Genomic DNA, 106,258 nt, shown 5'->3' with positions numbered 1-106,258 from the left:
TATCAAGAGTTACATTTGCCTTTTAAACTAAGGACCTTTTAACTGGTGGTTCTGGGGTCAGTGGTGACTTCAGGATCAGGTATGAAATCAGCTCACTTACTCACTTCTGGAGATAACCCCAGTGCTTAGCTTGTCTTCTTTTGCGTATCTGCCACTGACTGGCATTTTAATAGAAGAGTAATGACGGTCTTGTGCTCTTGTGTTTCTTTTATTGGCTTTCATGTTTCCTTTTATTTCTTTTCCTTCCAACTGGACAAAACACCTTCAGGAAGAACAATCTCTTTTCAAGGTCACCCTGTATCTGTGAAAACATTGTTTTCTCACTTTTTAACAATTTTAAATGATGGTCATTTTACCAACTGTACTGCTTGTTCAGATTTTATTGAACAATGTTATTCTCATAACTTTGCTAATAGACACACTGGGATAAACCATTTTCTCTCCCACTCTAGGTCTCCACTTGGAGAGTTAACTGTGAAAGTTAGGAGACGTGTTCTTTCTGCCTGCGGGCTTCATTCTGGAATCTCCAGCTCTTGTAGAATGTACCTCCTTAGCTTGCAGTGACACCCTCAAAGTCAGATCCACATCCTTGAGCTTGTTGCCGTGGGGTGGTAGAAAAGAGCATGGACGTGGGAGCCACCTAGACAGACTTCAGTCAAAATCCCAGCTTACCCGGTAACTGTGTGGCCCTGGGCAAGTTACTTGCTGCTTCTAAGTGATGATGATGAACCTCAACAAACTGTGGGATTCGCATTTAAGTCAGCTACCTCATGCAAAGCGTGGCATTGAATTGCAACCTGAGCCATTCTTTCCTTTTGATTTTCTGCCACATTAGTAAGTATGTAGGTTTCATGGAACCAGGGAATTGTGAAGCCATTAAGACGCTTAGTCTGCAGCCCGTCTGCCTGGGCTCCTGTCTTCCTCCTGACCGAGTCTCCTTGGACAGCTCACACTGGGCCTCGATTTCCTCATCTATGAGATGGGGATTGTGAGGATTAAATGTCAGAACATAAAGTGAGTGGAACAAGACATGAGTCGTTAAGTGCTCAATGAATATTAGATCTTCCAGAAAGTTTTCTTGCATGCTCTACAAATGTACAAATTCATTCACCTGGGCCGGCCAGAAAGATCTTTCTTTTGTAGTGAGCTCACCACACACTTTTGGTGGACTTTGTTCTGGTTAGGACTTTAAGTGTGCAAATGTTGCACATCCAGCCCAGTCCTGGAGGCAAGGATCAATTCAGCCATAAGAAGCTCACACTAGGTTGTGAAGGAGCAGTATGGCCGTGAGCAGCCTAAATGCCCTGCCATTAGGGCAAAGCCATCAGTCCTGAAGGGAGGGTTAAGGTCTCTGTGGTGCACAAGCTGTCACAAACGCCCAGTCCTTCACCCCATCCTCTACTGGGAGTCCACTGCCTTAACCAAATTTGTCAGAATGCGGGAAATACAGGTCAGCTTGCTTCTGGCTGATCTGAGGTGGCAAATGCAAAAGGGTGAGAGCGGGTATTTAGGAAAAGATTCCAGTCACCGGCCCCCAACCCCTGCTGAGGGCCCATATCATAACAATGTTGGGATGGGTGCCTGACCCAGTGGAGGCCGAGGCTCAGAACGTCAGGTTTACAAAGGCACAGCAGCCCGGCCTTTTCATCCTCTGGCAAATAGCCAGTCACCTTCCCTGTAAAAGTAGGCCAGCACTGCCAGTGTGTTCAGGGGCCCCAGAGTCACTGGGGAAGTATGTTCAGTGAATTGCTACTATGGTCTTGGCCCCAGATTGCTCCTGTCAATAATAAAGAGCTTAGAGATCCAATGCCAGATATCTGAACAATTCACCTGTGGCCGGCGCTTATTCCGGTAACGGACGACTAGACCCTGTTTTACTACTAATCAGTCCCGCCTCTATTTTCATGTAACCTGAGCAAATTTTATTGTGCTATTCCTGACTTGAAGTTTGAACATCTCCACCACAGCATCCCAATGACGCTGAGTCTTTGCCACACGTCTAGGATTTCACACTACTTGTAAAACGTGCGAGAAGTAGCTCTCGTGTGATGGGGTGACCGAGGATCTCACAGACAAACCCCTAAGCACAGCGTTCAGATCTTAGGCACTGTAGGAAGGACAGTGAACAGCAGGCACAGGACAAGGAGACTGGTGATTCAATGTGTTAGAGCAAGTACTGGCCACCTCTGCTTTCCTTTTTTCCCCTTGAGCTGTTCCCAGCTCTGGATATTGATCATTGCAGCTTGGCAGCTGTGCGAGCTGTGCATTCACAAAGGACCCCACACTCGGTTTAATGCTCTGTCCTCACCATCTCACAATTTTTAATATTTTTTGAACAAGGGGCCCCACAAATTATGTAAAATTCTGATGATAGGACTGGATAACTCAGTGATTTAGTCGTGGTCTTTTAGGAAAAGGCTAGGAACCCAGCATTGTACTTTTTCTTTACAACAATTTAAATGCAATAAAAGGAAAGAGTGAACTTCAGTAGAAATAGCTTTTTAACAGACATTTGGGTACACCACTTCTCTCAGTCTCTGTTCTCTCACATAAGTGGCTGTGAGGCAGCTGCTTCTCTCACAAAGGTGATGAAACTTCTGTGGTTGGTGATATTGGTCAACGTCGTTTACATGTCGCACTGGCAGATTGGATGCTGGGCTGCTCGCCTTTCTCCCTATGTCCTACCCCCCATCGATGAAGAGCCTTATTTTTGACTTTTTGTTTCATGTTTTTCCCTCGGTGGAGAATCAGCTTAGGGTGGTTCATCTTCTAAATTCAAGTGTGTTTGCCCAGTTGCCATATGACCTCTGACCTTGCTCAGCAAAGTCCTTTTGGACCTGCTCCACACACTGGACATTCAGACACTCTCTCCAAGCTCTTTGTAGCCATTTGCTTTTAGAACAAAGGGCCTATCTTTGAATGGGAAGCTGGAGAACTACTAAACATGCTGTGTATTGGAGAAAATAACATATTAACACTGGAAAGACTTCAAGATGAACCAAATCTCAAAATAGACACTCAAGTTGTTAGAGAAAACAATACAACTCATGGCCATTCTACCATGGGCTCATTTACAGCCAATGCTGCTGCAAACTAGTGGGTGAAAATGATGGCAAATGTGTCTCTTGCCATCTATCTCTGCCTGAGAACCAGGGAGTGAATGAGAAGCTAAATGAGTTACATACAAGCCTCTCCACACCACCTTACATAACAAGGACAACAAAACTCTGACTTCTTAAAGACCTCTGGGAGCTATTGGCTGTGGTGAATGGGAGAGACAATTTATTAGCGTGATGTATGTTTCTTAGTTTCTAATGATACATAAATTATCCCATGAGCCATGATACATATGGTTTAAATGAAAGCAATTTTTTTTCTAGCAACACTAATTGCCTAGCAGCAGTAAATTACTCATCCCCCGCTGCCTATGGGCTGTGGTCATTATTCTCTCCTTGAGGTTGAGCAGATGTCCCCCAAGAGGAATGTTTGCTCTGACAAAGGGAATTTACATCCTCACTTGTAGGCCTGCCATGCTCTGTCTACAGAAGGAGAGGGTATTAATAATGCCTTTTGGACCTCGCACCATGCGTTTGTGCCCTCCTGCATGTGTTATCTATGATAACAGGATAGTGACTTGGGTTACAGCTCTTGGTTGCCTTTGGGGAGGGAGTTGCTATCAATATTTAATCTTCTCCAGCGGGGGTTTTGAAAGGTAGGCTTAGCTAATAAGTGTGGGAGTTTCTTAGATGACAAATTAAGCAAGGGAAGTGATAAGCACCATTAATTTGGGGAGACACTAGATAAAGATATGATGTACAGATGGAAAACGGTGATGCTATTAAAGATCATTAATTCAGTACGTATTTGTTGATTTCCCATACTGTGCTGGGTACTAAGGACACAGGGAATGACTGACATGATCACTTTCCTCAAGAAGTTTGGTGTTTAATGGGAGAGACACCACGTACCAAGCAAGGATAAATCAAGGTCACCCAAGGTATCATGTGAGAGCAGAATGGCGGTAGTTCCTGTCTGCCTGAAGAATAAATTAAGACCTCTTGAGGAGAACCAGACAATGCTAGAACTGAGACTTGAATAATACATTGTATTTGACCAGCTGGCCATGGTGTGGGCTTTCTGGATCAAGGGAATAGTATGGCAAAGACTTGGACATCTGAGAGAGAACCTGGTCAGTTAGAAAAACTATGTTTTGGGGGCCGGCCCTGTGGCGCAAGCAGTTTAGTGTGCGTGCTCCGCTGCAGCGGCCCGGAGTTTGCCAGTTCGGTTCCCAGGCGTGCACGACACACTGCTTGGGAAGCCATGCTGTGGCGGCATCCCATATAAAGTGGAGGAATATGGGCATGTTAGCCCAGGGCCAGTTTTCCTCAGCAAAAAAAAAAAAAAAAGAGCAGGATTGGCAGATGTTAGCACAGGGCTGATCTTCCTCACACACACAAAAAAACTATGTTTTGGAGTGGTCAGATATAGGTTATATATTGGGGAAAATGCTAGAAGACAAGACTGGAGAACTGACAAGGCGAGGAGGCCATAAGGACTGTGAATACCACGAGAGGGCTTTAGACCTGGGACCTATATGACCAGAAAAGGCAGAACTGTGACTGATGGATTGGGGTGGAGTGAGATAAGCAGGGGAATTATTTACAAAGGTACTGCAATCATTTAGATAAAAAAAAAAAAAATAGAGTGATGCTATCACCCTGTAATTAAACACAATAACAAACACAATGAGAAATTTGCCTGAAAACTGTCTCTAAGGAATACATGAGATCTCATATATGTGTTTTATCAATCTGTGTGTATATATTTTTTTTTTCTCAAAAGACTTCTCTGCTAAATACCCTGTCATTTTCTTAAGATTTCATGCTTTTGGACTATGCATTTAGAGGGGAGGATCTCTTTTCATAACTTCCATTATTGAGAAATACATTTATTAGGATGAATGGGTTGAGGGGCCGGCCGGGTGGTATAGTGGTTAAGTTCGCTCGCTCCGCTTTGGTGGTCCAGGATTCGCCGGTTTGGATCCGGGGCGCGGACCTACTTATCGCTCATCAAGCCATGCTGAGGCGGCGTCTCACATGGAGCAACTAGAAGGATGTACAACTATGATAGTTATCTACTGGGGCTTTGGGGAGGGGGAAAAAAAGGAAAAAAGGAGGAAGCTTGGCAACAGATGTTGGCTCAGGGTCAATCTTCCTCAAAAAAAAAAAAAAAGAATGAATGGGTTGAATGAGTCTTTCTATCACATGGATATTTCTCCTTCCAACGTATTTAAAAGAAGCTTATCAAAGACGTTCTGTTTCTGTATCATCCCTCCCGTCCTACCCTACACACACACACGCACACACACACACACACACACCCTCTCTAAAGTACTCTAACCTTGGCCAGCCACAGTTTGTGTCTATAAAGGTAGCAAGACTGGTGGATGTAACTGCTAACAAAACCAGCCTAACATCTTTAGTCTGAAGCTTACAGATTCACAGAGACTTGATGGAGATTCCATCCGTCCTGCCCCCTGCCCATGGCCACTATCAAGATTTGGGATCATGGAACGTTCAGGGTGGTCACCTGGGAAAGGAGGGTGCTACAAGTCAGTGCTTGGAGGTGCTTTGCCCTTATGCCCCCTTAGGCTGGGACAGTGGCATGGGGAGAGGTTCAGGGATATTGAGGGTCAGGGGACGGGGAGGTGAGCTGATGGAGGGACACTGAGAATGGATTGTGTTGGGCCCCCACTGTCCTGATTTGGAGGATGATGGTGAATGTGGTCATGTTAGAGGAATGTTCCTGGGCCAAGGTAGCCTGAGACTGTGGAGGGACGGGGCAGAGAATGTGGCATGGCCCCCACCTCACAAATGAGGAAAACATGGAGTTGTACAAATGCCCGAGTGCACGTGGAGCTGATGGCCAGATCCCTGCAGAGAAGGTCAGTAGTTTGTACCAAGACCAACCCAGTGATGCCTCCTTTCAAGCTCCACCTGCCTCCATTGAGCTCATCCTGTGAGGATGAGGGGTGGTAAGCTCCTAACACTTTGTTAATGTGTGGAATGTGTGAGGTGGCAGAGGGGTGGGAAACCTCATCAGGCGTCTCAAGGCAGGAGGTCAAGGAATCCAGGCTGGGCATTGGTGGTGAGAGAGAACTCTTGAAGCTCTGCAGGCTGACATGGAGCAGGGAACCGATCTGTGCTCTGAGGGGCATGGTACGCAGTCTGGCACAGACCCCTGGGGGTTCACTGTCTCAGCGTGCTCAGAGGGCCAAGCCATGGCTTTAAGCTGATCCACACCAGCACCGTGACCCTGGATGACCAACAAGACACTACGCGGGGCAACTATCATGTCCACAATCCTTCCTGGACAGTGAGGCTGCCCAACCCACGTCTGATCTCTGGGGAAATGCATTTGAGCTTCCAGCCAGACTCACATGGAAACTGCTTCCCATATCTTTTCTCAAGAAGGTCAAGTTCCTGAAATAGCTTTTAAGAAATCATAGTAATGGACTGAGGAAGCGATGTGTGGGTCAGTGATGATTCTTCTCCTAGACTTTTATCTCCCTTGCATAAATGGCTCCATAGTCCATCTGGAAAAGATGAGCATGAGGGGAAGAGATGACAGGCAGATGGGGGAAGTTGGGGGTAGGCATGGCTGTGCTAATAGGGTGATGACATGGCTTCACCTCTCTCACACTCTTCTCTAGGCGGAGGGAGGCCCTGACCTTTAGCCCTTACACAAAGTATTCTGTCCAAGTTTCCACATTTATATGCTTGAGACAAAACAACTGACATTTATTGTTCTGCACTAAAAGTGAAGCAATTAGGGCCAGCCCTGATGGTCTAGTGGTTAAAGTTTGGTGCTCTTACCGCTTCGGCAACTCAGGTTCATTTCCCAGTCGAGGAACCACACCACCTGTCTGTCAGTTGCCATGCTGTGGCGGTGGCTCACATAGAAGAACTAGAAGGACTTACAACTAGAATATACAACTATGTACTGGGGGGCTTTGGGGAGGGAAAAAAAAAGAGGAAGATTGGCAACAGATGTTAGGTCAGGGTGAATCCTTCCCTGCAAAAAAAAAAACGAAGTAACTAAATGGGATAAAACCCATGGATGTATATTCCGCCCCCACCCCAGGCCTTTTCAAAGAATGGCAATTCACGTTCACAACAGGCAGCTCAGAGGGTAAGTTATTGAGGCAGAAACCTGTGCAAGCCAAGTGAGCTAGTATCATCAACCAGTATCATCAGGAATGTGTCTTACAACTGTGTAGCCAAATAAATCCAGATGGGTTAAAGCTTTAAATGTGAAAAGCTAAGACTGTAAGAGAACTAGAAAAATATATAGATGAATATTGATCTCATCCAAGAAGCAGAGAAGGGATTTCTGAGTTTAAAACTGCAAATAAACCATAAAAGAAAAATAAGATGGATTTAGTACATAAAAATAAAAAACTTGAGAGAATTAAGAATGTAAACCAAATTTAAAAAGCACACTGGGAAAAAAATAATTGCAGCATATATGACTGGCTTAGAATCCTTACTGCATGAAGAACCATTGCAAATTCCTGGAGGGTGAGCCCCCAATGGCAAGGACTAGATTTTCTGTGTTTTTGTATTTCATGTGCATAGCAAGGTTCCTGGCAAGTAGCAAGCGCTCAAAAAATAGTACATTTTTTAAAAGCTATATTTGGTTGAATGCCTACTATGTACATGTATTATTGCTACTCCTCCCAACAAACTTACAGCTTACGTGTCAGGATTTCTGTTTTACCAAAGAGAAAACTGAGCCCAGAGTAAATGGCAGAGCCTGGCTTCAAATCCAAAGCTTCCACCCCAAAGCCCTCCCTCATCTTCTCTTTCTGCTGCCTGCCTTCTAAATAATGCTTACTGAACAGAACTGAATGGCAGAAAAAAAATGTTTAACCTACCTAATGAGAAATGTGACTTCTATTTCAAACAACACCTTGTTAAGCAACATTCCTTGAACTCACACAATGCTGGTGCTAATGGAAAATAATCCGTATCTTTGTAGGGGAGTTGAAAGCTCCATAGAAGGTCCCAGGAATAACACTAAATGGCCAAGTGATTTAGACAAGTTGTTAAGCTTCTCCAAGCCTCAGAATTCTTATCTGTAATACAGGGATAATAAAATTGAGAGTACAGAGAGGTTAAGTAACTTGTCCAAGGTCGCACAACAGTAACCACCGAAGCTGGGACTCAGACCTAGGCTGCCCATCTTTAGAGCTGGATAGTTCACAAAGTTGATGGACTGTCTAGGAGATATTGGATGTAAGGAAGCTTTGAGAAGGATAATTGGACACGTTGCGTGAATGAAGATAAAACCTAAAGTTATAAGCCTGTTTTTTTTTTTGTGCAAGAATTGTGAAAATCAGAGCTTGATAAGGACATCTTAGATGTCTTGGTGTGTTCTTCTTGACCTAGTATCTATTTTTAAATTTCTATAGCTTAAAACATATGCTGGCAGACTGATCATTCCCCCCTCCCCACTTTGACATAAACTAGTATGGTAGCACTGATGGTAGTACTGATTAATGGATCAAAGTCAACATGCCCACAATTAGAATCTTATTCAACTAGATTCTTTAAAAAAAGAAAATGAAAATAAAACAGATAATTGAATCCACTGGGGTGGAGTTTCTGGCACGTGCAATAATGAATCACCAAATAGTTGTGATTGAAAAAAGATAGCCACCTCATAAAACTTCAGCTCAGCACCTCTTTTATCTCATGGCTGGAAGCCAGGAGAGTCAGTGTTAATAACGTGTTTTAATATCGCTCACGTACTTTTCATGCCTCGGTGCAGTATTTGATCATCGGCGAAGTCAACAGTAGTACATGCATCTCAATTAGTGTAGCTTTTGGAAAATGCCCTTCATATTCTCTGTCTCTCTGATTTATATAATTTACTTTTCTGAACCATTTGAGAGAAGGTTGTATATGACATGCCCCTTTGTGCCTTAATAACTTCAGTGTGTATTTCCTAAGAAGAGTCTCTTATATAATCACAGTACAATGAACAAATTCAGAGAATTTAATATTGATACAGTACTTTTATCAAATCTGCAGTCCCCAATCCAATTTTATTAATTGTCCCAATAATTCTCTTTATAGCGTTCTTCCCCCTCCGGTACAGGATCCAGTCCAGGGTCACTGCTGAAATTAGTTGTCATACCTCCTTAGCTTCCTTTCATCTAGAACACTTCCTCAGCCTTTCTTTGTCTTTCATGACACTGAGATTTTTGAAAAATACTGGTATTATTTTACATATAGCCTCTAATTTGGGTTTGTTGATGTTTCTTAGTGATTGGATTCAGGTTATGCATTTTCAGCAGGAATACCACAGAAGCAAAGTGGTGTCCTCCTCGGGATACCATATCCAGAGGCACGTGGTATTTGTCTGCCCCCCGTGGGTGATATTTATTTTGATTACCCAGTCAAGATGTTGTCCAGTTTCTCCATCTTTGTGGTGGCCATGAAAATGCATGACTCAGATCTCCTGCTGCGAGGAGCATAGCTAACGGCTGCCCCGGCTTCTGTGCTCAGAATCCACCTGCATGGAAACCACGCTTTCCGCTGACTGCTCTGGCCAGCGAGTGAACACAACAACGATCCTAAGGTAGGCCCATTCCTGCCAGACAGGGGGCTCCTCTGATGGACTCCCCATCAGCCTGGCTGAATACTCTTAGAACTGGGCTACATCTAAGACTCTCCTACCCAACACTCCATCTTTTCCTCTCTTCTTCATGGGGTCAGACCTGCATGGCAATCTGACAGCTCTCCCTGCCTCCTCTGGCTCACTCCCTTTTTTCCTCACAGGAGCCCCCCACAAAATTCTCTTGCATTTCCAATCCTGTGTTGGCATCTGCCTCTTGGAGAGTCTGAACTAGTACAATGGAATACCGAAAGAGGTGGGAGAAAAAGGCAAGGTGGAGATTTGGAATTGGTGTACTCATTGCTGGTGGGTGAAGAGGATGCCATCCTGCGTGGTAGGTGGGGCACAGATAGTCCCTGATACAAGGTGGTGGCCCAGTTGCCAAATATTCTACTGATGATGACCTGGGAAAGTGTCCTGGTGGTGGAGAAAGCCAAGGCAACTGCGATGATTCAGGCATTTAAAATATATGGGGAAAGGAACGCTTCCAAAGACAGTAGTTGGCTCATTATTGCTAAGTTGATTGACACTCTGCAGAGGGATGAGAATCTGAGGGCTAAGAACAAGTAGTTAAAGGCCAAGTGTGAGAGCCAGAGGTCTCGGTGGTAGCTTACAAAGAAGCCCGGATCTCCTACAGTGCAAGAGCAGACAGACCGAGCAGCAGTCTGATGACCCTGGTTAGTGGACCTTCTCTCCCTTATTTTACATATGAGAAAATGGAAGCTCAGAGAGATGAAGTAACTTGCCTTTATTCACCCAGCTTTTTGACAGGTCTGCCCACCTTCAGAGCCCTTACTCTTTCTGCAGATACGTTTGTGTGGATCCGTGGATTCTACGGAAGGAGAAGAAGGCCATGGCCTTGGGAGGGAACACTGTTGCATCATACCCACTACATATACCATCTCATCCCTCTTCACTACAATTTTGACTGAAAAAAATTTTTTTTTGCCAGATTCATATTCTCCATCTCAAGAATTCAGGGTTACCTAAATAAGAGTAGTGGATTGAACAGTAGCAAGACATGGCAAGACATTCTAGTCATGCTTACGGGAGCTACAAAACCCATAACTAAGACAAATATTTCTTTGCACTGAAACAAGTTTTCCTTCTCTTTGGGTAGACACACAGCTCTAGTTGTGTGTGTGTCCAGGGAGAGAAAGGTGAGAGGTGAGAACTGTTTTATGGGCCATGATTTGCTTATATTTGTGTAAATAAATAAATGGCAGGAGTTTTATTCTTAAAGATTAGACAAAGCACAATTACAGATAATTGAGATTTTACAGGCATGTTTAAGAAGTGGTGGGTAAAGATTTTTATACTAGCAATCCATCATAGGACCACGGATTCGTAATAATATCTTACATTTATACAGTACTAAAAGGTTTGCAAAGGGCTTTCACATATACTATTTAGTTTTATCCTCATAATAACCTTGCGCTAGGTGGAGCAAGTATTATTATCCCTGTTTCATATATGGGGAAATTATATTCTTTCACAAACAAAAAAACCAAAGAAAGTTAATTGAAATTCCCACACATTATAGGAAATGTGTCAGAAACCTGGCATAAGAGGAACTCAGTTTCTGAAACTACCTACTGTTCTGCCTGGAAATTTTGATTTCTTTTATAATATTTAATATTTAATATAATTGCTAATACACTAGACTCAGTGTTCCCAAACTGCAGACAGGCCTTACTTAAATCTATAATTGTTTTTGCTACTCTTTGCAATCAGGATTTAATAAATTAAATAATATGAGCACACAACATGAATCTTTTTCCTTTGACATTGCTGAAATTTTAACCAGCTTTAAACCTTTTAGATTGCTGTGAGGTTAATTAAAAAGGAGAGAGAAAAGAACTAGACTTAGTAATTCTAGATTTGACTTTTTGGGAGGTGGGATAGGAAAGTGTTATTTTTTCCCAGTAGGAATACTTGTCTAAAGGTTGCAATGGAAGGTGTGAAAAAGCAGCAGTTTTATAGACAAAACTTTGCTTTTTAGCAAAGTAGCTTCTTGGAGAATTATTTCTTTCATATATGTGGTGATTCTCTTTATCCTAAATAACACTTTTTGCCTTAAGGTCTATTTTGTTTGATAATAATAGAGTTACATAGGCTTTCTTTTGCTTAATATTTGCTTAGTATGTATTTCTTATCTTATGATTTAAATGTATCTAATTCAAATAGCATGTGGCTGGATTTGTTGGCTTAATTACAGTATCTCTGTTTGAACTGAATAGTTTATTTTGTTTACATTCTTGTGATAACGGATATATGTGGGCTTATTTCTACCATCCTAATTTGTGTTTTCCATAAATCATGCCCTTTTTTTCCTTGTTTTTTCCCTCCCTCCTTTCCTTCTTTTGTATTAATGGAATTTTTCTTCCTTTTATTTCCTTTTATTTCTTTTCTTTTAGTATTTATTATTAACTTTTAAACTTTCTACCTGACTTAGAAAGATCTAAAGTTAATCAACATTTCAATGCTCTCTTCAATAATTTAAGAACCTTAGATTTTTTGCCTCCAGGCACCTTCATTCTCCATTTACACTCTGTCTTACATACTTTCTTGTCTAGTATTTGGTTCCTTTTTCTATCTCCCTTCCCTCATTAATTGCTAAAAACAGCAATAGTAAAATTACTTACTGTCTGGTACAGGCAAGGTTTATTCAGATTTACTCATGTTTTTACCACTTAACCTTAGTAAAAATGCTTTTCGCACACCACTTCTTCTTTCTGGGTTCAATTTCCTTCTTTCTTTAGTAGCGCTTTTATTGAGTCTCAGTCTTCATCTGAAAAACATCTTTAATTTTACCCTCAGTTTTCAATAATTCTTTAGCTGAAAATTAAATCTTAGGTCATCCACTATTTTCCTTCACCATTTTGGTAATGGTACTCCATTCCCTACTGGTCTCTATTGCTGTTGAGAAATGTTATCAGTTTAAGTAATTTGTGTTTTCTCCCTGGTTGCTTTTAAGATTTGTTCATCTTTAATACTTCATTGTGTGTGTGTGTGTGTGTGTGTGTGTGTGTGTGTGTGTGTGTTTAAAATTTAATTGTTTGAGATAGTTGTAGTACTTGAATCAGAAAATTCATGTCTTTCTTCAATTCTGGAAAATACTGAATCATTAGTTTTCTAAAAATATTATTTCCTTCTGCCCATTCTCTCGTCTTGCTTTCTGAAACTCTGATTAGAAACATGCGGAATGTTCTCATTCTCTTTTCCATATCTCTTAATATCTTTCATATTTTCAACCCCCTTTTCCCTTCCTATTCAGTCTAATGAGTTTCTTTAGATATATCTTTCAATTCATTAATTCTCTCTTCAGCTGATTTTAAATTTTTGTTTAAGTGTTTCATTGAGGTTTTTTTTATTTCAGTGACTCAATTTTTCATTTCTAGAAGTTCTTTTTGGTTCTCTTTTTATACTGACCTCTTTTCTTTCTTTCTTTTTTTTTTCCTGAGGAAGATTCACCCTGAGCTAACATCTGTTGCCAATCTTCCTCTATTTTTTGTACGTGGATCACCACCATAGCATAACCACTGACAAGCAGTGTAGGTCCCCGCCTGAGAACTGAACCCAGGCCACTGAAGCAGAGCACGCTGATCTTAACCACTAGACCACCGAGGCTGGCACCTGACCTCTTTCCTTTTTAAAGTGTCTTGCTATATTTTCAATTTCTTACATGAGCCAGACTCAGTAAGATGTGAACAGAATATAAATTTAATCTTTCCCTAACTTCCCATTTAAACCTGATATATGATTTGGCCTTTTTCCTGCCCTTTGGGTGAAATCTTAGCCAAGTCTCATAGATGTTCTAGTTATTATTAGATAATTAGGCATCTTGTGATTACTTTTAGAAACAAGAACAGTCTTATTTCAGTAATTATAATGTCCTTCCTGGTATAAAAATTAAATTTCTAAATTTCTTTCAAAGTTAAAATTTCTTTCTTTCCAAGGCTTGAATTTTTCTAGCTGGGAAACCTGAAGTGGGAGAGGGGAGTCTGATCATCAGTTTTCTTTTTCCTTTCTGTGCCCCTCTACTCAGTTGTCTTAGCTCTAGCCTCTCCAGGATCTAGCCCAGGAGGTGAGGGGAACAGAAGAAAGGTGAAACTCTTATATGGCTGGCACTGTCTTGGTCTGGGTTTGGGACTCTCTGGATAGCAAATATTCAACAGCTGCCTCTTTCTTTCACAGGACGCTTTTCTGGGTTTCTCAGAGATTCCCCATCCCCACCCCACCACCACCTTTAGGAAATTGTAGCTGCAATTCCTACGAGTGGGCAAAGCCTCACTTGTAGCCAACTTCTTCCTTCTCCAGTCTTGCCCCCCAGGCCCTCATAGTGCCCCGCATGGATTCTGTTGCTCTCAAGCAAGCCTCTACAGCAAAGCCCCCTTCAAACCAGGCTCAGGCTGATGGTACACTGCGTGGATCATGGAAACACTAACAAGCTCTGTGCTGCCATGGGCGAACGTGCAGTGTGCTCCAGGTGTAGCCCTCTTTCCTTCTCTGCTCTGCTCGCAGAGTGACAGGCCCAGCCCCTCATTCCAGTCCTTATGCCTACCCAAACTCTAGGACAGTGCCTCTCAAACTTTAATGCACATACCAGTCACCTCGAGAATCTTGTTAAAATGCAGATTCCGGTTCAGTGAGTCTGGGTGGGGGACTGAGATCTGCATTTCTATCAAGCATCCAGTTGGTGTTCACACTGTTGGTCCATGGACCATACTTTGAGGTTCTAGGGCATATTTGTCAAGTTCATTGTACGGTGTTCTCATTTGCTTGAGATGAGAGGGAAGCACCTTTCTCTTCTACCTGGAGCTGAGGGAGATAAAACATCTTAGTATTTTAATAACACTTTCCAAAGAAATCCCCTTGCTCAATCTCTTCCACTCCCACCCTTTTGAAGGCTGGAGGGGACAGATTGCCAGTGCTGGAAGACACAGTTTCACAATCACTTATCATATCATGTACAAAGTGGGGGTAGGTCATCTTAGAATATAAGGTCCTGGTATCTATTTTATTCTAGGCCTTTGGGGCTTCAGTCAAATCTGAAAAGGAGAGAAAGCCATTAAAACAACTTATTCAAATCATTTTATTTTTTATTAACTTAAAATTTTATTAAAAAATATACCCAAAAGAAGAGAGAATCATAATTAATACAGATTTTCAGTGTGAAGATCAACAATTTTTGAAAAACCAGGATACAGAACGTTTCCATCACCCCCAGAAGTTCTCTCAGGCCTCTTTCCAGTGGATCCCTGACACTCTGATTTCCATCACTATACTTAATTTTGTTTGTTCTAGAACATCATATAAATAGAGTCATATACTATGTCTGTCTTCTTTCTTTTGTTCAACTTAATGCTTTTGATATTCATCCTAGTAGTTGCTGTATCGGTAGTTCATTACTTTTTTTATTGTTAAGTAGTATTCCATTGTGTAGATATACAAAAATTTACCCATTCACCTGTTGATGGACATTTGTGTTTTTTCCAGTGTTTAGCTATTACAAATAAAACTGCTCTGAATACTGCTAGACAAGTCTTTTTGTGGACATGTGTTCTCATATCTCTTGAGTAAATAACTTCAAGTAAAATTGCTGAGTCATAGGGCAGGGGTAGGTTTAAGTCTATACGAAACAGCCAAATAGGTTTTCAAAATGGTCGTACCATTTTATACTCCTATCAGTAATATATGAGACTCCTGGTTGGTTCACTTTTTGTCAACATTTGGTATTCTTAGCCTTTTTAATTTTACTCATTATAGTATGTGGGGAGTGGTATCTCACGGCAGTTTTAATTTGTGTTTCCCTGATAACTTTTGATCATCTTTTCATGTGCTTATGAGCCATTCATTTATCTGTTCAAGTATTTTGCCCATTTTTAAATTAGGTTGTCTTTTTATTATTGATTCATAGATTTTTGTGTATTTCAAGTCCTTTGTCAAGTACATGTGGAGCAAATATTTTTTTTTCCCAGTCTGTGGATTACATTTTCATTTTCTTAATGATATCTTTTGAGGAGCAGAAGCTTATAATTTTGAAGTCCAATTTATTAATTTTTTCTGTTAGTGCTCTTTGTTTCCTGTGTAATAAAATTTTGCCTATATCATTATAGTCTCCTTTATTTTATTCTAGAAGCTTTATAATTTTAGCTTTTATGCATAGGTCTGTGATTCATTTCAAAATAATTTTTGATATGAGGCTGAAGAGGAGGTTCTTTTTTTTTTATATATATAGATATTTCATTGTTCTGGTGCCATTTGTTAAAAGACTATGCTTTCTCCATTGAATTACCTTGGCTCTTTTATTGAAAATCAATTGACCATGTATGTAAACGCCTGTTTCTGGACTCTGCTCTGTCCCATTGATTTACTTATCTAACCCTGCGTCAATATCACACTATCTTGTTTACTGTAATTTTACAGTCTTGAAATCAAGTAGTATAAATCCTCCAACTTTGATCTTCTTTTTAAAAATTGTTTTGGCCATTTTAAGTCATTTGCTTTCTCAGATGAATTTAGATTCAGCTTGTCAATTTCTACAAAAAAGCCTGGTAGGATTTTGATTGATATAGTATTGGTTATAGAGATCGAATTGGGAAGAATTAAAATCTTAACAATCCATCAACGTTGTATTCTTCATTCTAATCTAGCTCTTCATTTATTTCTAATCTAGATGGCTTTTTATTTTGTTTCACTGCCTTTTTGCACTAGAATTTCCTGTAGAATATCAATTAGAAGTGGTGAGATTAAACATCCTTGCTTTGTTCCTGTTCTTAGGAATAAAGTGTTCAATATGTTGCCATTAAGTGTGATGTTAGCAGTGGTTTTTCATAGATGCCCTGTATCAGATGGAGGAAATTCCTTTTTATTTCTAGTTTGCTAAGAGTTTTTGTTTTTTTCTCATTAATGGGTGTTAACTTTTGTCAAGTGCTTTTTCTGTATTAACTGAAATGATCATATATATTTTTTCTTATTATTCTGTTAATATGGTGAATTACTTTGTAGATTTTTCAAATGTTGAACCAACCTTGCATTCATGAGATAAATCTCACTTGGTCATGACATGACATATTATCTGTATATGTTGCTGGATTTGTGTTTTTTTTTTTTTTTTGAGGAAGATTGGCCCTGAGCTAACATCTGTTGCTCATCTTCCTCCTTTTTTCCTTTTTTCTCCCAAAAGCCCCAGTAGATCCTTCTAGTTGCTCTATATGGGACGCCACCTCAGCATGGCTTGATGAGCCATCCTTAGGTCCACGTCCAGGATCCCAACCGGCAAACCCCAGGCCACCAAAGAGGAGCATGCGAACTTAACTGCTACGCCACCAGGTCGGCCCGTATATGTTGCTGGATTTGATTTGCTAATTTTTTGAGGATTTCTTTTATATGTTCATGAGGGGTAGTGGTCTGTAATTTTACTTTCTTATAACCTTCTTGTCAGGTTTTGCTATTAAAGTTATTCAGGCTATATAAAACAGGTGAGAAACTTTTCCTTCTCCCTCTATTTTCTTAAAACATTTCTTTAAGATGACTATTATTTTCTCCCTAAATATTTGATAGAATTCACCAGGGAAACCATCTGGACCTGGAGTTTTCTTTGTGAGAAACTTTTTAATTATGTGTTCAATTTCTTTGATAAGCATAGTGCTAATTAGCCTTCCTATTGCATTTTCTGTCTGTTTTGGTAAGTCATGTTTTTTAAGGGATTTGTCCTTTTTATTCAAAGTTGTCAAATTTATTGGCATAAAGTTGTTCTAATATTATTTTATTATCTTTTTGATGTGTGTAGAACTGATTGTGATGTCCCTCTTTCAGTCTTGATATTGGCAATTTGTATTTTTTTCTTCTTTATCTTGACTAATCTACTATGGGCTTATCAGTTTTATTAATCTTTCCAATAGATTAGCTTTTAGTTTCCTTGATTATCTCTACTGCTTGCTTTCTATGTTTCCATTGTTATCTTTATTATTTCCTTTTTCTACTTTAGGTTTATTTTGCTTTTCTTTTTCTAGCTTCTTAAGGCAGAAGTGTAGATCATTTATTTATTTAGTTAGTTAGTTAGTTTATTTTTGTGAGGAAGATCAGCCCTGAGCTAACATACACGCCAATCCTCCTCTTTTTGCTGAAGAAGACTGTCCCTGGGCTAACATCTGCGCCCATCTTCCTCTACTTTATATGGGATGCTGCCACAGCATGGCCTGACAAGCAGTGCATCAGTGCGCCCCCGCGATCTGAACCCAGGTCTCCAGTAGCAGAGCGCGCGCACTTAACTGCTACGCCATGGAGCCGACCCCTAATCATTTATTTTTAAACTTTATTTCTTTCTAATATCAGCATTTAAAGCTATAAACATCCCTCTAGGTACTGCTTTGGCTGCAGCCCATAAATTTTGATATGTAATGTTTTCATTATCATTCAGTTCAAAATATTTTCTAAATTCTCTTCTGATTTCTTCTTTGACCCATAGGTTATTTTTATGTATGTTGCTTAATTTCCAGATATTTGGAGATTTTCTAGATATCTTTTTGTTATTAGTTTCTAGTTTATTACCATTTTGGCTAAAGAATAATTTCAGTCCTCTTAGATTTATTGAAACTTATTTTATGATTCAGAATATGGTCTATCTTTTGACTGTTACATGTGCACTTAAAAACGTATGTATTTTGTAGTTGATGCGTATGATGTTTCATAAATGCCAGTTAGGTCAAGTTGGTTGATAGTGTTGCTCAAATCATCTATAATCTAATTTTTTGTCTACCTAGCCTATAAATTATGAGAAACAGATGTTAAAATCTCCAATTATGAGTGTGGATTTGCCTATTTTTCCCTTTAGTACTGTTACATTTTATTTCACACATTTTGAAGGTCTGTTATTTGATGAGTTGATTCTTACCATCAGGAAATAACCCGGTTTTTTTCCTAGTAATAAACTCATTTTAAAAATTACTGTAGTGTACTATGACTTTTTAATTCTCACTGCATTTGGAGGTAGGTACATTTATTCCATTTATAGTTGTAGAGACTGAGTAAAACTGGCCAAGGTTGTATAACTAGTGAATATGGTAGAGCATACTAAAGTTTTTGAACTTGACAGCAACTTTTAGACTTCATAGGTACTTTAATTAATACAATTGTCTATGATAAAGTCCTTTAACATGTCTTATTTTTATCCTTTTGGATTTCACAAGTTTTCACTTGTATGTTTGTTCCTGCATACATGGGCCATTATTCTCCTTACTAATACTCATACTTTTCCCTCCTCATTGTTATTTGCCTCCACAATATCGATGCCCACCACAGCAACATAATCAAAGTAAGCTATGTCCCAGTAATTAAAAGGAAACTGAGATTTGAGCCTCCTAAAAAATCTTCTATTATAGCAAGATAATTTATCTTGACATGTTTTCTTGCTTGTAAGTAAATTATTAATTATGGTAAAGTCAAGTATAAAATTATGTGATGTAATTATTACAATATGCTTCTTTGATAAAATCATAGAATCCTATTTTATATTATATTTTTTGGTTTCAAACTTTACATTAAAAAGAAGACTGAAAACTTCTCAGCTCTTGATCTTCCATTTTAAATGACTCAATCATCTGTTTTAAATGGACTAAATGTTAACAGCTCAGATTGTTTTTACAGTGCATTGGTGTCTTATTCTACCGTGTTACTATTCGAATTATTCAAGAACATTAAATATTATCTGGCCAGTATCCACCAAATCCAATTGAAAAAAATCAGTTCTGGAGATGAGAATGTTAGTGTCATATTACAGCTTTCTTTTGCAAAACAAGGAAAAAGCTTTAGTGCATAGAATGCAGAAAATGCTGACAAGATGTATTTATAGCTATTTCCTTTTTCTTTATCAGGTTTATCAGAATAAATATTTGTGCAGCTGAAAGTGTTGCTAGTAGCAGGTTTGTGGTAGCTGCCTCAAGTTAGGCAAATATCTAGTCATAGCTTGAGCACCAGGTTTGGGAGAAGTTAGCCTATTATATAAGATGTTATCATTGTCCGCACATGGCTGCAGCTTTGCCTGAGTGGACCCTCAGCACCCCACGTTGTTGAATATATGCAACGTCCATGATGCTCTCTTAAAGCATCTTGGTGCAGTATATACACATTTCTCAGGCTGCAAACTTTGCAGGCAAACATACAACTATTTTTCTAAAGGGGATCTAAATTCTATCTTGAACCTCCTATTTCTACCACTGACAGAGAATTTAATCATGTTACTTTCCAGGTAAACTCAGGCACATTCAGCAGACTTGGTCATCTGAAGTTTATACTCAGGCTTCTGCCCCTCCTGTCTTCTCCCTATTGTGGGATCTAAGTTCTGAACAGACTTTGTAGTGTTCAGGGGTTGGGGTGGAGTGGGTGGGTAATGAACACTTGGTTCACTACATCCTTTTGAGAAGTGACTCCCCCTGCGAATCATGCTGGCCTCTGTCCCAGCTGCATCCACTGCCGATGTTTCTCTTTAGGTACTTTTCCACAAAGAACTGACTTTATAGTGCTGTTCTGCATCACTGTGGGGCCCACAGAAACTCCAAGAGTGGATTCAGTTCCTCCTGTGATTAGCTTTGCCATGTGACCACTTCAATATTGCTGTTCCCATATCACTGTGGCATGGAGCACACATGCATGAATGTTTCCTATCCAAGTCTCAGAAGGACAACAGGGCACAGTACTCTCTATTTGTGTTAGTCAAGATAAGCTAGGTTATGCTGTGGTGACGAATGCTCCCCAAATCCCAGCAGCGTGGAAGGACAAAGGTTTATTTCTCACTTGCATGTCATTCCTGGGTCAGCATGGTGCTACTCTATGTCCTCTTCACTCCTGGATCCAGGCTGATGGAGCTGCGGCTATCTGGGACATTGCTGATACCAGGGTAGAGGAAAGTAGAACAGAGTGAACTTTGTGCTGCCTGGTACAGCTCACGCTTTATTGGCCAAAGCAAGTCAAATGGATAAGCAGAGAAGTAGAATTCTCCCCTATGGAGGGGCAGCTTATGTTTCAAATAATACAATCTACTACTGTTCCTGGGTTCCTAACTTAAGGGAGGATCTATGTTTCCCTAATAACGTAGCCTGAGGAGTGGTGAGGGGTCAGAAATTCATGCCCATTGCTATCAATGTAGCTTGTTCCGCAGTTCAAATTCTCCTCTCCAGTCAGGGAACCTTATCTAGTCTTCAGGGAGGGTGGTCTGGTTCTTCATCTGTTTTCTTCTAGTTGATTGTCTAGGGGGGGAAAAAGTTTATGTTCAGCTTCTTTCAGCATTTAACCCTTCAAAGCTCAAGAGAACCCATCTTCCGTGAATCACAAAACTTTGTGTTTAAGACTAATTTTTCTACCATAAGTTTAAGAAAATCTATTTACGAACCCAGGAGCTGAGAACTGATTTCTTTTGTTCTTTCATGTTTTTTTTCCCTTTAAAGATTTGTTGTTTGTTTTGTGTCCTCCTTATTAAACACTCCCAGAAACAATGAAGGCTGAGGGGTCAGAGTGGCAACGAGGAAAGCGAGTAAAAGAAAACCTCAGTTATTATCTCCAAATGCAATTCCATTGTACTTGTAAAGAAAGTGAAGTGGTTGCTAAAATAATGCTTGCTTGGAAGAGAGATTTAGGGTGTTATCATCCTGAGTGAATATCTATAGTATGCTTTCCTCGCTGGTGGTGGATTATCATTTCCCATCCCATGATCTCCCAGGCTCATTGTGAAGGATTTTTGTAAAGGATTTACAATGCTAGCTTCCTAGCTTTTGCTTGAGACCTTTCCTTTGAGAAGAACAATGTTTGCCTGTGGTAGCTCACTAGCCAAGCTAACAGAGGTGAGAAATCAATATTTGAATGAATCTCCACAAAAATGAGTCAAGCAGAAAATGAGTAAAACAGGAAGCTAGTCCTCTACACTTGGATTCTGTTTTCTTGGATCACATGAAATTGAACAAACCCTCAAATCTCAATTTGGCTGTATATATTTTTCTTTTTCTTTTATTTATTTATTTATTTATTTATTTATTTTTTCCCCCAAAGCCCCGGTAGATAGTTGCATGTCATAGCTGCACATCCTTCTAGTTGCTGTATGTGGGACGCGGCCTCAGCATGGCCGGAGAAGCGGTGCTTCGGTGCACACCCAGGATCCCAACCTGGGCCACCAACAGCGGAGCGCGAGCACTAACTGCTAAGCCACGGGGCCGGCCCTGTATACATTTTTCTTTATCTATAACTATTTATGTTTGAGAAAGCGTGTGAACCACATGACTATTTATGAGTTCACCGTTTAAAATATTATTTTTAGAAAATTTAGGTTATAAATGTGATACATATTCATTGCAGAAAATTTTGAAACTATAGAAAAATATATAAAAAATAAAAACATGCATAATCTCACCCTCCCATAATATCTACAGTTAACATACAAGAGTATTTATCTGTGGTATTTTTTCTTTCATACAAATAAACACATTTCTAAAAAAGGAAACAGATTTAGTTATATTGTTTTGTATTCTGCTTTTTATAAAAATTTAATGTGAAATGATGAGTATGTTCCTATGTCATTATATATTCTTTGAAAATGTCATTGTTGAGGCTGCATAACATTCAATCCTATGGATGTATGATAATTTATTTGATCAATTTCCTATTGGACTTTTAGGTTAGACTTTTAGGTTGTTTTTAAAATTTCAATTGTATAAATAATCTTTAAATGTTTATATTTGTATTAAAATCTTTGTGTGCCTCCAACAGTGTCTTTAGGATACCTTTCTAGATCTGAATTTATTGGGTCAAATGATATGAACATTTTTAGGGTTCTTGATATATCATAGTTCATCATATCCAAGAACTCATAGATTGTAAGGTGCAGCATTATTTTATGTAACACTGAGAAAGAAAATAATGCCAATAAACATAATTTTTTCTTATTACTTACAACTTTTATTTATAATTATTGAAAGATTTTTCTGGATGACTTTAAGCATACAATTACCTTATATTTTATTCTTGTGTATCCATAAAGGAGAAGCAAAAACCTTGGCTAAGGTATCCACTCCTAAACTTCCTCATTCTTCTCTTTTTTTTTTTTTTGTAAGGAGATCAGCCCTGTGCTAACACCTGCCAATCCTCCTCTTTTTTTTTTTTTTTTTCTGAGGAAGACTGGCCCTGGGCTAACATCCATGCCCATCTTCCTCCACTTTATATGGGACGCCGCCACAGCATGGCTTGCCAGGCAGTGCATCAGTGCGCGCCTGGGATCTAAACCGGGGAACCCCGGGCCGCTGCAGCGGAGCACATGCACTTAACTGCTTGTGCCACCGGGCGGCCCCTAAACTTCCTCATTCTTCTGAGTCACTTTTTGACTCTGTGTGGTCTGTAGCTTGAGTGCCATCAGAAGCATTTGGATGCAGCATTAAAAAAAAAAATGTGCTCCATGATTTTCTTCCAACAGCTGACATCCATTCTTCAAAATTTAGTGCATATGGGCAGGCAATGGCCACTAAATCACAATAGCTGGCTTACAGTGATCATAAAACATATCCCAATTTAGAGATATTAAAATGTGAAAAAAAAGTCCTTCTAAGAATGGATGAAATATGATATATTGCAAATTGTCCACCAGACAAGTTTTACCAATTTTATTCCCAACAGCACCACATGAAGTTACCCAATTCCCTTAAACTTTAGTCAATATTGGGAAACTCTATAATCAAAAAACTTTGTCAATTTGATAGGTGACAAGTAGTATCTCATTTTAATTTACACTTGTTTTACTATCAGATCAGTTGAAATTTATTTTCATATATTTTGGTCATTGTATTTCTTCTTTTGCCAATTGTTCATATACTTGGCTTATTTTTCTGTTTTGATGTCAATCTTTAACTATTAAGAGTTCTCTACACGCCTCTCAATAAGTAATGTAGGAAGGGTGTTAATCTTTCATCTATCATACCTTGCAAATAATTTGATCCCCTAGTTTTTAGTTTTATTTTTTATTTATTTATTTATTTTTTTAAGATTTTATTTATTTTATTTTTTCCCCCCAAAGCCCCAGTGGATAGTTGTATGTCGTAGCTGCACATCCTTCTAGTTGCTGTATGTGGGACTCGGCCTCAGGATGAACGGAGAAGTGGTGCCTCGATGCGCACCCGGGATCCGAACCCGGGCCACCAGCATCGCAGCGCGGGCACTTAACCACCAAGCCACAGGGCCGGCCCTTAGTTTTATTTTTTATTTAAATTTATAGGATTATTTTTATTATGTGCATAAGTATCTAATTTGCATGCAGTCAACTTAATTAATATTTTCTTCTTGAGTTCTTCCCTTGCTCTTGCTTAAAAAAGTTCACCCCAAATTTGAAATCAAATAAATATTAATCTTAATTTTCTTCCAATTGTTTTATGGTTCTTTCTCTTTTTTAACAAAATAACTCTTTAATGCATATGAAAATTACTTTGGTAAATGTCTAACCTTATTTATCCCCAAAAGTCAATGAATTGTACCAGGGCCACTGACTGAAAAAGCCTTCCCTTTCCTACCAAATTAAGACGCCAACTTCTTCAAATGTTAAAATTTTTGAACTTCCTATGATCTGTACATGAGATAGCTGTTCTGGTCTAACATTTCATCTCTTTAGTTTTGCAGAAGTGTCATATTGTTTTAATTATTAATTAAATTTACCATATAATTTATCAACCAAACTAGGGTGCTTTTGCAAGTGAATTATGCCTAGAAGACAGGCACATATCTGGGTCCTAGTTATTATGGTTTTATAATATATTTTCATATTTGCTAGAGCAAGATTCCCATCATGACTTTTATTTTCAAAACTGGTCACTCTTTTCTCAAGCATAGTAATATGCAGAATTAAGTAGTGATGGGACAAATATCTAAGAAGTATTTTTGAATGATTCACACACTTCTTATGAGATGGTTTGCTCAATTTAAAGGAACTTAAGCTGATTTCGATTTTTTGGTATTTGTTGGCTATTTCTGTGGCTTTCTGTTGCTTTCCACTTGAAGTTACATGCAGTTGAGAGGTATTCTACACGGCTATAACCTTGCTTATGCCGTCTCTCTTTTCCTTTGGTTTCCGTAGGGTTAACCTTTTGCTCAGTCTTTGCTCAGAACCTTCTAGCTAACTGTTATTTCAGGTACCATTTACATTTCTCACTTTATAGCTGTCTTTCCACTTTCTCATGCTCTTTACTTGCTGTAGGCATCCTTATCGCTGATTAGTTCGGACAAGCAAAATTTAACAGAGATTCAATTCAGACACCTCTTAAAGTTAACAATGCCAAGTCTATGAATTACTGCCCACTTGATCAAAGGTCTAAGCCGAAATGGGGGCAGAGGAATATCGGCCTCTTTCCATGTATCCAGAGGGGGAGAAGCCTTGCCTGGGTCCCACTTTGCTTCTCACTGTGGCAGCAGGCGAGCCTGTTTTTAATTTAATTAATTAATTTTTTTGCTGTATTTATTCCCTGCCAAGTAAACGCTGGCTGACACAGGTACTCCAAGGCAGTAACTGACCCTTCGGCCATCACACTTCCTTTCCATAGAGCGCTGTGGAATGTCCCCTTGCCCCCTATGGAAACAATGTTATAAATCTTTGTGTCTCCAGGAACACAAAACACAACACTTTGTATACAGAAAGCTGATCACCAAATGTTTGTTGAAAAAGTTTTGAATGACTTTGCAGCTGGGGATCTGTAAGAAAAAGTATACCCTTAGCCTTTGTGTTTGCATTTTTGATGTTAATTTTAATTTGGTTTTACTAATAAAAAAATTTTGGTAGAGAAGTGAGACACCACAGACCCTACAAGGACTTAAAGAAGGTTCTGGTGGATAATCCCTGAGCTTCCTTCTAAAAACTAGGATTTGGGGTCTCAACTTTCCTTCTACTTGTCCTTTGCCTCCTGTCCCTCTTTGCCTGTTCTTGCCTGTAGGTCCAAAAGCTGGACATTCTCCCTGTTCCCTCCCCTCTGCATCTTTCCCAGGTCACTTCCTTGCCTTCCACTCAGATCTGACCCACATTTGTCAAAAACCATCTAGCTAGAATGTCTGTTTCCTTTTGCAACACAGCTCGCCATATTCCCTTCTCCTTTCTCCTTCTTTTTAGGATTCATACTTTAAAGGTAATCACATCTGGCTTTACAGAATCCCTGTTCCCCTTTGCAATGTTCAAGTTCAGGAAGTTCCGAGTTACAACATACTGTGTTTCCAAAGTGCCTTTGCTAATAAGTTGTTTGGAACTTGCAACAGATTTTCCAGCCAAAGAAGCCTCTAACTGGTGTTTAGGTTTCCAGGCCAGCCTACAACAACTTACTCAATGTGCTACACGTTTGTTGAGTTAAGCGTTTGCTAAGCGCTGGTGGTTGAGAATTCTTGTGTTCGCCAGGTTGCCTTCCCGCACTGCGCTGTTTGAGCTGTTCACTCTGCTGACCTTGTTCTCATATATCATCTGCAAGGTTTTTGCTTGTTCTGGTAAACACGATCTTTCTTTGGCACTAGCTTTGCAAGTGGTAGCCCCCTCTACATAGTTCATCTGTAAGACACCACAGTCATTTTCTGAACACCCAGAACTTTGCACATGTTGATCAAAATTTAGCCATATCCCTGTGAAGATTTTGAGGCACACCAGGCTGTCATGGCTTATGGGATGAGGTCCATTGCACAAGGAATAAAATATTATTAAAACATTATCTTCAGAGAGAGCAGAATTTCTTTGATGGCAGGGGACAGGTTATCCTACAGGTTGTTTCTTGGGATATGGTTCCTAGTTGGCATACAGAACGGCCGAATATGAAGACTGAATGGACAATGAAGGAATGAATGAAGGGCAAAGGGCTACAGGAAGACATCTGGGCACATGCTCTCAGTGTTTCCCAAGGTTTTGCAGCGTGAGTAGGAGGACTTCACCTTACAGTATTTCCCTCTCGTGAGGTGACCAGAAAGGCCCAACTTTTAGCATGTCTGTGACCTCATTTTGCTTTGTAGAGTTCAGAGAGAACAATGTCTTCATGACATTGTTTTACTTTGCATCTTTCTTCTTTACCAAAGGTGGGTCCGTGGAGGCTTTATATTTCAGCTTTGAAAAACAAAGTATCCAGGAGTATTTACCGCAGGAGGCCAGGTAGCCTCTTACAAGAACTTTAAATATTTTTTTGTTTCCTGTTTCAATGAAAAAGTGCCTAGAAAAGGGCCTAGGCCAGATGTATGTGAACATCATTGACCGCTGGGGGCTGCCTGCACCCTCTGGTAGCTTTGGGTTCGAGTTTTAGAGCGAACGTTAGGCCTGGCAGTGACCTGGCTTCCCATGGTGGACGGGTGCGGGCTGCACTTCCCCGCAGCGGCTTCAAACGAATCTCTCCCTGCGAGCGAGAAGAGAGGGACAGAAGGACAGCGCTTTAATACGGTGGGGGGGGGGGGGGTCTCGAGGTGTGGCACTGTAAGGCCTGTTGGTGCTAGCGGCCCTTTAGTGGGCGCCATCTCCTCCTCGAGGCCGGCCCTGGGGACCAGTCCTGGGCGGGAGAGCATCTACAGGAGAGCCCCTGCGCGCCGATCGTGCCTCGCCGGTGGGGGGCGCTCTCCGTGGGACCGGTCGGACGCCCCAGGCAGGGCGGGGCAGGGCGGGGCAGGGCGGGCGCGGCCCCTCCGCCCCCTCAGCTCCCGCCCTCGCTCCGCCAAACTTTCGTCGGGCTCCGGGCGCGTCGCAGCGGTCGCTGGAGGGGAGGCGCGCCGCCGCCTGCCGGTCCGCCCGCCCGCCGCGTCCCCCGCTGCTCTTCGCGCCCGGCCGGAGCCCGGCACCCGGTCGCCCCGTCGCGCTCGGCCCCGAGGGCATGCGGCAGACGCGGGGGCCCCCGCTCCCGGGCTCGGCGGCGCGGGCGAGCGTGAGCGGTGAGTGGGGCGCCGGGTGCGGGGAGGGTTCCGGAGCCGCGGCCGGCCGGGCGCGCGTGGGGAGGCCGGGGCGCACCTCCGCCGGGCCCAGCCCGTGGCCTTTCAGGGTTGCCTGGCTTGCAGCCCGGGCCCCAAACACTCCAAACACCTGGGACAGGACTCTCCAGGCGGTTGTGGGGCGCATCTTGTCCTTTCCCACTTTTTTTCTAGTGTAAAAAGCAATCGAGATGCAAAATCTGCGTTGCGTCCGCCGCTGCGGTGGGCTGGTGGCCTGGGCGCAAAGGCGCGGAGAGCGCGGCGCGGGCTCGGCTCTGCTTTTGCACAGGTGCTTCTTTTCCAACCTCAGTCTTAACAGCCATCCATGGTGAGCTGAGGTTCTCCCGTGGAGCCTAGGGATATAGCATTTTTCAGCCTCCAGTTACGCCCGGTACGATGGTGTGTCAGGGAGAGAACAGCTCGAAATATGCAAGGCATCTAAAGATTCGGGAAATAGTTATTAACTAACCAGTGACACTGTTGGGGGTTGTGCTTTGCGTGTGAGTGAAGGTCCCAAGATCCCCTCACCACCCGCAGACAAAAGTGCTTTGTTCTATAGCATTGTTACTTTATTGCTTTCCATCAGCAAGTTGCAACTATCCAGAATTGCTTAGAAATTTCTCAAGCATGTAATTTGAGGAGTAACTGAATATTGGAAACAATTTAGTCTTATTAAGGTAATCATTAAAACGGCCCTCAAAAGCATTTGTAGGTCAATTTTTAACTGAATAATTTCCGCGAAATGTTTCCTCCTTAATTTGTTATTGTCTATTGCAATGCATTTCTCCCTCCTCGCTACTTTGCTGCCCAGAGTGTTAGCTGGTCTTGGAATGTTACTTTAGATTTAAGGGCTGTTTAGCTTCTCACGGTTCCTACTTGTTTTTTATAAATTGGAGGATAAAGTAAACGTCAGTCACAAACAGCTGGTCCCTTCTTTACAAGTAGGTTATTTCATGCGATGCACGGCATTGGCATCTCGTTACTGCATGAATTTTTGTATTGCTAAGGAGAGTTGTTGGGTTTTCCAGTGAGCTATCAATAGTTACTAACCCTGCTTCCCATGAGAGACGTTGGATCCAGTTTTGTGTGGTCTGAGTCCAGTGAGTAGAATTTTCCTGTTTTTTGACCCAAAGTGATACCATTAGAAACACGCAACCTTGGCTCTGTTAACACCATGCTTGTCTAATATGAACTGGGCCATTCTAAAAGGACCAGCAAGCAAACCCTGCCAGTGAGGCTTTTACACTTGAGATAAGCTTCCAGAGTTGTCTCTTATGCCTTGAAACGGTATGCACCTGGTATCATGTAGGAATCTGGACAGCTAACCATCTGGACATACGTTGATTGTCATTACCACATAACTAGGAAAATAGATCTTTTTGGCATATTTTTCTTGTCTTCTTTTTTGTCTTTAGAATTCAAAACTTGGTAGCTTTAGCTACAAATGACACATTCTCTTTTTTTGAATCTGGCAAATGCATAAATCAAGTACCAGCCTCTTTGTATTAGATCAAGTCTGTTTTAGGTATCTGGCTGTTTAACAAGAGCTTTGATAGGACAGATCTGCATGTTTTCTATGAATGAGGACTGAAATGAAAACACTAAAATATGTGGTCATTTGTCAGGTATGTTCATCAGAACATATTTGAGGTTGTCCACAACATGTTAATTCATTCTCTCATTTTTCCAAAACACACACATGCAGAGGAGCAAATGCAGCATTTGCTAGGCGGCAACTGAGGCCCACACTCTCGAAGCTGTGCACCCGTGCCTCAGGCTGGCTGCTTCTCCAGCCTGGCTGCTTCCAAGTTTTCCAGCTTCCTGTTGAGGAGTAGAAAGCCACCATAACTTCAGCTCAACCTCGTATTTCTGTGGGCTGGAGCAAGGAGAATCACTGTAACTTGAATGGGAATTACTCTACCTCAAATTACCCATTAGCCATTCTCCTTGGAGTATACATTAGTTCAGAATGCTCTCTGGCCTATGATTATACCCAACAGAGTGGTTAAGTCTGATTGCAAGTTTCTGAATGGCAGAGCCCAGGCCCAAGGCATTATTAATGTGGCACAAGGAGAAGAGCAGGGCTTTGCAATCAGACCAGCCTTTGTTCCAGGCCAGGCTTTGTGACCTTGGATACATTGCTTTGCCTCTCTAAGCCTTAATTTCCTTGTCTGTAAAAATGAAGATTATATCCACCTCTTGAGATTAAAAGAGAAAAGCACTTAGCAGGGTCTCTGATATACAGAAAGTACTCCTTAAATACTGGTTGCCCCCTTTCTTCCTAGATAAACGTTGAAGTGTTGACATTTCTGTAAACATGGGTGCAATGTACAGACATACCTCAGAGATATTGTGGGTTCCATTCCAGACCACCACAATAAAGCAAATATTGCAATAAAGTGAGTCACATGAAACTTTTCCCAGGGCGTATAAAAGTTATGTTTACACTCTACTGTAGTCTATTAAGTGTGCATTAGCATTATGTCTAAAAAAATGTACATACCTTAATTAAAAAATACTTTATTGCTAAAAAATGCTGACCATCATCTGAGCCTTCAGCGAGTTGTAATCTTTTTGCTGGGGAAGGGTCTTGTAAAAAATGCAATATCTGTGAAGCATAATGAAGCGAAGTGCAATAAAATGACGTATGCCTGTACATTGTTCTGGCGAAAGTGGAGAGTGCAAAGATGGATTCCCAAGCTGTAGGTGGTTTAGAGATGTCCCACACACTTTCTGTACTTGCTTTCCCCTTTCCTCGCCATGGTCCTTTTGCTCCTCCCTCCATCATTCCTCCTTTGGGTACTGAGCTGCCTCCTCTCTGGCCTTGCTGATCCTTTGTCCCTCGTCCTGGTTCTGTATGTATGGGGAGAAGTCCCCCGGAACTTAGTGCTGCCATGGATGGGAGAGGTGGAGGTGAGGGGTAGGGAACTGTCTGCAGAAGCCCTGAGAGTTTGAGCTTTTACAATGCTGGGTCAGAGAGGCAGTGGAGTCTGGGTTTTAATTCCAGCCCTACTTTTGTGAGCTCTTGTGGCCTTGAACAAATTGCTTGTCATCCCTGAATCGGTTTTCTCATTTACACGATGGGGATAACAGTTCCTTTATTACCTCCCTGCATGGGTTGTTGTTGGGTCCCATTAAGTCATGGTGTGAAAGAGCTCTGTACTCCATGAAGGCCACATAAACTTTGGAATTCAAGAGGCAGGGCCTCCAGATGTCGGTCACCCCAGGCAGGCTGTATGGAGGTGGTAGAATCTCTATGTGGGTGTCGGGTGTGCTACGTGGACATTGCTGCAGCCCTCCACACCCCTCTCTCCTGCCCTCTGATGTTGAAGGAGACTTCAAGGAGGAAATCCTGCCAAAGGTTGAGAAACTGCTGCATGGGTAATATGAGAGGAAGATAAATTTCAGGACTGAGATCACCTAACACTGCGTGATCGAAGGCATGGGGCAAAGTTCTAAAGAAGCTTTAATTCTGTCTTAGAATTACCTGTACTGTCTGCTCATCTCAGTTCTTAGTGGACAAGAACAGGGAGCTGGCTGACCAGCCAGTAAGTCAGAGGAGAGTGGTAATGGCATTCATCAGACGTTGACTTGGGCTGCTCTAGGCTGTCCTCACTGCCCTCTGCCTTCTTGCTAACCTGAGTGTGTAAGGTTCACTCTGCAAAGCACTAAACTGACTCAAGGCATTTCCCCCTCTCAAACAATTAAGCTAATTATTTAATTTCGTTTGAAAGACGTGTGTTGCTCTCTGCCTGACCTGCCTGGTGAGCCAGGAGAGCAGTACCCAGTGAGAGGAAGGTTCAGACTTCCTGGGTTGTACCCACCCCTCTTCACTCCCTGGCTGATATCCTCCTCCTTGTTCCTCTTCCCTCTTCATTTCCTGGCCTGGCCTCTGCAGCACCTGACCCCTTGCCTCCTGTCCTGTCTGCCTACTGCCTTGAACTCCTCCCTTGGCTGTGACCCCTGACACCACCCCGCTCCTGTGGACCTTGCCGCCCCTCCTCAGATGTGAATCACTTATATATCTTAGGCTAAGCCAGACTGGGTGTCACTCTGGGAAACAACCGCCCAGTACAGCCTGCCCCAACCCTTTGTAAGGATGTTAGTCAGCCCCCCTAATTACTCATCAGCTAGTCCTGTGTCTTCATTGCTCCTGGGACATTAGGCTGGAGGTTCTACTAGCCCTGGCTTTGACCCAGCCGTGTGCAGATTCAGTGGTATCATCAAGGGATGGCTTGGTAGATGGCAGGGCTGGGTTGGAGCTACTTTAACTCCTCCATAAGCTCCACCAGTTTGCCCTGAGGCCCTCCAAACAAACATGCACTCTAAATAAAAGCCGTGTGCTTGCTTTGTCAATGCAGCTTTAAGGCAAGCCCCCTGATCTCCCCTTTCAGCCAGGCTGCCCCAAAGCTCCTCTTCTATAGAAATTCTAGAGCTGCCCCCAGATGGACTCAGACCATGTAAGTTAAATGCAGGCGGTGGAGGCAGAGGCATTCACTCCCCAAGGGGAGCTAGAAATGCAGAGTTAAGGCTCAGAGCCCTTGGGAGTAACTAGTTATTGAAGACCAAAGCCAGGGATCAGGTATAGAACATCACTGAATCATTTGCCTCCTGCCCTGCTTGATTTTAGTAGCTTAGTCCTTTGAATGGGGGCCCTTTTCCTGGACTAAACTGTCACGTGAGTCTGGCAAAGAGAAAATAAGTATAATCTTTTTTTATATCACCATGGCATTTGGGTTAGTCAGGGTTCTCCAAAGAAACAGAACCAACAGGATATATATAGATAGATATGAGGAGATTTATTATAGGAATTGGCTCATGGGATCCTGGAGGCTGAGGAGTCCTATAATCTGCCATCTGCACGCTGGAGAACCAGGAAAGCCAGGGTAGTGTAATTCAGTCTGAGTCTGAAGGCCCGAGAACCAGGAGCACTGATGTCTGAGGGCAGGAGAAGATGTATGTTCCAGCTCAAGCAACAGGGCAGAGTCGCCGTTCTGCCACCTTTTTGTTCTCTTCAGGCCCTTGGCGGATGGGATGATGCCCACCTGCCTTGGTGAGGGTGATCTTCTCTACTCAGGCTACGAGTCAAATGCAAATCTCTTCTGGAAACACCCTCACAGACACATCCAAATAATGTTTTGCCAGCTATCTGGGCATTCCCTTAACTCAGTCAAATTGACACATAAAATTAATCATTGTACCACCAAATCAGGAAATTGACATTGGTACAACACTACCGTCCAATTCACAGAGCCCTTTTATATTGCATCTGTTGCCCCCATATGTCTCTTTTTCCTGTCTGATCTACGATCCATGTTAAATGTATTTGTCATATCTCTTCTGGAATTGTCCCTCAGACTTCCCCTGTTCCTAAAGTCCTTGCAGTTGTAGAGGTCTTACATTCTGTAGGGTGACTCTCACTCTGGGACTAGCAGGTATTTCTTCAGAACCAGACTCAGGTTATGCATTCTTGGCAGGAACTTCTCAGCGTATCACATTAGAAGGTACACGATGTCAACCTGTCCCACCACTGGAATATTGGCCTAGATCACCTGGTTATGTTAGTGTTTGCCAAATCTCCTTACCTTAAATTCACCCATTTCCCCTTTGAAATTTATTGGTGTTTGTGGGAAGGTATTCCAAGGTTAAGCTAATAGCCTGTTCCTCGTTAAACCTCCGCTCCAGCCTTATCACTCGTTGATGACTTCTGCCTGAATCAGCCACCTCTATGAATGTTGCCAAATGGTGATTCTTTATTTCCATCACTCCTTCAACATTTATTCACTGACATTCTACTATAAGGGAGAACTTTCTTTCTACCTCATATATTTATTCATTGATATGAAGTTTTCATGGATTCCTTTTGTAGTCAATACATTGAAATCTGTTAGGATCATCTGTTTTGATATTCAAATTGTTTTCAGTTTGAGCTGGCTCCTGTGTCCTTTTGACATCCCTATCATTCACTGAGCATTTTTAAATTTTCTGGCACCACAAGATATTCCAAGTTCATCTTGTACTTTCCCTGACCTAGTTAGTCCTCCCTTTTGGTAGAGAATGGTATTTAGAAAGCAAGATATGGAAAGTTGCTGTACCCATGTTACTGAGGTGTCTTTGCTTTAGGACAGAGCTAGGAAATATGTGTATATACATGTATACATTTATAAATTTTTCTACATTAGGCCATGTATTATAAAATCGTGAGTTCGTACTAACATCTCCAATTCCAGTCCAACACCAAGAGCTCTTTCTATTCTTACCCCTTTATATCTTTGTACGTATCTTCTCTGGCAGTTAGAAACTTGACTTCCATTATCTTCAGTATTTTTACTTATTTGCTTAAAGTAGCCCATCTCCCAACCACAAAGGCCATCCTGCCTCTATTGTGCCAACCTCTCTTCCCACTGCCTCTTGTCCTTGGCTGCCAGGCCTGCTAGTCCGTGTGTCTATGCAGCTTCATTATCAGCCTCCAGTCCCTCCAGCTCATTGCTCTGTGTGGCCCCCCAGCTGTAGCCCATGTCTCTGTGCAACTTGCCAAACTCCCTCTCATCATGTTACATTCTCAGCTACACGCTGACCCCACAGTTCTGAGGAGAGAAGAAAAGAGAAGGCCAAGGAAGAGAGAAGAATATGGAAATAAAGCAAAGACAGGAATAGTATATATATTTTTAAAGATTTTGATACATATTGCCAAATTGCCCTCCCAAAAAGTTGTATCAATTTACATTCTCACCAGCTTGTCATGAGGGTGCCATTTTCCCTATACCCTTGCCAACACTGAATTTTATTCACCTGCTTAGATGTTGTCAATCTGATAGCACTTCTCTTTTGTCTCTATTACAGCTCATGCCATACTCAGCCCTGCGTTATTCTTCTGTGTCTCCTCTTACCCTTTAGATCAGGGTTTCTCGACCTTGGTACCACTGACGCTTTTGGGCTGGATAATTCTTTGTTGTGGGGACTGTCTTGTGCATTGTAGCAGCATCCCTGGCCTCTACCTGCTACATGCCGGGAGCACCCCTAGTCATGTCTATCCCAGATGTTTCCAGATATTGTGGGTATCCCTGGGGGGAGTGGAGCATTGGCTCTGGCTGAGCACCCACGACTCTAGATTATGAGCTTCCTGAGGGCATTTTATATCTTTATGCATGTTTTTGTACATCTCTGTCTTTCTCTTGCATATAATGAACCATGAGGAAATTTTATCTGGACAAGGATGAGAGGAATCAGTGGCTGGGTAGATCCACTGTAACAGGACCAGTGGAACTTGCCCATTGCGTGTATGCAAATTCTATTAACATCCAAGAGAGGGAAAGGGAAAGGAATGTTAGCAAGGTTAAATTTCCATGGATTGCTACTAGGTCATTACCAGTCTTTCTCAGTTAATTTCCAGTCTAATTTCCTATAGTCAGATAATTGAAGTTTGTGGCCTAGTTCAGCTGGTGGGCTCTATTTTGTTGGTGGGGAAAGCAAAATGCTTTAGGAGAAGGTGTTTCTTATGTTACGTTGTTCAACATGTTAGAAGTAAACCGGGTTGCTTGCTCTTTTCTGAGCTTTCTCTGAAACAGGCAAACTGACTAATCATTGCTATTTTCTATCATGTATTTAGAGTTTTATTCTGTCATTTTCATTTGATTATATGGACTTTTTCGCATAAACTCTTGTCAAAAATTCCAAGTAGAGATACACTTACAAATTTTTATTGACATTTACCACAATCATATTATAGTTCTTCTAGAATCAGTAAATGTTTGCAAAAGGCATTTAATGTCATTACGCAGAACAAATCTGCATATTTCATTTCTTGTGGGGGCATAGAATTAACTACCCAGAAAAGGCTCTAATGGTCAGTGTGTTGAGAGAGTGAATCCGTCTCTCCCAGTTTTAGTTTTCTTCTTTGTAAAATAGAGAATGCTACACTGCCCATCTCACTATGGGATCAAATGGGAAAAGAGATGTGAACTCACCTTGAAAACTGTTCAGTGGTATATCAAGGAATGTATTTTGATGGATCGCTCCAAGATCCAGATAGAGTGGTCTAGAGGAAGCTTGGTAATATAATTAGAAGCTTAAACATCAGATTTTCAACCCAGTTGGCTGAATTCTTCTCATACATATTCCATATTCATCTGGGACTAAATGTTTTCAGTGGTAGTGAAAAACACCAGCTAATAACTCTGGCCCGGCTGGTAGAGGAGAGAAGGACTTGGCTTTGGGGTTGTTATGCTGGTGACCCACCCAGTCTGAGGGAGGGATTTCCTCTTTTGGTCTCCCCTCCCCAGTAATCTGTTTTGGGACTCCCTCTCCCCTACCTATTAGGAACAGGCTCTCCCTGTTGCTTACTGGACTTATCTGACTCCTCTGGACTTAGAAGCAGGCTGAGGCTTTACACCGGCTACTTTGTTCACTTTGTCCCAGTAACGCAATAACGTGACACGTTAGAGCTTGTCTCCCTTTTACAGCAGAGGAAGTTGAGACTCAAAGAGGTGAAGTAACTTTCCTCAGGCTCCACTGAAAATAACAGTAATGAAATTAACAGTATGTGTCAGAGGCTATTCTAAGAACTTTATTTAAATCTCCCAACAACCTTAGGGAGAAGGTGCTGTTATTGTCACCATTTTATAGATGAGGAAATTAAGGCACAGAGAGGTTAACGAACTTGCTGGTAAGCAAGTCTTCAAACTCAGGCCAACTATCTCCAGAGGCTGTGCTCTTTAGCATGTAGATATCCAGTTTTGCCAACACCGTTTGTTGGAGAGGCTATCTTTTCCCCATTTTGTATGTGTGGGTTTATTTCTGGGCTCTCTATTCTGTTCCATTGGTTTATATGTCTGTCTTTTTGCCAGTACCGTACTGTTTTGATTATTGTAGCTTTGTAATATGTTTTGAAATCAGGAAGTATGAGGCCTCCAAATTTGTTTTTCTTTCTGAAGATTTTTTTGGCTATTTGGGATCCTTTGTGGTTCTATATGAATTTTAGGATTGTTTTTTTTTCTATTTCTGTAAAAAAATGCTATTGGGATTTTGATAGGGATTGCTCTGAATCACTTTGAGTAGTATGGACATTTTAACAATATTAAGTCTTCCAATCCTTGAACACAGTATGTCTTTCCATTTATTTGTGTCTTCTTTAATTTCTTTCAGCAATGTTTTGTAGTCTTCAGTATACAAATCTTTCTCCTCCTTGGTTAAGTTTATTCCCCCAGTATTTTATTCTTTTGGATGCTATTGTAAATGGGATTTTTTTTTTTTAATTTCCTTTTCAGATTGATTGTTGTTAGTGTGTAGAAATGCAACTGATTTTTGTATGTTGATTTTGGATCCTGCAACTTTACTGAATTCATTTATTAGTTCTAAGAGATTTTTTGTGGAGTCTTTAGGGTCTTCTGCTTATAAGACTGTGTCATCTGCAAACAGATATCATTTTACTGCTTCCTTTCCAATGTGGATATCTTTTATATCTTTTTCTTGCCTAATTACTCTGGCTAGGACTTCCAGTATGATGTTGAACAGAAGTGGCCAGAGGGGGTATCTTTGCCTTGTTCCTGATCTTAGAGGAAAAGTTTTCAGTTTTTCACTGTTGAGTACGGTGTTAGCTGTGGGGGCCACGCTGTTTAACCACTCTACTCACCTGCTTATCTGCTAGTATTTGAACCCAGAACCTGAAGCCTGTGTTCTTCTACTGCACCATGTTGTCTCTCCCCTCCCTCCTCACTCCCTTCTCCACTCCTGCCTCCCTGCTTAGTTTCAAGCAGCAGAAGAAGGAAGCAGCAGTGCCTTAAGCTCAGTCACTGTGGCACTGGGCCCATACTTAGGCAGGGGGAAATTCTTTCCTGAGCTGTCGTTATTTTAGTATAGGTATGGGATGACTTTGTTGTTGCTCCTTGTTAAATTGAAGTGTCAGAGCATGAACGGTTAAACCTCCAGAATACCAATTGTATATTCCACTGAATTTTTTAGAAATTTTGAATTATCTTACTTTCTTTGGAAGTACTATTTATCATTTACTGTGTACTTCCTGTGTGCTGAGCATCTTGCTAAGCACTTTATAGACATTGTTTTATTTAATCTTTTCAACAATCCTTTATGGTTGTTGTGGTTATTTTGTCGTTTTTAGAGAGGAAGTAAAAGGCTCTGCCTGGATCAGCAGTGTGCCAGGTTAGAGCCATTGCTGAAAGTGATGAGCATACCTCTGACCCAGGTCCAGCTGACACAAAACTTCTGCTTCTTTCCCCTCATGACCTTGCCCCCCTACGTGTCGCAGCCTGCATGCTTTCCTTGCAAGTGTTTAGTTTACCAGAGCTCCACAGGTCTGGCCTTCCCTTCTCTAAACTCTGTTTTAAATACCCATGCTAAAATGTTCATTTCTTTCTTTGTTCTGATCGACAAACATCCTTTCTATAATGGAGGAGAAGAAACAAGAAAACCACACACACGCGTGAAACAAACAACTCCCATTCAGAAGAATGGGAGACGTGTAGCAGCTGCGGGTGCATAAAAATGATGAAGCCCTACTGGGCAGGAATTATTAAGACTTCCCTGCCCTGACCGTGGTGTAAGTTCTGTGGTTGGTCCCTGCTTCTGCGCTCTGGGAGAGGCCTCCTGGGGGCCCTGGCTTTGCCTCAGTCCTATGGGAAGTTCTTCTTTGTCCGTTACCCTCTGTGGCCATATCTGAATGGGGTGTTGCAAAGTCTGTGCTCCTTGGGGGAGAATGAACATTCACCTTTCCAGGTCAAGCTGTGGCTTCCAGGGCAATATAATTCCTTAAAAATTAGTTCATAGGTTTTTGGTCTGTTTGCTTCTAGTCAGTACAACTCGCCAGTTACCACATCCACATTTTGTTCTGGACCAAGTTCTTAAGCATGCCTTATTTCCCAACTTCTGCACCTGGCCCACCTCTCTCTTCCTTTCTTTAGTGTCTTTACCCAGAAGCCCTCTAAAATGTGGACTTGGGCAGGAAGATGCACTGTTACTCTGATCTATCACTTACTATAGGTAGAGAAATTTACTAAGGTTCTGGTACGCATAAGGGGACATTGAGGGCATCAAAAGAATGGTGACACTGGTCCATGCCCTTGGAGATATGATTTATTCCTCTTTCTTTCTCTGAGAGTTGTTGTATTTATAACTAGGAAATATTGTATGTACTAGATCTTACTAAAAGATTTAAGAAAATCCATAACATAGTAAAACCTTGCAAATAATACTTTTGGTTATATTACAGTGTGCTTTAAATGACATCTGTATTATTCAGAGTTTTATAGGAAACAGGTGATACAGTCAAACTGGTCATTGGAGGAGGGGATGGTAACTGGGGGAGGGCAGAGTTCATGGAAACCAACAAGAGATGGTGCAGTGCCCCAGAGGAGCAGTTAACACCAGAGGCATAGGAGACAGGGAGGCTGCCTGTATGGAGAGGCTGCCTGATGGGAGCTAACCCAGCCAACCCACAGCAGCCTGGCAGGGAAGGAGCAGGGGAAACCAGTTTCTCAGCCTCAGCCTCCTCCCTCCTCCCCATCTCTTGCTGTACCTTTCATTGGCAGGAGCTGGAGGGCGAGGAAACCTGTGGCTGCAGTCCCTCAGGGTGAAGAGAAGGTTAGAGAGGGGAACTGGAGTGGCCAATGGATGAGATCAGGCACAGCATTCAGATACCTTTTGTATGCGTTTCTGTGACCTAGCTACCTCTACACAGATGTGCTGTTTTACTACCAGACAGGCATGGGGAGGGAGAGGGAGGCAGGATGGGGAGGATATGAGCCTCCTGCTTTAGTGATGAATCCTGCTTCCTAACCAAAGCTGGAAGTCCTGCAGGAGACTGTGACTTGATTGTTTAGCAATAGCAGTGCTCTCTTTTAGAACCACTGAAGCCTTGCTTAAAACAACTGTTTGCCACTACAGCCACATGTTTTGAAAATATGATTTTCCTTTTCCTAGAGAGTTTCAGGATGGAGTCAGGCACTAACCTGGGCTGGTGTGGTCTCCAGAGGCTTGGAGGGGGTCACTGCTGATCACTATTCACCTGTCACTGGTAACAATGAGGAGTTATTTGGAACAAAACATGTAGAACAAGAGACGCTTGGATATCCTTCTCGGAACAGGAGGCAGGAGATGGGTCACGAAATGGAGTGAGTGAGAGAATGCAGTACCACAGTGAGCTTAGGAGCAGCAGTTTGGACTAACAATTTTCTATTGTGAATTTTATAACGTAAAGAAATCAAATTTTCTTCTCATAGGAAGGCATTTGCTGTAAGCAAGAACTTCAGAATTTCTCAAAATATATTTTCACAGAGTGACAAAGTTCTTTGTACAAGAAGACTATTTCTTTCAACTATGAATGTCCACGCTTTAAATTTTGCCATTCTCTCCTCCTTCAAACAGTAAAGTTACTGACATGTGATTACACAATGCTCTGAGGATTATGTGCTATATAATAGAATATATGGAGTTATATTATGTATAAATATTATTAATTTTAAGCATTTTGATTAGCATTTTTCCTTTAAGAGGGTCAGAGGACAAAATGTATTTGTCATCTTCCTAGACTAATGAATTAGATGACATTAAAATTGTATAATAGATAAAGTAAACACAAAGATTTACATTACATTTAGATAAGCTAAGTCAGGGAATTTGCTGATCATATAAAATCTGTATCTTACCTCTTTTATTTGGTTTAGTTCTGTATGTTTTCAAGTTTGCTTTCCTGTTTAGTCAAAAGGTTTAAGACAGTCTTCAGTCATCAATGACATCTGGGGAACAATGCCTTTGATTATAACTGTTTATTAAACAAGTCCTGGAGTAGAAGCTGTGTATATATACCATGGCCTCTTGGAAATCTACCCACTCGATGGAGAGAGAGAGAAAGCAGTAGTTAGACCAGCTGACATACAGCAGGCGGTCCTCCCTACATAAACATGCACTGGCACAATAACCTATTTATTCTGCTTAGCTCAGGCTGCAGCTTTCCCCTACGTGTCACCACCTCTGAGCAGAGGATGACTTGAAGCACGGAAGTTTCTCATTTCCCAAGGACACCCACTGTGTGCGCCTGCCCCTCCTTTGTGTGGCTGCTTTCTTGGGACCTTTACTAATAGTAGAGGCACTTGGGTGTATTGTGGAGACCTTGCTGCTCTCTGGAGAACAGAGGATCTAAATCCCAACAATTTTATGTGCCTGAGTTTACCATTCGTTCTTAAGAAACAGAATAATGAAACTTCAGCAAAGTTGAATTTAGCTTTCTTAAGAGAAACGATCTAGTTTATTAAGATAGGGTAGCAGATTTGTAACAGCCCTGCACTTAACAGGCGCCCCTAAAGTATTAGGTTTACCCAAGAGTATCAAAGGCTTCCAGTACACTATTATAGACAATATCTGTTTAAATTGAATTTCAAACAAATTGCTATTTCTCTGTGTGTTTTACCATAGCAAAGAGTAAAGTAATGGCTTATGAAACGTGTGTGCTTTATTTATCTTGAAATTGTTGCATTATAGTAGAGTTGATAACATCCTCTCCCTCCTCTCTTTTTAAAAATATTTATTTATTTACTGAACAGTTTTATATTTACAGAAAAATTGAGCAGATATTAGAGAGTTCCCATCCTATATCCCCGTTCCTGCACGTAATTTCCCGTTATTAACAACTCACATTAATATAGTACATTTGTTATAATTAATGAACTGATATGGGTACATTATTATTAACTAAAGTCATACTTTGTTCAGATTTCCTTAGTTTTTACCTAATGTCCTTTTTCTGTTCCAGGATCCAGGATACACATTATATTTGGTTATGTCTCCTTAGGTTTCTCTTAGCTGTGACAGTTTCTCAGATTTTCCTTGTTTTTGATGACCTTGCCGGTTTTTTGAGGTGTCCTGGTCAGGAATTTTGTAGACTGTCTCCCAGTTGGGATTTGTCTGAGGTTTTTGTCATGATCAGACTAGGGTTATGGGTTTTTGGGAGGAAGATCACATTCTTAACATATATCAAGGTTACAGACTAGCAACATGACATCACTGTTGATGTTGACCTTGATCACCTGGCTGAAGTTGCGTTTGTCAAGTTTCTTTGCTGAAAAGTGACTCCCCTCCCTGCCCAATACTGTCCTCTTTGAGAGGAAGTCATTATGCACAGCCCACACTTAAAGAGTGGGGAGTTATGTTTCCCTCCTTTAGGGTGGATTATCTACGTAATTTATTTGGAATTCTTCTGCATGAGAGATTTGTCTCTTCTTTCTCATTTGTTATTCAGTCACTTACTTATATCAATAGGGACTCATGGATGTTTATTTTATACTTTGGGTTATAATCCAATACTACTTCGTTTATTTTGTTGCTCAGATTGTTCTTGCTTTGGCCATTGGGTGCCCCCCTCTTTTGAAGTTATGTTCAAAGAGAAATCATAGTGTCTGATGTCCATAATGATGGGATAAGTCTCTATTGTGGGACTGCCCTTCAGACCACCCTGTCTTGTCTGCTCTGGTGAAGCCACTGTTCAAGGGTGGCAAACCCCACTCCTCACACCTCTCAGCCAGCAGGGCTTGGAGTCAAGTCTATAGAGAGAAATGAAAGAGTTGTCAGACCCAAATTAGAGAGTATGCCGAAGAAGACGACAGTAATAATGCTCAGTTTGGGTAAGTGGTTGGAGTGCACGTGGGCATGTGTATGCAAGGATACTTCATTTAATTCTGCATTTAACAAGTATTTACTGAGCACCTACTACGTGCAGGGCATTGTTCCAGGCACTGAGGATGTGTCATAACAACACAAAGTCCCTGACTTCCTAAGTGCATGGGGAGACCCACCATAACCCCAAGTCGATAGAGTCAGATAGTGAGAAATGCTGTAAAGAAAAATAGAGCAGAGATAAGGGGTGAAAGTGCAGCAGGGTGGGTAAGGTGCTCCTTCAGAGACTGGCAGGGAAGAGATCTCTGATGAAGTGACATTTGAGCGGGAATGAGGTGGAGAATGAGCCTTGTGAGCATCTGGGGGAAGAGGCTTCTGGACGGAGGGAACAGCAAGTCTGAAGGCCTTGAAACTAATGCTAAAATGAACCTCAGGGATCATATGTGGGTCTGAATCTCCCGTGCTATCCCGATTTTGCCATTAATATGAATTATTAAAAAGAATTCAGTGGGCAAACATGATTGCTTATACAAGAGTGGTCTCTCTTCTGGCTGTTAGCTACCAACTAACCTAGCCTCCAAGTCCCATTGGGCTGGGGTTTCCAGACAGGAGAGGACTGTTCTGCATTTGTGGACCAGAGAGAATAAGCCCAGCACTGAGTGACCTTGATTTTGTTGCACACTGATTCTTCCTAGGAGGAAGAGGAGAGTGTTACTGAAAGCCAGCTGAAAGGCTAGCAGCCAGTTGTCTTGTAAGATGTAGCTAGAAATACAAGCTGCTTGAGTGGTTTTCAGATCTTAATTTTCATAATTGTTTCCACATTATGGGCTGGCTGGACATCTTTTCAGAGAATCAAGTTGGGAGAGTCTAAATGAGAGCTTTGCTCCTGAAGTTTTCATTTGGATTCCGCATATAGACTTTCTAAACCATCATTTTATGAAGTCTTAAATTACTGAAGTTTGAAGTTGTGGTAATAGCTCCAAAGTTTAACATCTTTTGTTTCTGGGTCAGAACAATTCAAACCCTCTAAACCTTTAATATAAAAAAGAGAAAAGAAAGAAAAAAAAAAAGAAAAACAGCATGGGATTTGGCAGAATTAAAGTTTAGCAATGTCAAACTAGTCTTGAAATTGACCATATTGTGTGGCCTATTAGCATAAAATTTGAAAACATATTTTCAGAAAATTGCTTTTTCTTTACTTCTCAGGGCTAGTAAAGCAAAACCAAAAAAAACGCAAAAAACAAAAACCCAAAGGCTATTTATAATTTTATTTATTTATTTATTTTCCCCCAAAGCCCCAGTAGATAGTTGTATGTCATAGCTGCATGTCCTTCTAGTTGCTGTATGTGGGACGCAGCCTCAGCATGGCTGGAGAAGCGGTGCGTCAGGTGCGTGCCCGGGATCCGAACCTGGGCTGCCAGCAGCGGAGCGCGGGCACTTAACCGCTAAGCCATGGGGCTGGCCCCCAAAGGCTATTTAGAATGCCCCAAATATTTTATAGTGCAAGACAGTCTTTGAAGGTGATTTGATCAGATCATTCTATTTTGGTAATTTTATGTTATTGTCAGTATGGCTCTAGCTCTTGGTTCTGTCTGTGTTTGGGGTGGTGGAGAGAGTGTAGAGTTATAGATCCACGTGGGAGAACAGCTGCAGGAGTAGAATCCAAGGTCTTCCTCTTCCTAGTTGTGTGACCTTCAGGAAGGGTGCTTCCATTTCCTCATCTGCAGAATGGATAGAATAATAGTATCTACATCATTATTGGGAGGATTACATGAAATGACCCATGTAAGATGCTTAGTCCAGCACCTGGCACCAAGTGATCACTCAAATATTAGCAATTAAAAATAGTAATAATGAAGTGGAGATATTAAGTAACTCACTGAAGAACACAGTTAATAAGTGAAGGAGTTCTCTGATTGTCCTAGTTAGTAGGTGATGTGTAAGTCAGCAAAGGCATATAACTGAACCTTTTTGTTTTAGTGGGGGAAGAGAGTGTGTAGGACAGATTCATTCATTTATTCTACAAATGCTGATACTATAGACATGAGCATTAAAGGTGGGTTCCCTGCTCTGCTGGAACAGAACTGTCTAGCGGAGGGGGATGGACAATAAATGCATAAACACAAAAGAAAATACGTGACGAATGACAAGTGCTCTGATGAAGATAAAACAGGGCTCTCTCATAGTAAGAGCTGCGGGGTTACGTTGGATTGCTCAGAGAAGGGGTCTCAGTGGAGGGGATGTTTAAGCCAGGATCGCAGAATCATATTTTAAGGTTTGAGAGAAGTTGAGACGATAAATCGATGATTTCTTATAAGCTAACCAAAGTTTTTGGCAATTTCTAGCTAAGGAAATATGGTGATCTGTAATTAATGTGTACTAGAGACTGTCAGTGAGCTTGGTAACATATGGCAGAGGAGGAAAAGTCGAAAGTATTAATTCACAAAACTTCCAGTTATTTATTTTTGGAACTCGGGGGTGATTGCGCTAGGAAACGTTTTATGGGGGAGTTGGGGAAAGTGATGTCCCGATGTGGTTAGTTGTCAGCATATAAGGTCTTATGGTTTCATGAAGTTTTAAGTAGGAAACCATTTTATGTTCATTATCACTGAAAACTCTGAAGAGTGCTATGCTGGTAAGAGTAGTACTAATGAACATAAGCGAATTCTTGAGGCTTTTCCTTTGAACAGTAATTTTGATTTCCCGGAGCTGTAGTTGTCGAAGAAAGGTAGAATACATTAAGTAGAGTGGGTGCTCCTAAGACAGAATTTGTAAACTAGCATTTAAAAGCCTATTTATTTGTTTATTACAAAAAATGTGGGACATGGAAAAAACTGAGAACAGTTTTTAAAATTGACCCACAATTCCACCATTCTTAATTAACTACATTTTGAGATTTTTTTTCATTATCTTTTTCTATATCTTTTAAAAATAGTCCAGACACACAAATATATGTGTGTATATATGTATACATACATATACATGTATTTATGTAATTTGTAGTGAAAATAATGGCACCTGGTTTTTCTCATATTAACACAACTTCATGGTAAACATGATTTTCAATGGCTGTGTGATATTCCGTCCTGTGGAATCTTTTTCACCAATTCCCTATACAAACTTTTTTGCTCTCCTGTCTCTTTCTCCCCAAAGTAGAATTCAGGCCTGGGAGGTAGGGAGTTGCTTAGGGGGGTAGTTCGGGTTAGTCATGGTTTTTCAGCTTTGTAAGACAAAAGTCCTTCTCAGCCTCAGGACAGTTTTTGTTAAAACATGTCTAAGAATGTGCCATTTTGGTTTCGATGGGGGAAAGTTGAATTTGAAGATTTTGAAGTAAAAATTGTTGAAGTTTTAGGACATCATATAATTATAAATTCAACTAAATTTACAAACCAAAATTAAAATTTTAAGACCTCTTCAAAAGAATATTAGGAAAATTTTAACCATTTGTTGGTAGTATCTTAATTCCAACCTCTTTCTGACATATTATTAATATGAATATTAATATATTCATATGAACAATATATTATTAATTAATAATATTAATAATTAGTAATGTTAATATATAATTAATATTAATCTCAATATTGCTGATTAATTTAAAAAGGATTATATAAATTTTAAATTAGAAATGTGTTTCTCTTAGCTATCTGGAGAATGTAGCAAAATAAAATACAGAATTTTTCATTAGTGAAAGGACACACAAAATTGCATCATTAAAATTTCTCATGTGGTTCGTAGATTGTTTGTCTTCAATTTCTATGTACTTCTAACACTGTTGAAAGCTGAATTTTCTCCTTGGATATTTACACTGATTTTCACTAGATCAGTATCGTCTGTTCAACTCTCATATGCTACTGGTGGGATTAGAGATAGAATGACAGAACAAATAAACTGTCTCAAGGGCAGTTTGATGATATGTATTAGAAACCTTTAAGTAAGTTTTTATCCTTTACTTCATCAATTTGAATCTATGGATTAATACTAAGGAAATAATTGACCAAATATGTAAAGATTAATCTACAAGAATATAGCCTTGCTTACAAAAGTGAAATATTGGAAACAACAAAATGTCAACATTTAGGGATTAGTTAAGTAAAGTGTGGTATATTCATATACTGGAACATTATGAAGCTATTAAAATGATCATATGCATCTGTATTGTTAATTTGGGAAAATTATCATGATATAGGATAGATATATTGGCCTGTTTTATGGAAGTATCTGATATTGACAGTTAAATATTGGTGAATATATGCCAAAGAGAGTAAATTTTTATTTTGTTATTATTAAAATTGAGTCCCCCTTCCTTGTAATTGAAAGGCATTGGAACCATTTGTCTCTTGAGACCACTCCCAGTTTGTTTATTTTAAGCATATAAAATGATATTTTACGTTCCGTTTGCCATGATAGAGAAGCAAGTATCTAATTCATTTACAAGGATCATTACACCATTAAAATATAATTAAAAAGAAGACTTTCTGAGATACATTTCTGTTTTGTACTACTTCAAATTGATATCTGATCTGCTTATCTTGATTCTGGATGTGGTACTGGATTGCAGAATTTGTAAGAACTGTAAAAACTGGGGATTTCTATTAAGCTTTTGCCGTTAGAGCCACTTCGTTCTTGCCAGTGGACAGCTCAGTGCCTGGGCCTACTGGACCTCTGGTTCTCCGGTGAAAAAACTGTAGCATCGTTGGAGCCCATGGTCCTTTTCCCCAAAAGATAGATTTCTTTCAATCCCAGTCTTCTTTGATTGGACCGTTCATGGCTGTGGCCAGACCACTGTGAGGCAGAACACCTCGTTTTTCCACCAAGCATAGATGGATGGGCATCCTTAGAGCTTCTGCCCAGCCCCTCCTTGGCCAGAATCCCTCACTTTTGGGGTCCAAAAGGTCTTCTCCTGAGATTAGTGCCTTCCCTGTCTGCCTGATACCCCAGTTTGGGGTCAATTTCAGACATGTGTCCTGAGGACTTGCCCGCTCTTGGCAGGCATGTCCTTGTATCCACATGTGGTTGGACGTCTGCCCAAATTCCAGATCTTAGTCTTGCCCATGGAAGCCTGCTCTTCCCCGACCTGCTGTGTTCACAAGAGCCCAGGGAAGGAAACTGACTTGAAGTGATTGACTTGGAAAATCCAGTAAACAAATTCACATTGTCAGAGTTTGGATTAGGAGACTATAAGGAAGAAGTGAACAAGGTCAGGAAGGGGGTATTGAGACCAACGTCTCCAGCCCTGCACCACAGGCTTAACAAGTGAGTGCTGTCATCGTAGCTGGAAACCAAAAGATGGCCAAAGGAGTGTCAGGAGTGGAATCAGAAGTGGTGGAAAATTGATCTCCTGGGGAAGCCATTTGGTCATGTGAGGAGTAATTCAACCCCTGTGATCCTGGCAAGAATGTGCTGGGCATTACCAGCCTGCCCTTGATAAATGAACAGAACCCACGAATAAGAAATGAGCTGGAAACCATCAGGAGGAAGCATTAACATGCTGTGCTGTAATTGTTACCAACGCTCAGTGCATTTTTCAGGCCTCAGAATATTTGATGTTTTGTTGCCTCCATAATCATGCATTCATTCATTCATTCAGCCAGCCAGCCGGCCAGCCATTCAGCAAATACCAGTCATGAGGCAGCCAGGGCAGATGGGTCCTGGGGTTGTAATGGTGAACGAAACAGACCCTCCCTCCCTGAGCTTGCGGCCTAGCCTGGGAAATGGACAACAATTACTGATGTGAGATAAATGCTGTGATAGGAGGTCAGGGGCTAGGGTCCTGGAGCAAGGGACATTTACACTGAGATCTGAAGGATTAACAGGAGTTGACCAGAACAAGGGGCTTAGCAGTGGCAATTGGTGGGTTAGTGACTGATTTTGCAAAGAGTGATATTGATTTCTTCTTTAAATTTCTTTCTAGGATGTTCGGTTCTTCTCCACAATGAATGAGTGTCACTATGATAAGCAGATGGACTTTTTTTATAATAGGAGCAACAGTGACACTGTCGATGAGTGGACAGGAACGAAGCTTGTGATTGTTTTGTGTGTTGGAACATTTTTCTGCCTGTTTATTTTTTTTTCTAATTCTCTGGTCATCGCAGCAGTGATCAAAAACAGAAAGTTTCATTTTCCCTTCTACTACCTGTTGGCTAACCTAGCTGCTGCAGATTTCTTTGCTGGAATTGCCTATGTATTCCTGATGTTTAACACTGGCCCAGTTTCAAAAACTTTGACAGTCAACCGCTGGTTTCTCCGCCAGGGGCTTCTGGACACTAGCTTGACTGCCTCCCTGACCAATTTGCTGGTTATTGCCGTGGAGAGGCACATGTCAATCATGAGGATGCGGGTCCACAGCAACCTGACCAAAAAGAGGGTGACACTGCTCATTCTGTTCGTCTGGGCCATTGCCATCTTTATGGGGGCGGTGCCCACACTGGGCTGGAATTGCCTCTGTGACATCTCTGCCTGCTCTTCCCTGGCCCCCATTTACAGCAGGAGTTACCTCATTTTTTGGACTGTGTCCAACCTCGTGGCCTTCTTCATCATGGTTGTGGTGTATCTGCGGATCTACATGTACGTCAAGAGGAAAACCAATGTCTTATCTCCACATACAAGTGGGTCCATCAGCCGCCGGAAGACACCCATGAAGCTAATGAAGACGGTGATGACTGTCTTAGGTAAGAAGAACCAAGTGAGGCATTATTCCCATTAATCCAGCAAATATTTATTGAGCACCTACTGTATACGAGGCACTTACTAGGTAGTAGGAATGCAGCACTGAACAAGATCAGACATAAATCCCCACCTGCCTGGAACTTATACTCTAATAGGGGAAGACAAAATAAGTATTCTCATGGGGATAAACAAAATGATTTTATAATAAATGTTATTACAAAATTTATAAAATAAGATGCTGATGAGCCTTATGGTGAAAAATAAAGCAGGGAAGGGAGATAAGGAGTGCTAAGCAGGTATAGTTTGCAATTTTAAAAAGCGTTGTGAGGGACAGCTTCACCTAGAAGATGACTTTTGAGCAGAGACGTGAAGGTGAGGGAATGAACCATGTGGGTATCTGGGGAAGCATGTTCCAGGCAGAAGATCCAGTAAGCGTAGGAGCACTGACCAGCAAGGAGGCCACTGTGGCTGGAGTGGAGTGAGCAAGGGGAGAGTCGGAGGAGATGAGGTCAGAGAGCTGATGGGGTGGGAGTGGGGCAGCTCAGATTATGTGGGGCTGTGCAGTTATCATAAGGACTTTGGCTTTTCTGAGTGTGGTGAGAAGCCATTGGAAGGTTTTGAACAAGGGAGTGAGATGATCTGACTTATGTTTTAATGTCTTCTCCCTGGCTGCTGTTTTGAGAAGATGCTGTAATGGGGCAAGGGCAAAGTAAGAGAATTGCTTAAGAAGGTATTTCAGTCCTTGGGGGAGATGACAGTGACAGGAACCACAGGGCAGTTTGGAGGTGAGGAGGTGTGGTGGGATTCTGGAGGGTTTTTAAAGGGAGAGTTGATGAGATTTGCTCACTGGTATGGTATGAAGGAAGGTGAGAGGAGGAGGGAAGATGGGGAGTGTCGTTCACCGAGACACTCCTGACTGAAGAGCAGGAGGAGGAGGAAGACTGAAGAGGAGGAGGTTTATGGGGAGGGTCAGGAGTTTGGTTTAGGACAAGCTAAGTTTAGGAACCCATTAGACATCTGAGTGAGTTAATGAATCAGGAGTTCAGGATTTAGGTCCAGGCTGGAGATCTGTATTTGAGAGTTCTTGGAAGAAGAAATGGTATTGTAAACCACAAGACTGGATGAGCCCACCCTGGAGGTGAACATGGGTGGAGGAGAGAAGACCAAGGAACGAGCCTCTGGACACTCCAGTAAGGAGGGTGGGAAAGCAAGGAGCAACCAGCAAAGGAGCCCCAGAAGGAGTAGCCAGAAAACCCAGGAGAATATGGTGGCCTAGAAACCACCAGAAGGAAGGAACTATCAGCAGTATTAATACTCTTGAGAGATGGAGTAAGATGAGGTCTCACTGGGTTTAGCAAAGTGGTAGTGTTTTGGTGACCTTGAGAAGTTCAAATTTATTGTAGCCAAGAGCCTGATCAAAATAAAATGAAGAAAGAAAGGGAAGAGAAGCTTTAGGACAGCGAGTTTGAACAGCTCTTAGGAGTTTTGCTTTGCACTGTGAGCCCTGTACCAAGAAGACACATTTGGTGTGAAGAATTTTCCCTTTGTTTTGTTTTCTCTCTAGTAGGTCCTGGGTTACAGATAGAACTGGTGATGTGTGGGCAAACAAGAACTTCTGTGGTTTCATAGGCTTTGTCTTCTATGTTAGAGGGGCTGTTTCTCACCATGTGTGGTGGCTGCAGCAATGGGGACTGTTATTGAGAGATATCCAGAAGTATATTCCTGTCAGGGCCCAATGTGAAGGAATTTTAAAATGAGTTCTTGGGAAATAATTCATATTAGAGGATGCAGGGTGTATGGGGTGTGGTATGGGAACCATCACAATGTCTCTAGGTCCTGAAACTGCTAGTAAGATTGGGAGGTGAGCAAACACATAGCATGATTGTTAAAATAATTTCAAACTGAGGATTTATTTTAGTTAGCAAATATTTATGTAATGTTTAATATGTGTCAAGCATTGTCCTAAATGTTTTACACATATTAACGTATTTAATCCTCATGGCAACCCTGTGAGGTAGGTGCTGCTACTGTCCTCATTTACCACGTGAAGAAACTGAGCAGAGAGTTCAAGCAGTATGCCCAAGGTCCCTCAGCTGTCACTGGTGAAACCAAGGCTGACCAGTGGGCCTTTGGAGTCTGCATGTTTAACACCACACTCTGCAGCTAGTATTGATTTGTTTGGAGTTGTTACTGGTCTCCCCTTTGTCCTATCTTTTGCTTTGACCACCTCATTCTACTTTTAGTGCCTTGACGAGAGCATAGACAAGAGTAAGCGAAGGAGGAGTCACATTAGTCAATTCTTCCATTCCTGAGCTAGAAGGATATTGATGTTTTTGGTAAAGAGTAAAGTGGTATTTATTGGTAGTGTCAATGAACTCTGCTACTTTCCTTGCTTAACTTGCAAGCATGATCGTTTGCTTGGCTATGTGTCTTGAGAAATTACCTGCCTGATTAAAGAGAAAACTTTCTTTTTTTAACATATTGTATACCATATACAGCATGAGATAAAAAAGGCCTCTCTAATCCTAGGTGGAGAGAATAGAACTCTTTGTGAGACAGTCGTGGTCACTAGCTTCAGTTTTGGATATAACTTTGTCTGGAACATATGGAATGGTTTAAAATAAAGGAGCTGTGTGGTTTTGGCAGGTGTGGTATTGGATAAGGGAAAAACCAGAATAAACAATGCAATTACCAAGTAGGCTAAGAGAAGTCGTGGGGTTGAGATGGAACAACATTGGGGAATTGGTTAATGGCCGGAAGACAGTTTGGTGTCGAGGACCTGGGGAAGTTCCTCAGTGGTGAGACAGAGGCATCTGGTGGAAGACAGGAAGTTTGAGGACAGGGGAAATGAAACTGAAGAGCTTGGGGATATGAGTTTTTTTGGCTTCTAGCTCCTGGTTTCTTTGAATAAGAGAAGATTTGGGTTTTAGCCCTAACTGTCATTTTCTTTCTTTTTTTTTTTTTTTGTGAGGAAGATCAGCCCTGAGCTAACATCCATGCTAATCCTCCTCTTTTTGCTGAGCAAGACCGGCTCTGAGCTAACGTCTATTGCCAATCCTCCTCCTTTTTTTTCCCCCCAAAGCCCCAGTAGATAGTTGTATGTCAGAGTTGCACATCCTTCTAGTTGCTGTATGTGGGATGCGGCCTCAGCATGGCCGGAGAAACGGTGCGTCGGTGCGTGCCTGGGATCCGAACCCAGGCCGCCAGTAGCAGAGCACGCACACTTAACTGCTAAGCCACAAGGCCGGCCCTAACTGTCATTTTCTACGAGGGTGATCTGAAGCACATTAGCTCACCTTTTCTTGGTTTAATTTCCTCATCTGAGATGGAATAGATAATCTTTAAGTTCTTTCTAAATTACAAAATTCAGTGATCCTATTACAGCAATAAGTAACCAAAGCCACACAGAGTTCATTGATAGACTGTGTATCAAAGCACAAAATCTCCTTCCATGATAGCATCTACCACAGTGTCTCCTTAGGGAGGAAGCCCCTCAGCTGCTCTGTCTGGTACATGTGAGAATTCGGTTGCCTAAGGCAAGTTTCTCCCATATGACACTGTGTTAGAAAAATGAACAGTGCTGGCATCCACCATTATTGTAGTCATGGGTTCTGAGTATGTGGAAATTAGTAGCTTAATATTTATTTCTATAATGATTACCTGATTTAAATATCATCATAATAAAATGCTAAATCTTTCTATTTACTCCTTGATGAATATGTTGTAGGAAAGGTTAACTTAAGATTAAAGTTTCTTATAAAGGCACCTTCTTTTAAATATTAGAAAGTCAGTCAATAAATATATATTAACTGTCAAACAGTATCTAAGAGGCAAAGGGTTGCATGAATTCAGTGAGCTTAATCTCATTTCGGAGAAGGAACAAGGAATGGACAAGAGCTGTAGAGTTTGGGGAAGGCTTCTTAGAGGGCGTGCGATGTGATCTGGAAGGATGAGCGGGATTTGTCCGGGCAGGAGGGAAAGACATTCTAAGTAGGAGGAACAGCATAATCAAAAGTGTGACAGTAGAAAATCTAGAGTTTGTGCAGTACCACAAGGCCCCGGGGAGCACAGGTGCATGTTGTGGTACAACAGAAAATAGCTCAACTGTGAGTCCAAAAAGTTTCATTGGCCATGGTCTTTGGAAGGAGAGAGGTAGACCAGATGGCCTTTGTGTTTCTTTGCAGCTTTAGGATTTTGGTTGAACACAAAAGCATACAGAGCTGGATGGGGAGATTCTTTCCTTGTTGAGGGAGGTGGTGGTAGTGTTGATGGTGGTGTGAATTTTAAATCTGTGCGTGGTTGGAAAGGCATCTAGGCACTGTGTTCCTATTTCAGCAGCCCGGAGGCAGCACGCTTGCTCACCTCTGGGTTATGAGTGTGGTGGGCCCTTTACGTGAAAGAGGTTGCTTATTGAATGTTCTCATATAAAAGACATTGGGGACATATGATCCTACTTTCCGCAGGGCACCAAGGCCCTGCTTAGAGAGAGTCCTGTATTTTGAAATCCTACTTGTCGAGAAGCCTAATCAGCTGCCACAACCAAACACACAAGAAACTCCATGTGGAAACAACACACCATGTGAACTGTGCACACAGGTGTGTTTTGTTTTCCAGGAAATGGGCTGGACTTTCTTTTATTTTGCAATGTCTTGAAATGCAAAAGAAAAGAAAGGTTGAAGGGATTTGTGAACCATACTTGTGAAATCTTCCATGAACCTTCCTGTCTCCCAGGGTGGTGTTTTTCAAACTGCAGGATGTGACCCACTAGCAAGTAATGAAATCAATTAGGAGATTGTAGTGGCAGTTTTTTTTTAATGACTTACAGTAGGTAAGAAGAGAAAGTATCACAGTGCATTGCCCATAATTGGTATAAGTATTGTTTCATAACCTGTGTGTGTGTGTGTGTGTGTGTGTGTATGTACTGGATTATAATATAAAATGTATTTTTTAACATGGGTTATCGTAAAGAATGTTTGAAAAGCCATGGTCTTAGCGTGAAGGTTTCTTGTTTGGCCTATCACGACTGAACTCGTTTAAAGTATGAGAGGTATTATAGTTAAGGGACTTTTTGAAAAGCTTTGTGGTCATTGAAACAAAGAGTTGGATGTTTTTCTTCTCATCTCTCCCTCCCACCTCTCCACTTAGATCAATGCTAAATCCTCTTGCCTTTTCTCAGGGGAGAGAGGAAGGAGATAAAGGGTGGTAAGAGACGAAACAATACCCGGAGTTCTCATGCTAGGAAATGGGTGAAAATTAAGTACCGTAATGAGCCTTGCTAGAGTATTACTAATAATCTACATGACAATTCTGCAGCCCTGTGTCTTATTCAGTGTTTTAATACATAGTTCTCATTCGGTCTCGTGGAAATCCTGCAAGGGAAGTGGGGAAGATATTAGTATCCTATTTTCCTGCCCCCCAACCTTGATGCACCTGGCGCTCAGCTATAATTATTTAGTTCCTCGTTTTGGATCTCTAAGCCTTCGCACGTGTAGGAATACCTTTCCTCTTGTTCTGCCTGGAAGACTCCCATTCATTTTGTAAGACTCAACTCAAGGGCCTGTCTTCTCTGCATCTTTCCTTGCCCTACCTGAGTAAATCTGATTACTACCTCCTTTGGGCCACCTCTCTATCTTGTCCATACCTCAGTCAATGCACTTAATTGTTTACAGGCCTTTATTTTGAAGTAGAGTGTGCACTCTTTGAAGTCGGGGACTGTACCTTATTTATCTATCTTTGCATATCTAACGTGTAGCACGCTGTCTGGAACAAACTTGTTGAGATGATAATAGAATGAATAAATGAGGAAATCAAAGTTTGGGAAGTTAAGTGCCTTTTCAAAAGCTGAAACCAAAAGTAGGACCAGATTTCCTCACATCCAGTCTGGCTTTTGGCAGGCTCTGGCTGTGACATGCTTGTGAGGTAGACAATAACAGAGGACTGGGTGGGTATCCCATTTTATAGTATGGGAAACTGAGGTCTCAGAAGGGTAAGTGATAGTGCTGTCTTGGGAAGAGGAAAGCAAATGAATATTTTTTGAGTGCCTACTATGAGGAGGTCCGTGTGTGATGTGCTTTTAGGATTTTATTTCACTTCACCGTCATAACAACTCTCTGCAGATCTGTTTTATAGATGAGGCAACTTGGGTGGACTTAAGCATCTTGCCCATAAATCCATACTGGTAAAAATAATAATAGTTAATATTCATTGTGTGTTATATGTGCATGGTTCTGAGAGATTTGCTTGTTTTATTTCGTTTAATCTTCATGAGAACCCTATGAGGGAGGTTCTGTTGTTATTACCAGGTGAGGAAAATGAGGTCCAGGGAGGTTCAATGTCTTGCCCAAGATTAGTAGCAGAGCTGAGATTCGAATCCAAGCAGATTGGCTCTGGGACCCCACTCTTCAAGGTTAGTTAGCAGCCTCTTGTAAGTGACAGGGCTGGAATGACATCAACTCAAGTAATGAGCTTGTAACTTGTATCTCCCTTGACATCTAGTTAAGCTTGTTTCTGTGAAGTCACTTGATCTCTCAATGTTTAACTCGCTCTTGATTTGTTCTAAAGATTTGACAGTGTGGTAGTGACAGTTAAGACAACATCTCCTGGAGAGTGACAGCTCCACATTTGTCAAACTTTATGCTCATTAAGGTGGATGGCAGGAGGGCCGGCCCCGTGGCTTAGCGGTTGGGTGCGCGCGCTCCGCTGCTGGCGGCCCGGGTTCGCATCCCGGGCGTGCACCGACACACTGCTTCTCCGGCCACGCTGAGGCCACGTCCCACATACAGCAACTGGATGGATGTGCAACTGTGACATACAGCTATCTACTGGGGCTTTGAGGGGAAAAAATAAATAAATAAAATCTTTAAAAAAAAAAAGTGGATGGCAGGAGTAGGGACTTTGGAATAGGGAGGGAACCAGATTTAAATCCTTTCCTGCCACTTCCAAGAGCAATTTCCCTAACCTCTCTGTGACTTAGTTTCCCCCTCTGTAAGATGGGGATAACATCAGTACCTCTGGCACGGTGAGGTTTTTAGGATACAGTGACATAATGCACATAAAGCACCTAGCTTAGTACCTGGCAGATAGTAAGTACTAAGTAAATATTAGCTATTCTTCTTAGGCCTTCATTTGACTCTGAAGAGCCTTGCCCTGTATTCAGGCAGAGTGCCTTTTTATTCCCAGTAATGTGACAGGTACTGTGGAGATGGGGACTAGAGGCCTACTGTGGGTACCATCATGATGGCAGGTTTTGTGATGTGGACCAGTAGTCAGGAGGAAGCTTATTGGGTGTGCTTTGCAGAGGCTAGCCCACAGCTGGCAAATGGCACTGGCTCAGTTCCTGGAGACCCAGGCCAGTCTGAGCACGTGGTTACCACAGATCTGAAAAGCTCTGCACTTGCATTGCTAGTCCCTATAAACACTCTCCCCCTGCTGCCCATGAAATTCTGTTAATGATTCCTGTCTCTGACAGATGATCTTTGTATTAATAATTCATTTCACTTTTGCAACATTTATGAATAAAACATTATAAGCAAGACGCTGACCATTAGGTGTTAGCTTAATAAGAATCCTGTAATACAGCACCAACATCTTGTGTGTAGATCTGTAAGACATTCCTCATAAGAAACGGTCCCCGTCTTGCTAAGGCATCCTACCAGTACTTGTTAGTCAAGTTACTATTAGTAAGTACTACTACCACCTTTACTAGGATTGGGAAATTTGCCCTTTGTCTGAAAAGAACTGACACCAGAACCCAGGCCTTTTGATATTGTTTATGGGCTTCATCAGTGAAATGTCCTTGCTCAATTAAAAAAAAAAAAAAACATGTGCACGCGCACACACACACACACACACACAGAAACCAGGAATCAAGAGAAGCTAACCAGAGTCCCCAGAAATTCTGAAATATTTGTTTTCAGCTTTTGTGGCCTTGTAGTAGCCTCTGCATCACAGAAGCCTGCTTTCAATGTTTGCTGCCTTGCATGCCTTAGTAATCAAATATCTGTTTTGTTTTTTTTAAAAAATGTTAAAGCTTTGCCTTTAAGAAATGCTGAGTGAAATGATCAGATCGTTGGCCCTCAGGAGCTCTCTTGCTGCTGTGCAGTCATATCAGACAGAGAATGACTAATTCTTTTCAGAGTCAAGCCATCCAGGTACCAATCCTTAGTACATTGAGTCCAGGGGCGTTTGTGCTTTTGTCTTAAAACAGCTCATCACAGGAGCCCCCTTGTCACAGACACTTTTCCTATGTGCTTCTCCTATGTCACAGTACCTGTGATCTTGCAAGAGGGGCCTTCCGGGAGAGAAGCATTTGCTTCCAGGGCAAGCTGTCAAGGAGGGAGTGCAAAAGTGTAATCGCCTCCCAGCTGCTGCCCCAACAGGACAGTTTGACAAACCCCTCCATTCTGAGGGGGAGCGTGGAGCTTGAGAAAACCTTCCTGTCTGATGTTAGAAGGAAGACGGCTTCAAATTCAAAAAAAAATCCCATCGTTGCCTGCGGTTCCATCCCACCTTGTCACGTTGTCTCCACTTCTTGACACCTCCTCCGCCACAACATTTTTAGGAGTCTGTCCCTGCCCTCTGCCTCTGCTCTGTGCAGCCGTTTGTTATCTCAAGTCTGCCTCTGGTTCTCTATTTTTTTTCCTTCTGCTTCATTATTTCAGATGCCTCAGTCAGTTCAAAAGTCATTTTTCCAAATCATTCTCCTCATTTCCAGTGTAATCACTGCTCTGCTCTCTTCCTTCTTCCGTTTCCTCCACGTGCTCCTTCAGTTCTGTTCATTTAAATGCACTCAGCTTCTTGATTCCCTCATCCCACTCCCTCCTTCAGAACTTTTGTTTCTGGCTTTTTTTCTTTTTAGAAACCTGAAACCTTCCTCTTCAGCCAGAACAAACAATTATTCAATATTTCCTGAGTGCACGGTACAGAAACACTTCTCAAATTCTGCCTCTTTGTTTTTTCCCCAACTTTGTTGAGAAATAGTTGACAAATATAATTGCATGTATTTAAGGTGTACAACACGATCATTTGCTATACCTATACATTGTGGAATGATTACCAAGATCAAGATAATTAACACATCCATCACCTGACATAGTTAACTTTTTTTGTGGTGAGAAGGCTTAAGATGTCCTCTCAGCAACTTTCAAGTATACAGTATCTTATTATTAACCATAGTCATCATGCTGCACGTTAGATCCTCAGAACTTATATTTCTTATAACTGAAAATTTATACCCTTTGACCTACATTTCCCCAATGCCCCTCCCACTGCCCCTGGCAACCACCATTCTATTCTCTGTTTCTTTTCTTTTTTTTTTTTTGCTTCCACATATAAGTGATACCATATAGTATTTGTCTTTCTCTGTCTGACTTATTTCACTTAGAAGAGAAGTTCCATTACCCAACTGCATGCCGACACCCAGCCTCCTGGAAGGTTTACTGAGTCCCAGAACTCAGTAATGCCCTCTCGTAGGGCTTTGATTTCTCCCAAAGGTGAATGTGGTTATTATCTGTCACAGCACCTGGCTAATTTAACACCTGTAATTGTATGGTGTGTGCTGACCCAAGGTAGAATTTTATCAAATCTGTGTTAACATTGTTTGTATTTTTAAAATATCAACTGGGGACTGTATTCAGTGTGCAGCTAAAGCAAACATTTTGGGTGGGAATTGGGAGTAAAGGGTGTTTGCTGGAATCACAGCCTGTCACAGACCTAGGGATCAACGTAGAAGCTGGGATAAAGGGCAGGTGGACCAGGAAGTATTGGCAGGGGGACGTGAACAGCCCTTCCCCCTGCTCTGACAGTTGTCCCTCCAGTCTAGCCACCCGCTCTCCCTCCCCACCAGATGGTTATTCTAGCTCTGCAGACTGTGAGAAGGAAAGATCCCATTACCTTGAAGAATCAGTATCTGTTGAGAGATTTGTCCAAGTTCACCTTGTAAATCATTGCTAGTGGACAGCCAGAGCTCGGGACTTCCTAGTTCCTGCTTCTTCTAGTGGGTCTCTCTTCTTGCCTTGGTGAAATATACCCGTCCTTGGATGCCTGAGTGACAGTGATACACAAGAAGGCTTCTTTGCTTTTATCAAATCAGAGAGTTCACCACCCAGCGGTGGGCCTGTTTTATCCTCTGTGTTTTCTGAACAAGAAGGGATTTCTGCTGCTTATACTTTCTCATCATAAACATTTATTGAGTACCTACTAGGTTTTAGGCAGTATGCTAACTATTAGACATGGCCTCTCCCCTGAAGGCACGATGAATCTTTGCTTGCTAGAATGTTTTATGGTTGTCAGGAGATGACCACGGTTTCTGAGTTAACAGGTGGGTCATGTGCATGATTGGTGACCCAGAGGCAGATCTGGTCTGTGCGGCTTATGTATGTGTTTCCTATGTACGACTTAAAGGGAACCTTATTTATAGGCTTGTCTGAGGAAATAGGAAGCTTATCAGAAAAAGATAACTAAAGGAACAAAGAAATATACGCAAGGGCCAGGTGAGGCCCCCCAAATGCTGTGGGTTTGGATAGTCTATGGAGGCGTCCTTGAAGAGGTAGGATATGAGCCAGATCTCAGTATGACAAGTGGGGAAGAGAGGGCAAAGCATTGCAGATAAGAGGAAAGGCAGGGTGAGAGACAGGCACACACATATCTAGGGAGACCATGCCAGGGCCAGGAGTGGGAAGGGAAGACAGGGCAGACTGATTTCTGGTTTCAGGGGCATACTGGAGCCAGAGAATGGAAGGCCTTGAATCCTAAGATCATCTGGCAATGGAGAACTCTATAGGATCTTGAGGGTATTGATGGGTTGAGAGGAAGGTAGGAGTTGCTAAATGCAAAGCAGAGCTTTAGAAAGATGGGAGGTGGGTTGGAGTGGGAGAGGTCACCTAGGGGCCTGCTGGGACTGGCCCAGGGCTCTGTGGGTGGTAGGTAGCCAAGGTGCCCATCATGGTAAATGCTGCGGGAAGGTCCGTCTGTCAGCAGGGGGCAGGTCTACACAGGGAGGGAGGAGCAGCCAGGGAGGCCCAGCAGGGGCTGCAGGGGAGCAGGCCAGTGGAACATGAGCTTGTGGAAAGCTGGCAGGAGGCAGAGATCAAAAAAGCAGGGGGCCAAGGTCAGAGAGACCTGGAAGCAAGAAGCAGGGATCCATCCTGGAAACTAAGGTTCAGGGGAAGGAACTCATCTTGGAAACTGTGATTCCTTAAGGCATGTGAACTTTGCCCTTTCTCAACCCCCAGCTGACCTCACCTTCCTGGCTTCCTTCTAATTGAGAAGATAGAAGTCTTTGGCATGAATTCCCCTGATTTCCCTCCCTTCACCATCTTAGCCAACCTACAAAGGCCCTCATCCTTCTTTTCTAGCTTTCTCCCAGAGCCCCCTGCTTCCAGCCTCCCCAAGAGCTTACTCTAATCCTTATTCTTGCTCTCCTGTATATTTGATCATTAAAATATAACCCCTGACCTTACCTCTCCTTTCTAGCTACTGCTCTGTCTCTCTCTTTCCCTTTATTATCCTATTTTCCTAATACTGCAAACCATGCCCTCACCACTCTAAGACTGTGCTGAGGAAGCCACCATTGTCCTCCTAGCTGCTGAATTTAGTGATCTGGCTTGACCTCGCTGTTGCATGGCTACTGTTTGATGGTTTCTTCCCCCTCCTGTTTCATCTCTGTCTCTTGTCCAGTCTCTCCCGTCCCTGGGCATTCCTGAAATGCCCTTTGTTTCTGTCCCCTTTGGCTCCCCCAGTTCTCTCAAGGTGATCTTACTCACTTCTGTGGCGTGGACCAACACCTCTATGTGAATGTCCCCCAAAGCAGTGTTTCCATCCTTAGCCTCTCTCACGAGATCCAAATCTCTATTTCCATCTGACTGTTGCACACACACACACACACAGCGGGATGTCCTGCAGACACTGTAAACTTCATCTGTTCCACGTATTGTATTGGATGTCTGCAATGGAAGTGCCATATTCCACTGCCTTGCCTTCCAAGCTGGAAAGCTTGGTATGGCCATCTCTTTCATCATCTATATCCAATTAGTCACCACATCTGCTCGAGTGGTGTCTCAGGTCCTACCACATCCCCTTAGACCACGCCTTTCCATTCTGTTGCTTACTGTCTTCTCTGTCTGGATTCCTTCCTCCCAGCTTTTCCTGCCCCAGGCCTTCCTCCATGTGACCAGCTGAGGCATCTTCCTGAAAAGCACAATTAACTCTGCCTAATGTTTCCTTGGCTCCTCCTGCGTACTAGATAAAGCCCAGATTCCTTAGGTGGGATTACAAGGCCCCTTCATAGTCCTGTTTCCAACCTTCTTTTCCAAACAGTCCCCCTCCCACGCCTCCCATGCTTCTGTCACACCAGGCTTCTCACCATTCTGCAAGTGTGCAGGGAGTGCTAGATGCCCCTCTGTTTTTCTTAGCATGGCAGACTCCTATTCATCTTTCACGATCCTTCTCTTTGATGTTTTCTGACCCCTTCTGGCAGAGTTAATTATCTGGTGCTTCTATAGCACACTATTTGTATGTATGAAACTAGTTAGTCCATTTTATTATAATTTATTCACTAATTGCCTGTGTTTCTTACTAGATTGTGAACTTGTCTAAGACAGTACTGTGTCTGTCTTCATCTCTGCAGTGCCTGGTGCACAGTAGGTACTCAGCAGATGTTTATATAATGAACTCACACACTCACTGGGTGGGTCCTGGTACAGGAACTGAGCAGCTGCCCCAGCCTCTGTCCCTGTCCTGATCATAACCACAGGGATGGTCCTATGGCCACTCAGGACCCTTCTTCCTAATCCTGTGGTATAACAACACGATTTGCTGCCTGGAATGCGGGCCCCCTATGTCCTGGTTCTCATCGATGGTCTTCTTTTTTGAGCTAGGGGAATTTGAAGAGGATACCAAGTAATCTCAGGGCTGGATTTGACTTGTGTGAGTGACCCTAAGGTGTACAAGGAGTTTTCTTTGGTAGCCTTGGGACTAGAGGTTGAGGGATCTCCAGAGAGTACCTGGCAATTTTTATGTCTTTAATTCCCTCCTTTGCAGGTGGGCTGGTTATGTGGGAGGTGGTTACATCAGGGCTACTGACAGGACTTGCTACATTATTTGTGGACCCCTTGTAAAAAAGGCAGGAAAAAAATTGCCACTAAACATACTAAAATATAAAGCTCTTTCCTTTTTTCCACATGACTCATCTGCTCACACTCCTACTCCATTGTCCCATCAAAATTCACTTACAAAAAATAAGTTCAAAGATAAAATTATTGAGGAATTCAAGATGGCGACAGCAGAGCTTTAAGCCAGGCGTAGGGCCTTTGTGAGCGCAGGCCCTGTGTGACTGCACAGGCCACACGCCCATGAGGCTGGCCCTGGCTGCTGAGGTTAACCCCTTGGCCTTAACTAGCCTAGGACCAAGCTACTGTGATCCAGCGCACTCTGGAAGACTTAGGTCTCATTGAATTTGCTCCCTTAGGACTACAAGGGCCACCATGTACATTGTCTCATGATCAGTCTCCTCGATTGCAAGAGGTATTTTCTTATAGTCTTCCTTGTCTTCTCCAGGACAGGTGCCTGTTTCCAGGGCAAGGCTCCTATCACCAGCCTCGAGCACTGACAGGAAGTAGATGGGCTGTGTGGCTGAGACAGTCCCAGGGCTTCTAGTTAGAGTGTATATGTTACTGGGCTTTCAGAACTGGACTCTCTGATGAGTCAGGGAACAGTCTGTTCCTGCTCTGTGTCTGTGCTGAGCCTGCCTGCCTGGGTCGAGGACAAGGCTTATGAGATAAGTGTTGTATCCAGAACAGTCCCCCTCCTGACTGGACTCACCTTAGGAACCCCACAAACGGGCCTCCTATGAACTGTCAGGACTTGTTGCAGGACTTGAACTATTCCTCCCTTGGAAGGTCAATATTTTCCTCCCCAGGATATGTTCCAAGGGTCTAACTATAAGGGTCCTGAGGCTCCTTATAGTTAGACCTGATGTTCTGTCAAAGGCTCTGGCCTATGAACTGTCAGGACTTTTTGCAGGACTTGAACGATTCCTCCCTTGGAAGGTCAATATTTTCCTCCCCAGGATATGTTCCAGGTCTAACTATAAGAGTCCTGAGGCTCTTTGTAGTTAGACCTGATGTTCTGTCAAAGGCTCTGGCCTCCAGAGGAGTTACACTGAGTTTACTTTTGAGGGTGCAGATGCTGCAAAACATGCAGCAAAGTTCCTAGGATCTGCATGGCCAGTTGGATGTCTCTCTAGTTGAATGTCTATACAGCTTAGAAGCCAAAACTGTGTCTCTTGAGTAGAATGGAATGGACCCTCAGAGGTGGTACTTCAAGAGGTTAATGATAATTTATGGGGTAATGACTGGACTCTCCTCCATTTGTTCTAACTTGAAGGGGAAATATTGTTCCTCTGCTTAAGGTGACTTGCAGTTCAGGGAGGGTGGCATTGGTGTGAGCCTGGAGAATCTTTAGACTTCCTGATCTTCTTTGCTGGCTTCTATATAATCAGAGATGGTACAGACCCTTCTAACTCAGGGAATGTCTCTGAATGTGGTCCTCAGGGCCAATGCCAAGAACTAGCCACTGGATTCTGAACTTCTATAATTTGAGAGGGACAGTGGCCAGCCAGGGGGCCCTGCAGGGACAGTCTGGAAATTCCTAAGTTGAGGGCTTTCTTGGACTCTCTTAAGCTCAGGAATGAGGTAACGTAGGAGACTTCACTGCTGGTGGGGAGAGTCAGGCCGAGGCCTGCCCCAGATGTGAAAGTGATGGTTGGGCTCAGCCTGAGAGGTCTCAGTGATTGTAGAGTGAAAGGACTGTGGGCTTCAGGATCTGGCGGAGAAAGGCGGGTGTCTCTAAACTCAGGAATTCGCTGGGACCTGGCTCCGCAGCCTCTCTGCAGCCTCTAGGACTAGGCTCTGGGGACCTGGGGATTTAAGGGCAGCATCAAGAGGCTTCAGGGCCTCAGGAGAAAGCAGCCTTCTTGGATCATTTAGAGACTGGCATAACTAGGCACTAGATGTTCAGAGAGCACAGCCAAGCCAAGGCGCGTGGAGCTCGTTAGCCAGAAGCAGCCTTGGACAACGAGAAAGAGAGTAGATTAGAGTCTGAGGGGTCTGTAAGAAAGGCCTCATTCTTTTTAGGTCCCTTACAGACTTCCTGGAGCACACTGCCTGTCCCATAGTTATCAGTCGAGGGGCAGGAGGCTAGGCAACCCTTCACACAATGAGCGGGAAGCTCACAGCACTCTGTCCCCACAGAGGGTAAGTTCTTTAGCATCTCTGGGCTACTCTTGAGTTTCCTAGAGAGCATTCTGGGCATTCCCTTGGCATGGGGGACAAATGGCCCCCTGGGGTTCTGCGGCTCCCCTCCGTCGAGCTTCTCCAACACTCCAGACCAGGAAAGGGTCATGTGGTGATGTCAGGACCTGCGGTTAGGGTTAAGGAAGTAGTAGAGGTGGATGCTGGCCACATTCAGATGGAAAGCACTTGTTCCCTTCCAGCTGCCACTGCCCAAGCTCTGTGGCAGGTGAAAGGCTGGAGCAGCTGCCCGGCTGGGGCCAGGGATGTTGGACGATGCAGTGGAGGGAAGGAACTGGCTGGATCTGGGCAGGCTCACAAAGGCCTGTGCCTGCCGTGTAAGGCGGTGCTGAGGGAGTGCCCCAGACAGATCAGTGTAAAGTGGCAGGTCCTAGATGACAGCACAGCAGCAGGGGCCCTAGAATAGTGCCCAGGAGCCACCAAGGAAGGGTGGGGATCCAGGCAGGAGAGCTGGGATGACAGATGCCACTTCCTCCAACAACCAGGTGGGGAAGCCGCTTTGGAATCAGCAGTAGCAAGTCAGGGTCAGGGAAGCCTGACTGCAGGTAATGGGAACCTGGTCATTGACCTGGGTCGGTGGGGATCAGGAGGGGTGGATGCATCCTCGAGGGCCCGCAAGTCCCTGAGAGACTGACCAGAGTCGGGGAGAGGCCCAGCCTCAGCAGACCTGGAGTACCAGTCAGGTTACTGTGGAGACCTAATTAGTGGGGCTAGGATGTAAAGCAGGCACCCGAATTAAGGCTGAACTGAGGCTGGGGGCTCCTCAGATTCCTCCTAATCAGAGGTAGGCTCTACCTGGCTCCAAGTGCTTGGTTTGGCAGGCTGCAGAAAAAGGGCCCAGATAGTCATTATAAAAATGTGGTTTCAGGAGGTGGTGTGGTGCGTTGTGTCAAGATCAAACCAGGCAACATTTTCAACATACGCACGAACTCTGCCTCCCCTCCTACACGCATATACCCGTTTCTAATTCAGTGGTCTGCTAGTAGAGCCCTGACATGCATATTTTGAAGAAACTACCAGGGTATTCTGAATGCCCTCATCCCATGCAGAACAACTTCAGAGGCAGGAGTTACTATGATGGCAGTGAGAAGAGAAAAGGAAAATGGATTTAAAGACATTGAAACGATAGACGCCTCAGGAGGTGGAGACACATTGGGCGTGAGGGGAGCAGCAAAAGGATGAGCCCAGCTTCAGAGGTTTACATTCTGATGCCTGCAAGACCAAAGAAAATGGTGGCTTAGAATTGGAAGAAGTTCAATGAATAGAGAGGCCCAAAGCGGAATCTCTGATACTTCTAGAGAACATAAGATGTCATTTCTTTCAAAACCTTTGGAAAATATCCCCTCAACTCCAATCTCTAGGAGAATAAACTACAGGCTAGTCCCTCAGAACATCCAGATAGCACATTGAAGCTACATAATTTGCTCTGATAGGACCCATCTATCTAATGGATTTCTTCTCTTCTACCTATATATCATGAAGAGACTTAACAAATTTTTGTCATTGTCTTGTTCTTTTGCTAGGTTGAAACTAGCCAGTTTGAATTTGTATCAGATCTCATTTGCTCTGACACAAATAATCCCTTTGTGGGTAATGAAAACAATTTAATGGTGTGATCTGAAGGAGAAAACAATATTACTCAAGCTATTAACACCAGGGGACTTCTTGCTGACCTCTCGCAATAACCTGCAAACTGTGCTTCCAATATTATTGCACTCTTGAGGAAGCGTGGGATGAAATCTTGCCCTGAAATATTTTAGAGAATGCTTCATGTGGAAAAGTCCTTAAGAAAAGGCAGAGAAATATAAGTAGCTATAAATGAGAAGGGAGAAGGGACTTCTAAAATTAACCTGCTGACAGGGTTTACTAGTTTCGAGCAGTATGTCTTCAGCACCAGTATGTGTGAATTGGGCACAGGAGTCTGTTGCTATAGCATCTTGAAAATAAAAATCGCATGAGGTTCTGCAATATCGTGTTTTTGGGATTCTCTAATAGGACTGGAACTATCACAGAAGTGCAAATCTGTCATAGCGTTTCTAACCTTAATTCTTTGTGTTAGGTGAACCTCTTTGAGGCAGGGACTGACATACCTCATTCATGTTTATTTTGCACAATGTGTTGCACGTAGTAGGGCTCAAGAAATGTTTGTTGAATTATCTAAGCAAAGAAATCTTTAAGAAGACAGTCTTTCTGGATGTGAAACATCTCTGGATGACACTCCCAAGGAAGAGAGAATAATAATTATTATTTAAAAAATAACGTCTAGGGGCAATGTAATTGATAGCTGTCTACTGTTTCAGTTACGTAGCCGAAACATATCTAAAATGCCTTTTTTAACACTTAGGAAAATTTATCTGGGAAATCTTTTTGACAATCTTTTATGATCGATAAACTTAACTATCTTGAATTTGTTTATTATCTTAGTAGATCCATGCTGGTGCTGGGAGATTGATAGAACTTTGTGATATTGGACTAAGATTTGTTTGCTTGAAGCTGAGGGAATTGGAGCCCCCTCCACCTTATTTAGACATGAGACCTCTTATTTGAAACCTTGACAAGAGTAATAACTTTTAGGATTGTGGCCGTGTAGAACTGGTGGAACATGCCCTGCCCTCTTGTTTGTACACCTTGTTTGTATATAACGGTAGCATTCCATAACAAACAAACCTTTAGAAACTTCCCAGTGGATGAAGTATCCCTTTCCACAGTTTGGTGGAACCACTGCCCCTGCTTTTTTCTAAAAGTCTCATTTTTCCTCCGAGTAAAGGCATGTGTTTTTTTGTTTGTTTGTTTTTAATCGTAGCCTACATTTTCTCTTCTTTTCAATCTTAAATATTTATTCGGAAGAGGTTTTCCTGAACTGTTCTGGTTTTGGGTGCATAAAAGCATTTATTTGAGCATAATTAAAAGGATTAATTGGCCTTGGTGATGATGGACCAATGCACTTTGCAGGATAAGAAACATACAGTTTTTTCACTGTAGTTTTGTTTTATTTTATAGTTCCAAGGGTGCTTGGTACTGCTCCTGACTAGACCCAGTCCTGTCACTTTGGAGGAGTCCTAGTTTACAGAGCCTTTTTACCTGCCTTCTCTCTGGGTAGTGAATGAGATGGAATGCGGGTTTAAAGTCAGAGCACTGGCTTCTAGTTCTGCTTTCCAAGGGAGAAGTTTAATTTCTCTCTGCCCAAGTTTCCTCATCTGTACAAGTCATAACACAGATCCCTCCTAGAGTGAATTCTTAACAGTAAATGAAATATAATGTAACAAGAAGCTTAAACAATATACATAATGGCTTCTTGGAATTTACTTAGTAATTTTTAGATGTTTTCAAAACTCGTCCTATGAACTTGATTTAGGCACCCAATAGCCCCAAGCAGTGACAGGACAAGAATTCCTAGCCTCATTTTATGCATCAGGAATAAATACAACTGGGAGAGGTGACAGAACTTGTTGATCTGAATGTCGAGACTAGAGCTCAGAATGTAAATGATTTTATAAACATTAAAGTGCTTTGGCTCCAGAATTTAAATGATGTTTAAAACCTTTATTATTTTTGTTATTATGAACGTAACACTTGGTTATTGCTAAAATTTACGCATTGCAGAAATTTATAATTTAGAAAGTGGAAGTCCCCCTCAGTCCTCTCTTTAGAGAGATCAGAACCACTGTTAATAGTTTGATGTGTCATCCTATAGACACTTTCCCTGCAAATAATGAGTGTGTGTGTACCATTCACACACACATAGTAATGATTTTTGTGTAGGTATCTGTTCTTAAGATTCATAGTAGTTCTCCAGCTTGCTTTTTTCGCTTGACAATATATCTTGGATTTTTTTTTTTTTCATGTCAGTATCAACATATCTATCTAATTCTCTTCAGGGACTGTATAAGATTACATTGTATTCCACACTGAATTGTTGGTATTTTATGGGCTACTTCTAATTTTTCACCCTTACAGATAATGCTGCAGTGAGCATCCTTGTATCTCTGAGCATTTGTGGCACTATTTTTGTGAACTATCTTATACGAGAATTAGTAGATCAAGAAAATCTCCATTTAAAATTTTGTTAGGTATTTCTAAGTTGTCCTCCAATGGATCGTATTGATCTACACTCCCACGAACAGGGCAGTGCTCTTTCTCCTTATGCTTTCCATCAACACTAGCTTTTTATACTTCACATACCTTTAAACGAAGCATTTGTGCTTGAGCACAAGACATATGAAAGGGTGAGAGCTATCCACCTATCAACCCCTGTCAGCAAACCAAGGGCAGAAAGCATAGAGGAATAAATTTAAGCTGACAGGAAGTGAGCATGTGTTAAGCTTGAAATTGAGATATTTGGCTTCCATTACTATTCATTCATTCAAATAACATTTCCTCAGGGCCATTATGGCCCTGGGAATAGAGTGAGAAGCAAGACAAATTCCCTGCCTTTCTGGGCTTACATTCCAGTGTCAGTGAACCATAAACAAATAAATTAGAATGTAACATCAAGTAGTGTTAAGATCTCTGATGAAGAATTAAGTAGGGGAAGGGATGGAGAGTGACAGGGCAGAGCTGGGGAAGGGGAAGCTACTTTAGATTGGGTGGTCCTGGAAGTTTCTTGCTGATGTGACATCTGAATAGAACCCAAATGCAGTGAGGGCCGAGCACAGCGACAGTGGGGAAAGTTCCATTTAGGCAGAGCTGGCAACAGCAAGAGCAAAGCCCTGAGAAAGGAGTCAATTTGGCAGGTTCCAGAAATAGCCCCAGAGCTTCACTGACTTTTGATCTGCCAGAAGAGGCTAATCAGGTTGCTTACTTTCTCTAGGGAAGGCCATGTTCAGGTGAATGAACTTGTGAAAGGCTCATGTCTCTTAGAACAATGCTATTAGTGTAGACTAGGACTCTAACCACAAAAATCCACCAGCAAGTCTCTGCTGGTGTCCAGCAGAGGTGGAGTTCCACACAGTCTCCCTCCCTAGCAATAAAACTGCCTATATTGAAATTTATAAAAGTATGAAACAGTTCCAGTGCCCCTCTAGCATGGAGAAGTTTAGACCAACACACTCTGATGACTGACAGGTCCTTCTTCCCACTTCTTTGCTTCGTAAGAACCCATTTCACTATATTAAATATGTTTTAACACAACCGGAGAGAAGAAATCACAATTAAAAACGAAGTTTAATGTTAAGCGAAATAAGCCAGACAGAAAAAGACAAACACCATATGATTTCACTCATATGTGGAAGATAAACTAACGCATGGACAAAGAGAACAGATTAGTGGTTACCAGAGGAGAAGGGAGTTGGGGGGTGGGTATAAGGTGTAAAGGGGCACATTTATATGGTGACTGACAAATAATAATGTACAACTGATATTTCGCAATGTTATATACTATTATGACCTCAATGAAAACAAAACAAAACAAAACAAAAACGAAGTTTGTTGGAAGGTGGTCACAGAGAGAAGCTTCCACCCGCCAGGCCTGGGAAGTTACTCCTCTGTCTGAGGGTGGATCACCACCCACCTTCCCCACTGTCCCCAGTCAAGGACTCCAGCACAGACTGAGAGCAACAGCCGGTTTGAAGGGTAGCTGTGTGGAGGGGAAAAGAGGACGTGGTGAAAGAAAAAAAGGCAATTATGAATATGAGGAGGAAGACAGGAGTTAGAATGTTCTGCAGGCCAGAGCCTCCACAGGCACTGGGCTTTTGGCTCAGCCCTGTCACCCACCCAGGCTTGATTTACTTTTAGCAATGGGAAGACCAAGACAGGAGTTTACTTTCTCTTCAGTCCTTGGTCCCCTCCTTTTAAGGAAAGGATGACATTGCCTTGATATAAAGATCACTGAGGCCGAAGCATTGCATATTGGGTGGCTTATGTTGCCTGCACGCTAATTTCTCCATGTCTCAGCATGTAGTGGATCTATTTTTTCTTTGCTGTCCTCCGAGAGTCTTATGCAAGAGGGCTCAAACGAGAAAAACTTCCTTGTGAACAAAACAGCACCCCTGGAAGACTTTGAAATCCATGCCAAATGTGATATTGAACTTGAAATTCAAACACAGGACTGTTGTTATTATCTTCTGCTTCTAAAAGGAACTCCCAAGTCTACCCTCATTTACCTACATAAAGAAAAAATGTGCTTACTCATAAGCTCTTTAACAGATAATTTTTTAAAATGACAATTTTTTGAGTGCTATGAATAAACAGACTGATGAGGTTTATAATCTGTGTGAATACTTTTCATTTTATCAAAATGAAAACTAATCTACTTAAGTGCATTTCTTTAAAACTGTAACTTACGAAGCTAAAGGAAATGTAAGGAAAAGGATTTCTGCTAGTTCATTTACATTATTAAAATCACTTGTATGGCCTTATGTTATGGGTTGTTTTTTTTCCTGACTCTCTGGGAACTTTTTGGCTTTTGACCAGTGACTGAACTTCTTTTGTCTGAGACTCTAAAATTACAGCAAATTATTGATCTGACAGTGATGGTTATGACATATCTGGAAGAAACTATGTATTTCAGTTTTCGGCCTTATACTTAAATTTAGAGTCCTATTCATGTGTTAGCTAAACTTTTGATTGCAAAAACAAGAACCAACTCATGTCACTTAAGTGAAAAAGGAGAGGAACAGGAGTGTCATAGAACCCAAGGGTGTGTAGATCACATGCCTAAGGAAAAGCCTGGAACCAGGGGTTGGAAAACCCTGTGTTATCCAGGAAATTGTATTCACTTTTCATCAGAGTTTCTCCCATGTGCTTATTTTATTATCTCTCTCTGCAACATGGCAGCCAGTAGCTCCTAAGAGTGTGTAACAAGGTCTCTCTCTTTCTCCCATTTACAAATTCACTGGGAAGGGTCTCACCTGCCTCAGCCTGGAATCAGATGCCAACCCTTAGACCATTCAAGTCTGGCCAGGGATTTTGGTTGGTCTGTTCTGGGTCAGGTGCTTCAAAGGAACCAATTTTGGTTGGGAGTGGAGTCGGGTGTGCCAGGAGCCTCGCCTGTGTAACTGTGTGGCTGGAGGGGGTGTATGTGTGTGCGTGCATGTGAGAGAGAGACAGAGACAGACAAGAGAAACAGAGACAGAGACAGAGACAGAGTTAGAGACAAGGGGTACGATACTTAATTACTCCAAATCTGAGAGACAGAGAGATTAATTGAGAGAGGTGTGCAGAACAGCAGTCACCAGAGAAAAGGAAATCTTTGACTTGTAGGTGTCCATTTTAATCCCAAAACATGAAGCCATACACACTGAATGGCCTGAAAGTGTAGAGGTGGAAGCTTGAGGAATGATAGAGGAGCCATTGAGAATTTTCTAGAATCTCATGGGAGCTTCATTCATTTTTCTTTTCCACAAAAGGACAAACTCCACTTCAGTGAAATCCAAGGACTCTCCAGATTTTTACTTGTAACAAGGCTTTGTTGTTTCAAAATTTTTAAATTAAATTAATGAGTAAAACAAACTATTTGTCATAAGGTGCCATTGGTTGTCCTTGCAAACCTCTCAGGCAAATAAAGATTTGCATGATTATGCTACATTTTAAGTAGGATTTAATCTCTGTCACAAAAATAGGAAATGGAATTTCAGGCATTCATTTTTGACCTGTGATCTAGAAAGAAAAGATATGAACCTCAATGAGTATTATTTTCATTGCCAAGCATTGCCACAGGATGGATTACTGTTGAGAACTGAGGGATAACATTTATAGTGAAATTCTGGTTGCTGTTTCTTCACAAGGAAATTCCAGTGAGCATTTAAATGGGTCACAGACGTGAGGACCAAGGCCTTGGATTGCTCAGCAGAGAGTCAACTCTGAATAAAACTTTTCTACATTTTTATGTCTCTTTTGGTGAAAACTAGCCACTGTTTTCAGCAAATGGGGTCTCCATTCCAGTAATCTCTGGGCAAAGATAGTGTTCCTAACAAGGGATATAATACCTAATGACTCCCCCAAATCCTGGCACAGTGTTCACTCCTTTGGTTATATCTTTTCTTAAACAAAATTATTGTTTTAATAAGACATCTGCTTTGCTTTTAAGAGCACACGAGGAAATCCCCTGTCGAGGTCTGAGGATGCAGGTTTTTCCACTGTCAGTGAGTAATTGTTGAGGAAATTTTCCCCATAAAATGGAACTCCTTTGGTCCTAAACATTCTCACAAATCTGAGATTGTCTTATTAGTCTTAGGAGACATTTCCTTCTAACTTTCTTGTAAATTTAGTCTTCATGTGTAGGAGTGTATCCTTTATATAAGTCATTGGTGTGCTGTGAAACTTCTGGACCATTTCCTCTTTAGAGTTTGTTAGGAGCCTACTCATTCATCTGCTGTTTTTCTTCATTCTTGTTTTTTAAAAAGTCTACTGATAGGATATTTTTTAAGGAATCTTTAAACTATTTCTTCGATGCTTTGTAATGAATCTTTGGGTGATGATATTTAATTCTAGGACCAGCATATATTGGAGGATTGTCGCTCTATCTTAGTCAATTCCTCTTGCCTGTAACATTGAGCTAATGATGTGCATTCCATTTTACAAGTGCATTTAGTTTCTTCTTTAAAACTAATGCTAATAGTAGCAAACACTTAAATAGTCCTCATATGTGCCAGGAACTCATCTAAGGACTCTACAGATATTAACTTATTTAACTCTTACATGAAGTATGTATTATCGTTATCCCCATTCTAGGTGGAGAAGTTAAATAGCTTGTTCAAGGTCACACAGTTAGTAATTGGAAGAGCTGAGATATTGGGTTCTAGAATGTGCTCCTAACCCTTACATCATATGGCTGAGCATTGTCATCATTTATTAGTACAGCAAACATTTATTGAGCTTCATCTAGGAGACCACCAAAAATCAGACATGTCTTTTTCCTTCAGGACCTATAGTCTGTGGTGCAGACAATTGGGAAAATAGATAATTGTAAGTTTTATGATAAACACAGGGGTCACTGGGAGCACTTAGAAAAGGCACATAACCCAACTTGGAGAGATTAGGCAAGCTCATCTGTGAAAGGGGAATATGATCATACCTACCTCAAAGGGTTGATGTGAGGATTAAATGACTGAATGTGTGAAAATACTCTGAACAGAACCCCTCACATTGCGTGTAAGCTACTGTTTTTGTTAAACTGAGCACTGGAAGCTGTGGAGTTGTGTGAGGAACTGGTTTGTGGATCTGTAAAGCATGTTGAAGGCAGAGGGAGCTGCAGGGACAAAGACCAAGAAATGAAAGGCAACATGGCCGGTTCAGGGCACTGCAAATCACCCAGAAGACAGGGACAGTGCTCAGAGGAGCAAGGAGGCTGGCGGGTCAGTCAGGGTGAGGTCATGAAGGACCCGCCTGTCAGGCTGTGGACTTTGGGCTTGTCCTGAAGACTTTTAAACATGAGGTAGCTTCATCAGACTTGCCTTATATAGAGATGGCTGACCACACTTTGGAGAATGAATTAGATTGGGTAAGACTGGAGGCAGGAAGGCCATTTGGAAGGCTATTAAATTGATCCAGGCTACAGATGATGGTGATCTAATCTAAGGGAGGGATAGCTTGGTTGGAAAGAAATAAATGGATAAGAGAGATGTTTAGAAGGTAGAACCAACAGTACTTGGTGATTGTTCCCAAGTGAGGGTGGGAGAAGGGGAAGGCAAGGATGACACCCAAATTTATGGCCTGGACAACTGAGTGGACAGTGATCCTGTTCCCTGTAATGCAGAACATGCAACCCATATATGAGAGTACAGGTTCTGGAATTATTGAGAAAGGGCCCATGAGAGATGGTGGAGTATACAGTGAGAGGGTGATCTATGAAGGAATACACCATGGATCTGGCATCAATACTGAGTATCACAGATTCTTAGCATTCATGCAGAGAGGCTGGTAACCAGACTCTTGGCACAGGGCTGTTGGTAACAGTGATCCTCATCTTCAGATACCTTTTGCTCTGAGGATCCCTGGCTTGTCCCTTAGCCTCCAGGGCCTGCCCTGGTGGGGGGTGAGTGCCACTTGTTTCTCCAGGAGTTGACCTAATGTTCTTTATGCCGCAATACATGCCAGACCTATGTTTTACAGAGCTCTGGTGTTCTAGGGTGACTTTTAAAAATCACATCGTATTATACCAGTGGGACCTTAGAGGCCATCTAGTTCAATTATCCCAGGAGGATATTTCACAAGTAAACGTGATAGTACTGAATTATGTATATTATAAGGATACTATTTCTGAATCACATCATATTTCTTCTGGCCCCAGATAATAGTCTTTTTACCATATTTTTTGTGCAAATAAGAACATAAGTTTCTACCTAGAGGTAGAAACCATATCCCCTTGGATTTTGCTGTGGTCCCGAAAAGACGTGGTACGTAAAGGAAAGTGAAGTTTGGTTATAGTCTGCACAAAGTCTCCCCAGCCTCACTACCCTCCTGTTTCTGTGTCTTGTTACTGCTGTTAGCGTTTCGGCCCTGCTTTTCAGTGGCAACAAACTGAATTGTTGTGTGTGTGTGTGCAATATATAGATAAAAAAGACCGTGCTAAATCATCCAAGTTTTGTGATGAGAAACTCTTGCCTAAGTTTGGCATTTCATACACCCTCTGTTGACTCCATCAGAGTTGATATCACCTTGGTTTTTTCCTAGAATGGGAAGGGATCCTAAATTCTTTTTTTCTGGCCCTAAAGTGGCTCAGAACCTGCAGGAAGCACGTCTGCTGACTGTGTGGAATCAGCTTATGGGAAATCTTTCTTTAAATGATTGAAGTGCTCTGTTCATATAAAGTAAATTTTTTTAAATTAATGTGATGAAGTAAGTCCTTTTCTTTCAGTGATAGAATTATTTTTTTCCTAAGAATATAGAGCTTTTAATCTGCAGGATAGATCAGCCTTAATTATATTATTTACTAGTAAGCTTTACTTAACCCCTCTGTGCCTCAGTTTCCTCATCTATAAAATAAGGCAATTAGAAAGCACAGAAATGGCTATTAATTTTGAGATGTATAGTTTTCAGATTTTGTTCTAATTTTCTAAATTAAGTCCCTAATAAGCTATTATGGTTGATGAGAAATGAAATGTTGTTATTCTTCCCCAGGATACAACGTATATGTTTTTTAAAAAAAGGAATATGACAGTTTTGAGCTTTAGAACTTTAAATTTCATTTTCTGACCACTGTTAGAAGATTTTTGAATATTTTATAAATATGAGCAGTTTGGTATGAAGTCAGAAAATAAGTCATGAATTTATGTTGCTTAACTATTTTAATGTTTGATGAAGAATCTTATATGCTCAGCAAATTGTAGAAAGAATTTTTAAGTAAAAATGTAAGAAGTGGGTCATAAGACACCACATAAATTAAACACCAAATTAACCCAATTTACATTTTGTGATAAGGTTGCTAGGCAAGTAGATAAAGAGAATGCTATAGACGGTATATCTGTGAATGTCAAGAAGGCGTTTGATAATTGGACAGAATATTCTGGTGATCAAGAAGAACCATGGGCAGCGTGATAGAACAGTCAGGAGATTCACCAATAACTGAACAATTACACTTGAAGGCTGGGGACTAGGGGCAGGATTGATGTCAACCTAGAAAGAATCTCAAGGACTTCCAGAGAACTCTGCACTTGGTCTGTATTTCCCCAGAAAAATAGCAATGACTTAGAGAAGATGTAAAAAACATTGCTTGGGGGCTGGCCCAGTGGCATAGTGGTTCAGTCCAGCATGTTCTGCTTCAGCAGCCTGGGTTCACGGGTTCAGATTCTGGGCACGGACCTACACCACTCATCAAGCCATGCTGTGGCAGCAACCCACTTGCAGAATAGAGGAAGATTGGCACAGATGTTAGCTCAGGGCTAATGTACCTCAAGCAAAAAAACGAAGGAGATTGGCAGCAGATGTTAGTTCAGAGTGAATCTTTCTCCCCCACCAAAAAATAAAATTAACAAAACAACAACATTGCTTGTAGGTGGCGAAATACGTAGGTGGCAAAAAGAGGGAAGAATAGCTAATATGTTAAGTAGGAGGTTCCAGATTCAAACAACTGTCAACAGACTAGAATGATATGCCAAAGCAAGCAAGAACAGCATTTTATGAGAATAAATATGGTCAGTAGGTGTAGGTAAAACACACCCACACAAAGATAAGGAAGACCTTAAACACAGTGCATGTTTACGGGGAAAAAAAGACCTAAGGGTCTTTACCGAAACCCTGAAGTGCTGTGGTACAGAGGACATCGTGCTGTGCAGTTGTCCAAAAGGGCAATGTGATCAGAGGCGTATTAATCAAACAAAAAGAACCTGGAATCAGAGAAGAAATTGTCCTTCTTTCTCTGGACACAAGTAAGGCCGTGGTGGCACTGTAAGGCCAGTTGTAGACATCACATTTTGAGAGGAATGTTCTCAGTGTAGTCAGCACCTACAGGAGGTGACTAGGGTTTTGAAGGATGCAGAACAGATGAAGGAAATTGGGGGAGAGAAGAAATGAGGACATAACAGTTATCTTAAAACATTTTAAGAATTGTTACCTGGAACAGGAATTATATTTCAGAAGTTTGGAAGTTAAAACTAGGATGAAGGAGTAGAAATTACAGAAAAGATATTTTAACTCATTAGCAGAAGAATTTTCTAAAAATTAGAGTGATTCTCCAGTGGAGCTGGCTGGCTAGTGACATGGGGTGAGCTCCCCCTTGTTGGAGGTGTTGGGTAGATGTTAGACGACCCTCATGTGTGGTGGTATTTAGGGATTCTTTCACAGCATGGGAAGATAGATATAAGAATTCTTGCAAGTCTCAGAGTCTGTGACTCTACAGAAAATGTTTTATTAGACTTATCAATAACATTTTTTTATAAGTATGGGAAGATGCCTTGATCCCATTTGAACTGGGCACAGGCATTAAATACTTTAATTGCACGGGTGTGTATCATCTTTGAAAAGCAAAACAATCTTGCCAAAGGCCCCATGCAAGACATTACCTCTGGCTGGGCTAATTAGAATTGCCAAGCGAACAAGATGATTCATAATAAAACCTCCGTACTGTAAAAACTAGGAACTGTGAAATTGAGATTCCAGGTCATAGGAACATCACTCCTTGATCTGCTCATTTGCTATTGGCTCCTCCGTAGTGATTCAAGAGTCAAATTCTGCTCTGGTAATATTAAAAGGTCTTCTTGCTCTTGGGCAAATATCTACATGTATCTTTAGACCATTCTTTTATTCACTTATTTGATCATTCCCTCATTGATAAATATTTAGTGCCTGCTTTATGTCAGATGCTATGCTAGGAACTGGGAATGCAAAAGTAAAACAGCCGTATATAGTCCTAGTCCTTCAGGTACATATGGTCTAGTAGAGAAAATGGGCATGAAAATAAAAAATATTTGCAGCATTGCTTGTGGTGTACTAGGGATGTGCTGAATGGACAGGGCTCAGCCTACTGCTTCTGCCACTCAGGTCTTTTTTAGTTGGTTCCTTCTGTACAGCTATGTTCTTAAAGACTAAATTTATTTTGAAAAGTCATTATCCCTCTGGGATTACTTGGAAGACAATGGCTGTTTTCTGCATCTCAGATAACTCTAGTTTCTTAATATTTTTCGAATCCTTCCCAGACTCTCGAATTTGATTCTGACGATTTTTAAACCTGGAGAGCACGGTTGGCAACTAACACTGAATGGCGAACACATCAGGCCTTCCTCTGTGCCAAGCACTGATCTAGATACCTCATGTATAATCTATCGTTTAGCCCTTACGGCAACCCCAGGAAGTGGGTATTCTTATTATCTCCATGTTACAGATAAGGTAACTGAAATACAAGTGGGTTAAATAGGTTAAATGAAAATTGCCCAAGGGTACCCTAAAGCAAGTGGTTGATCTGGGATTTGAACCCAGCAGTCCAGCTCCAGAGACCAAGGCGTGAAAACGCTATGCCATATTGCCCTTCTGACCAAGGCCCTTGTAGGTTTCCAAAAATCAGGTCCAAATATTCTTTTCCTGAAATAATGATAAGAGATCATGATGATGATGATGATGACCCAGTGCTAAACACTGCCCCGAAGGGCCCTATGTCTGTTCTCTCACTCGGACCTCACCAATCCCATGAGGTGGATTTTATTGACTGTTTTACAGATGAGGAAACAAAGCTTCAAGGGTTCAAGTAAATTACCCAAGTTTACCTAACTGGTAAATCCTTCAGTGTATGTATATCATTTGGTAAAAATACCAAGTTAGTCATTGTACACAATGATAAACACATTTGCTTCAGGAAAATAAAAAGGTATACAATATCTTGAAAGAGGAAGGGTTTAATATTTTTCCTATGGGGTGAGGGGCTAGGGAGTAAGAAGATGAGCTTTTTGTTACTTGAGTGTCATGATGTCTTTAGTTCACAGTTGGAGGGAGACAGTAGCCCAGACTCTTTTGTGTGCCCTTTTTTGAACTTAGGGGGTTTGATTTGTCCCACATCCTGGACCATAAATAGAAAGTCTCTAATTCAAAGACAGACTCCTTTAAACTCTGAACAGTCTTCCTCAGCATCTATATTTATGTGATTCAGATGTTTCTTTTTCACTGATTAACAATTTACAAATTATTTATTGTTGTTTACACATTTTGACTTACTAATCTCATTTGATTACTGGGATAGTAAAAGTAGCTTTTAAACAGAGGATTCCTTCAAACTATGGTGTAATGTGGTTTAAATGTGTTTGATTAACCCAGATGTGGAAACACATGGACTGTAAGAAGAACTTCAGACTCTTCTGTTCTAGATTATAGTAAACCATCCCAAATCAGAGGAGGAGTCTTTGGCTTCCCAGGTACCTGTGAGAACACGGTTTACAGTTCCTCTGAGTGAGAAGTGCACTGGGCGTTGTCTCAGCTTTCTGTTTTATTGCAGCACCAAGGTACGATGGCTGATCTCAAAGGAGTTTGGTTTATTTATATGTTACGTGTTTGGCCAGCAGATCAGGAGACAAATTGAGAGTGTTCTTTCTCCCTAATAATTCAATTCCTGCATTTCCTTCATGACCCCCCTTAAATCCTTTCTTCTCCATCAGGTCTTCTTCAATCACTTCAATCTGTGGAGATTTCTTCTCTGAGTTCTTGTAATATTCGCCCATTCCATTCATTTGATACATGTCATTTACTGCCTTATGATAGTTATTTTTATGTGTATGTTCTTTTTGCCCTACTAGAGGGCAAACACTTTGAGGGCAGGAACTATCTCTTAAACCATCTTGTTTTCTCATCACTTATTATAGAGATTAATAAATGTGTTGATGATTATGGGAAGAAACAAGAAAATAAAAGAACATTAGCATTTTGTGTTGGTGTTCTAAGATGAGGAGGGTGCATATTTATGATTGGCAACACAGATTGGAACCATGATCATCCTAGCCCATGGGAGAATGTGATGGTTAGGCAATATAGCACTGTTAGCACAGGCAGTCCTCATATTTCAATTTGCTGCTTGCTTTCTGGGATAAAGTGATGGAAATTAAGTTCAATCTCAATTTCAGTAGAAACAGTGTCTTAAAAGGGAACCGTGTTGGGACTGGCCTGGTGGCGTAGTGGTTAAGTTCGCATGCTTTGCTTCAGTAGCCGGGGGTTTGTGGGTTTGGATCCTGGGCGTGGGCCTACACACTGCTCATCAAGCCATGTTGTGGCAGCGTCCCATATACAAAACAGAGGAAGATTGGCACAGATGTTAGCTCAGGGACAATCTTCCTCACCAAAAAAAAAAGGGGGGGACTATATTCCCACTGAAAGGCCTGGAATGTTCAATCTTTCTCTAAAGGAAATTTTTACCAATACTCTATTTTATCAACTCTGGATTAAATATTTGTATATGACATAAAGCAAGTGTATGTATTTAATGTGTCCATGTATTGTGTGCGTATATGTATATGTATTATATAGGGTAAATAGAGTAAGCAATTGTATGTTTTAAGATTTAGTTTAGTTTATTTTCAAATACAGAAGTATATGAAGTTCTGGGAAAGGACTGAGGGGTCTTGAAGAAGTAACCAGAAGAAACAGAGACACACCTCTAATGCCATTTGTAGGAACTGGCAGGGCCTCAGGCAAGGTGAGGCTCACAGTTTGGGAAGAGACTGTTGGAAGTTATTTCAAATATTAGCAAGGGTGAATAGGATATAACTGGCCAAGAAAAAAATCACTGAAAGCAAATTACTGTAAGTCCAGATTTGCTTATAAAGTAATCCACTATATATGGGTGAAATAGGCTTTTAGGAGTGACTTAGAGCCTCATGTCAGATGTGCTCATGACAAAGTATATTTTGAATTCCAGCCAACCAGCTTGCGAAGTTTGGGAACAGGCTATTGAGCAAATTCATAAGGTGGGTCTCCTGTGGTGCGCTAGCCTTGCACTTACCTTGATGGCACAGAAAAGTGATCAGGGCCCATTGCTTGAGAAGTGTTTTGTCTGAAACCAGCACATTGAAATGAGTCATTCTCAGTGAAAACCCAGCAGGGAGCACGTTTAATTGTCTATTGTGTTGCCTCTGTGTTTCCCGTCTGTGACATTCCAGCTTTCCCTTCCTGCTTCCTTGAAAACGGAGCACCTTGCTAAGCATCCTGCCCCCATCAGGTGTTGGGAATCCAAGGTGAATATGGCAGCATTTCTGCCCTTCAGGTGCTCTCAGTCCAGCTAGCTAGACAGAGGGATAATCCACTAATGGTGTCTGATTTGATAATAAGTATGTGAAGAGTGCCATGGAAACATGGAATGAGGAACATTTGACTCGGCCTCGGGGGAGAGTCTGGGGAGAGGTGTGCAAAGGAGGTGACAAATGAGCTGGCCTTCAAAGAATAAGGAGGAGCTCGCCAGGCAGTAAAGGTGGCAATGGGAAGAACAGGAACAAAGCGTGGGTGTCAGAACTAATTTGCCTCCTTCCTTCCTCCCTTTGGCCTGCCCTCTCTCTGGATGGGGTGTACGTGTGTGTGTCTGATTAACTAGAATGCCCATGTATTTACTTGAACTGAGGAAATGTAATTACCAGGAGGTTTGGATACTCAATACCTGGCAAATCCAGTTACAATCAGAGGTTGCCTTTTGCACAAAACTAGAACAAGAGAGACATCCCAGTCACAAGAACAGACTGACCTTAGCCAAGAACTTTTTTCCCTGGAAATTGCATAGCGTCCTTCTAGACATCCCTGGCTCCAATGACACTCTTTCTCTTGAGATGTTATTGCCTTCAGTCAGATTTCAGTAAAGTTGTTGCAGGTCTAGGGACTATAGTAATTCTTTAGGGCAACTTTGGTTTAGGGCTTAACTCAAAGAGCAACCTTTTTTCCCTCATTCCAGGTTCTTTTGGGATACATTAATGGTATGTCCTTGTACTTCTTGCAGTGTCCATCTTGCCTTTCATTGTTATCTTTTATACATATTCTATTTATGTCCTCCAACCTTACTTTGCCTTCTTCTGCTTTCTCCTTACTATATCCTTAAGCCACCCATTCTCTCATATTCTTTCTATCAAGCTTTGAAAGTTTGCTCAATGCAAACTAAGAATGTGTTTCCAAGTAATTTTTTTCTTTTTCTGATTGCATAGTTTATTATAGTAAGTTATTAATCAGGTTGTGCTTTACCAATAATTTTCTTTTTCTTGAGTATTAGCCTGACTGATAATGGTTTTTCATAAGTTCCTGTAGGCCTATGCCGTTCATTATTACCAAATTTCACTTCACATGTGTCTACAGAGTATATCAGAATTAAAGACTTTTCCTTTCCAGCAGAAGGATCCCCAAGAAACCATTCTCTCAGGGTTTCAGGGGATTGGAAGCAGATATGGTCATCAAACTTTTGGATCAGCAGATGAGAGTTGAGACCTGGGTTTGTATAAAATCCAGCCCTGAGCATGAGAATCCCTCGGGGCATTTGTTAAACATTCAGATTCTTGGGCTCCACTCCAGACTCCTGGAATCAGAACCTCCAGAAGAGAATGAGCAAGTACTGTATCCATGGAAGGTCTGTAGGTGAATCAAATGGGCCAAGTCCCCACTTTCATGTTTACTTTCCAGTTGGGGTGATGGGCAATTAGTAAATCAATCAATCAATCAACCAATAAACAGGACAAGTGCAGAGAGTGATACAAGGAAACCAAGCAGAATAATATTTTAGGGAATGACTGTGCTGGGTGCTAATTTATATGGCACAAAGAAAGACCTCTCCAAAGGGCATGCTTGGAGTTGAGATCTAAACTATGAGAAGGAGCTGGTGAAGTCAGGAACTGGGAAAGAGCTCTTGTTTACCTCTGTGTCCTGGGTAATTAGCACTATTGTTGGCTCCTCGTGGGGCTCAATAAATTTTTGTTGGATGATGCATGAAGTCCTGGGATAGCAGTGTTTGTACCCGGGATCTGAACAATGGAATCAAACGAGTGCTGTTTAGGTTAACAGGGATCACTGAGGTGGGATTATTATCACAAATAGGATACAAGCAGAATTCCTAAAAGAGAAATGAAGAAAAGTGGATAAAGGAGAGCATGTGAGATGAATTGGACATGGATGAGGGGAGAGTGGCAGCAGGGCAGCTAAGAAGTTGAGGAATAAAGAGAGTAAGAAAACAAGTCCCTGTTTGCACCTCCAGCATTACTATGCTGCTAGTTAAAAGGTTAATCAGTAATTATTGCCATATTCTTGGGATTTGAGCAGTGTGCTCTTACTAGCATTGCTTTGTATATTACAAAGTTAACTAAAAAAAAAAATTTTTAGAAAACAAAGAAGGTTTTCCTTTACATTCCTTTCCATTACATTTCTTTAAAGCAAATTATGGTAAATACCAATTCCAACTAGCTTAGGGATAAGTTGGAATGATCAGAAGTAACAAGTGGAAGATATTTCAACAGAATTTGAATGGTTCTCTGATTCATACTCCTGCCAAGTTAAAACTAGACATATTTCTCACTTGGATTCTTTTTTTTCCCCCTCTTGGTAGTAGAAAGCATTAAAAATGCAAAACGAGTTATTGGGGAAGCTGGTTATTTAAGAATTGGCAGGGTGTACTGACTACAGATGATCTCCACACCTGTGTGTATGTGCCAGTGCTGGCTTAGCCCGCTTTCACTGTGAGCCCTTGACGTGGGGAAAAAAGAGGGAATCTGTTTTCCTGTGTCCTGGTACCAGTTTCCACATCTCAGATGAAACTTTGGAACTGAGCTATAAACTACCTGCTTAATAAACACTTTTGCTTATTTGCGTGGTTTTTTTTTTTTTCAACGTAATGGTAGTGAGTTAGTTTTCATGTTTCATGAAATAGAGTGAATTCTTAAAATTAGCTCATACAGATATGAATTGTGTTTTCTTGTTGTCCCTTAATTTATTTAATGTATAAAACAATCTTCTGGCACCTACACCGGTGGTGGAAAATGTCCTCTGAGCACAAATAGTTGTCTCAAAGCCTTTTAACGTGCTTTTCTCCTCATGTCATTTTTCAGAGCGCTATTGGCTTGATTCAACTGACATTCTTACCAAACGTGGTTATTTGCTTTCTAAGCCCACAGTACATTAGAAGCAGCGAACTGAAGGGCAGGAAGGCTTGTCAAAGGCACAGGGACTGCTGGCTATGGATAGCTGATGGCCTCCACCACGAGGGGACAAGGGAAGGGCAGCTGTCCAGTGATATCGCCCACTCTGAGGGTGACACAGTTATCAAGAAAAGGCAGATTTGTGATTAGTAGGCTCTGCTTCATGAGGAAAGGAAGATAGGTTTCCATTTAAATGGTTTTTAAGCTTTAGTTATCTGGAAGATGGACTTCTGTGGACCCTCATTCTCTGATAATAGATAAGTGAGGGAATCTAGCAAGCCCCGTCACCATAACACGCAATCTGTGGTGGCTTCCAGCTCCCCTAGCCTCTGTTTTCAAATGGGAACCAGCCATAGTTATGCTCCTGGGGGGAGGGGGAAGTAATCATTTGGGACCTTTTAGCTCAGTGTACAGTACGGTATGCCTCCCTTTCTTTACTTTTTGTGACTAATGTAAAACTAATGGAAAATGTTTTTTTTAATCACTACTGCAATAGCAAACCTCACATTTTACACAATTGATTTTTATTGGTTCCACTTCAAGGGTTATGACATGGTTTTACCATTTAGTGACTTGCTCATACTCCTGCTGTGCATTTTCCTATTTAGTAAACTACCTGTTGGTGAAATGGAGTGAAACTACCATTAAGAGATTCATTGGGAGAGGCAATATCGACCTTCTCATTTCTCAGCTATGTGGGATCAATCTTATAGAATTTCTTGCAGTGGAAATCTAGTACATGCAAATATATTTGTTCCCAAAATAGAAACAGAAATAGCTTTAGTGAGAGCTTATTATTTAAAAAAAAAAAAAAAAGACATGCTCATGGCAAAAAATTAGGACAAAAATGAAAGATGTAAGGAAGAAGGTAAAAAGTACTTGGATCATGCTCCCTAGAGATTATATCTGCTAGGATATTTGCATGTATATTTTGTGATCTTTTCTAAGTGCACACGTATACACACACATGCATGCTTAATTTATTCTTTTTAATCAGAATGGAATCATACTATTCATGATGTTTTATAACCTGGTTTTTTTTTTGTAAATTCAACAATATATTATGGACATCTATATCAATATTATTCTTTTCAATAATGAATATTATTATTATTTTCAGTACTATTATTTTAAATCAATATTATTATTTTCAATTATTTCAATATTGTTTTAACAGTTATTGTTTTTAATACTTCAAAAACATTGTTTATATTGAAAACAATGTAATAATAGCTACATCGCTTTAGGTATTCTTAACATTTCTAGCCCTTTAAAAACTCAATGCATGGTGACCCTGAAGAGGACAGTAGTTCCAACTCTCATGGAGACCATTAGGCAGTGTGCCCTTACAGTGTCTTGCATACACCCTACACGGTCATCATTTACTCTTCTGCCTCCTTTTTCTTGCTGTTCCCAGTGATTAGCACAATGCCTGACACTTAACAAATGCTCACTGTGTATTGATGAATAAATATTGAATATCTGAGAGCATTCTGGGTGCCCCATCGAGGCACCAGTTTCTGCTGGAATCATGTGACATGCATCTTAAATTTACCACAAAATTCTCTCTCTCACTTGCACCATACAGAGCATGCATTTTTGCCTTTCTGCTCAGTTACTTGGACTATATGTTGGCCCTGAAGGAAGCTATGAGTGAAACCAGACTCCTCAAATGTGAGAGCCAGAAGGAACATTACGGGTCATTCTAGTCCAACCCCCTTCATGTACAGATGAAGAATCTGGGAGGAGAGAAATAGAATGGCCTTTTAAAAAGCATACTCCGGTCCAGGGTCTGGATTCGAATCAAGATCCCTTACTCCTTCATTCACCAAACTTTTATTAAGTACCTACGATATGTATGATGCTTGGCTAAGCTCTGGCTATCCCAAGTTGAATAAGATACAAAAGGAATCTCCCCTGAGGATGTCAGTCTAGCGGGGCAGCCAAATGCATACAGAAATAGGATAGAGTGTAATAAACTGTGTGTGTGTGTGTGTGAGTGCACGCACTTGTGGGCACACAACAGCAACTGAAACACTCTACCAGATGTGTTTATAAATTGCATAATAAGCGCGGCAGGGGAAGTAACCAAAAATCTCTGGGCAGTCAGAACGAACATTTTCTAAGAGTTTTCTGTGTTGGTCACTCTCCACACATTATCTCATTAAATTCTCACAAAAATCCTGTCAGGTTGGTATCATTATGCTCATTCCATAGCTAAGAAAATGGAGGAGGGCCCAGTAAGGTTTGCCTCGGATTATAAACCAAGATTTCAACCCAGGGTCTGCTTTATCTCAAGCCTTTGCTCTTTTTACTGGAATAGGGATGGTAAGTGGGTTTCATCTCAAGGGCAAATTCCAACTGATTTCTGAGGCTGCTTGGAGCACTGTGCTGTGAAGGATTCTAGACCACATCTGGGCTCAGAAGCACATAGTGTGGTGGATTAATGATGGTGGCCTGGGTGTAGAATAAAAAGTGGTATCCCTTATATCAGGACCTTGTAGTTTCTGAGCTATACCATGCTATCACTCTTCCAGGCCCAATTCTCTCTAAGTCAAGTCCCCTAGCTCCTACTACTTCCTCTTCCCTTCTTCTGAGCTCAGAATGGTATTTTGTGCCTCTGGGTGTCCAGAGTCTTGTCTCCTGTTCAGGTCAACTTTTCTGCGCAGTGTCTCATGCTGTAATCCTTTTCAAATTTTTCAACCCCATCAAAGATATCCCTTTTACATTGCCCCAAGACCTGCTCTGTGCTAATGGCAGTTTATGTGATAAAAATATTACATGCCTACAGCTTAATATGTTTACGTGTCTAGGTAAGGTGCAACAAAGGAGCTCCTAATTCAAAGGAGTGACTCCCGCAGGAAGAATTTCAGATTCTTGGGCAGGCTAGTTGGGATCTGTCAGTCTTTAAGATTATACCCGGCAAAGAGCTGCTACTCTGCCAATACACACAGCTGACCTCACACCTTTTCTTAGATGCTAGGGAGCCCTTGATGTAATAGTGAGTTACTGAGGTATTGTTGGTCCATGCACACGATGCTTAAAGAGGAATCTGGAGGTGGAGATGGTGTTTTCTTACTGATGCAGTTTATGATTTCCAGCTGTTGCCCAGAGTTCAACACTATAATTAGGTCTAGGCTGTGGTTCTAGCCGGTATTCTTCTGCTTTAAATTTTATCTCATAACCCCTTGGCACCAAGATTTTCAATTTTCCAAAGCTGGCCACAAATTTGAAACAAGTGTCTAAAACCAGTTGTTAGAGTCAAAAGATTCGACGGTAGTAACAATAGTGTTAAATGAATCATTTGTGGAATGTTTAACTGCTCATCATCTATTTGAAGTGTCTTAAGTGTTTTCTTGTTTTCTGCAGTAAAAATAAATCAGGTTTACTAAAGATATATATTTTCATTCCTTTCACATACGTGACAATCTATTTTCTGGATTATTGGGCTTCTAAAACCCTGTGGGTAAATGTGTATGAATTTGAATACAAACCACATCTGGAGGCATTCTATTTAAATTATTGAACAAATTGTTTATCATAAGAGCATTTTCACTTAAATATTCTACTAATGTGTAACTTACACATTATAATGCTTCTAACCAAGAATAGCTGTTTACTTTAAAATTTAACTTTTAAAAATTTCTTTTCAAATAAAAAGAGAACTTCCATAAGATGAGGTTCACAACCTGATTTTTATGTAGAGTTGTAATTTTCTATTTTAGTAAATCAGACAGCCTTGTGGCTTACGAGGTTAGCATTATTGCTTGCACCCTGCTGCTTTTTCCTGGACTAAAAACAAAGAATAACAGAGTGAACATATTTAAAATATATCCTCCTGTTTGGTGAAATGAGTAGTCCATGTGCCAAAGTGAGCCTATTCCGTGTGAGGGATTGCTTTCATTGTTAGAGATGTTTTATTTGTGTGCTACTCAGATGTCAAGATTTTTTTTTTAATTGCATGTGTGAATTTTAAAACAGATGAAAATGTGGCTACAAGTCTAACTAGATGGAATAGAAAAGTGTAAGAACAGATTTCAAGCCACTTGAAGTCGCAGTCGCTACACATCCTGTCTGTTACCAAAACTCCAAGAATGCTGAGCTATCTTAAATACATTCCAGTGAGGGGCCCTTCTCCCTTCTCCCGGATGGGCTGGTGTTCTTTTTTATTTCCTATAATGTGGAGATGAGGTATTAACCAGAGTATTGTTTGAGATATTTTGAAAACTTCTAAATAAGGAGGGAGGGCTGTTATAGATTATCTAAACATAATATTGACTAGGGTCTTGGAAAGATCTTTTATTTTGCTTGTCACAAATATTTTCATTTGTAATTGTATCTTCCAAAGTGTTAGACATTCTTTAATTTGATGTTTCTGATTACCTTAAATTGCAGTCATTACATATCATTTCAGTACTGTAATTGAATATTCTAGTATGTGATTTACTATACTTTAAAAATTAGCATTGAACTCATGATACCGGTTTTTGAGTATAGCACTGAAGCTAGTTTATTTAATTACTAGAGGAAAACTCATTTGTAGTCTAATTGGACTATTAGTGAGTCTCTTAAACAGGTAGTGAAAGAACATAGAACATCATTAAAATACAAAATAATTGCTTCTTATCAATATAACTGACCTGTCACTTGGCAATAGAAGGAAATTAGAATTGTTTTCCAAATGTAATCATCATGAAGATGTTCACTCTTAGTAGCTGGCACATGATGGGTGATTGCTTAGTAAATATTTATTAATGGAAAGACATATGGCTTCACTTAATGCTGATGACTCCCAAGTCAATATTTCAGTTTGGAGCTCTCAGAGTTCTGACCCCCATTTCTGGCTACCGTCTACACATCTCTGCCTGGAGGAGCCACAGATACTCCAAGTACATGATGCATAAAACTGAACCACTGTCTCCTCCTCCTAACCCTATTCCTTCTCTGTCTCCCCTACTTGGTGATCAGAATCACATGCTACCAGTCACCCTGAATTCTTGCCTCTCCCTCACTTCCTAGACCTAATTCTTCATCAAGTCTTATAGTTTTTCCTCCTTACCACCTCTCTAACCCATCTACTTCTCTCCAACTCCACTGCTTTTCCAAATCCTTATAATTTCCACCTAAATTTTAGCCAGTCTTCAAGTGAGTCTCCCTGCCTAAGCCAGTACTTCTCACGCTTTACTATACTAAAGCATTCCCCAGGGAGCTGGTTAAACCTGGAGATGCCCAGATCATATCCCCAGCAATCTCTCATTTGGTAGATCTGGGTGCGGCCCAGGAATCTGAATTTTTAGTCAACACAGGTTATTCTTACGTAGGTGGGAGCAGACTTCGAGCTTCACATCTCTAGTCCACCCTGAGCACTCAAAGCTTCGCTCTAAAATATAAGACTTATCCATGCCCCTGATTAAAAATCTTCAAAGAACTACCGTTCTGTAGCAGTAGTTTTCAAAGTGTGGTCAGTAGGGTTCCCAAGTGTTCCTTGGTGTGTGTATGTGTATGGAGGTAGGGGGTTGTAGTATGAAGATAAGAGTAAATTCTGCTATAACAGGATCCCCCAGCCCATCTCTTTCTTTAGTCAGAGCAGCTTTGATTGTGAGGTTTGACAAGAGATTTCCTTTGGGAAATGTTCCTCTACTTTTCAAAAAGGTGATTTAAAAAACCACTTATCTATAGAAGTGGATTTCAAACTTTTTTTTTTTAATTGAGACCCACTGTAAGGAATAGTGTACATTCTGTATCATGGCCCAGTACGCATGTATATTTTTGTGTGTAACTGAAGCAAGTTTCATGAAACATACCCTTACTATACTTGATACTGTCTGATGTTTTCTGTTCTGTTCTATTTCATTTTTTAGAAAATTGCTGGTTGCAGTCCACTAAATTGGTTTTACAACCCACTAATGAGTTGCAACAGAGTCTGAAAAACCTCTGATCTGGGCTTTCTCAGTGGGATTCCTTTATGAACTTTGGAACATAGAAATATTTTCTTAATCCTCCCAAAGATGGTATATGACTCACACCATCCTAGATGCTTGGGAGAGAAATTATATACAATGGATGCCTGAGGGCATTCTGTCTTAATTCTCTTGGTAAACTTCTGGTTGAAAAAGACTTATAGGGTCTGATCTATACAATAAATCCAAACTCCTGAGTATGTCCACAGAGTCCTTCAAGGTCTGACCCATGTTCATCTCTTGGACTTCTTCTTACTTCCTCAATTACCTACCTGGGTTAAAACCATCCTGAACTATTTGGAAGTCCCCAAATGCATCGTGCTGTTTCTCACCTCTGCACAGTCATTTTTGACCTTCAACACTCAGCTGGACTGAGTGCCATTTCACCTGAGACCTTCCTTGACCAGAGTTAGATTCATCACGTCCAGGTTCTCTGCCTGTCAGTGCCTGAAGGGCAGGATTGTAACTGTTCCCATCAGCAGGTGCCACAGCTCATGCAGTACCTTGCCCTGTGTGGGCTGTTAATAAACTTCAGTCACATTCAACTGATGCATCTCCTCTGCCGCTGAGTGTGGGGCTCCATGCTTAGTTCTTAGCATACAAACAGGTATGAGGCACAGCCGGCATGCTTAGGGAGCTTATCAATGGGCCTAAAAGACAGGACATGTGTATTAAACACTCCCTCCAGTATAGCACGGTGCTCAAGAGATTGCATGGGGGAGTCATGCCTGGGTTCAAATTATGGCTCTTCTCTTTGTTGGCCACTGGCCCTAGGACAAACTCTTGAGCTACTCTAAACTTCAAATTCGTCATATGTAAGATTGGGATAATAACAAGAGTAGCAACCTCATGGGCATGTGAGTTTTAAATGACGGTCCCCTGAACACACTGCCTGGCCCAGAGCTCTCGGGAAATGGTAAGTGGACTCAAGCAGGTAATGTGCCCAGTGCCACGTGGATGTTGTAGGTGGAAAGTGCCACGGGACTTGAGAAGAGGGGACGGTCGCCGTGGGTTGGACAGATGGGAGAGGTCCAGTGGAGGAGGCGGAATGGGAGCTAAGCTTAGAAAGAAAAGTAGACCTTAGATTAGGAGGTGGGGAGGCGTTCCTGGCAGGGCGAACCAGAGAGCCAACAAAGGTCCAAGGAGGACTGTGTGTGCCTTGCCTGGCGACTAGTTTTGCTGCTTGTGTTTGTCCATTTGTTTTTGCTTATCATGAGCTCAAACGTTTTTCCAAATGGAAGCTGAAGGTATTTATCGCTAAAGATGCTTATTTTCTTATTTTAAAGAATTCTGCCTCCTCTCTCTTTTCCATGACTTTTCAGTAAATCTATCCAGAGTCTGCAATTTTGCTGATAGGGTCAGCATGATTAAACTATTTCGGGTCAGCATAGAGAAATGGTTTACAAAACTGGCCATGCACCATAATCACCCAAAGAACTTTTTAGTCTGACAGATTTCCATGTCCAACCCCAGAGATTCTGACTCTTGAGTCTATGTGGGACCAGGGAATCTGCATTATTAAAAAGATCCCCTGGTAATTCGGATGGCCAGCCAGGTTTGGGAACTGCTAGCTCAGAGAAGTCATCCAAATCAGCTTTTAGCCATAGTGTCTTATAATCGTGTCTGGGAAACAAACAAGTTCAATTTGTGTGAAATTTATGGGGAGTTGAAACTCATAGTGTTGTAGAATTTAGCAACTTTCTATTTGGAAAAGAGTTCAGAGGCCACTTAACTTTATTTCTTATTTAGGAAAAATACCTTACCTTTGTACATCTCAGGATGATCCAGACAAAGGAAATACTCTGGCCAGGGGAGGCTCTTTGCCTGCTGAACAACCAATTCCCCTCCTAAATAGCTTCCTTTACTTAAAAAGAACTCTTACAGCCAAATTCTGCCACTTGGACCTCTCCATTTGTTTCAGGGTGACCTTCTGGAATGGCCCAGGATAAGTCTGTGCTTCCTCTATGTGGTGGCCCTTCAGGTTTTTGGAGACAGTTAACACATTGTGTCTTTCCTGTGCTTTTTCTTAACTCTAAGAAAAACATACTTGATTTCTTCTGCTGGTTCCCAGATAGACACCTTGGACCCACTTCTATTTGTTAATGCCTAATTTAAAAAAAAATGATTAGGGCTTGGCATGACCTCTTTGAAAACTTTGCTTGTTCCCAGCTGTCATGCTCTGAGCATTGAGTCTAAATACTCAAAAAACATTTGTATTAGTTTTTTCTTCTAAAATGTGTTGGAAATTGATGGAGAACTGACTGGTGTGTATTTCCCAGGATCCATTATCTGTCCCTCTTTTAAGAAATAGGCCAGTTGCCCATTTGTATGTTTCTGACATCTCCCACATTCTCCAGGAATTCTCCAAGTTTACAGATTCCCAAGGCCAAAACCATTCCTGACCCATTCTCCTTTTAAATTTTTTGGGGGCCTCATATCTAGCTGCTGACATACAGCAAAAACCCCCAAAGAATGAACTGTTAGATAAACTGTGCGTCTACTCTGAGATGTGTTTGGAGGGAGAGCTTGGCCGCCGGGTAGAGGAGTCACGGAGCAGCGTGTTTCCCAGGGTTACTGCCCGGGGTGTAATCACCACCTCAGACACCACCACCGAACACTCCTTCTCTAGTTGAGAGCATGGTGTGTTTGGGCTGTGCTGTCAAAGAAGGCTTGCCTTTGTTGTTCTTGGAAACAGTATAAAGAAAAGATCAGCGGATTTTTGTCTCTCTTCTTACTCCCACGGCCAGCCTATATTTTTGTTGGAATTCTGTCTCCCTTCCTTCCTTCTCTTCCCTTTCCTTCCTTCCTTCCTTCTTTCCTTCCTTCCTCCCTCCCTCCCTCCCTCCCTTCCTTTCATCCTTCCTTCCTTCCATCCTCTCTCCCTCCCTCCCTTCTTTCCCTCTCCTCCCCTCACCTCCCCTCCTCTCCCCTCCCCTCCCCTTCCTTTCTTTTCCTGCCTTTCTTCCTTGGCCAGGAAATCTTTCTGGCAGCAAACCAAAGAATGATTTAATTGTGATATATGCTGCTTCACAGGCAGATGTGACAGTCTATGAATTGAACTTTAAAGGCCAGAAAAGTACGCTCTGCATCTCCTCATCACTCACTTTAGTAATAAGATCCTTTGTGACCCACTGCTGAACAGCCTAGCTTGTGGACAGGAGCCCAGGCTCTGGTGCCCGGCTGTGTGGGTTCAGATCCCGGCTCTTCCGCTTATCAGCTGTGTGGCTTTGAGTGTATTACCTAACTTCCCTGTGCTTCAGTTTCCTCAGCTTTAAAATGAGGGTAGTATAGGGTAGTATTAATACCTACTTTCCAAGTGTTGCTATGAAGATTAAATAGTTAATTCATATAAAATGCTTAGAACAGCACCTGGCTTGTAAGCATTGTTCAATGAAAAGTTTGTCAAGTGTTGATTGAGTGAATTATTTTACGTAATTCAATGCAAAGAGAAAACATATATGAATTACCACATTATGACAAACAGGGCATCAATTTGGAGATTTATTTAGAGTGTTTAGGTCCCCTGACTAATCCAAACCAGAGTTTCGTGGTGGAGGAAAAAAGCTTTTATGATTTAAAAAAATCCCATTATAAAAACAGTTTTTAGGAAAAGATATTGGCAATTTACTTTTATCCTTTTTTGACATGTGTATGTGTGTATGAAATATATCATTCAAACAAAATTATATAAGATATGTGGACAGTTTAAAGAATAACACTTAGAAGAGTAAAAAATTTTAAAAAATACCTGTGTACTTGCCACTCAATTTAATAGAACATTACCAGTATCTCTAGAACCTCCGATGTGCCCTACCCCAGGGGCCCTCTCTCTCCTGTAGAAATAACCATGTCATAAATTTTATGTTAATCATCTTGCTTTTCCTCATGGTTGTACCACATATGGATGTAGTGTTAGACATCAGATTGTTTAGATTCACCTGTTCTTTGTAAACTGTACCACAATCAACACTGAGTTTGATTATTGGAATATTTGGATTAATTTCCAGGATCTTATTTTGTTCTCTACCAACTTTTCTATGTTTCACTTTTCCCTCCTTTTCTTATATTGAGATCTTTTTTTCTTCCCTTTAGTTCCGTTCTTCCCCTTCCATTGGTTTGGAAGTTATATACTCTATTAAATTTTGACATGAGTATTTTTTTTTTAAAGATTTTATTTATTTATTTATTTTCCCCCCAAAGCCCCAGTAGATTGTTGTATGTCATAGCTGCACATCCTTCTAGTTGCTGTATGTGGGACGCGGCCTCAGCATGGCCGGAGAAGCGGTGCGTCGGTGCGCGCCCGGGATCCGAAACCGGGCCACCAGCAGCGGAGCACGTGTACCCAACCGCTAAGCCATGGGGCCGGCCCTTGACACGAGTATTTAACAAAGAATAAAGTTAATCGATATTTTTCCCTCCTTCCGTTAACACAAGGACCTTGGAAGACTCTCATCGGGATTTCTTTGGAATTATGCAATTTCACACAGAAGGGACTCTTCACATCAAAGGTGGTAGCTACAGCTTTTGATGTCTGCTTTGTTTGGTTCTTCCCTCTTGACAACAGAGTAATGCTCTCTTGGGAACAGCAGACAGAACAAAAGTGTTACTGTTATGGGAAATACAGACCATTGGAGCTGGATGGGGTTTTAAAGATGATCTCAACTAGTGTTTTTCAAACATTTTGACTAAACCCAGCAGTAAGAAATAATATTTTACTTCATAACCAATACACACATAAGTATAGTCTATAAAACTGAAACAAAAGTTTCATGAAACAATACTTCCCTTAATCTGTGTCGTATCCTCTGAGCTATTCCATTCCATTCTTTCGTTAAAAAACAAAACAAAACTTGTCCAAACCCATTAAATTGATTGCATATCCACTCAGGGGTCCTGGCCCACAGTTTGAAAAACCCAGAACTTGCCCAAAGTCCTCAATTTATAGCTTAGGAAGCCAAACCCCTGACTGATGACATGGGTCTCCCAGAGGTGAGGAGTGAGGACTCGAATCTCTGATCCCTTATCTCCAAGTCCAGTTCTGTATTCACATATGTCAGCCAGACCAGAAATAATACAGGATGAAGTAAAAAGGGAGCCACTGGTGAGCTGTAATTGTGAAATGGGGAATTAAACCCTGCTGTTATCTCCTGGACATCTAATTTTGGCAGAGGTCTTTGACAAAGCATCTCATGGTAGCCTCTGCTTCGTGAACCCAACTCAGTGTTGGGCACCACTTTCCATTACTTCTGACCCTCGCCACCCTGCACAGTCGAGATTATTATCCTTATTTTATAAATGAGGGAATGAAGGCTCAGAGGAGTGATTTGTCTCATTCCTGTAGCTCATAAGGTGAGGATCTGGGCATACCTATTTGACCCCAAGCTCATGGCGTGTCATGGCCTCACATTGCCTCTTTATAGTTCTTGACTTGCTTATTATCTCTCTCAATAAGAAGATAAGCAACAAGAGGAATATTGTGTAGGACTAATCCTAACCAGCAAGAGTAACTAGTTGGTGATGTGGTTTACAGATTGCTTGTTTATTCTGTCTCCCATTAGCATTTTAGCTCCCAGAGTGAATGTTCTTCGCCTTGTTCACTGTCTAGTACAGCTCCTGGCACATTGTAAGCTCACGATGAATATTTATTGAATGGATAAGCAAGGACATTTAGAAATGAGAAGGACTTTGGAGAAAGAAACCACGGTATGGAGACAGGTCACATAGTCGCCAAGAGCACAGCCTATGGAGAAGGACTAGGTTCAAATGAGATGTCCTTACAAGCTATTTGATCGTGAGCAAGTTACTTCTCTTGTGCATCAGATTCCTGGGGATGATAATGATGTCTACTTCATAGTGTGGTTCTGTGAGTTAATAAAGGAAGAAAGCATTTACACCAGTGCTTGGCTCATTGTAAGTACCATATAAATGTTAGCTGTCACAGTTGTCTGACGTTATGATGACTAAGTGGGAGACTATTGAAGCTATGCCTCATATTTTAGGAAAAACACGTCAGAAAGTTTGGAGGTAAGCTAAGTATGATCGGATGGCTAGACACTCAGAAGAGACTACCCTTCATGTGTAATTGATGCTAAAATTGTGCTAAATAAATAAATGTGCTTAAAAAGCACATCGCTATCTCATCATGAAGGAGAAAGATTTATTTCTGACAAAAAAAAATTCAATCTAGAGCAGATGGCCTATGAATATGTCAAAAAGAATATAGTGCTTACTATAAGCATCAACATGGATCTATGCAGAATAAAATTTTTGAGCAGGTGACTTAGTAAAAAGACTAGGAGAATGGCACAGATGTAATGTGTCTTATTTTCAGGAAAGCATAGAGAAAATCTGATTTAGAGAACAGCGGAGTGTAGGGTTAAGTGTGTGGGGCCTCCCCATATACACCCCTGGAATTGGGCCTTGGTTTTCTCATCTGCCAAATGTGGATAATGACTACAACAGACTGCTGGTGTGGGTCAGAGAACTAGAAGAGATAAGGTCTATGTAGTGCTTAGTAAGCAGGAGGTAAATGTAAGCCCCTAATTACAGCCCTGGGTAAACAGATAAGAAGGTGAAATAGAATGTGGTTAATAGTCAAAGAGGTTCTCAGCTGTTGGCCTCTAACAAGCCTAGGTCTCAAATGCTCAGAGGAAGGGTGGAAGTTTGCTTTGCAGTTGTCAAAACAAATCCTTAAGGTCCCTTGATGCCACTGACAGAAGGCGGGACGAGAAGAAACCTATGTAAGCAGCCTGAGGTCTGAGCGCCTGTTGCTTCCTTGTCTCTCCCTCCAGGGGCTTTCGTGGTGTGCTGGACCCCCGGCCTGGTGGTTCTGCTGCTCGACGGCCTGAACTGCAGGCAGTGCGGCGTGCAGCACGTGAAAAGGTGGTTCCTGCTGCTGGCACTGCTCAACTCCGTGATGAACCCCATCATCTACTCCTACAAGGATGAGGACATGTACAGCACCATGAAGAAGATGATCTGCTGCTTCTCTCAGGAGAAGAACCCGGAGAGGCGGCCCTCGGGCATCCCCTCCACGGTCCTCAGCAGGAGCGACACGGGCAGCCAGTACATGGAAGACAGTATCAGCCAGGGCACCGTCTGCCCCAAGAGCAGTTCCTAAGATGCGGATGCCCTCCTCCGCCCTCGCGGGCCGCCTGCGGCAAAAGAGCTGTTAAGAATAGTTAAGAATAGAGCTCACACACAGTGTTATTTGAGGTCTGAATTAATCGTTGGTAGATTTTTTAAAATTGTTTTACATAGTTTAAAAGCACGGGCAGTAAAGAGAGGACACAACAAATTTAGAGAAAATGCACAGAAAGAGGGCGGATGGCACAGTGCATTCCCGCCTGATGTCCCGTGAACGGCTGGGAGCACTGCCCACCTGGCCGTGCATTCTGGGCTCTGCTGCCATCTTGCAGCCATTCTCGGTGTGTTTTAAAATGATGTTGTCAAAGGGCTTAAGCAAACATAAATAATAATGTTACTTGAGCCACTCGATGTAGCTCCTTAGAAAGCGTATGTAGTTGTTTCTGCATGCATTTAAAATTTTAAAAATGCTTCCGCAATATTGTTTTCCTCAAAGAAACCATGGCCAGTAGCTAGGTTCAGTGGGAATCTCAGAATAACAAATCAGTGAGGGCTCCAGATAAAACTTGATTTTCAACTGAGAGAACACTCTGAGGAAAAAGATTTGAAGTAATAACAAAAAAGGTAAACGCTAAAAACTTCTCTTGAAGCAAAAAAAAAAAAAAAAGGCCTTGATGTGGTCCTGCAAGCTTGCACACGTGTGTATACGCACCAGTATATTTATACATTTCAAATTTGTATTTAAAGACATCAGGGACAGTGATGGTGAAATAAATTCCCCGGGCACCGAGACTTGCCAGGCTAGGACTACAGCTGTGGAAATGACCTGTTGTGCTCCACAACAAAGAGGAAGAGGTGATTCATTTGAAAACAGACAGACAGCAGAGTAAAAGGTATATATATGACAAGCGGGCTGAATTCCTTCCATATAGGATCAAATGTGCACTTGACTCAAGTCCTTATTTTCAGTTACCTCCATACCACTGGTGGCTTGCCAGAGTTAGTATGTGGAATAATTTTTACGTCTCATGTTTTACTGATAGTTATCAACATGCTTCTGGTGCTTGTTTTACTTACAGGCTGAATTTTGATCTGGGTTCTATTTTACGTTTTTCTCCTTCAAAGACCTAAGTAGGCAACGTAAAAGGCAAGTCAGAAAAAAAAAATGTTTCATACACATAGGCCACTGACCAAAGTTTTCTATGTAAAGCATTTAGAGTATATTCTGATTTTAAAATAAGAATAACTTTAAGGCAGATATTATAGTATTTATGTAGCTTGCAAAAGAAGTTTACATTTTTTTTTTTTGCTATTGTGATGTAACATTTATGTGCAAGAACTACTTGTAATAAAAGGATTTGAGAAGTCATGCTTTTAGATGTAATGGCATAAAATAGAGAGTGTTGTGATTTGAAGGGGTAGATTTCACAAACTCTGTGTAGTAGATGGGTTTACCTGAAGCTTATATCAAAGCTACCTGTAAAATAAAAAAAAGAATCTCTTCTCTCTTGTTGAGGTGCATTATTGCTTTGTGTATTTTCTAAGTAAAAATATAGTTTGTGGTAACTATAGCACACATTTCTATTGCAGAAGAAAAATCAGATTTGCCATGAAGTCCATAGTCTCAGTGTTTTATGTAAGCATTTTGAATCTACAGCTGGCCAAAGGGTGGAGAATTGAAATTGAATTCCAGTCCCCGAATAGCTGCTAAGGGATCTTTAAAGGTTTTATTTTGAGGAAAGCACATTTTTAGTACCCTGCAGCACAGTGTCATATTCAGAATGGTTTCTGAAGGGGATCCAAGTGTGGAAATTCAGGCTGGCAATATATAGCTTTTGTTTTTATGCACACACATATCTCAGTGATGGTGCAGGAGTGGAGAAGTCGTGTATATTTGGAAATGACAAGTGCCAGCGGTCACAGGGCTGACCGAGAACGCAGCAAACCCATCTTAGTTGGAAAAAGAAACAAAGAAGAATATTCCTCCTCAGATTCTAGGACCCCGAGTTTATCTGCAAGTCGTTGAGATGCTGGTTCTAAAAATTTGATCTAGACCTTTTCAGACCAGCCATTGACTGAAAGCCTGGGCTATTCCCTAGCCAAACAAGATTTAATTTTCATAGATTTGTAACACCGTTCAAGGTCTTCTGATAAATCTGTATTCCTGGGAGAACTTAGTCCTTCATGAAAACTGCCTGCTTGGAAAGAGAATTTTTTGGAAATAAATTGATTAAATTTCTTGGCAAAATTGTTTTTCAGTGGGTTGTACACTTGGGGCCCATGTGACTTTTAGAAGCCCTAAGCTCTGAAATAATTATGGTACCATCCTGCCCCCATTTGTGTAATTCCAAGTAAGAACAATACTAAAGCACAGAACAAATGTAAACCTCCAACAAAGCTCTAATTTCCCTCATAATCAGCACTTTGATGCTTTTTATACATACTAAAACTAAAAATTTAGAAATTTTGATGCCCCTGCTTCACCGGCACCTGAGTGTGTGCATAGACCACACCTGGTTGGATGGTCCAGGACCAAGGACCAGTGAAGTCAATAGCATCAGCATCAGGCAGTGGGGGGATGGAGGGCATCAGAGTGCAGCTCGGTTCATCTGCGGATGCTGCCCCACCTAGACTACAGGGCGTGCCATGCCCCATGTTTGTAGACTAATTTCCTCACGAGGTTGAAAGTGTTTTGTGCTTATTAGCTCATTAATCCTGTAATCATTCAGGGAGGGAGAGCAAGAAGGGCACTTGGCCCTCCTTTTTAATTGACTGAGTAGGCATAATGAAGGTAAGCCCTGTGAAGACATCCATGAAGGTGATCTAGTGACAAACTCAAGCCCTGTTGGAACCTGGAGTAAAAATAACCAAAGCATTATTCTACACAATGATGCATCTCACTGTGTACTAAAAAGAGCTAAAAACATGCAAAAACAGATCTGACTTCTGGGATGCTTACCAGAGAATTATATCCCCTTGGTGGAGACTAACTGTAATATTAAATGGGAAATCCCTAGGGCTCCTTCCAGGTTTACACATTGTCTTTCAGGCGTTAGAGTCACTTAAAGTCATGAAAACGTTTTAAAGTAAGGGAAACTGCATTTTTTATGAGGAATGCTCTCCTGAACACATCACATAATTTAAAATACTCAATTTAAAACTAGTTTTCACAGAGGAATAATGTTAAGATGGGAGATGCTGTTGCTGTGGTGTTGGTTTTTTGGGGGGAGTGGGCTAATGCTGTATGTTATTTTTACAGCATCCTCTCCAGTGCTTTTTAGAGTGTGCTTTCTCCTAAATTAACAGATGGTACACTATTAATGGCAGTGGTTAGAGGTTCAGAGTTTTTTATCAAATATAACTTGTGAGTTAAAGACTTATGGTGCAAACGATAGCACAATGCTCACTAAAATTATATGTGGAGGTTCCAGTGCATGTCGACAAGAGCGTGGGTCCCGTTATACTACATAATGCAGCACTTCTGCATGCCAGTCCATGAACACGGTTTGCAATTCACTGGGTCAGCCAGTTTTGAAATTTGGAGTTCTTGCCAGCTTTTTAGAGAGTTGCAATTTTATGCAGTAAAACTGTATAAAATTTTTCTATATCAAGCAACTTCAAGTTTGCATAATTCAAATTTCCATAAACTGCATCTGTATTGTATTTGTTACTGAGATTAGAGCCTGCACGTTCTGTATCAGTCATAAGGTTATATTGGAGAAAAAGTGAGGGGAGCTGCCTATCACAAGCCCATGTCACATCTTTGTGCGTGTTAGAAAATGGTATCCCTTTCTCAAGACACTTTACTTGCATCTATCGGAAAGTCATAGAATACGCTAATTTTGTCAGAACTTGACTACTACCTGTCAGGAAACTGTACTAATCCATACGCATGATCACAGTATGACTGGCACGTGTAGAGTTGTTCAGTTCACCACTCACACAAATGTACATGACAACCATCTCAAAGACAGCACTAGATTGAAATTCAGAATCCCTGGGTTCTGATTTCTGTTCTGTCTTAAACTGTCTATGAAACTCTAAATATGATTGCTGATCTTCTAAATGAGGAGCTTAAATGATCTACAAGGACCTTTTCTGCTCCAAAATTCTGTGATTCTATACATCAACTCTCGGGTGTGAATCGTGGCAGGAACCCTAAGTCTTTGGATTCTTTGGATTTCACTCCTTGTGTGGATATTTAAAAGAAAAGGGGCTCTGTTTTCATTTATTGCAGTGGATCTCTAGCTTTAGTGTGCGTGAGAATCACCTAGGGAGACCATCTAAAGTCTATGAGATTAAGGCAAATGTGAAATGTGTAATTGTAAATCCTTCATCAATAGAGGGAGAAAAGATTTCTGGAATAAAATGGAACTGCTGATCAAAATGGAGAACCTAAGAGACTTGATGATCTGCTTATGTGTGCCAAAGTCAACCTAAATGCGAAATGGGTGAGCTGCTGTTTACTCCATCAAGGCAAATAGAAACGCACACATTTATTTTTACGTTTAACCAACATGTTTGAACATTTCCTAGGTGCTGGGGAACAAACAAAAAGTCCCTGCCCTTAAGAGAATTAAGAAAATCGTAAAACAAACATATATACAAATAATCCATGAGAAATTAAAGTGAAAGGGAGCTGAAGATATTAAGGATGGACTGTATGGGTGTGGCCATCCTCAGGGTATCACTTCAGAACATTGGTGATATTGGTGTGGAGTTTTTTCAATCTGGCCTCTGTGGTATAATTCTTTTTTCTTTTTTCTCAAGTGAAAAGGGGTTTTATCAAAAGGGTTAATGGAATCTGATGGAATCAAAATTTGGGAAGTGCAGCTAGATTTCACGGGAACTGTCCCCATCCTTTTCTCTGCCTCTCCTCTCTGAGCATCTGCACATTGTTCGTGCTCCCCCATGGCTTCTGCTCCAGGTGACTCTGGCTTCCCTGGGAATCAGCTGACTTAGGCCTTGACTCCTCGAAACTGTACAAGTCCAGTGCATTCTCACCAACCAAGATCGCTGGTCTCTTCAGTTACATTATTGAGAGAGCCTCTGACTGACCGGCTCACTTGAGTTGGACCCCATGTCCCGTCTGCGTGGCCTGAACAGGCCAGGGAGTGGGGGGAGAGGAAGAGTCCTTTGAGCTGCCCTTGGGAGGGGCAGGTTCTTTTTTTTATTGAAGTATTATTGACATACAACATTATGTTAGATTCAGGTGTACAACATAGTGATTCGATATTTATAAACATTACTAAATGATCATCATATAAACATTATGAAATGATCATCACAATAAGTCTACTTAACCATCTGTTCCACTATAAAGTTGTTACAATATTATTGACTCTATTCTCTATGCTGTACATTATATCCCCATGGCTTATTTATTTTATGACTGGAAGTTTATACCTCTTAATCCCCTTCACCTACTTTACCCAACTCTCCCCCTCTCCTGTCTGGTATCTGTGAGTCTGTTTCTGTTTTATTTGTTCATTTGTTTTGTTTTTTAGATTTCACATACAAGTGAAATCATACGGTATTTGTCTTTCTCTGTCTGATTTATTTCACTTAGCATTATACCCTCTAGGTCCATCCATGTTGTTGCAAATGACACGACTTCATTCTTTTTTATGGCCAAATAATATTCCATTGTGTATGTGTGTATACATATCACATCTTTATCCATTCCTCTATCAATGGACACTTAGGTTGCTTCTGTATCTTGGCTGTTGTAAATAATGCTGCAATGAACATAGGGGTGCATATCTTTTCAAATTAGTGTTTTCATTTTCTTTGGGTAAATACCCAGAAGTAGAATTGCTGGATCATATAGTAGTTCTGTTTTTAATTTCTTGAGGAACCTCCATACTGTTTTCCATAGTGGCTATATCAACTTACATTCCCACCAACAATGTATGAGAGCCCCTTTTCTCCACATACTCACTAACACTTGTTATTTTTTGTCTTTTTGATAATAGCCATTTTGACAGATGTGAGGTGATATCTCATTGTGGTTTTAATTTGCATTTCCTTCACGATTAGTGATGTTGAGCATCTTTTCATGTGCCTGTTGGCCATCTGAATATCTTCTTTGGAAAAATGTCTATTGAGGTCCTCTTCCCATTTTTTAATCGGTTTGTTTGGGTTTTTTTATATTAAGCTGTATGAGTTCTTTGTATATTTTTGATATTAACCCCTTATCAGCTATATGATTTGCAAGTATCTTCTCCTGTTCAGTAGATTGCCTTTTCATTTTGTTGATGATTTCCTTTGCCGTACAAAAGCTTTTTGGTTTGATGTAGTCCCATTTGTTTATTTTTGCTTTTGTTGCCCTTGCCTGAAGAGACATATCTGAAAAAATATTGCCAAGACTGAAGAGCTATCTTTGATTGTCAAAGAGCTGACTGCCTGTGTTTTCTTCTAGGAGTTTTATGGTTTCAGGTCTTACTTTCAAGTCTTTGATCCATTTTAATATAGAATTCTCCAAGACCTGGGACAAGAAAAGGAAATCTCATAAAGCAGCTACTTTCTGGGTTAAAATCAGTTTATAATTTATGGGTTGGGGATCTGGTTCTGATCATCTAAACTAGACTTGTGTTTTTCTTAGTTGGGTGAATGCCTGACCACAGGTTTATATAAATTAGGAGATGGGACATATCAGTCAGTCTTCAGTTAGAAAAACAAAAACCACTCTGGGTACTTGAAGCAGGAAGGGATTTAAAATAGGCAATTAGGTGCTTATAAAACAGTTGGAAAGGCCAGAGGGGCAAAGAGAACAGAAGCCCATAGTTAGCTCTCAGGTTTGCAGCTAACTTTCTGGGAATTGTTTCCACACTGGTCAGGAATTTCTGGAAACTGCCTCCTGAGGCAGGTGATTGGTGGAGGGATACCCAGAGGCCTCTGCAAAATCTCACAGCTACTGCTAAGGGAAGGATATGGCTTCTGCCTCCCCTCTGCCATCCTCCTCTCTCATAATTGGCACTGGCAGAATCTACACTGGGATATTTGCTTGCTTTGCATTCTGGGACATATAGTTCCGAGCCTTCCAGCCTTTCAAATACAGGGGAGACCATAGAAAGGATCACCAATGCAGCTGACTGCCAGCAGATAATCCAGCACATGGAGAAAGAAAAAAGGAAGGAGAGGGGTCTTTTTGGCTTCCGAGACTGTCCCCTTTCTGAGATATGGAGTCATTTAGTTTTTTTTGACTGAGGGTAGAAGATAATATAACTAGTTCTAGAGTAAGGGGTGAAAATTCTCTAAAAAATGAAGTGTTGGTACATGTAATTTATGGGTTCCACATGATGGTATATGGATCTTCTGAAGGCTAAGTGGGAATAAGACAATAAAGAACCTCAAATTGTAGTTCACTTATTATTGGCTATTCACTATCCAAACGTGTGATATCAAATTTAAGATTAGAACAGGAGAAATAAAGTATTTGTGGTCACAGTTGATATACAACCATGGCAAATAGAGCTGTACTTAATCTTTCCTTCAGGTTTCTAGATGCTGAGTAGAAGAGGATCTATAAATAATCATGAGTGAGCCAAGGTAGGTGTAAAATTCAGCTGCACAAAATCATTTAAAAGTCAGAATTGAGTGTTCCGTGATCCTAAAAGATGCAATGGATCAACCCTTTCTGTAGTGAAATAGTCATAGATCTAAGTTTCAGAGTTTGTAGTTTGTTTGGGAAAAAGTAAAACTAAAGTTTCTTCTTGATAGAAATAAGTGCCTCATCCTTGTGAGGAAGTTGTAATGTAGGGATTATCTTGATTTTACAAATGGGGAAACTGAAACCTCAAGATTGAATGAGTATTTAAGGGACTAAATCAGGATCAAACTTCGCTAAGTTCTTCTTTAGAGCTTCTTCTCTATTCAGAAAAAAGTTTCCTAATAACTGTATATAACTTCAGATTTCAAAGAGCCAATGTTTACTAATACTAGGTTAGCCCTTTTAGGGATTAGGAATGTTTGTGCTCTCTGAGCAATTCAGCTTCTGAGAATGTATGCTAAAGAAATGATTCTAAATTAAGAAAGGCTTCGTACACAAAGGTGGTCAAAACAACATGATTTAAAACACTGGAAACTTCTAAACAATGTCAATATTTAAACACATGATAAACGTAAAGCATTGTAGTCAAGCACATGGGCTCTAGAAGCAAATTGCCTAGATTTATATCTCAGCTTTTTCAGCTGCGTGACATTGGGCAAGTTCCTCTGTGCCTTAGTTTTTCACCTTTAAAATGGGAGTAGCAATTCTACCTATCTCATAGGGCGGTTGTGGAGATTAAATATGTTATATGTCAAGCACTTAGCACAGTGCTGAGCACTGTGTATGTGTATTTGTTGTTATTGATAGAATGCTATTTAGCAATTTTAAATTATTTTAAATTTTATTTAAAAAATTATTTTAAATTTAAAATTTTAAATTATGGGTATGGATAATAATATTGAAAAAAGTGTAAGATGTAGGATTTACTAATGGATTGGATATGGTAGCAAGAGAAGTGTCTTAAGGCGACTTCAAGTGTTTTGGTTTGAACTACTACAAAGTGGAATTATTTTTGCTGAGATAGAGAAAGAGGTAGGAGCAGCAGATTTGTGGGAGCGGGGAGAGGGAGGGTGGGAATCAGGAATTCAGCTTTAGTGTGACATTTGATGTTGCAGAGACACAACCAGGTGGAGATGCCGAGAAGGCAGCCAGATGAACAAATCTGCAGCTCAGGGGAGAGGTTCAGGCTGGAGATGTTAATCTTGGAGTCACCAGCATATGAATGGTATTTAAAGCCATGAGGCTAGACTAAATCACAAGGACAGGGTGTGTAGATAGAGTTAATAACAGGTCCAAGAACTGACCCCTGGGGATTTGCAATGGTTGAGGTTAGAGAAAAGAGGAGTCAGTTGAGGAGACTGAGAAGAGCAGCCAGTGGTGTAGGGGGACAACCAAGAGTCAGTGGAGACTTGGGAGGGATCAGCTGTGTCAAAGACTGCAACTTGAAGCTTGAGAATTGACAGTTGATTTGGCCTTGGCGGTTTTTGGTGACCTTGACAAAGCTATTTCAGTGCAGTGGTGGGGATGAAAGCCTGACTGGAGGGGGTTCAAGGGAGATTGGGAGAGGATTGGAGACAAGTGAGGACTAGGTATTTTTAAATTGTTGTTTTTCTTTTTCTAAAAAGGGACCAGAGAAATAGGGCTGTAGCTGGAGGGGCACGTGAGGTCAACGGGGGGGATTTATTTTAAGATGGGAATTACTACAGCATATTAGTTGCTGGTGGGAATGCTCCAGTAGAGAGGGAATAAGTGATGCTTCAGGAGACTCATGGTGATAATTACTGGAAGGAATGGGCTCCAGGGTATAAGTGGAGGATCTGGTCTTTGACAGCAACAGGGAGAGGAGGGAAGGCAGGCTATGCATGCAGGGAGTTGGAAGATGTGCTGATGGGGGTGTGTTCACTTTTCCCTCCTATCTTGTCAGTG

At 41.4% G+C, this 106,258-nt stretch overlaps 1 protein-coding gene across 1 annotated transcript; it reads left to right on the top strand.

Annotated features, from left to right (window-relative positions):
• The first annotated feature begins 27,453 nt into the window (after window positions 1–27,453).
• Window positions 27,454–96,872, top strand: LPAR3 (lysophosphatidic acid receptor 3). Its single transcript, XM_058538403.1, has 3 exons — window positions 27,454–27,588; window positions 48,161–48,917; window positions 96,486–96,872. Exons 2-3 carry the CDS (start codon window positions 48,182–48,184, stop codon window positions 96,812–96,814), a joined length of 1,065 nt encoding a protein of 354 aa, XP_058394386.1. The 5' UTR covers window positions 27,454–27,588; window positions 48,161–48,181; the 3' UTR covers window positions 96,815–96,872.
• Window positions 96,873–106,258: the final 9,386 nt, after the last annotated feature.

Source organism: Diceros bicornis, chromosome 4 (assembly GCF_020826845.1).
Source record: "Diceros bicornis minor isolate mBicDic1 chromosome 4, mDicBic1.mat.cur, whole genome shotgun sequence".
Lineage (NCBI taxonomy): Eukaryota > Metazoa > Chordata > Mammalia > Perissodactyla > Rhinocerotidae > Diceros > Diceros bicornis.
This window is presented reverse-complemented; position numbering and strand designations above follow the sequence as displayed.

Bases quoted from the DNA above. Each gene is read 5' to 3' on its own strand.
- LPAR3 (XM_058538403.1), top strand. From the start codon at position 48,182: ATGAATGAGTGTCACTATGATAAGCAGATGGACTTTTTTTATAATAGG. The intron at 48,918-96,485 runs GTAAGAAGAACC...CTCTCCCTCCAG, and splicing joins GACGGTGATGACTGTCTTAG to GGGCTTTCGTGGTGTGCTGG.